This window comes from Salmo salar, chromosome 20 (assembly GCF_965601325.2).
Source record: "Salmo salar chromosome 20, fSalSal1, whole genome shotgun sequence".
NCBI classification, from domain to species: domain Eukaryota; kingdom Metazoa; phylum Chordata; class Actinopteri; order Salmoniformes; family Salmonidae; genus Salmo; species Salmo salar.
In genome coordinates this window covers 48,700,534-48,829,026 of record NC_138310.1, presented here as the reverse complement: position 1 = coordinate 48,829,026, position 128,493 = coordinate 48,700,534, and the positions used below count along the sequence as shown (strand labels likewise).

Sequence of the window (128,493 nt, the reverse complement as noted above, 5' to 3'; positions counted from 1 at the left end):
GTTGGAGTTGGAGAGAAAAGGAAAATCTGTCCTGAAGTGAGGATGTGTTGTGCTCAACAGGGAGATGAAGAGATGAAGTGAGAGAGACAGAGCCCCCTCTACGGGGTGGCAAAGCCAGGCATGGTATGGAGTCACCAGACAGAATTTGTGCCCCCTCTGTTTTGTTTCCCCATAAAGATAATGAATGGTATATGAATTACAATGCCTGGTTTTACCAATGTAGCATTGTTGGGCCTGCCCGTAGCGCAGACCGGGTCAGAGGCTGTGCCGTGTGCTTTCGTGATCTGAGGAGGGGGGAGGGAGGGCGGGATGTAATAATGTAATATTTAGTAGTTAAAATCCCTAAATGCATTGTGATTGGGCACCTAGCCATGCAATGTCATACGATACCGTCTTCATCACCTTCATTTAGGAATCTAATTGGATCCCACACAGGTCTCTCAAAAAGAGAGAAAAAAGTTGTTCACTTTTCCAGACAGCTACAGCTAATAATAGGCTAGCTAGTAGCTACTAGCTTCATTAAGTTCAGGAAGCGGCGAGCTGAATATTTATAGCTGGCTAATCAGCATGGATATCCGAAAATGGCTAGGCACTGCCAAAAGCAAAAAGAAACGGAGAACCACCATGTCGAGAGCGATGCCAAGCTCACTGAGCAGCCCGCTGGGCCTACCACCGAGATTGAGGAGCCTAGCAGCAAATGTAATACCCGCCCATCCCCCACACTGCCAGGGCTTAGCACCAACACCACGAGGGTAACATCACAACAAGCACCTGCACCTCCATTACCCCAGCCACTAGTAACTAGCTCCTGAGGACTTGTTGGATCTAACCAAAACTGAACCAGTGAAAGCGGAGTTTATTGGTTCTTGCAAAACGAAATCGCCACCACAGCCAGCAACAACAAATAGACCCCAATCAGTGGTCTTCAAAGATACGGCTGGCCTTTGTCAGCAATGCAGACTTGACTGTTGCCCCTGAAACATGGATGTGGATTAACAGTTGGGACATCTACAGCAATGTGTAAAATTCCTTCTCCACTCTTAAGGGCTTACTCAGTGAACACAGACGCAGCATGTTACATCAACGAAAAGCCTAGCTGGTCCAGCTGGCATATGAACGGGAGCTGACAAGTACATTTCGGCAGGAAGGAGAATGGAATCTAACATTTCTCATGAGGTTCAACACAGCATGGAGGAGGCTGCAACTCATCTAAATGGTAAGCTACAACCTTTATGGCCCTGGCTACCGTGTCTGAATGATTCATTCGTTGGTTTTCCCTCATGTAACCCTACTTGTTGTTAGGCTCATTTTTTTATTTAATGTATAGTTTAGGCCTTTGCTTTTTACTTCAATTCATCTTTTAGATTTATCTGTGATTCATAATGTCATTCCTTGCTTTTGCGGGTCTAATTGCTATTGATATATACACCGTTTTGCGTTATTTGACGGGTATAAGGACAATGTCCAATGTAGCTTATTGGTTGTGCTCTGAGGTGAGCTGCCAGCACATCTAACATTATCCTTTCATCGAGCTGACTGGCTGTAGCCTTCTGTACACGGTCCTGAAGGATGTTTACTGTGTGTGCTGGTTTTAATGAGCGCATCTTGGTCTACCAGTCTTCGTGGGGCTTCTCTTCGATGTCTTGTGTTTTCTTGTGTGCAAAATGACAAGACAGTTGTTGTGTAAATGGCTGCATTTCAGATAGGCCTCCATTTTTTTGTACATTTTGTATGTAGGACCCATACCGTGTGTAGCCTACTAAAACAAGTAGGCAAACTTTCACTGGGTTCTTATTCATTTGCATTACAGTTATTGTGTGATAGTATTGACCACTTTTACAATAGCCTATGATAACAATATAGCCTACATTCTCACCCCTCCCTGCTCTCTTGCTATGCCGTTTGTGTTTGTGTGTGTGTGTGTTTGTTGCGCTAAGAATGGGAATTTACTCATATTCACGGCAGATTCAAATGAGATACTACCATGTAGAACATTTTACATCAGCTATGACTGTAGGACATTTTACATCAGCTATGACTGTGGAACATTTTACATCAGCTATGACTGTGGAACATTTTACATCAGCTATGACTGTAGGACATTTTACATCAGCTATGACTGTAGGACATTTTACATCAGCTATGACTGTGGAACATTTTACATCAGCTATGACTGTAGGACATTTTACATCAGCTATGACTGTGGAACATTTTACATCAGCTATGACTGTAGAACATTTTACATCAGCTATGACTGTGGAACATTTTACATCAGCTATGACTGTGGAACATTTTACATCAGCTATGACTGTGGAACATTTTACATCAGCTATGACTGTAGGACATTTTACATCAGCTATGACTGTAGGACATTTTACATCAGCTATGACTGTAGGACATTTTACATCAGCTATGACTGTGGAACATTTTACATCAGCTATGACTGTAGAACATTTTACATCAGCTATGACAGTAGAACATTTTACATCAGCTATGACTGTGGAACATTTTACATCAGCTATGACTGTGGAACATTTTACATCAGCTATGACTGTGGAACATTTTACATCAGCTATGACTGTAGAACATTTTACATCAGCTATGACTGTAGAACATTTTACATCAGCTATAACTGTAGAACATTTTACATCAGCTATGACTGTAGAACATTTTACATCAGCTATGACTGTAGAACATTTTACATCAGCTATGACTGTAGAACATTTTACATCAGCTAGGACTGTAGAACATTTTACATCAGCTATGACTGTAGAACAAGCACTTACTTTGATTGAGTTTGCTTTCCTGAAAATATTGTGCACCTGGAGAAGTGGCGGCTTGGTTCCGATCATTGCAAAGTGTCTCGAATTCGACAGAAATATAGCCTATACTTCTAATGATTAAAGTCCAAGCTATGAAGCCTGTAAGAATATTTTAGGAACTAGTGGTGCTCATCCTGTTGAGCTGATCAATCTGTGCATGTTGGTAGCCTAGTGGTTAGAGCGTTGGGCCATCAACCAAAAGGTTGCTAGATTGAATCCCCGAGTAAGGCAGTTAACCCACTGTTCCTAGGCCGTCATTGTAAATATGAATTTGTTATTTAACTGACTTGCCTAGTTAAATAATATATATATATTTTTTAAAGCCACAAATGATGTGTGGGCCTACTGCATCTACAGCTGCATTTCGGATACACATGTCCTATTGGGGCACATATCCTTCTTGCAACCTAGTCTCTCTTTAAGAATGTACTATATGTACAAATTAAGACTGGTTTGCTTTCTTGTGTTATTCTATTAAATGACGGTTGTTGATGTCCACGGCTACATTTCAGATACATTTTTGTATCTTGTGTTATTAACCTTGTGTTATTAGGGCTGTAACGCAATACTAGTTATGCCCCCTCAGGTATGTCATCCTGGAGCCATGCCTGGAGAGCGAGAGAGAGAGAGAGAGAGAGAGAGAGGGAGAAAGAGAGAGGGGAAAAGGTGAGCGAGAGGGAAAATATTTCAATTTACATTTTTCTGCGGACAACATGTCTCCTTGACCCACCTCTGCTCTCCTCCCTGAATTCAGTTAGCTCCTGCTGCCTGTGTCTGCCAAAACTCTGCACTGCATCATACAGTAGTTATGGTGATGCCTGTCTCCTGTAACATTCTGTAACAGTTAGCATCAAGGTCATCTGTACTTAGCAAGTAGGAACATTTCATTTGGGTAGAAATGTCATGAAAAACATTGGTGACGATCTTACTCTACTCTGAGTGCACAACTGTGAGTGTATATGTCCGTCCATGCCTTTTGATGTTTTGAGATATTATAAATACGATGTGAATGTATTACTAAGGCCTAGATTGAATCAGATGACGTGTTAAAGTGTGATAGCTGACACCAACATAGGGCATATTCTGGCTGTGTAGGAGGTGGAATTGTGTTGGAGCACTCAATTCCGTGAGCAGCTGCTCTTGCATCATTTTCATGAAGCCACACCTGCCTCACTCATATTTGAAGTTCAGAAGTGTAGACTACATAGAAATAATGACTCTCAAATTGAAAAATCATTCAACTAAATAATGAGGGTTTCATTCATCTTAATGGAGGTGTAGATTACATCTCACATCTCAGCTTTAACTTGTTTACAAGGCTGCATGGGATTTCTGTTAATGTGACTCTGTGCAGCCAATGGCAATGTCTGCTTTAGGAGCCACTTGTAGATTTGACATCTCTAATATAGTTCTACCTCTTACACCGCCAAAACAACGCTATGCGATTGTCAGCTAAAGCGAATCTAATTGAATAGAGCTCTTAATACATTGTAGCCCAGAGGAGAAACTGATATCTCAGGGATTCTTGAAAGACGGGACGAGAGAGAGAGGTACACTACCATTCAATAGTTTTGGGTCACTTAGAAATGTTCTTGTTTTTGAAAGAAAAGCAAACATTTTTGTCCATTAAAATAACATCAAATTGACCAGAAATATTGTGTAGACATTGTTAATGTTGTAAATGACTATTGTAGCTGGAAACGGCTGATTCTGAATGGAATATCTACATAGGCGTACAGAGGCACATTATCAGCAACCATCACTCCTGTGTTCCAATGGCACGTTGAGTTAGCTAATCCATATTTATAATTTTAAAGGCTAATTGATCATTAGAAACCACTTTTGCAATTATGTTAGCACAGCTGAAAACTGTTGTCCTGATTAAAGAAGCAATAAAACTGTACTTCTTTAGACTAGTTGAGTATCTGGAGCATCAGCATTTGTGGGTTCGATTACAGGCTCAAAATGGCCAGAAACAAAGACCTTTCTTCTGAAACTCGTCAGTCTATCCTTGTTCTGAGAAATGAAGGCTATTCCATGCGAGAAATTGCCAAGAAACTGAAAATCTCGTACAACGCTGTGTACTACTCCCTTCACAGAACAGCGCAAACTGGCTCTAACCAGAATGGAAAGAGTGGGAGGCCCCGGTCTACAACTGAGCAAGAGGATAAGTACATTAGAGTGTCTAGTTTGAGAAACAGACGCCTCACAAGTCCTTAACTGGCAGCTTCATGAAATAGTACCCACAAAACACCAATCTCAACGTCAACGGTGAAGAGGCAACTCTGGGATGCTGACCTTCTAGGCAGAGTTGGAAAGAAAAAGCCATATCTCAGACTGGCCAATAAGAAGAAAAGATTAAGATGGGTTAAAGATCACAGACACTGGACAGAGGAACTCTGCCTAGAAGTCCAGTATCCCGGAGTCACCTCTTCACGGTTGACGTTGAGACTGGTGTTTTGATGGTACTGTTTAATGAAGCTGCCAGAAAAATGTCGCCCATACAAAAGGGGAAACTAACAAAGAGTCACTGACAACAACCAAAATGAAACGTGGGGTTTTAGGAGGGGCGTCCACTGAAAGTTGACTAGCCACAACACTTTTTTGGAGAGTTTGAAGGTAGGATCATTTTCTCTGGGTATAAAGCTGACATGGAAATGATATTGAAAATATTTTGAAAAATCCAAAAGCCCCCTAATAAAATCCCCCTAAATGTTTAAGGTCAAATAATGTAACCAAATACAAAAATGTCAACTATAAAAAAAAGTTTCCCTGCAGGACAAGGAATGTCCCAACTTTCAAGAATCCCTGCTCTACAGTTACCAATAGTGTCAACTTTGCCAATTACATCTGCAGCAAATTCAGGAAGTTGTTGTCACGGATGTCGTAGGGTAGAGACCAAGACGCAGCGGGAAAATGTACACTCATCTTTTTTTATTTGGTGAAGAAGGAAAACACAAACGTATACAATACAAAACGAACTTGACAGTCTTGTCAGGCAAACAGCTAAACAAGAACAATCTCCCACAAAATCCCATGAAAAACAAACTCCTAATTATAGGACCCTCAATCAGAGGGAACAATAACCAGCTGCCTCCAATTGAAGGTCCAACCCCAATTAACAAAACATAGAAATACAAAAAACTAGATAGAACATAGAAAATATACTAACATAGAACAATGACTAACAAACCCCGGACTAATAAATCAAATACCCCTCTACCTAAACACATACACAAAACACACCCTGAACCACATAAAACAAACACCCCCTGCCACGTCCTGACCAAACTACAATAACAAATAACTCCTATACAGGTCAGGACGTGACAGTTGTGCAAAATATGATTTTGGACAAGATGTCTCTACCGTGTAATCTAGGTTGATAACAGGGCATTGTGTGTTTTCTGTCTGAACACATTTAAGACTGAATAGACCAATCACTGACATTCATCACCACTAGTCTAATGGCCATCTAATTTCCCTGAATGGTTAAAAAAGTGAACTTACACATGTTTATAATCTTCTCTAAATCTAACACATCACCTTTTTAGTGCCTGGAAACAGCTACTGGTCACAGATACACATAGGGGCACAGAATTCACCATGGCACCATCATGCTACTTATGATTCTAGCCACATCACCCTGGCTGACAGTCCGCAGAGCAGCTGGTGCCAAGTCGAGTCCTGTGTTAGCTAACCAGGGACTGTTTTTCTGATGACTGCAGCTGTCCAATCACAGCTGTATGGTAAACAAGCCCTCAGCTTGGAGGACAGACAGCTCTGCTATGATTACACATACTTCAGCTTCACATATCTTTACGCAGTTTGTTCATCTCACTCTCACTTTTTTTTTGAATCTGTATTTATTTTTTGCAGATAAATGGTTGATGAATCATGATGCATTTAACCTCCAGCGTGACACTATTTATCTTTTGTAAAGTGTAGTTGGTATTTTAGAGCAAAACAACTTGTCACGTGTATCCATGTTATACTCTATTTTGTGTCCATATTTTGTTTGAGCTGGAAAAATATGGTAATGGAGGGGTCATTTATTCTTACACATTATTTGTGCTTAGTACAGTAACTTAAGCTGAAGTCTTTCCATTATAATTTCCACTTGCTTTGCCAAAATACTTGTCAACAACATACATTTAACATTTGTTATGAAGTCTTAAATCAATATGGCTGTACGTTCCTTGGGTCAAAACAGGGATATATAAACACATTATTATAAACTTTGTAGGATAAGATGCATGGATGCACAGAGGTGAGCGCTGGCCTGGTCTGTTTCTGAGATACAGTATATGTGAGAGGCTAGAATCTCTATGGGATTACTTATAAGAGCCGGACTAGAATATTCCCGGCAAGAGGAAGCCACGGCAAATCAATAGAATGGCCTTTATGCATTAAGTGGAACTTCAGCCCCTTACATTTTCCTTTCACTAACATGAATATTTATTTGGTTTTCATGTCAGTTTGGTTATATCTGTTGTTCCATGGTTGAATGTCACAATGACATCCAGCACTGTACTTTTTTGAATAAAATAGTTTGTGTAGGTGTGTCTGTGCTTGTGTCCGTGTGTGTGTTTCCGTCTGTCTGTGTGTGTGCGTGTGATGACTCCTAACTCATGACCATGTTTGGCGTTGTACCGAGACGAAACTGAGCTAGTCTAAAATGTATACTGTAGGCCTATTGTCTGTTGCCATGGCAGCTAAAGGTCTAGGCAGAGTCCTATCATTGAAATACCCCCTTCCATAACTTGACTGTGAAGGGACCATCTTTCTGGATCACGTCGCATAATTTAACAAGTATGGGTTTCATACCTGGGTTAAAATACTATTTAGTGTATTTAAATTACTTTCAAAGACATTTTGGTTTATTTATATATTGTTTTTATTGAAAAGACAGTTGAATATTGGAATGTATTTGGAAATTCACTTGGAAAGTATTTGAAAATACTGAAATACCCTCACTCAAATACACTCCCATTCATTTAACCCTGGTATTTGAAAATAGGATTTGAAATAAGTATTAAAATACACTTTGAAATTGTAGGCTTTTCATAGGAAATTATTTAACAGATAGATCTTTCAAATACTTCCAATAGAAGTAGTTGATTATTTGAAAATACTCAAATACACAGAAAATACATATTTAAATAACAAATACCGAAGTATTTGAACTCATGTTTGATGGGTTTATTGCTGCCACCAATAAGTTCAGAGTGTGATGTCCTTTTTACCTGCTGTGTGAGATGGCCACTTACCAACCAGTAGGAGTAACAAGTGTCCCTGTGTCAGACCCAGCAGGCTAGTGAAGAACTCTCACCATCCAGTTTGGTCCTGTGTAGCTAAGTCGGTCGAGCATGGGGGCTCGCAACGTCAAGAGTCATGGTTTCAATTCCTGCTGGGTCCACCATATGCAAATGTGAAATAAGCATCTGCTAAATGGCATATATATAGCAGGTACTTTCCTTCACAGCTGGCCACAAGGCTCTCATAATATGCCTGTGTAGAATAATGCAAAAAGCTGGCTTTGTATCCTGACAAGTGGCACAGGTGTCAAACTAATTTCATGGAGGGACGAGTGTCTGCGGTTTTCTCTCCTCCATTGTACATGATTGATCAATTCAGGTCACTGATTAGTTAGGAAATCCCCTTACCTGGTTGTCGAGGTCTAAATTGGACACAAACTGAAAGAAAATGAGGATCAACAGACACTCGGCCCAGCATGGAATGAGTTTTACACCACCCCCTTCTAAACCATGAGAATTGAATGGAAGGGGGTTGGAAGCCATGTCTATCTGAAGCCCCAGTTCTCTCCCACCTGTCCATCTGTAGTATGGCATTTACACTCGTTATCTAGGAGAGCTGATTGACAGGCTGTGAAAAGGCCTTGGAAGCAGGACCCCCCAAAATGGGATGAAGATGTATTAAGTAGGCAGATATTGGCCTGTCAATCAGAAGGGGAGAAAACATCTTACGAGCAAAATCTCATCCATACATGTTGATTATTAAGCATTGTCGACGCGCTCTCTCTCTCTCTTTCTCTGTATTTCTCTCTCTCAATCTGTCATTCAATCCACATACTGTATATGTTGCAGTGTGATGGAAACTCTGAGCAGATAATGTCTGATGAGCGCTGCTGATGCATGTCACGAAAATGTACGCGCTAAGGACACAATTTGATATAGATATGAGTGGTATGCATAACCATCATTATTCACCCCTATAATTCTCCCTAGTCTTCCATATTTCCCCCTAATCTTCCATGTCAATGTTCAAGAGGCAACGCGCTGAATAAATGACACAGAGGAAAAAATGGTATGTCAAGGTTTGTACTGATGTTACATATAAATGCTGGGATCTTCAATAGGTTTACATTCTCCAACAATACATCGATTACACTGCATAAAGATATGGTTATACGTGTACATAATAGTCCTTCATAACTATGCTTTTCTTCTAGACAAATCTACTTCACATGGACATGCAACTTGTTGACATGTTAGGTTCATAGTCAGTAATCAATATCATAGCCCTCCTCCCACACTTTAACATTGACTCCAGAGATAGGCAGTTTGTTGTCTTTCTACTGTATCTAAAAGAGCAATAGCATTTTCCCCACTGTCCATTGGTGTTTAATGGTGTCCATGACAAACTATTCAGAAAACGTCCACATTGCCTTCATTATAACAGTGTATGTCTACAGGTCTAGGACCCCCTCGAACCACCATGGCTTGTGAATTAGCACTTCCGTTGATGAGCAGTCTCTAGTCTTCTCTAATAAGTCATCATCAATAATGGCGTTGCACCAACCAGGACAGTACAGTGCATTTTTCCTATTTTGTTGCATTACAACCTGTAATTGAAATGTATTTTTATTTGAATTTCATGTAATGGACAAACACAAAATAGTCCAAATTGGTGAAGTGAAAAAACAAAAAAACGGAAAAGCTGTGTGTGCATACGTATTCAACCCCTTTACTATGAAGCCCCTAAATAAGATCTGGTGCCACCAATTACCTTCAGAAGTCACATAATTAGATAAATAAAGTCCACCTGTGTGCAATCTAAGTGGCACATGATCTGTCACATGATCTCAGTATATATACGCCTGTTCTGAAAGGCCCCAGAGTCTGCAACACCACTAAGCAAGGGGCACCACCAAGCAAGCGGCACCATGAAGACCAAGGAGCTCTCCAAACAGGTCAGGGACAAAGTTGTGGAGAAGTACAGATCAGGGTTGGGTTATAAAATAATATCAGACATTTTGAACATCCCATAGAGCACCATTAAATCCATTATTAAAAATTGGAAGAATATGGCACCACAACAAACCTGCCAAGAGAGGGCCACCCACAAAAAGTCAGGGACCGGGCAAGAAGGGCATTAATCAGAGGCAACAAAGAAACCAAAGATAACTCTGAAGGAGCTGCAAAGCTGCACAGCGGCGATTGGAGTATCTGTCCATAGAACCACTTTAAGTCATACACTCCACAGAGCTGGGCTTTACGGAAGAGTGGCCAGAAAAAAAAGCCATTGCTTAAAGAAAAAAATAAGCAAACACGTTTGGTGTTTGCCAAAAGGCATATGGGAGAAGGTACTCTGGGCAGATGAGACTAAAATGTAGCTTTTTGACAATCATGGAAAACGCTATGTCTGGCGCAAACCCAACACCTCATCACCCCGAGAACACCATCCCCACAGTGAAGCATGGTGGTGGCAGCATCATGCTGTGGGGATGTTTTTCATCGGCAGGGACTGGGAAACTGGTCAGAATTGAAGGAATGATGGATAGTGCTAAATACAGGGAAATTCTTGAGGGAAACCTGTTTCAGTCTTCCAGAGATTTGAGACTGGGACGGAGGTTCACCTTCCAGCAGGACAATGACCCTAAGCATACTGCTAAAGCAACACTCAAGTGGTTTAAGGGGAAACACTTAAATGTCTTGGAATGGCCTAGTCAAAGCCCAGACCTCAATCCAATTGAGAATCTGTGGTATAACTTAAAGATTGCTGTACACCAGCGGAACCCATCCAACTTGAAGGAGCTGGAGCAGTTTTGCCTTGAAGAATGGGCAAAAATCCCAGCGGCTAGATATGCCAAGCTTATAGAGACATACTCCAAGAGACTTGCAGCTGTAATTGCTGCAAAAGGTCGCTCTACAAAGTATTGACTTTGGGTGGGGTGAATAGTTATCCATGCTCAAGTTCAGTTTCTTTGTCTTATTTCTTGTTTCACAATAAAAAAAATATTTTGCATCTTCAAAGTGGTAGGCATGTTGTGTAAATCAAATGATACAACCCCCCCCCCCCAAAAAAAAAAAATGTTTTAATTCCAGGTTGTAAGGCAACAAAATAGGAAAAATGCCAAGGGGTGTGAATACTTTCGCAAGCCATTGTATCAGATGACAGTTTTAAAGGGGCAATCTTCGATTGCTACATCCATTTCTGGCTTTGTTTACTTTGCTGTCATTTGAACTGCAGATTTCCTCTGAGACCATGACAACCCACAAGCACTGGTCTGCTGCCTACAGTTATAAGCCCTTAATCTACCACTCACAGGCACTAAATGACTGGTCTGCAGCAAACAGATCTGACAGCACATGCAGGGCGATTCCACTCATCACATTCAATGAAAATAAAAAGGAACGGTTCATAAGGATTTGTTTATGGGTGGGTGTAAGTTATGCATAAGTGGATCGATCGAGTCTTTAATGTTTTTTGTCTGTCTCTCTCCCTCTCCATCCCCATCTCTCTCTCTCGCTCGCACCCAAACTGACCTTTGCCATACTGCAGCTTAGACTGAATGAGCACACTGCAGCAATGATATTCTACACATCCCCTGACCATTGGATACAGTATGTCGTTGTGGGATACAGAAGAGCAGTCTGTTAAACTCAAAGATTTCTAGGGTTGAAGAGCTGAGCTTGACTGATGAGAGAGTGGTCAAGGATGGGGTCTGGAGATTGGACAGGCTAGGGCCGGAGTGGGACACCATTAGTAGACGGACAGGGGCGGGATCATGTCTATAGAAGGCGCCGTTCTACAGCTAAACCTCCCAGCCTCACCCTCCCCACTCTCCAGACCTCCATCCATCCATCCAGCCAGCCCCTCTGTCTCTCCACTCGCTCCCCACACTCCCCTCCTCTTCCCTGGGTCAGTCTTGAGTCCCTTGGGCCCTCGTGGGTCCTGGTTCTGCTGGTTCTCCAGGTTCTCAGAGTATGCTGACCCTCTCGGTGAGCCCCTGCATGTCTGCATCCTCCCCGGCCTCATCGTCGGAGCCGGGCGCAGGCAGAGGGGGCACCAGGTGGGCCGGGTAGGGGAGCGTGTGTTCGCGGGCAAACATCTGCCAGCGGCAGTCGTCGCTCTCATGGGTGATGTAGCGCTCACCCAGCTTGGTCTCCAGCTCCCTCAGATCCAACCACGTCTGGTAGTCCTGGAGAGGAGGAAGGGAGGGAGGGAGGGAGGATAGAGATGAGGGGGAAGAAGATAAAAGCATAGAAGGAGGGAAGTGGAAGAGACAAGAGGTTTGAGGACGGAGAGAAACATGAGAAATAAGTAAGTTAGGGGGTCTCTTGTGTCTCCACTGTAGGTAATGGACTTCTGTATAGCCGCCATGCTTCTGTTGACTAGCGTACCTGTAGATAGGAGTGACTGAGGCTCTTGTCCACGCTGTAGCGTTTCCTCATCTTCACCTGGAGCAGGTTGTTGATCAGGTCAGTGGCTGAAGAGAAACACAGGCACACCGGTGAGAACAGTACGTGTATGCCATAATAATCTGTATATTTGGATATACTTACCCATGCACAAGACACTTGCATTTGCCATGCATGAGTGCAAGTGTGTGTGTCTTACCATCAGGTGAGATCTGTTTCCAGGGGTTGGGTGGGTACATGAAGGCAGCGTTGTGGATCTGGTCGTTGATGTCCTCGTCCTCGTTGAAGGGGAACGTTCCACTGAGGCTGACGTACATGATGACTCCTACAGACCACATGTCCAGGGAGCGGTTATAGCCCTGGTTGAGGAGCACCTCTGGGGCCAGGTAGGCTGGGGTGCCCACCACCGAACGCCTGAACGACTTCTCACCAATGATACGGGCAAAGCCAAAGTCACACAGCTTCACCTGGAGAGAGAGAGAGAGACGAGTGAGAGAGAGTAAATAAGAAGAAGAAGAAATACTGCGTGAATCGCTACTTTGGAGTAGAATAAAGTCAGGGTGAATTTGTATAATATGCATTAAGGTGCATTACATGGAGTAAAGGGCTGCCTACATTTTATTGGATGTGTAGAGTCATGGTGTGTGTGATAGTGTGATTACAGGTGTGTGTACCTGGGGGAAGGGCTCGGCAGAGGCCAGCAGGACATTCTCAGGCTTCAGATCACAATGGACAATGTTCTTAAAGTGCAGGTTCCTCAGAGCCGCCAGAATCTACACACACAAACAAAACCGGATTTGGCTTTGACTTTTTGGGTTGTAAGAAGAAACTAAAACACACAGAGAGTGAGAATACATCTAGAGAATACACCTAGAACGTATGTGTTATATAGTGAGTGATCTGTGGAGTAAGCAACACGAAACGGTAACCAGCAAAACCTCAAGCGAATATGAACATTGCGGCTTAAATGCATGTAAAGCCTGACAATATTCCAGAAATGCATGGCTGTGATATCTAGTCTACAGGGTGGCTAAACTGGTTACAAATTTGGCTTCTTAAATGACTCTTTACGTATTGATCGGTAGTTAGGTTTCCATCCAATTGGCACAGATTTGAATGCGAATATTCTAAAATCGGCATTTTCCCTACCAGAGACGTGTTTCCATCAAATTGACTTGTTGCAGATAAAAGGGTGTCTGTGATGACGCAGTACACATACAAATACATTTTGTGGTTAAATTCCCATGTACTGAATAAAAAATACAAGGTAGAAAATACAAGTTAAATGTGTTTCCATCCCATTTTCAACTCTACTGAAGGTTTTCTCAGTAAAATGTTGCCTTATATAGCGAGTGTGTCCTCTCTGGTATTGGCACATGCACTCTAGCCAACAGCGCTATCTGCTGTTGGCTAGAGAACACGTACACTGAGTATCTCAAACATTAGGAACACCTTCCTAATATTGAGTTGCCAAAGTGGCCAAACTAATTTGATCTTATTCGGGCAATGGGCACAGCCATCTTTGACTTTGACTATTTGTGTTTTATAGTGAATGCATTCTGGGATTAGGGAGTTTTCACTTGTCAAACATAAACAAACATGGCTGTCATCATAAAGAATTTATCTGCTGTTAGATGACACGTATCGCTTTTCTAACCAATATCACATTTCTCCCTTGTGCTCACCAGAGATGTGGTACATTGTAAACAAGTCTAGCTATTAGGTCGCTAACTTGTGTTTAGTTTTTTTGTCAGCGCAACCTGTTATTTAGACTGGTTTATGGATTGAGTTTGGCTGCGGATGTGTTCTGTGTGATGCTTGGATGATGAAGTTCACATTTATCTTTTACAATGAAATATGAAATTGAGGAATAGAGTTGTGAAGACCTTAATTTTCCATCAGTACAAAACATTGTTTAGAAATGTTTGTTGCATCATACATTCTGTTGCTACTGTTCCAATCACATATTTGTGATCGTACGCTGCAGGGACCACTCAACAATGATCACAAATATGAACGTGAAAAACCCAGCAGCATTGCATTTCTCCACACAAACCGGGTGCGCCTGGCACCTACTACCATACCCCGTTCAAAGGCACTTAAATATTTTGTCTTTCCCATTCACCCTCTGAATGGCACACATACACAATCCATGTCTCAGTTGTCTCAAGGCTCAAAAATCCTTCTTTAACCTGTCTCCTCCCCTTCATCTACACTGATTGAAGTGGATTTAACAAGTGACATCAATTGACTTGATCATAGCTTTCACCTGGATTCACCTGGTCAGTCTATCTCATGGAAAGAGCAGGTGTTCTTAATGTTTTGTATACTCAGTGTATTGCCTACATAATGAGATTATTATGGACAAAAGAGCAAGATTTTTAGATTTTTTTCAAACGGCAGCAAAGCATCGATTATCTTGTGACCAGAATAAGAAAAATTCACATAGAAATGTGAGATCTGTCATTCTCATTGCAAGCAAGTCGATCTGTTCTATGTGTGATATTTCTATGCTTCCCGTTCTTAAGTTTCGTTTTTTTTGCATCTTTTACTTTCAGTTTTGTACACGAGCTTCAAACAGCTGAAAATACTATATTTTTGGTTATGGAAAATATATTTCACAGCGGTTTAGATGGAACAATGATTCTCCTTCACGTTTTGTCACATAAACTGAATTTAGGCAAACTATTAGAATTTTTGCAACCAGGAAATGGATTTCTGAATAGGGCATCTTTAACATTCGGTCATAAAGAACACATGTTCAACTTCATAAAAAAAATGTTTTCCCATCTCAAGAGGTAAAAGAAATAACTACAATAAGTCATTTTTGTATTTTATTAATTAAATAATAGATCTCGGACACTTTATTTTCTTATAGTTTAGCAGTTTTTGTTCTGTTTTGTTTTTATCGATTCAAACTAAATCTATACATCGTACAACTCCACAATATGTCAAAGTGTAGGTCTAGGGTTTGTGCTTCCAAGGAGTGGTATTATACGGCTCTACAGCGGATGGTTAACGGTGTTGCGGTGCGTTTGTAGCCAAGGGGGAAGTGGGGATTTACCACATCTGGGGAAAATCACTTGAACGCACTCCAACAGGTAATTACGAGTTTCATGCGTGAGTTCCAAATATTTCTAACGGTCGCCCCAGCGTGAGTTTTTTTATGCACGTGATGTTAGGACGTTCTCTCCATTCCAGAATGTGACACTGCCTGCACGCGCCATTTGTATCAATAAATCACTATCAGAAAATGTTTTGTGTGGCATTATTGATATATTTACTATTTTATTCACGTTTTTCAATTACCGGTGATAAATCATGCATTCCGATTTTTGCATAAATTGTAATGGGCACATAGTATGTGTGTAAAATAATGTTTTGGAAGGTTGTACTGATTATGATAAGCTAAGCTAATTCCAGCTATGTGTATGGAGCCATGTTTGTTGACATACAATGCATTCTGGGTTTCACTTGATCGTCTGTCGGACCAAAGATGCTATAACAAAATGAGGTGAGTAAGGGTTCACTCATTTTCTGAGAACTTCAGGAAGTGAATGTGGGATGGGAACGATGGTAGACGACACACCCCTTCAACATGCATACTATAAACAGACCAAACTATACTTGTCTTCTCTTATTATCTTTGGTTTCTGTGAGGTAAAAAAGCATGGCTGCACGCTGAAACTAATTGTCGGATTACTTTCGATTTCTAGAAAGTGTTTTACTCAATTATTTTGATCAACAGTGAGCTCACCCGTGATGTGATTAATTATACATAGTAATTGCTATTAGCTAATTCATAGTGTAATTTATGTCAGCCGAGAGTTAGAAAATATGACCGCTTGTGTTGCGTCAATCTTTCCTCAGCGCTAGGACAAATGTAGCCTACATTTTCCCGGTTAGGATGTTTGTGTTATGCTATAGATACTTAAGTGAATATCTGAACATTGCATCCAAAAATAAACTGCTCACATTCTGGACATAACTTTGTAAGGACTGTATTTGTGTAAATAGTTTCTGAAAAAAAGTGTGGCCAGCTCTCGTTCTAAATGAGTGTTCAAATCACACGGGGTGTGATCATACGCTCCAGGGATGTGTGATGGTACGTGTGAAAGGGTTCAATCAGCTATGAATCCCATTGTGACAAGGGGAATGGAAGCGTGTTATGTGCAACAGGGAGGGGCAATTACTGTAAATGCAAGAGTAAAAAAAAATGTAATTGTTCAAACATTTCTAGCCCGTCTATGAATGGGTAACAAGGTTTACGTTTTATGCTCGACCCGCTCAGTTTTTCACCACAAAACAGCAGAAAATGGACCGAGTAGAACCAGATCAGCTGCTATCATTTACATTTTACATTTTAGTCATTTAGCAGATGCTCTTATCCAGAGCGACTTACAGTAGTGAATGCATACATTTCATGCATTTCTTTGTACTGGCCCCCTGTGGGAATCGAACCCACAACCCTGGCATTGCACACACCATGCTCTACCAACTGAGCCACATTTGAAGCTATCATACTATGACTTTAACTATTAGATGTTCAATGTTTCTTTTGAAATAAATATTTAAAAAAGGAATAGTTTCATCATATTAAAACCAGAGTATGGTTCCCGTAACAGGGTAAACCTTAAAAGGAGGGACATATGTAAACAAATCATTAATCACATTAAATAAAGAATAATATTCAGAAATAACTTAACACAATAACTAAGGCTTTACAAAAAACAAGTTTCCATCCACAGTTGTTATGCGAGTAAAGTCATACCGTATTAAAAAAAACATCACGACAGCTGCAATGGAAACAGGAAGTTTTGGTACAATTTTATAAATGGCGACAGATCATTTGTTTGTTCAACATGGTGGGAACTTTTTGTGTCTGTAAAATGAATTATGCGAGAAATGGCGGTGGAAACCCCTTTATGCTTAAATACTGACATAATAACCATCATATCGAAGTCACACCATGATATGGTGTGTGATCCTCCCACTACGACTGGGGTAACCATGCAGTTTACAGATGAAATAAGTTACGATGAACTTCACAGGGAGGTGAAAGTGCTCGGTGATGAGTTTAACGCTCCTTTCCAATAAATATCGAGGGTCTTATTCTGGTGACATGATGATCGATGCTTGACTACTGTTTGACAAATAAAAATGGCCTCGCTCTTACCCATAACAATCTCATCATGTAGACTAGCCTACCTGCACAGGCTCCCCGCAATGTATCTGGGAGCTGTTGGCTATTGAACGCATGTACCAAGACCAGAGTAGGCACATTTGTTTTGTCACAACAGTTTTTTGTGACAAAACTTTCCGTAGAGTTAAAAATGCAATGGAAACACATTGAACTTTAGATAAAAAAATATATAAAAATAAACATTTTGTTTGCACTACGTCATCACACACTGATTTTTATCCGCAACAAGTCAGTTTGGTGGAACCACCGGTGGGAAAATGTTTTCTTTATGCAGATTTTTTAAATATTCGCATGAAAATCTGTCGCCAATTGGATGGAAACCTAGCTAATGACGGTGAAAACCTGGAGTCTTTCGGGGGGTTAAAATCTTCAATCTTCAGGGGACTTCATTTCATATAACAGGCATTTACAAATTCAATATTAGTGCATAATTGTTACTTAACTTATCAAAAGGCACTCATTTCGTGGAACATTACAATTGGACAACTGTAAATATTTCACATGTATCCTAAAAAGATTATTAAAAATGCATTTTAATTAAATGTATTTTTTTCCCATATGGGAGCACACACACACACACACTGACCTGTGTGATGAGGAACTTGGTGAGCCTCTCTGGGAGCCTGCCTTTCTCACTGGACAGGATCATCTCCAACATGTCTCCATGGAGCTTCTCCATCACCACAAACACCTTCTCTGGAGTATCAAACATACACTCCAGGTTCACTATGCCCAGGTGACGTAGACTCTGGGAGATGGCGAGGGGGAGAAGGAAGAGGGAGAGAGGGGTGGGGTGAGCGAGAGAGAGGGGAAAGCGTGGGGAAAATGAGAAAAAGAGCGAGAGACAGTGAGAGAGACAGATAAGAAGAAAGAGAACGGGCAGAAGAAGAGGGGGAAGTGACACACAGGGAGGGAGAGAAAGAAACAGAGAGGTAGAGCGGAGGGGATGGAAGAGTGAGAGAGATTTAGAATGAGTATCAGTTAGTTAGAGTATAGTGTGAAGGCAGTGTTTACTTGTCACTTGACCTTTATCTAACTACACCCCATAGAGATGATAACCATCCTGCAAAACCTGCCAATGTAATTGAATGCAGTTGGCATGACAACCCCATGATGTAAAAATGGACCCTCCTGGCCGGTACAGACGTTGGATCTTAATTTGATCACTCTTTCGTTGCTGATAACGTGTAGTGTATTCGAGGTTTGAATGCCAAATGGCACCCCATTCCCTACATATTGCACTACTTTTTACCAGGGTAAGAATACGGTGCCATTTGGGATGCAACCCTTGGGTGGCAGCAGTAAGTCACCAGCCACAATTAGCTGATGAACTAGACTTGTAGTGGGAGACCTGTTGAAAATGTGTATCTGCATCTCCCCCTGGTGGTCACCTGCAGTATGGCCACCTCGTTCCTCAACTGGCTCTCCTGCTTGGTGGGGAAGCGCAGCTTGTCAATCACCTTCACCGCCACGTCGCGCCCCGTCTTCCTGTGCTTCCCTGGTGGCGGGGGGGGGGAAGAGAGGAAATTACAGGAGTCTGATTAACTGAGACTCAACGACTCAAAACAGAGAGTGTAGACGATTAGGGATACTCACCCCCATACACCACTCCAAACTGGCCAGAACCGAGGATTTCATCTGCAAATATCTGGTACACCATACCAATGTCCTGGAGGAGAAATTGATAAAAAAAAATCATCATCATCATCATCATCAGTACAAAGTCCTGGGTAATGATTGTGAATGGGTATAATGTACGATCGTGTATTACGACCGTGTGTCAAGAGACGACTCACCACATTCTCCTGGATCACACTGTTGGACACTGAGATGCTGACTGAAGCCTGTCCTGCGGATCAAAGTAAAAAATGCTAACCATCCAGACTAACATATACAGGACTTCCACCTGAGCTTATGTGGGGTCACTACAGAGAGAGCGCGGGTGTGTGTGTGCACAAAGAGCTCTGGAAACAAGCTTCTGAGTTCCTCGAGCTATGGACTGCATACCACTCAGAAGCCTTTCACTGTAAATCTCCCACAACCCCCCCCCCCCCCCCCCCCCCCAGCCTAAATCCAGACTAAGAGCAGGACGGAGATCAGATCCAGACCCCATGATTCTGTTCTTCAGATGGCTAACGTTAGAACTAAGACACTTGGGAAGTTTCGCTAAATGAACATTATTATTGTAAGGTTATATTATATCTTACTGTGAGGAGTGTGTCCCTCTACCGGCGGTGCATCCTGGAAGATGACTGGCATGAGGGCCTGGCGAATGGCGCCCTCCCACGCCTTGGCAACCTCCCGCCCCACGCCGCTATTGGGCACCACGTTGCTGGGGGAGGGGGGTGTGGGGGGGGAGGCCTGGAGGGTGGTGGGGGGCAGGGTGGGGACATGGATGTTGGGGTCCTCTCCTACAAAGTAGCGCATGGTGCTCATGACAAGCTCGAAGCAGTGGGGGCTGGTGCCCGGAGGAACCAGGGTGTAGTCACCTGCGGGGCGCACCTCCAGAATCTCAGACAGAGGGATCTCCTACAGGACAGGGGGAAGGACGTGAGGCCAGGGGATGTACGCAATCAATCATGTGAAGACAATCGCAATCAAGATTTTTTTTTAAATGTTATGTTGTTGTTTTTTTACTTTGAAAATGTGGAATAGGTTGTGTAGATCAATAGGATTTTTTTTCCAATCCCTTTTTAGATTACATTTTAAGGCAGAAAAATGTGAATACTCCGCAAGGGGTTTGTAGACTTTCACTAGGCACTGTATATAAGGTGATTGAAATACCCAGGTCAATGTATGTGAGACCGTCTACATCTGTATCGCTTTCTCCTCTGGGTTTTAGGCTGGGTATCCATATAAGCACTTTGTGACCACTACCGATGTAAAAAAGGGCTCTATAAAATAAAGTTGACTGATTGATTGACTGAGACCCGACTCATATAGTACCTGTGAACTTTATTGGTTTGCTAATCTAGTTGAGTGGAACTGGAGAATACAGTACCTTATAGTACTTGTTGGTGGTGTTGTTCTGGAACAAGATGATGCACTTGCAGTCCAGACGCCAGTAGTGCCGCTTTCTCTGTGGGGGTGCCGGAGGAGTAGGAGGGTCAGGGGGGTAAAGGGTTCAGGGGTCAACCAAGGTTCACTGAGGGGGTCAAAGGTTAAGCTGTGGTCCAGGAAGAGTGGACAAGGAAAAGGATGAGGAGGGCCAGCTGAGGGGTGGAGGTGAGGGAGAAACGAAAGGGAACGGTAGGAAGAGAGAAGGGGAAAAGAGACAGTAACAGTGTTAGAAAAGCAGGACAGGTTAGCTTTGAGAAGGCAGAAAGTGTCTCAGGTCGGAGTTCAGGTAAACAGCAACACTTTCTAAGAGGAAGGAGAGAGAGAAGAAGAAAAAAAAAGAGACTGCAGATGGGAATTCAACACACGTCTTTCGAGTGCTTTAGTGCGGCAGAGAGCAGGTATACACTATATATCACACTGAGCCGGAGATACACAAACACACTTTCACACAGATGAAAAAGGGAGAGTATTAACGGCGAGGGGAGGTCAAAGTTATAGAGGTAAGAGAAACTCCGACAGAAAACATTGTGAAGGAGAGACGGAGGATTGGAGAGGTAGAGGAGAATGATAAACAGTGTGTCAATGTCATGGAGAACAAAGGTGGAGGAGAAAGCTTCTCTGAAAGTTTTAGAAAGTAATTCATAAAGAAAGAGTGGAAACACTATTGTAAGGGTACCTAATAAACCCTTTATAAGGCCTTTATATGTGTTCACCATGTATTAATCATTACTACAACATGTATTATTACATGAATAAACCATTTACTAATCATTGGTTAAGTCTTTTTGCAGTCCCCAATCTAAAGTGAGCACTATTTGTGCTTTTAAGTCTTTTTTTGAGTGACCAGCGTAATTTGTCACAACAAGATGGGCATGCGATTGGCTAGCTGACTAAACTCAACTCAACGATTGGAATTATGTGGCGACTAGTGTGGGCGGACTGGAGCTCTGACGTCACATAAAATGTTGTTGTTTTAAAAAAAAAATGTAAATGACTGATTTTAGCACCCTTGGAATAGCCCCCAATTACACAGAATTATGTTGTGTGTAATTGTGGGCTATTCCTTGGGAGCTGAAATCAGTCATTTTTGGATAAAAACGTCATTTTATGTGAAGTCGGAGCTCCAGTCCACCCACACTAGTCGCCGCACAATTCCAGCGTAAATCGTTGAGTTTAAATCGGCTATCCATTGGTAGACATTCCAGCAGTACCTGGTAAAAGAAGAAGCACACAAAACAGGATGTGTAAGGAAATATATATAAATGTTAATTAGGTACCCTTAAAATAGAGTAGAATAAAACATTTAAAAATAAAGTTTTAGAAAAGGAATAGAAAAAAAGTAGCATTTGGTGTGGTAGAGAAAATGTATCTGAAAGTTTTAAAAAAGAGAGAGAGAGAGAGAGAGAGAGAGAGAGAGAGAGAGATAATATAATTTGGTGTGGTAGAGAAAATGTATCTGAAAGTTTAAAAAAAAAGAGAGAGAGAGAGAGAGAGAGAGAGAGAGAGGAGAGAGAGAGAGAGAGAGAGAGAATATAATCTGGTGTGGTAGAGAAAATGTATCTGAAGGTTTAAAAAAAAGAGAGAGAGAGAGAGAGAGAGAGAGAGAGAGAGAATATAATCTGGTGTGGTAGAGAAAATGTATCTGAAGGTTTAGAGAGAGAGAGAGAGAGAGAGAGAGAGAGAGAGAGAGAGAGAGAGAGAGAGAATATAATCTGGTGTGGTAGAGAAAATGTATCTGAAAGTTTAAAAAAAAGAGAGAGAGAGAGAGAGAGAGAGAGAGAGAGAGAGAGAGAGAGAGAGAATAGTGTGTGGTAGAGAAAATGTCTCACATTGTCAGTCAGTAAGTCAGTCAGTCAGTAGTATTACCAGTGTGTCCTTGTTGCTGTAGTGCACCACCCAGCCCTCTTTGATGGACGTGCTGGAGCGACGGGTGGTCTGCCTCATAGACTGAACCACCCTCATCAACGGGATGTTAGCGCTGAGGAACAGAGGGACAGTGTTAGGTGGTAGGTAGGTGGGTGTGTGCGTGTGTGTGTTATTGTGCGTGTGCGTACGTGTTTACCTCTGGTCCCCGCTGACCCCATCCTGGCTGCTCTCAGGGGAGAAAGAACCAGGGATGCTGCAGGCCTCGTCTGAATCGTCCATCAGAGAAGACTTGTCTGAGTCGGCATACTCACTACTGTAGTCCATAGGCACCTCGTGGTCCACACTGGGACTCAACATGTCTGGAGGATAGAGAAGGACAGAGCTAGCCACACATGACTACAAATAGATCTAGAGAATAGACAGAAAAAACAGGGTAACACCACCTTCCATTACAAAGCCCCACTATACCAGTATGTAAGTAGGCAGTACTCACCACTTTGTTGACTGATAAAATAAATAAAATGCGCCAAGTAAGTACTATATAATATTAGTGCTCCATATAAGTGCTAATATTGTATATAATATTGGGGGGCTATGGATGTGGGAACGCAGACCCACAAGCCACTGCCGCCCCTCATGATGAGTTTAATTTTTTTGTGGCCCCCACCCCTCATCAAAGATGCCCATCCCTGCTGTAGACAACGTCCTCTCAAGTGCGACTGGACAAATCATGACACAACATGACACAACATGACACAACATGACACAACCTGATAAAACATGACACAACCCGATAAAACATGACACAACATGACACAACCCGATAAAACATGACACAACATCACACAACCTGATAAAACATGACACAACATGACACAACATGACACAACCTGAAAAAACATGACACAACATGACACAACCTGATAAAACATGACACAACCCGATAAAACATGACACAACATGACACAACCCGATAAAACATGACACAACATGATACAGCCTGATAAAACATGACACAACATGACACAACCTGATAAAACATGACACAACATGATACAGCCTGATAAAACATGACACAACATGACACAACCCGATAAAACCTGACACAACATGACACAACTCAATAAAACATGACACAACATGACACAACTCAATAAAACATGACACAACATGACACAACATGACACAACCCGATAAAACATGACACAACATGACACAACATGATACAACCCGATAAAACATGACACAACATGACACAACATGATACAACCCGATAAAACATGACACAACATGATACAACTCGATAAAACATGACACAACCCAATAAAACATGACACAACATGATACAACCCGATAAAACATGACACAACATGACACAAACTGATAAAACATGACACAACATGACACAACACGATAAAACATGACACAACCCGATAAAACCTGACACAACATGATACAACCCGATAAAACCTGACACAACATGATATACCCTGATAAAACATGACACAAACCAATAAAACATGACACAACATGATACAACCCGATAAAACATGACACAACATGATACAACCTGATAAAACAGGACACAACATGATACACCCTGATAAAACATGACACAACATGATACAACTCGATAAAACATGACACAAACCAATAAAACATGACACAACATGATACAACCCGATAAAACATGACACAACATGATACACCCTGATAAAACAGGACACATGATACAACCTGATAAAACATGACACAACCCGATAAAACATGACACAACCCGATAAAACATGACACAACCCGATAAAACATGACACAACATGATACAACCCAATAAAACATGACACAACATGACACAACCTGATAAAACATGACACAACCCGATAAAACATGACACAACATGATACAACCCAATAAAACATGACACAACATGACACAACCTGATAAAACATGACACAACCCGATAAAACATGACACAACATGATACAACCCAATAAAACATGACACAACATGACACAACCCGATAAAACATGATACAACCCGATAAAACATGACACAACATGATACAACCCGATAAAACATGACACAACATGATACAACCCGATAAAACATGACACAACATGATACAACCTGATAAAACATGACACAACCCGATAAAACATGACACAACATGACACAACACGATAAAACATGACACAACATGATACAGCCTGATAAAACATGATACAACTCGATAAAACATGACACAACATGACACAACATGATACAACCCGATAAAACATGACACAACATGACACAACATGATACAACATGACACAGCCTGATAAAACATGACACAACATGACACAACACGATAAAACATGACACAACATGATACAGCCTGATAAAACATGATACAACTCGATAAAACATGACACAACATGACACAACATGATACAACCCGATAAAACATGACACAACATGACACAACATGATACAACATGACACAGCCTGATAAAACATGACACAACATGACACAACATGATACAACATGACACAACATGACACAACATGATACAACATGACACAGCCTGATAAAACATGACACAACATGACACAACATGATACAACATGATACAACATGACACAACATGACACAACAAAGACGTGTTTTGTCAGCTTTACCTCCTATGGTCTCCCCCAGGCAGTCATTGGGAACCTTGTACGCACAGCGCTTGTGGCAGTTGAACTTGCAGTCTAAGACACAACGCGAACAATCAACGGCATTGTTAGACAGTTTATCTTCTTCCAATATGCACTCCAAATACATTATTCCCCTCTTGATAAACCCCTGGGGGTTCCCCAGGTTGAACTTTCACCCCATACTAACCTTTGCATTGCAGCCCTTGTCTGAAGAGGCCCCGGAGCAGTCTCTTGCAGTACTGGCACACGGTGGGGCGCGTGTAGGAGTGCACGGCAAACGTGTGTGGCACCTTCACTTTGCTCATCAGGATCTTGTCCAGGTGCACCGGCCGGCCCGTGTAGAACCGCCGCGCCTCGCTGGGGGTCCGCGGCTGGAAGGGGACGTGAGGAGACCAAGAAACTAGAATTATACGGATCTATCGATGGTATTTCTACCTATGTAAATCAGAGCGTTGGCTTTCCATAAATATATTCCTGAATATATTGAATTGGCTCACCATGTAAGTGTTAGCGCGGACCATGGGTCTAGTGATGGAGGTGCTGGTGGACAGGCCCAGGGATGCTGACGCGGTACAGGTAGAGTTCGGGAGCGTCTGGGTGGTGTGAGAGCGGATCAGGCTGGCATCTTCCATGCAGGTGCTGACTGAGCTGGTCCCCACGCTGCTCAGGGACTCGCTGGTGGACAGACGCAGCGACTGGCTACTGGTCAGAGACGTGGTGGACAGGCGCCGCTTGCGAGCGCCGCTGCAGTTGTTGGGGATGCTGAAGGCACATCGCTTGTGGTAGTTCAGTCCACAGCCTGCAGGGGGGGAGGGGGCAGAGAGAGAGAAGGAGAGAGAGGCAGAGAGAGAGAGAGAGAGAGAGAGAGAGAAAGAAAAGAGACAGATATATATATATATATATATATATATATATCGAGAGAGAGAGAGAGAGAGAGAGAGGGGTGAGACGGATATATATATATAGAGAGAGGCAGTGTGATAGAGAGAAAGGATGGGGGAGGAGGTGGGGAGATGAGCTCACACACAAAGGGGAAATGACTTTGCTGATAGATACTACATTGAGAACAAAATACTGAGATGTGGTTTTCCCACCTAGCTATCTTGAGATGAATGCCCTAACTGTAAGTCGCGTAATGTAAATATAAACCCATGTCCTTCTTCAGACAAAGTTCTTATCAGGCAGGCAGAACAGCCCCCCCCTCCCGCTCCTCTCTCTCATACCATCACATTTGAGGCCCTGTCTGACCAATCCAAACAGCATCTCTCCGCAGTGGTCACAGAAGGCCGGGGATCGGTACGAGTGGACGTTCAGGGCATGAGGCCGGATCTGGAAATCCTCAAAGGTGGCTGCAGCTGCAGACAGACAACACCCAGAGAAACACAACATTCAGTCTGGGCATCAACCTGGGTATCAACCTGTCAAACACATTAGGAATGATACACTCTCCGTGAATATGCTTTATACTTCAGCATTTTGGAGTTGAGATCAAATGTTTCATATGAGGCAACATTACAGAATGTCAACTTTTATTTGAGGGTATTTTCATACATATTTTGTATCTAGTCCCCATTTGCAGGAGCCATCAGTATTTGGACAAATGCACTTATAGTGTAGTCAAACACTTCAAAAGTAGTCAAAAGTTTAGTATTTGGTCCTATATTCCCTGCACACAATGATTACATGAAGCGTGTGACTCTGCAAATGGATGCATTTCCAGTTTGTTTTGGTTGTGTTTACGATTATGTTTGGCCCAAATCCAAAATGCTGGAGTATAGAGCCAAATTGTCCAAACACATATGGTGTTGAGTGCATGGTGTTATGCATGTTTCCTGTGGCCCTACTTAGCGTTCCTTAACATAAGGATACAAGGGATAGGAACAGAGATGGTTCAGAGAAATAAGAGGACGAGAGGATCAGAGAAAAAAAAGAGGCGGGGAGCAGGAAGACGAGGATGGGTGGATGAAAGGATGAGTAAGGGAGAAGGGGGATGGGTGGATGAAAGGATGAGTAAGGGAGAAGGGGGATGGGGGGATGAAAGGATGAGTAAGGGAGAAGGGGGATGGGTGGATGAAAGGATGAGTAAGGGAGAAGGGGGATGGGTGGATGAAAGGATGAGTAAGGGAGACGAGGATGGGTGGATGAAAGGATGAGTAAGGGAGAAGGGGGATGGGTGGATAAAAGGATGAGTAAGGGAGAAGGGGGATGGGTGGATAAAAGGATGAGTAAGGGAGAAGGGGGATGGGTGGATGAAAGGATGAGTAAGGGAGAAGGGGGATGGGTGGATAAAAGGATGAGTAAGGGAGAAGGGGGATGGGTGGATGAAAGGATGAGTAAGGGAGAAGGGGGATGGGTGGATGAAAGGATGAGTAAGGGAGACGAGGATGGGTGGATGAAAGGATGAGTAAGGGAGAAGGGGGATGGGCGGATGAAAGGATGAGTAAGGGAGAAGGGGGATGGGCGGATGAAAGGATGAGTAAGGGAGAAGGGGGATGGGCGGATGAAAGGATGAGTAAGGGAGAAGGGGGATGGGTGGATGAAAGGATGAGTAAGGGAGAAGAGGACGGGCAGATGAAAAGAGAGCAGAAATGGATGAGAGACTGCTACCCACCAGAGAGAACCACCTCCACCAGGTCTCCCTCCTGGATGTCCTGGGTAGCCTTGACCAGCTGCAGGATGTTGTTGGTGCCTGTGTCATGTTTAAATAGCAGGATCTTGTCATAGATGCCATAGAAGCCACACTCTGGGAACTACAACAGACAGACAGACAGAATAGATTAATAACTCATTCATATCTTTTTTAAATAATTTCACCATCTCTAAAACCAAGGTAATCTTGGAGACACTGCTGTATCATCCTAACACATATGAGAGTGAGAAGAAACATATCATGTGTAGTCTATGGAATTGCTATATGGTGTCACCCAAGTTGTTAAATAAATGCTGACAAAACAGATTTTTTTTGCATAGTGACAGGCTGCAGGTGTTCCCCCAGTGGAAAACTCTACTCACTTAGTGAAGTGTTAAGGATGGCACAAAGAGAAGGGGGGGCACGCACATACACACCTGGCAACTGGGTGGTGAGTTAGGGGGAAGGGGGGTAATTAACCGTTTCCTGTTGTGTGTGTGGCTCTCACACACACTCACTATTCTGAGATAACCATGCTGGTCACATGGCAAACACATACACACATACAGTGTGCTCCAAAATAATTGACACCCTTGATAAAGATGAGCAATAATGACTATATTAAATAAATAATTCAAATAATGTGCTATATCGTATGACTAATGTTTTCAAATGACTTTGTGCCCAATAGAATTTAATGGTAAATAATGCATTGTGTCATTTTGGAGTCATTTTTAGTGTAAATAAGAATAGAATATGTTTCTATACACTTTACATTCATGTGGATACTACAATAATTACGGACAATCCTGAATGAATCGTGAACAACGATGAGTGAGAACGTTTCAGAGGGTCAAAGATCATATCTCCAAGACACGCCAACCTCCCTGGTCAGTGGTAACGGTGAGAGGTTAGCATGTCTTAGGGCTATGTCAATCATTTCAGACCTCGCTGTATATAATCCCCAAAAATATTTCAGGTATCAAGCGGTTAAAACGTATTGGCAGAGAGTTTCGAAAAAGATACATTCTAAATGGTGCAAAATGAAAGTATCTCAGTGAGCAGCGGTCAAACCAAAACCACAGCTGACTGTGCTATATACAGAGAGTTCCAGAACCGAGTGGATCTGCAGGGGTACGAGGTCATGGTGGTAGCTATTTGCTGTACATATAGCTAGGGGTAAAGTGACGAGGCAACGGGACAGATAATAGACAACTCCACATCATACGGGGATGGGCAGGGACGCTCTGTATGTAACAGACAGAACACATAGAAAAAGCCACAGGGGTAACACTATACCCCTGTCTCACACACACACACACGTACACACACACACGCGCACGACTTCCAAAAGTGCCCTGGCAGTTATGAATGCGTCAGTCAATACCACCTAAGCGAGGCTAGTGGTTTGTATGGACAGCCCTGTGCTCCTGAATAGTTAATACAGTCTGGTTTGGGTCGGCAGCGCTATACATGTTACAGGGCACGGGTCAACATAGCTGGGACATGACCACTTCATCCAGCACCACAAGAATCCCCAGGGTCATGTATAAAACAGTTGGCACGCACAGTATATTGGCCTATGAAATAGGATTGCTTGAAGGTGGCATAAAATGCAGCATGCTGGTAATGTTACTAAGGGAGTTGGTGTATCTGGGTCATCTAGAACAGCGAGGTGGTGACCTCTCCCATATGGGGCATGGCACAGGTACGTTCAACTTCTTTACTAGGCGTGTCAAAGGGATGATGGGGTTGTGGGATAGCGTTACTCGTTTACTAGGAGAGAAGGCCTGCATGCTGGGACGTACATACTGTAACATTAGAGCACTGGAGCTGGTCAAGAGAAAGCGGGGCCGATCTCTCGCTCGCCCCCTACCACCTCACCCAGAGGGCCCGCCGTTGTCGACTTCCAGACTGGCGAGAAGAATATCAAATAAACCCTATCAACTTCTGGAAGCACTCGTGACTCGAATGATGCAATTCCATATTCCACACGATGAAATGAGCATGAAATTCAAAAGAACAATTCTCCATGTCGTTTTACAATATACCGTATTGACCTCAGTAACAATTAAACGTTTCATTTGGGAGGTCTTTCATGTGTTACGTGTCACGCCTCGACAACCAGACACAAACAAATGCACGTGGCATATAATCACGCACGCCTCTCCATTAGTTGCATGAAATTGCGTAAACTCCAGACACATCACGGTGTGTGTTGGGGTTAGCACATCGCAGCCTAACCCCTACTGTACACCCTCGATCAATTTCACTCCCTCAGTTTTGGGACATTTGTGCATATGGCAGAGGCGCCCTTAAAAAACGCGTATAAACATGCAAATGGAGGGCTGGAGAGAGAGGGGAAGGGACTGGTTTGGTATTCAGCATCTGTCTCTCTCCTTCTCTGTTCCACCCCCATCTCTCTCTCCCTCTCCTGTTGTTTTTTTCCCCCTGGTTGTTCCCATGATTCCACCCTACAGCCCATCTGGCCAGACCCTACACACTAACAGGAAGAGGGAAGCGGAAGGGGGAGAAGATAGGGAACTTGTTTTTTCTTCCCGTTATCAAAGACCAGAATTAGCAACTTTGTTGGGGGGGAGGACCAAAATGTTGACAGCGGTTGCAAAATAGTTGGAAAGAGATTCTTGACGTGCCGATTCCATGCCACATGGTTTACGAACTGATACGCAAAACAACGTTTGATTCAGAACTGAGGGGGGGGGGGGGGTTCAATTTAAATGATTATACACATTTCTTGCCACAAACAGATGCAACGATCTGAGCTCTGCAGATTTTGCTACGAAGAGACAGAATCATTAGATCACTTATTCTGGTATTGCCCCTACAGTATGTAGCTTGTTTCTGGTCACAGGTTCAGGAATGGCTGAAAAATCACATTTAGCTCAAATTAACCCAATAAATAGCACTGTTGGGAGATTTGGAAAGCCATAGTCAACCAACCAACAGTAATATAAGTATATACAGTACCAGTCAAAAGTTTGGACACACTTACTCATTCAAGGGGTTTTTCTTTATTTTCTACATTGTAGAATAATAGTGAAGACATCAAAACTATGAAATGACACATATTGAATCATGGAGTAATGAAAAAAAGTGTTAAAAAAAAATCTAAATATATTTTATGTTTGAGATTCTTCAAAGTAGCCACCCTTTGTCTTGATGACAGATTACTTTATTCATGCAATGTAACTACTGTGAGATAAAATAATAATAATAATAATAATAATAATAATGCCATGTATGTAAAATGTCTACATATAACAACAAAAGAAAAAGCTGTAAAAACAACACTACACACTCTCGCCTGTACACACTGTACACACTCCCACAGTCCCTCTGTTTCCGTCTCTGCTGCTCACCAAACACACCCTCTTTCTTTCTCCCAGTGGGGAATCAATAACATCACATCTGAGGGAGGCCAAGAGCTTTGCTTGTCTCCCTGCCAAACAATACAACACTGTTAGCCCACCACACCCAGCTGGGTCATGTTACTACTGCTGCTGAACAGGAGTCAACAACACAGACCCACTCCAGACCAGGCCTGTCCCAATACCCAGAACCGCCCCCATCCTTACTGCTCCCACACTAACCTTCCAACTCTGTTAGTCAACATCACGCCCAGACCTGCTATAGGGCCAGACCAGAACTCTGTCACCACAGACCTACTCAAGGTTATAATGTCCATCTCCCCCAAACCAAACCACAGTGGTGGGCCCTAATCACAACACACTGTCACACTATCCCAGTACACCACACCCTGCCATGCTGCTGCTGCAGACACACCACTCCGCAACCACTGCCTTCCCACCCGAAGACAGACCCCAGTCGATCCACACTAAGCGCCCTGCTAGGCGTCCTAGGGCAATTACTGTGCTTCTACTGAGGCAAACATAGATGTTCAGCAGCTTCCAATGCTCTCAGCACTGCCTCCTCCTCACACTCTAGCGCTGCTAGCCTCCTGGCCTCGTTACGGATGATAATAATATTATTAGCCTGGCTGCCAGCGTCTTTAGCCAATTTGGTTAGGCCAAAGTAAACCAAGGCAACAATGTAGTATTGTTTAATGCATTAACAGTTTGACACCTCGGCTAGATGACATAACCAAACCTCCCTTTTCATTGGCCTTGCTCTTCTACTTTTAAGTGGAGCGACTTGTGCTGTGGGTAACAAGACATTCTCTCTTTCCCAGTATCTGGGTTAGCATAGCGTATGGGCAGCATAGTATACTGAGCTTCTAAGCAGTCTATATCTAAATGCATGTAGGCTATGTGAGTATTTATTTGCACAGGCGTGTTTGTGCAGTATGTATTCAGACAATGGGAGCGGGTGCAATCATATCTGCTGGCAGATTGAGTTAGTCCGTTTGCCTGGAGACAGGGCTGCGTCTCTAGCCAGCGTCTTTGTGTTGCCAAGGATCAGGTTTCCCGCCTGCTCCTCCTCGGGCCAATGCCTTCATTATGACTGACTGATCAATTATGGAGGCCCTCCTCTCCCCCCATTCCCTCTCTCTATCCTGCCATATTCCTCCTTTGTTTTTCCTCCCCCTTCCTACTCTCTCTCTCGACTCCCCTCTTTCCTGGCTCCTCCACTCTCTCAATTCTGCCTCCTCTCTCTCTCCTCCCTGCTCTTTCCATCCCCGTCATCCACTGCTTTAGAATGAGCTACCCAGAGTGCTCAGAGTAAGAGTTGCCCAGCCCAAGGTAAAACACCAGACATACCTCCAACCCGTCAGGACAGCAGGGCTTTAAAAATCTTTCTAACCACTCATTCTAACCCCAGTCAATCTCGATGAAGTACCTCAGGTTGTCGCTAATAAGCAATGATGCCATTGCCACGTTTGTCATCTCCAGCCGTCTGACCTCTTCCTGCCCCGTCGTTCAGAAGTCCAACAAACATGGGGGAAAATGTGTCCACCAGTGAGATGGGTTCATTCCCTCTATTAGCAGATGAAGTCATGTTGCTGTTGGCTGTGACTGAGGGGAGGGAGTTCTGGCTGGACTGGCTAGTGGTTGGAGGGGCTCTGCTGCTCCTGGGTTTGATGTTAGATGATCAAATTCTCCAGGATTTCTGGGGGTGGGCTATTCATTGTAGCCTGGGTACTAGTCTGTTTCTGCTCTTTTGCCAACGCCATATGGATTTGTCATGCTTGACAACGACAATGGAGTACGCAAAAAGCACAAACAGATCGCGAACAAGAGAAGGGCTTACCACGAAAACTTCCAAAAGTACTAATTTGAGGTAGAAAGGAGTTGGAGCACTCGACAACAAAAAGCTGAGATTGATTGAAGTGAGATCAAATAAATACATTTTGACAGGATCCTTTCTCTCTCATTCTATTCTCACTGACTGGACTATGTTTTGAGTCACACAAAGAGTAGAAGGGAGAGAGATGAGCCTATAGCAGTCCCTATAGCAGCCAGCCCTCATCAGAAAATGTCCAACAGACTGCACACTGTCCCTTTCTACAAGTGTCCACCATGTTGTCAATAACAACTACACTCAGCAAAAAAAAGAAACATCCCTTTTTCAGGACCCTGTCTTTCAAAGATAATTCATAAAAATCCAAATAACTTCACAGATCTTCATTGTAAAGGGTTTAAAGACTGTTTCCCGTGCTTGTTCAATGAACCATAAACAATTAATGAACATGCACCTGTGGAACGGTCGTTAAGACACTAACAGCTTAGGCAATTAAGGTCACAGTTATGAAAATGCAGGACACTAAAGAAGCCTTTCTACTGACTCTGAAAAACACAAACAGAAAGATGCCCAGGGTCCCTGCTCATCTGTGTGAATGTGCCTTAGGCATGCTGCAAGGAGGCATGAGGACTGCAGATGTGGCCAGGGCAATAAATTGCAATGTCCGTACAGTGAGATGCCTAAGACAGCGCTACAGGGAGAAAGGACGGACAGCTGATTGTCCTCGCAGTGGCAGACCACATGTAACAACACCTGCACAGGATCGGTACACCCAAACATCACACCTGCGGGACAGGTACAGGATGGCAACAACAACTGCCCGAGTTACACCAGGAACACACAATCCCTCCATCAGTGCTCAGACTGTCCACAATAGGCTGAGAGAGGCTGGACTGGGGGCTTGTAGGCCTGTTGTAAGGCAGGTCCTCACCAGACATCACCGGCAACAACGTCGCCTATGGGCACAAACCCACCGTCGCTGGACCAGACAGGACTGGCAAAGTCTTCACTGACAAGTCGTGGTTTTGTCTCACCAGGGGTGATGGTCGGATTCGCGTTTCTTGTCGAAGGAATGAGCGTTACACCTAGGCCTGTACACTGGAGCGGGATCGATTTGGAGGTGGAGGGTCCGTCATGGTCTGGGGCAGTGTGTCACGGCATCATCGGACTGAGCTTGTTGTCATTGCAGGCAATCTCAACGCTGTGCATTACAGGGAAGACATCCATCTCCCTCATGTGGTACCCTTCCTGCACGCTCAGCCTGACATGACCCTCCAGTATGACAATGCCACTAGCCATACTGCTCGTTCTGTGCATGATTTCCTGCAAGACAGGAATGTCAGTGTTCTGCCATGGCCAACGAAGAGCCCGGATCTCACGTCTGGGACCTGTTGGATCGGAGGGTGAAGGCCATTCCCCCCAGAAATGTCCAGGAACTTGCAGGTGCCTTGGTGGAAGAGTGGGGTAACATCTCACAGCAAGAACTGGCAAATCTGGTGCAGGCCATGAGGAGGAGATGCACTGCAGTACTTAATGCAGCTGGTGGCCACACCAGATACTGACTGTTACTTTTGATTTTGACCCCACCCCCTTTGTTCAGGGACACATTATTCCATTTCTGAGAGGCCACATGTCTGTGGAACTTGTTCAGTTTATGTCTCAGTTGTTGAATCTTGTTATGTTCATACAAATATTTACACATGTTAAGTTTGCTGAAAATAAATGCAGTTGACAGTGAGAGGATGTTTCTTTTTTTGCTGAGTTTAGAATCTTTATCTTGAGCAGAGGGTAGATTGTCCAAACACCAATAATGAAAATAAACACACATCAAAAATATAAAAACATCAGCACTCAAAACAAATCATAACGAAGTCAAGAGTAGACACACACACACACACACACACACACACACACACACACACACACACACACACACACACACACACACACACACACACACACACACACACACACACACACACACTGTACAAACAAATGAATAGGCTGGGTGTCATGGAGAAGTCTCTTTGATTTTAAAATGGGAGCTCAGAGAACAATATATTCTATTCAGACACAATGACGTCATGCTTCATAAGCAGCCCGCTCCACATCGCTGCTCTCTGTCTGTTTGTTTGTTTGTTTGTTTATTTCCTTCCTTGTTTCTTTTAACAGTGCTATCACCTGACCTCCTGGTCATCTGTTGTGATCCAGGCTGTATTCAGTAGACTCTGGCAGAGAGCTCTTTGTCCTGATTCTGACCTGACATATTTTCTCTCCATCTCTTTCTCTTCTCTCTTGAGGCTAAGGGTTTGATTAGATTCAATCCGTGTTATCGCTCGATTGAAATGAAAAGGTAATTTCCGATTGAGCCGACTGTGCAGTTTTTACAGTGAATGCAAACTCTGCTAATGCGGGAACATATACATTTAAATGTCAATTGAGCTTCAACGAGCTACGGATTTAATCAAACCCTAAATCGTTTCACTTTCGCACCTGTCCTGGATTGACCAGACATATCACGGCCATGTGATCATATGGTAGAACAGGATAGGATGGAATTGTGTTGGAAAACAACAGAGAAACGAGGTATGTATTTACTATAGTGTTTCTGTTTTATTATCTTTGACATAGAAGTGGAGGCTTTCTCCTTGAGGAAACCTACTGGAGAAATGCTAAAAGGGCATATTTTCCAGAGCTTCTTCTCTTTTCTATAACCTGTAGGGAACACAGTATATTGTCTATACTTGGCATGTACTGTAGGTTTCTCACATATGGGTGGCAATAATTGGGATATGGGGGAGGGGAATGCGCAGGGTATACCCAAATTAAATACTATAGTATTTCCTACAGTTTAAAAAAGTGTAGCGTTTTTGCAAACATTACTGTAGTATTTGCTTTATCTTGGCCAGGTCGCAGTTGTAAATGAGAACTTGTTCTCAACTTGCCTACCTGGTTAAATAAAGGTGATATAAATAAATACAAATAAATAAATAAAAAAATTCTATAGTAAACTGTAGTATTTTTTCATGTGGGTTCACTCAGTAAAACACAAAGCCGTAACAGGAAACAACAACATCATGCAAGGCAAAACCCCAACTCCCCGACATTATTAAAGTTGTATCCCTGAGAGGGAACAGACATGTGAGTGTTTTTATGGTGGCCTCTCCTAGGAAAAACTCTAATTTAGAGCACTCATAGCATTCTCCAGTGCTTACACCATGGCCTCACAGCAACAGAAAGGACTGTGTTTATGACCTCACAGACAGATAGAGAGGGACTTTGTCTATGACATCACAGACAGAGAGAAAGCAAGAGAGAGAGGGACTGTCTTTGGCATGGTTCCCCAACTGGCGGCCCACGCGCCGAATTTGGCTCGCAGGTGGTTTTATTTGGCCCCCAAAATTTTCTGATCAAATTATTATTATTCTTTTTTTACTGAATTTTCTTTTTTGGACATAAAAGACCTAAAAACACCAGGAAATCAGCTCCAAGTGGTTTTAATTTTGGAAATCTGTTCCAAAGTATTCCCACGCATAATAGAGAGGCATACAGAGGAACTCTGGAACTCTGTCAGAGTCCCCCGATTGCTCAGTTTGGCCGGGCGGCCAGATCTAGGAAGAGTCTTGGTGGTTCCAAACTTCTTCCATTTAAGAATGGAGGCCACTGTGTTCTTGGGGACCTTCAATGCTGCAGACATTTTTTGGTAGCCTTCCCCAGATCTGTGCCTCGACACAATCGTGTCTCGGAGCTCTACGGACAATTCCTTCGACCTCATGGCTTGGTTTTTACTCTGACATGTACTGTCAACTGTGGGACCTTATATAGACAGGTGTGTGCCTTTCCAAATCATGTCCAATCAATTGAATCTACCAAAGGTGGACTCCAATCAAGTTGTAGAAACATCTCAAGAATGATCAATGGAAACAGTATGCACCTGAGCTTAATTTCGAGTCTCATAGCAAAGAGTCTGAATAGTTATGTAAATAAGGTATTTCCGTTTTTTATTTGTAATACATTTTCAAAAAAACTGTTTTTGCTTTGTCGTTATGGAGTATATTGTGAATATCAATGAGGATTTTTTATTTATTTAATCAATTTTTGAACAAGGCTGTAACGTAACAAAATGTGGAAAAGGGGAAGGGGTCTGAATACTTTCCGAATGCACTGTATGCCAATTAGGAATGATTGGGATGATTAGGTGGCCATGATGGAAGTTGGCAAGGATGGAAATTTAGCTATGACACATGGGTGAACACCCCTACTCTTACAATAAGTGCCATGGGATTTTGAATGAGCACAGAGTCAGGAATCCTGTTTTAATGTCCCATTCGAAAGACGGCACCCTACGCAGGGCAATGTCCGCCAAATGTAATCAAAAAATATATACATTTATCTTTCGTCTCTCTGTGTTTCAGAATTTTCCTTCAATTTGCAAGAGGATGAATGTATCTCGCAGGAGAAAGCATCTGAGCAAGCGAAACAGCGCCCCCTCTATCTCTCCACATGTTGGCCATCTAGCTGATGCTGTCTGGTTCAAACAAATATGGCATTGTCAACATGTTTTCTACTTGCTCGAAACGCACATGCATACACACACACACTCACACACACACACGCACAGAAATCAGAACCATGGACAGCCACATCATACTTAGTTTATGTTGATTGGACTAAATTGTTTTTGGCATCTTTTACTTGTCACTGTATTAGACTAAGCAGAGGTGATTTGATGATGTTGAAGTTGAAATGGTGTTGGAATAGTGGAGGCAGCTCCTGTTTTCTTTGTGACTTGTGGTAACTCTCTGTGGTTCTAAATCAATAGTTGTTTAGTGGTACGAAAATGTTGGAAACATTAACTTGCTTGACCATGCTGTAGGTCATGTAACTGTCTGTTACTGTACATGCAAAATGCTTTGTGGACTTCACTGGACAGAGGTTGCTATCCGGTTTTGTGATAAAACAAAGGTGTGGTTAAATGTATTCTTCCACTGTCTTCTTATTGTCTCGGCATTAGGCCTGTATATTACAGTCGCAAGGCATATGAACTAACAGGTTATAGAGCAAACAACTCGATTATCGCAACAACACATAGGTTGTAATATGGCTTTTTGGGGGGGGACACTTGGTTTCCTCCGCGATATTACCCATGCACTGCTACTGCAAATATTATATCTGTTTGGGCTTCTTGCGGTCAATTTTCAGTCTAAAAATATTACATTTTATTTTATTTTCCAACTAGGAATTGCATCTCGGGGACTCAGGCTTCTTTCTAGAGCTCCGACTTTCCGACCTGAAAATCACTGACGTCATGAATTGACCTCGTATTTTTCCGAGTTCCGAGTTGTCTTGAAAGCACCATAAAACCACATTTTGATCCAGGATGGATGTGACGTCAGAGATGAGGTGCACACTGTTGACCACGCCCCTTGACTCTGAGAAGCTCCACCGTGACATGTATCAGGCACACCCATCACATTAGCGGTGGTGAGATAAGAGACATTATGTCAGACTAATTTGCAATTGACTGTCATATAGCCCCACATTAAAAGTATGTGATGGTGAGTTGAAAAGACAATCAGAAATACTGTTTTGCAATTGACTGCCATATCTCCCCCCCCCCAAAAAAAAAAGAAAGAAAGAAAGAGAGAGAGAGAAAGAGAGAGAGAGAAAGAGAGAGAGAGAAAGAGAGAGAGCAAGAGAGAGAGAGAAAGAGAGAAAGAGAGAGAGAGAGAGAGAGGGGGGGGGGAACTGTGTCTATGACCTCACAGAGAGAGGAGGACAGGGTTTTGTGACCTCACAAAGAGAGGAGGACAGGGTTTTGTGACCTCACAGAGAGAGGAGGACAGGGTTTTGTGACCTCACAGAGAGAGGAGGACAGGGTTTTGTGACCTCACAGAGAGAGGAGAAGTGTTTGAGCAGTGGAGAAGTGGCGACAGCAGCAAATCACACAGGGGGAAGTGTTTCATCACCAGAGATAAGCCAGGCAGAAATTCAGATGGGCCACCAGAACAATGTCGGATTGTTCCCTGTGTAAGATCCATCCACTATGTACCGTGTACCACTCCAGTCATTCTGACAGCCATTAGATCGCCAAAATGATGACATTTTCACACATAATCTATGATAGCAGGGACACAGAAAGACCGCTTTTATCCTCCCTCTACCTAAATACTATGCAACTATCCAAAAAGTCGCTTTTATCAATAACATAACTCATGCCTTGTGAACAGGCGCCTCAGTACAATATTTCAATAACCATACATGACTTTACAACAGAGTCAGAAACAGAAGAGTTCTCACGATAGGTTTGTCCTCCTGTTCTTCTAAAGGTAAGCGGAACATACATCCTCCTCAAACAACAGCCATTGTTTAGACAGCCATGTCTCGTTTTTCAGCTGAACACACGGTACAGTATAGAGCACCAATGCCAAACCCCATCACTGGGAGTGTGAGTATCTCCAGACAGGGCGTGGAAAGTCCTCCATAGTGGGAAAGTCCTGTGGGGAGTTGGGACCATCCCTGTTCAGGGACATGTTTAGAACGGGGCCTAACAGAGGACATGAAAGAGAAGCATGCTGCCACTGAAACAGGGACAGGTGTTTAATGAGGCGTTGCCGCGGCGACTCGGGTGTAAAAGACGTCAGCGTGCAGCCTCATTAGCACCTGACAACAGCTTGGCTCGTCGCTGGAATTTCTCCTTTCTCATTTTGGGTTAGCGGGGCATGAGCTATTCTTAACCCCGTGAGGTCACTGTGACGGAGGGATGAAACAGACGACAGGAATGTCTTCTATTCCTGTCCTCCCTTTGCCCCCGAATCAGCACCAGCAGGGTAAGAGTGACAGCACAGTGACGTCAGAGTTTATAGAGAGAGAATGATAGATACAGTTGAAGTCGGAAGTTTACATACACCTTAGCCAAATACATTTAAACTCCGTTTTTCACAATTTCTGACATTTAATCCTAGTAAAAATTCCCTGTTTTAGGTCAGTTAGGATCACCACTTTATTTTAAGAATGTAAAATGTCAGAATAATAGTAGAGAGAATATCTATTTCAGCTTTTATTTCCTTCATCACATTCACAGAAGTTTACATACACTCAATTAGTATTTGGTAGCATTGCCTTTAAATTGTTTAACTTGGGTCTAACGTTTCGGGTAGCCTTCCACAAGCTTCCCACAATAAGTTGGGTGAATTTTGGCCCATTCCTCCTGACAGACCTGGTGTAACTGAATCAGGTTTGTAGGCCTCCTTGCTCCCACACGCTTTTTCAGTTCTGCCCACAAATGTTCTATAGGATTGAGGTCAGGGCTTTGTGATGGCCACTCCAATACCTTGACTTTGTTGTTCTTAATCCATTTTGCCACAACTTTGGAAGTATGCTTGGGGTCATTGTCCATTTGGAAGACCCATTTGCAACCAAGCTTTAATTTCCTGACTGATGTCTTGAGATGTTGCTTCAATATATCCACATAATTTTCCATCCTCATGATGCCATCTATTTTGTGAAGTGCACCAGTCCCTCCTGCAGCAAAGCACCCCCACAGCATGATGCTGCCACCCCCGTGCTTCACGGTTGGGATGGTGTTCTTCGGCTTGCAAGCATCCCCCTTTTTCCTCCAAACATAATGATGGTCATTATGGCCAAACAGTTCTATATTTGTTTCATCAGACCAGAAGACATTTCTCCAAAAAGTACGATCTTTGTCCCCATCTGCAGTTGCAAACCGTCGTCTGGCTTTTTTATGGCTGTCTTTCTTCCTTGCTGAGCGGCCTTTCAGGTTATGTCGATATATAGGATTCGTTTTACTGTGGATATAGATACTTTTGTACCTGTTTCCTCCACCATCTTCACAAGGTCTTTTGCTGTTGTTCTGGGATTGATTTGCAGTTTTCGCACCAAAGTACGTTCATCTCTAGGGGACAGAACGTGTCTCCTTCCTGAGCGGTATGACGGCTGCGTGGTCCCATGGTGTTTATACTTGTGTACTATTGTTTGTACAGATGAACGTGGTACCTTCAGGTGTTTGGAAATTGCTCCCAAGGATGAACCAGACTTGTGGAGGTCTACAAATGTTTTTCTGAGGTCTTGACTGATTTCTTTTGATTTTCCCATGATGTCAAGCAAAGAGGCACTGAGTTTGAAGGTAGGCCTTGAAATACATCCACGGGTACACCTCCAATTGACTCAAATCATGTCAATTAGCCTATCAGAAGCTTCTAAAGCCATGACATAATTTTCTGGAATTTTCCAAGCTGTTTAAAGGCACAGTCAACTTAGTGTATGTAAACTTCTGACCCACTGGAATTGTGATACAATGAATGATAAGTGAAATAATCTGTCTGTAAACAATTGTTTGAAAACTTACTTGTGTCATGCACAAAGTAGATGTCCTAACCGACTTGCCAAAACTATAGTTTGTTGAAAAGAAATTTGTGGAATGGTTGAAAAACAAGTTTTAATGACTCCAACCTAAGTGTATGTAAACCGATTTCAACAGTAAATGAAAAACAGAGAGGAGGGTGGTGGTAGGAATATTGCCTATTGTTAATGCCATAAATCCGATGCAGAAGTGTTAGAGTGACAGGTTGTTGCAAACTGGGAGAGGACTGCAGAATCGCTGACATCCAAACCTACTAACTACACCTAGACACAAGGCCCAATACTTTCTGGAAGACAGGAAGTCAGATCGTTCGCTAGAAGAGAGTGTACTGTAGTCTTCCTGTTTGTGTCACAGGCCTGAGTGCAGTATTCCCCTGCGTCCTCACTTTCAGCCTTACGCCACACACACACACACACACACACACACACACACACACACACACACACACACACACACACACACACACACACACACACACACACACACACACACACACACACACACACACACACACACACACACACAGACAGACAGACAGACAGACAGACAGAGGAAGAAACAGGCTCAGGCCTGACTGTTGGCCCAAGTTTCAGAGAGAAACCCTGGAATTGAGCAACAGAGACTACATGTGTAGGATACCAAATGATTCACTACTAGCTTATCATAAAGTTATAGTAATATTAAACCTAAGTATGTGATTTTAACATTTGCCCTCTACATGGCTATAGAAATAGTGCTGTGTAATGCAGTGGAGGCTCCTCCTCCGAGGAAGGAAAGGACCATCCTACTCAGTGAATTTCATAAAAATAAAAATTGTAAAACATTAGTTAAAATTTTAAGATTAAACTATACTAAATATATTCACGTCACCAAATTGATTAAAACACACTATTTTGCAATGAAGGACTACAGTAGCATCAACAGCACTCTTATAGGGTAGCACCATGGTGTAGCCGGAAGACAGCTAGCTTCTGTCCTCCTCTGGGTACATTGACTTCAGTACAAAACCCAGGAGGCTTGTGGTTCTCACCCCCTTCCATAGACTTACACAGTAATTATAACAACTTCTGGAGGACTTCGTCCAACCTATCAGAGCTCATGCAGCATGAACTGACATGTTGTCCACCCAATCAAAGGATCAGAGAATGAATCTAGTACTGAAAGCATAAGCTACAGCTAGCTAGCACTGCAGTGCGTAATGTGTGGTACGTACTTGACTCAAAGCGAGAGAAAGGCAATAGTTTAACAGTTTTGAGCAAATTAATTTGCTCAAAGATTAAGGAGAAGCAGCAGAGAGAGTATATTTCATTTTATTTGTTTACCTTTCACTTAATTAGCTAATGCAGCTAATTTAGTCAAATCAACAACCTGACTCAAACAGAGAGGAATGCTATTTATGTGTTCTTGTTCAGTGAACGCGCCTTTTTTCGCTGACTCGTGGTTAGCGGTGGAAGGAAGTATGAGGCAGTCCTCTGTCTGTACTTCATCATGGAGAGTAGGGCATGGAAAGGCACACAGGTTTACATTCCTGACATGGCTGCTGCATACCAGAACACGCTCTGTAAACCAGCAAGACAGGAGAGGGAGAGGAGTGGAAACACTGATGACACACACACAAGCGTGACAACACAGATACACACAAACACACACACACATTAGAGCGCAAATACAGATATGCCCACATCTAGTACCAATAGTGCCAATCTTGACCAGCAGGGCCAGGATATGGCCCCAATCAGCCTGCTATCTGGATCCAGGGCTATATGACATATTCTAAACAAACCGGAAGAGCCCAAGCTGGGATCATTTTTTTCTCCAGTATACAACAAGGGAATAAAGTCCAGATCCAGATACCTCCTCTAGACCACAGAAAGTGGCAAGCCTAAGAAAACAGGCCTACTTATTCAACAATGGACCAACATATCCAACCTGGACTCAGGGGTAATCGTAACATAGTTACCGTAAATCCGAGACACTACAGTTAGTATGATATGTATTCATTTCTGGACATCCATCATCCATTTTGTATGACACTGTATGTTATGAATTACAATTCGTACGATATTTTACAAATTTCAATCTGTTGTTGCTAACGTTAGCTAGGTGGCTAGGTGGCTAATGCTAATGTTAGCTAGGTGGCTAATATTAGCTAGGCTAGGGGTTAGGATTTGAGGTTAAGGTTAGGAGTTAGGTTAAAGGGTTGAGGGTTACCGTCAGATAGTGCGACCGCACTGTCCTCTGACCACCATTCTATCAATTGAGTGTAACTATACAGCAAATGTTCCTTTCTCTCCCCAGCATTGGCATGATGTGTAATATGTAGCTCTTTAGATTAACTTTAAATAACTGCATAACTTTAACATTATAACCAAACCACTACTTGTCCTTTTAAGTTGCTTCCTCCATTCACAGACCATACTCTTTCGCGGTATGCACCTGCTTAACCTGTTAAGTAAGTATAGTCTTGAGTATGTAAATGTTGCTATATGCAAATTGACAGTATTATCCTCTAACAATTTGCTGGTAAACAAACTATTGAATTCACCTTTTTTTCCCTGTATCATCTGCCATTACCATCCTTCATTCTTACTTTTTTTATTATTCAGCTGTTGTATTTTACCTGCTGTTGTGTGTTTCTCTGATACAAAACACTCTAGAAAACGGTACAAATTCATGAATCTGATATTAGGCTCATCAGATATACCTTCAGATAAATCCATTTGTACTATTGTTCACATTTTGGTCTTACACGGAACCCAAACCGGCTGCGCGCGTGCTCCATTGTTATTTTGTCCCCCTACACCAAACGCGATCACGACACGCAGGTTAAAATATCAAAACAAACTCTGAACCAATGACATTAATTTGGGGCAGGTAAAAAAGCATTAAACATGAATGGCAATTTAGCTAGTTAGCTTGCACTTGCTAGCTAATTTGTCCTATTTAGCTAGCTTGCTGTTGCTAGCTAATTTGTCCTGGGATATAAATACTGAGATGTTATTTTACCTGAAATGCACAAGGTCCTCTACTCCGACAATTAAGCCACACATAAAACGGCCAACCGAATCGTTTCTAGTCATCTCGCCTCTTTTTCATCTTTGAACTTAAATGGTGATTGGCATCTACACTTTCATAGTATTACCACGACAACCAGTAAAACATTTCGTCTTTCAATCACCCATGTGGTTATAACCAATGAGGAGATGGCACGTGGGTACCTGCTTCTATAAACCAATGAGGAGATGGGAAAGGCAGGACTTGCAGCGCAATCTGCGTCAGAAATAGAAAGGACTTCTATTTTAGCCCTTGGCATCGCAGACGCTCGTTTGCGCGGGCGAGCAGTGTGGGTGCAATAATTGAATAACATGGATTTCTAAATGTATTTTGCGACGCTCGCACACGCGACGTGTCCAGTCTTGTCAGCATGTTATTGTGCAATTGTTAAGATTAATCATGGGTCAGGTCTTCTTAGAAGACCATTTCTGTCCAATAACGGACTGGTGCCCCGATTTATAACAGGATAAATTAACCATTTATAGTAATACCTTGACCAATATCCTCTACACACACACACACACACAAGCGTGCACACACACACACACACACACACACATTTTAAATACTTTATTTGAATCCACAAATCCCTTTACAGTTGAGAAGGATTCAATCATTTCAAAGGACATGGATATCTGGGTACTTCTGGATACAGATAGTACCTTCTCCACACAGCAAGGCTGACACAGAGCATTAACGCGCTAGCTGCTTATTCAGGCCTGCAATCTGAAGGCCACATACTGTCAGCCTATGTACATGGCTGAGACTCCTGAATATCAGCACCACAGGCTTGCGCTGATAACCAAAGCTACTAAGGTGTAACACAAGGGGCTGGCATTTCAAATCAAATCAAATCAAATGTATTGGTCACATACACATGGTTAGCAGGTGTTAATGCAAGTGTAGCGAAATGCTTGTGCTTCTAGTTCCGACCATGCAGTAATATCTAACAAGTAATCTACCAATTCCACAACAACTACCTTGTACACACAAGTGTAAAGGAATGCATACAAATATGTACATAAAAATATATAAATGAGTGATGGCCGAACGGCATAGGCAAGATGTAATAGATGGTATGGAGTACAGTATATACATATGAGATGAGTATTGTAGGGTATGAAAACATATAAAGCAGCATTGTTTAAGGTGGCTAGTGATACATTACATCAGGATGGCAAGATGCAGTAGATGGTATAGAGTACAGTATATACATATGAGATGAGTAATGTAGGTTATGTAAACATTATCTAATATAAATAATATAAAGTGGCAAGTGATAAATTGATTACATCAATTTTCCCATTATTAAAGTGGCTTGAGTTGAGTCAGTATGTTGGCAGCAGCCACTCAATGTTAGTGATGGTTGTTTACAGTCTGATGGCCTTGAGATAGAAGCTGGTTCCAGCTTTGATGCACCTGTACTGACCTCGCCTTCTGGATGTTAGCGGGGTGAACAGGCAGTGGCTCGGGTGGTTGCTGTCCTTGATGATCTTTTTGGCCTTCATGTGACATCGGGTGGTGTAGGTGTCCTGGAGGGCAGGTAGTTTGCACCCGGTGATGCGTTGTGCAGTCCTCACTCTCTGGAGAGCCTTCCGGTTATGGGCGGAGCAGCTGCCGTACCAGGCGGTGATACTGCCTGACAGGATGCTCTCGATTGTGCATCTGTAAAAGTTTGTGAGTGTTTTTGGTGACAAGCCGAATTTCTTCAGCCTCCTAAGGTTGAAGCGGCGCTGCTGTGCCTTCTTCACCACACTGTCTGTGTGGGTGGACCATTTCAGTTTGTCTGTGATGTGTACGCCGAGGAACTTAAAACTCTCCACCCTCTCCACTACTGTCCCGTCAATGTAGATAGGGGGCTGCTCCCTCTGATGTTTCCTGAAGTCCATGATCATCTCCTTTGTATTGTTGACTTTGAGTGTGAGGTTATTTTCCTGACACCACACTCCGAGGGCCCTCACCTCCTCCCTGTAGGCCGTCTCGTCATTGTTGGTAATCAAGCCTACCACTGTAGTGTCATCTGCAAACTTGATGATTGAGTTGGATGCGTGCATGGCCACGCAGTCGTGGGTGAACAGGGAGTACAGGAGAGGGCTGAGAACGCACCCTTGTGGGGCCCCAGTGTTGAGGATCAGCGGGGTGGAGATGTTGTTACCTACCCTCACCACCTGGGGGCGGCCCGTCAGGAAGTCCAGGACCCAGTTGCACAGGGCACTTCATGATGACGGAAGTGAGTGCTACAGGGCGGTAGTCATTTAGTTCAGTTACCTTAGCTTTCTTGGGAACAGGAACAATGGTGGGCCTCTTGAAGCATGTGGGAACAGCAGACTGGGATAAGGATTGATTGAATATGTCCGTAAACACACCAGCCAGCTGGTCTGCGCATGCTCTGAGGACGCGGCCGGGGATGCCGTCTGGGCCGGCAGCCTTGCGAGGGTTAACTCGTTTAAATGTTTTACTCACGTTGGCTGCAGTGAAGGAGAGTCCGCAGGTTTTGGTAGCGGGCCGTGTCAGTGGCACTGTATTGTCCTCAAAGCGAGCAAAAATCTTGTTTAGTCTGTCTGGGAGCAAGGCATCGTGATCCTCGACGGGGCTGATTTTTCTTTTGTAGTCCGTGATTGACTGTAGACCCTGCCACATACCTCTCGTGTCTGAGCCGCTGAATTGCGACTCCACTTTGTCTCTGTACTGACGCTTAGCTTGTTTGATTGCCTTGCCGACAATTTCAGTAAATTGTCGGCAAAGGTCTGCTCCATGTAAGAGCTGAAAAAGCAACCCACTTCCAAAATGAGCTCCTCCCTCTGGCCTCCCCCCACAACAACATCTGCCCCCCCCCCCCCCCCCCCCCCCCCCCCCACACACACACAACCTGTACAATCTACACCTCGTACACAGAAACGAGCAGCCCAGTCCTGTGAGGTGTCTCTTATGAAACGGGAGGATTATGCGTAGGAGAGAGGGATAGCTTATACGCTATAAACAAGGGCTGTGTTCATTTCCATGTGTGAGTATACATACATTTAAGTTTGTTTGGTGTGATCGGTGTGTTAGAGGGGGCTGGTCTCGGGTGGGGGCTCGGCGACAAAGCGTCTCATTCTGCTCTGGGGGAGCGGGGAGGTAATATGAGAGCCGTGTCCAGACTGGGGCGGGGGGACCTGGGGATAAAGGAGCTGCGCTCGGCTGCACTGGACTGGGCTTTTGTGGGCCTGCCTCTCCCTCTGCCTGGCCAGGTAAGCCGATAGGAACCTGGCCCTGATCCCCTGGGCCTCGCTCTACACACTCAGAACTGAGCACAGCTTTCTTTATTCACAAGAAAAGGAGGGAGAGGAAAAGAGGGTGATGGAGAGCAAGACCTGAAAGAAAAAGAGAGAAAGCAAAGAAGTCAGGGATATGAGAGAGGAGCAGGTGTACGAAGCATACAGATGTAGGATCTTCATTTGACCAGTTTCTCACAGCAGGAAAATAAACCTGCAGCAACAGGCAATTGTGAATTATTGTGTGGATTATAATTCATGGACATTTTTGTAGGGGTTGATACATTTTTAGTTAGGTCAAATCCAGTCTGACATTTTTAAGTGGAAAGTACAAACTTTAGAAGCCTTTTTAAACCTTCAATACACTACAAGTTTACATTTCCTGCTGTGCAACAACAGGGTGATCAAATGAATATCCTACATCTGTAGAGCAGGAAAAGAGATGGACGAGGAGGAGATTAAGATAGGCAAAATGTAAAAAAGATAGAAAGACCCCCTCTTCTTTTCCCTACAAAAGCCTCCTTCTCCTCCTCCCTCCATCCCCCCTCCACTCATCAGGCCGGGTGTTATAGATGGGACTCTCCAGAGAGATCTCAAAAGAACACTGCACAACATGTGTTTGTTGAACATTCCCAATGCGTGCTGGGAGTGCATGGTCGGATACACACACACACACATCCCTCCCCAACCACACTGGGAACCACAATGGACACATTACTGGGCTGTGAGTCATTCCCTTTTCCTTTATGTAGGCTCCCTCTCCTCCCTCCCTCTGCTTTTGTTCCTCCCCTCCTCCCATAACCCGTTCTGGTTTTTATCCCTCATTCCCATTCTCAGGTCAGGATGGATGGGTTTTCACTGCTAAAGAGAGAAAGAGAAAGAGAGAGAAAGAGAGAGAAAGAGAGAGAGGGTGGAGAGAGAACGGGAGAGAGAGTGTGAGTGAGTGACTGACTGAGTGAGTGAGAGAGAGGGAGGGTGGAGAGAGAACAAGAGAGTGAGTGAGTGAGTGAGTGAGTGAGTGAGTGAGTGAGTGAGTGAGTGAGTGAGTGAGTGAGTGAGTGAGTGAGTGAGTGAGTGAGTGAGTGAGTGAGTGAGTGAGTGAGTGAGTGAGTGAGTGAGTGAGTGAGGAGAGAGAACGAGAGAGTGTGAGTGAGTGAGTGAGTGAGTGAGTGAGTGAGTGAGTGAGTGAGTGAGTGAGTGAGTGAGTGAGTGAGTGAGTGAGTGAGTGAGTGAGTGAGTGAGTGAGTGAGTGACAGAGTGAGTGAGTGAGTGAGTGAGTGAGTGAGTGAGTGAGTGAGTGAGTGAGTGAGTGAGTGAGTGAGTGAGTGACAGAGTGAGTGAGAGACGGGGTGGAGAGAGAGAGAGGGTGGAGAGAGAGGGTGGAGAGAGAACAAGATGGAGAGAGAGATGCAGGCTAGTGCTGCAGCTCCAGTCACATGACTAATGTGAGCGCTCCGCTCTCAACAAACTCCACTCTACAAAGAGTTTGTCTAGACATTTTTACAAGGGACATCAGCGTTCCCTTCTAGTGATGCTCCCAGCATAATACTAGAAACAAATCATTTCATTCTGACTTCATCTCTTTCTCTCTCCCTAACCTCCCGCTTCTCTCTCCCATTTTCTCTCCAGTCTTGTCTTTCCACTGCCAGAGTCCTCTCCTCAGCCCTAATGTAATTTGTTTACCTACTTGAGGTAGCACGGCAGCCTAGCTCCTCTGCTGCCCTCCCACCCCCCATCCCTTCCCCCAGCCAGTCTGGCAGTCCTCTCACCCCCTCAGGCTCAGTCCCAAAACAGCCCCAGGGGGACAAGGGCGACCCCACCCAGCCAGCCCTCACACTGACCCATTGTCGTCAGGCTTACCTAACACGGCCCATTACTAAAACACCATCACTAAACTCTTACACAAAACCCTTCTTGTCATATGGCGGCCATTTTGGTATTGCTTCATGTTGGATTATAATGTGGATATGAAACTACATACCGACTTCTGTAGAATTCATCTTTAAGGTTTCTGTACTTCCTGTGTATTTTTTGGTGTTTTTTTAGGGGGTAGATCAGCTTTAATACTGCAGATAGATTGTAGCTTCCATCAATATAATTGTCTGCATCATTTCCAATCCCCCATATATTTTTTGTAAATATATAGATTTATATTGTATATACACACTTATCTTTTTAAAATATAATTTCCTTTATTATTTTCCCCTAACCTAATTGGAGTAAACTAATGGACAACAACACTTAGGCTTCTACTTCCAGCTTATACATAACTATATACATTTTACAGACACACTATATTTTACAATAGTTATCTTCTGTTTGATTTTAGTCCTGGCCTTCCTCTATTTCTGAAGTCCATCCAGTTTTATTTCTCTTTGACATATATTTTTAACTGTGCTGTTTCACAAAATTTCTGAACCTATATACATTTCACATGTGTTATCTTGTTATTAGTCCCACCCTTCAGCACCATTCAACCCCTCCCATCTATCTCTTAACACCATCCATATTGAATTTCTATTTGCCATATATTTTTCAACTGTGTTGTGATGCTTCACAAAAGTTCTGAACCTTTCCGTTCTCATAGTTTCTACAGATTGTAAATTAAAGATAACATTTTTTTGCTAAAAGTATTATGACATTATCGATTCTTATTATTCTATTGTGCGAATCTTACTCAAACCACACACAACGGCTCTAATAAAAATCAAAGTAGCATGTTAGAAAACCCATCGAAGAGTGAAACCACTAGTTGGGATAAATCACATTTGTCAGCCCAAATACTGTCAAATACTGTAAGTAATTAGCCATAGTTGAACAGCTTTTCACTGTGAGTCCAGAGCACGAGACTAAGAGCATTGAAGACCCACATGACACACCTATATCTTTCTCTCATATAATCTATCTATCATAATCCTCCCTATTTCCTTTTCATCGCCCGTTTCTTCTAACTTATCATCTACCCATCCTCGCTGACGTCTATGTCCCTCCTTCCTCTTTTATGAAAGTGTTTGTGTATTTACTAAATGCTTCTCTAACCTCAGGTTCCCCGAGGGCGGTAGAGTGTGTGTGTGTGTGTGTGTGTGTGTGTGTGTGTGTGTGTGTGTGTGTGTGTGTGTGTGTGTGTGTGTGTGTGTGTGTGTGTGTGTGTGTGTGTGTGTGTGTGTGTGTGTGCGTGCCTACGTAGGCCTCCGACACACGTCGCGGACCAGCACAGACACACACGTAACCCTCTGAGTATCTGCTGCCGTGGTTACCAGGCTGCCATCTGTGACCTTATAGAAAAAGGCCACCCCAGATCCTCCAGAGCATACACGGCTTTTCCTGGAAAGCACCAAAGAACATCATCCAGGCAGCATCTCCAAAAGAAACGACATCTAAGTTAAAGCTGCAATATGGGACGATCTGACCAAATTCACCTAAAAAGAAATGTGAGTCATAGATCTGTCATTCTCATTGAAAGCAAGTCTAAGAAGTGGTAGATCTGTTCTAGATGTGCTATTTTTATGCTTTCAGTTCTTTTGTTTTTGCGTCTTTTAGTTTCGATTTTGTACACCGGCTTCAAACAGCTGAAAATACAATTTTTTTGGTTATGGAAAATATACACTATACATACAAAAGTATGAGGACACCTGTTCAAATGAGTGGATTGGGCTATTTCAGCCACACTTGTTGCTGACAGGTGTATAAAATCGAGCACACAGGCATGCAATTTCCATAGACAAACATTGGCAGCAGAACTACCTTACTGAAGGGCTCAGTGACTTTCAACGTCGCACTGTCATAGGATGCCACCTTTCCAACAAGTCAGTTCTTCAGAATTCTGCCCTGCTAGAGCTGCCACAGTCAACTGTAAGTGCTGTTATTGTGAAGTGGAAACATCTAGGAGCAACAATGGATCAGCCGCAAAGTGGTAGGCCACACAAGCTCACAGAACGGGATCGCAGAGTGCTGAAGCGCTTAGCGCGTAAAAATAGTATTTACTCAGTTGCAACAGTCACTACCAAGTTCCAAACTGCCTCTGGAAGAAACCTCAGCACAATAACTGTTTGTCGGTAGCTTTATGAAACGGTTTTCCATGGCCAAGCAGCCGCACACAAGCCTAAGATTACCATGCGCAATGCCAAGCGTCAGCTGGAGTGGTGTAAAGCTCGCCGCCATTGGACTCTAGAGCAGTGGAAACGCGTTCTCTGGAGTGATGAATTACGCTTCACCATCTGGCAGTCCAACGGACGAATCTGGGTTTGGTGGATGCCAGGAGAACGCTACTTGCCCCAATGCATAGTGCCAACTGTAAAGTTTGGTGGAGGAGGAATAACAGTCTGTTATTCATGATTCGGGCTAGGCCCCTTAGTTCCAGTGAAGGGAAATCTTAACACTACAGCATACAATGACGTTCTAGACGATTCTGTGCTCCAACTTTGTGGAAGGCCCTTTCCTGTTTCAGCATGACAATGCCCCCGTGCACAAAGCGAGGTCCATACAGAAATGGTTTGTCGAGATCGGAGTTGAAGAACTTGACTGGCCTGCACAGAGCCCTGACCTCAACCCCATCGAACACCTTTGGGATGAAATGGAACACTGACTGCGAGCCAGGCCTAATCGCCCAACATCAGTGCCAGACCTCACTAATGCTCTTGTGGCTAAATGGAAGCAAGTCCACCAACACCATAACAATGCCCATGATTTTGGAATGAGATGTTCGACGAGCGGGTGTCCACATACCTTTGGCCATGTGGCGTATTTCACACCGGTTTAAATGGTACAATGATTCTCTAACCGACACTTGCTTGTTTTGTCACCAAACGGAAATGAGAACTTTAGCAACCAGGAAATGGCAGAGCGATTTCTGAATAGGAAATCCTTCCTCAGGTTTCAATGTATACCAACTGGGTTAGGGATTCGTGGCATTTACATGAGTCAGTGTTGTTGTCTGAAGAGATAGAAGTGCACATGTCTGTCTGCCCTTGATCCACAGAGCTCTCTCCCTGCTCTCAAAGAGCCCTGTGTGTTCCGTCTGCTGCCCTGGAAATGTGAGGAATTTTCCTGCCTGCTTGCTTGCCTGCCTGCCAGACCAGCTGGAAGGTTTTTGCATAGTAACATGCCACCGACTGCTTCTGCTGCTGCTGCCTCAAATTGGATTATGGTACAAAACGGGTTTTCAGCAGAGTTAACATTGGATTAGTATCATAAGGTCTCAGGGTGATCTGGAATGCAGGGCTCTACAGTAACAGTAAGTATGAACCTACTGTACAGCCTTTCACGCTTTCTGTAGAAAAACACAGACAAGGTTGTTACTACCTAGACTAACTGAGTGACGGGCCTTAACATTTTCGAAATGATCAAGTCCACTTTCATTGCGTTTAAAAGAACGATTGCTCAACTCTAGAAAACCGTGGCTTCAAACTAGGTACAAAACCACAGCATGCCCCTTGATTCTAGCAGCATATGGCCTGAACCTTGCTTCCCCATCCCTCTCTTTCTCTCTCTCTCTCCCTCTCCCTATTTCTCAATCTCTGTAAATGTCCTTTTCCTCTCTCGCTCTCTTTCTCTCTCTCCCTCTTTCTAAATCTCAATCTCTGTCAATACCCCTTTATATCTCTCTCTTTCTCTCTCTCTCATCCTCCCCTCCCTCCTCTAATTGATATGTGGACATGTCATTAGCAGTGTTTTAAATAGTCAAATGGAGGAGTACGCTGCCTGCTGATGCCCGCCAGGAAACACTGTACGTTCATGCAAAGCTGCTCCGAGCTGCTCTGCTATGATGCAAATGAACAGAGTGGGGAAGAGGAAGAGGGAAGGGTACGGGGTTTGGGTAAGGGAGCGCTGTGTGGATCAATGGCGGAAGCTGTCGTTTCAATATGGGACACCATTTCCTCTAGAAGCCTGCTGGTTGTGTGACTTCATAAAGCTGTGGTGTGCTAAAGGTGTGGTGGCTCAGACCATTGTGCTACCACGCTAATGCTTTCCTGACTCACTGCTGTGCACCTGCCTGGGTTTAGCGAATTGGTCTGATATAAGTCTAGGTCCAAGAGGCTTCTAAACAGCTTCTACCCCCAAGCCATAAGACTACTGAGCATCTAATGAAATGGCTACTCAGACTACCCCCCCCCTCCCCTTCACTCTTTTACACTGCTGCTACTCTCTGTTATTATCTATGCATAAGTCACTAAAATAACTCTACCTACATGTATATATTACCTTGACTAACCTCTACCACAGCACATTGACTCTGTACCGGTACCCCCCTGTATATAGCCTCGTTATTGTTATTTTACTGCTGCTCTTTAATTATTTGTTACTTTTATTTCTTTATTTTTTTCTTTTATTAGATATTTTTATTAAAACTGCATTGTTGGTTGAGGGCTTGTAAATAAGCATTTCACTGTAATGTCTACACCTGTTGTATTCGGCGCATGTGACGAATAAAGTTTGATTTGATAACCAGTGTAGGTATTAGTAACCAATATAGGGCTCCCAAAACGCATACGCACGCACACACACACTCAACTAAAACGGGTTAGAACAAGATCAAAATGTATCAAATGAACATGTGATATACTCAGATCGATCGTTCAGAGGGCCGGATTGGTTGAGACAGACAGACCTGGATTAGGCCGAGTCGTCATGTAGCTACAATAACACAATCGCGTTGAATGTTAGAGGATTGTGTTCCGCCACACAATACAACATTGTCCATCAGGCTGGACCCTTATCGTCACGATCAGGACTGGCGGCGCATTGTGTGTGCGTGTGCAAGTATTCTTTACTGCTTTCTTGTGTGTGTGTGTGTGTGTGTGTGTGTGTGTGTGTGTGTGTGTGTGTGTGTGTAAAGTATTTAGGTAAAAAATACTTTAACGTTTTCATGTGAGTTCCAAATATCTCTAACGGTCGCCCCCAGCGTGAGTTTTTTTATGTGCGTGATGTCAGAATGCTCTCACTGTTCCAAAATGTGATTGTTACGCAACAGGACAGTTAACACACGCGCTGCATCGCACTGCTAGAGGCGTTGCTACAGACCCGGGTTCGATCCCGGGCTGTATTACAACCGGCCGTGATCAGTAGTCACATAGGGCGGCGCACAATTGGCCCAGCGTCCTCTGGGTTAGGGGAGGGTTTGGCAGGGGGGCTTTACTTGGCTTATCGCGCTCTAGAGCCGACTGGTGGCGGGCCAGGCGCCTGCAGGCTGACCTCGGTCGTCAGGAGATCATGTTTCGGGAGGACGCATAACTCAACCTTCGCCTACGGAGACCGTTCGGGAGTTGCAGCGATGAGACAAGATCAAAATTGGGGAGAAAAAGGGGGTAAAAAAATTAATAAATGCAAATAAAAAGAAATGGCCCATTTCATTGTTGTGGACAATTTATGCTTGAGGCTTTACTGAGTGGACAAACTTCTCTCTTCAACAAGAGCCCATGCACTTCCCCAGTGTTTCCCCAGATCAAGTATGCAGGCATTTGCGCATCTCCGGGCACATTTTCTGGCACATTTTCCGGCTGGCGCCCGCATTGCCTTCAATATTGTTTTCCTTACAAATAATAACTTTGGACATGTCCGTCAGACCGAAGATGTTATAACAAAATGAGGTGAAGGGATGGTTCACTCATCTTTCGAGTACACTTCCGGAAGTGAATGATGGTAGACGACACACCCCCTTCGACATGCACACTGCGAACAGACCAAACTCATCTTGTCTCCTCTTCTTATCTTGGTTGACGCGAAAAAACAAACATGGCGGAGTGCACAAACTACCCATCGTCGGATTACTTTTGATTTTTTAGAACGTGTTTTACTCAATTATTTAGATCGTAATTGCGATTAGCTAATTCAGATTATGGATTCTGTCAGCCAAGAGTTAGCTAAATATAACCGTTTGTGTTATGTCAATCTTTCCTCAGTTAGCGCTATGACTAAATGTAGCCTACATTTTCCGGTTTGGATGAGAATTGTGTTATGCTGTCGCTACTTCTGTGAGTGTCTGAAATATGCATCTAAAAATAAACTGGTCACGTTGAGGACATAACGTTGTAAAGACTGTGTAAAATGTTTCTGTGAAAAAACAGTGTAGCCAGCTTCAACGCCGACTGTTGCGTCAATCGTAATTTGAGTTTATGCTGCAGGGACAACTGTAGAATGATCTGATCACACCTGTGTGTTGATACATGTCAAAGGGTTAAATAACTACTTAAGTCGTTTTTGGGGGCAAATCTGTACTTTACTTTTTATATTTTTGACTACTTTTACTTTCACTTCACTACATTCCTAAAGAAAATTATGTATTTTTTACTTCATACATTTTTCCTCACACCCAAAAGTACTCGTTACATTTGGAATGCTTACCAGGACAGGAAAATAGTCCAATTCCCACACTTATCAAGAGAACATCCCTGGTCATCTCTACTGCCTCTGATCTGGCGGACTCAATAAACACAAATGGTTCGTTTGTAAATTATGTCTGAGGGTGTAACGTGTGCGCTGGGAGACGGGGAGCAAGTACAAGGAGTGAATCATTTAATAAATAAACGAAAACATAATACAAAACAAGAAAAACGAACAACGCACAGACATGAAACGGAGTCAGAGTCAATAACCCCGAGGAAAGAACCAAGGGGAGTGACAGATAATCAAGGAGGTGATGGAGTCCAGGTGAGCGTCATGAGGCGCGAGATGATGGAGACAGGTGTGCGGGATAATCAGCAGCCTGATGACCTAGAGGCCGGAGAGAGAGTTTACATGACAGAGAGTGGAGTGTGACCCTGGCTATCCGTAATAATAAAAAACATGAAAATTGTGCAGTCTGGTTTGCTTAATATAAGGAATTTGAAACTATTTATACTTTTACTTTTGATACTTTTGGTACATTTAAAACCAAATACTTTTACTCAAGTTTTACTGGGGACTTTCACTTTAACTTGAGTCATTTTATATTAAAGGTATCTTTACTTTCACTCAAGTATGACAATTGGGTACCACCACTGGGTGTCTATGTGTGCTTACATGCGTGCATACATGTGGGCGTGTGTGTGTGTGTGTAAAAGAGAGACAGAGGTAAACAGGAGATTGTGTGTGTGTATGATCACATTCCCAGGCTCAGCTCCTCCAGGGAGGCTGATAAAGAAACTGCCCATTCCAAAACGGAGGTGGAAACAATAGCCAAGGACTTTCAGTTGCAGCTGAGTGTGTGTGTGTGTGTGTGTGTGTGTGTGTGTGTGTGTGTGTGTGTGTGTGTGTGTGTGTGTGTGTGTGTGTGTGTGTGTGTGTGTGTGTGTGTGTGTGTGTGTGTGTGTGTGTTTGAGGGGATATGGCCCACCTGTCCAAATCGCTACACCTCTTCCTGTGTACAGTTCCACATTTCAATTGCTCTCTGCCTTTTCTCTCGCTTTTCCCCTTAAGTGTATTTCTTTTCTTTTTTTACTCTTTCTTCTTCTCTCTTGGTCTCTCCATTCCTCTCCATCACTTGGTGAGACTCGTTCACTACAGATGCCACTCCAGAGTGCCGATAAGGGAGTAGTGAGGGTGGCCACGTGTTGTATGTTAGACTGAGAATCACAGACACCTGCACTAAATATACACCTCGCTTTGCGCACGGGGTATCGCCATGCTGAATTTTGAAACCTAAATAGCAAGCAAACAAGGTCCTGACACAGCATGTGAGAGTATTTTCTCAATGAAGGGTGGGTTTGCTAGTGTTTTCTTAGTGAATAACCATACCAACCTCAGTGCCAAGGATCTGTGCAACGTTCAGGCATCAGTTATTACAATCCTGTTACAACAATCATCTGACGTGACGAAACTATGGTGACACTACAACACTTCCAATGACACAGTCAAGCCTTGACAGGTCGGCCCTCCCCAGTCTCACGCACGAACGCACGCACGCACGCACACACCATTCATTACAAGTCCAATTAGTAAACCGGTTATTGGTCTGAGAGGTAAGGATCAGCTTGAATAGACACACCTCTTGGCAGAGGGAGACTTGATTGGCCGATGAAAGAGACACAACAAGCGATATGAAGCTCACGGCCACATGGTACTGAAATGGCTCTATGACGAGACACAAATTCCCACTTTTCAACTGGTGCTTGTTTGGGACATTAAAACGTCTCTAGCATGCAGTACAACATCTCCGACACACATATCTACTGTAGATTGTCCCGTAGGTTTGCCTAACCTTTCAGCCATGGTCTTATGGGGACTTAACATTTGATCCTGTGGCTTTACAGGAAGTCCATATTAGCATCTGACCAATGGGAAGCGGGGGGTGGTCTCTATGAGTCAGAGTTATCGTATGATCCTCAGCAACACACAGGGAGTGGGGGCTCTATAGACCTCAGTTGTCCGGAAACAATGAGAGAGATCTACCCAACGGTTAGCACCAAATTCCCCCTACCCTACCTCGTCTCCCACAAACCCCAGAGGGGGGAGGCGCCCTGGGGGAATACATGGAGGACGACGGGAGGGGATGGAGGTGGAAGGATGAGGAGGAAGAGGGGGAGGAGGACGTGGATCGCCCCCGGATGGAGTGGACTCCAAGAGGAAGCAGGCCTCATTTCCTCCTCTTTATCCGTCAGACAATGGGCTACCGTTAGCAGGGAGAGTGATGGGGAGACAAGGAGTGGGGAGGAAGGGAGAGGAGGAGGGAAGAACAGATGTGAGAAGAAGAGAGGGAAGGACAGGGGAAGAGAGGAGCAGATAGGGGAGAGAGGTGAGGATGGGGGAGAGGAAGGGAGGACGGGAGGAGACGAGAGAATAACAGCATAGAGAAGAGGAGAATGAAGGAAGGAGGGAAGATGAGAGTAGGAGGAGGGAATGGAATGATGCCTGTCCACAAATCACGGAATAAACCACCAAGTGTTCCTCTGTTTCAGGGTTGAACAGACATACACAGCACTAGTGTTAAGGTCTTATTTGATCTTATGCCACTAGGAGCAGGGGCTGGGGGCAGGGAAAGAGCGTATCCTCCTACATATTGCAGGCTCTGAAGTTAATGGAAAAACGTGTCAGTGGAACACAGCGAGGCTGGCTGGCTGTTAAATAAACAGAGAGAGAGAGAGCAGCCTGGCCTGGCCGTGGCTGGTGACTCAACATTTCTGATTGAGATGGACGGACGGGAGAGGAGAGCCGAAGGGAATGATGGAACCGTGGCAAAACACTCCTACTCCTGACACACACACACACACACACACACACACACACACACACACACACACACACACACACACACACACACACACACACACACACACACACACACACACACACACACACACCACACACACACACACACACATGCATGCCATACACGCACGAGCACACACTGCCAAACCTGAAATCCCTCTAAATACAAAGCCCCTGCCATGCCATCCATGTGTAAGGGCAGAGGGGACTGACTGACTGGTTTTCTGGTGCTGGTGTTCATTAAAGTGGCACTCCAGTCTCCTTTGAACCAACTCTATCACCAGGCACATCTCAATAGGCCAGGATCCAGGTATGACATGACATGGCACGAGTGGGCCGTTCCTATTTTGTTCCCAACCGGTCCTCTGTTGTTGGTCTGCCTGGTGCCTGGTAGTGGTATCTGCTCCTAATAGACCAACAACATCGGTGGTTTCACCGTTAGCGCAGAAAGTCCTTACGGTCCCAAGTTATCAACATAACCCGACGACTGTTATCGTGTCAAAGAAGTGGTTGTGCAAGGAGTTTCCCACACGAGCAATCTATCTCCCAGCACTCCAGACATAATTAACTGGAATCAGGTCTTGAGTAAAGTCTTTAACCAGGTCAACACTCACAAGGCCGCGTGGACGGACGGTATTCCAGGGAGCATGCGCAGATCAGCTGGCAGGCATATTCACGGTCATTTTCAACCTCTCCTTGTCCCAGTCTGTAATCCCAACATGTTTTAAGATGACTACCATCATTCCTGTCCCCAAGAACTCTAAGGCTTCATGCCACAATGCCTACCGCCCTGTAACACTTCAATCTGAAGTCATGATGTGCTCTGAAAGGCTGGTTACGGCACACATCAACTCCATCATCCTAGACACACTAGACATTTTTACATTGACATTTTAGTAATTTAGCAAACGCTCTTATCCACCGTGACTTACAGTAGTGAGTGCATACATTTTCATATTTGTTCGTACTGGTCCTCCATAGGAATCGAACGTAAAACCCTGGCGTTTCGAGTGCCATGCAAGTGACCCACTCCAATTTGCATACCGCCCCAACAGATCCGTAGACGACGCAATCTCAACTGCACTCCACACTGCCTTCACCCACCTGGATCAGAGTAATACCTATGTGAGAATGCTGTTTATTGACCACAGCTCAGCATTCAACACCGTTGTCCCCTCCAAGCTCGTCACCAAGCTTAAGATCCTGGGACTGAACACCTCCCTCTGAAACTGGATCCTGGACTTCCTGACGGGCCGACCATCACCTACTCCACACTGACCCTCAATACAGGGGCCCCACAGGGGTGTGCGCTTAGTCCCCTCCTGTGCTCCCTGTTCACCCACGACTGTGTGGCCACGAACGACTCCGACACCATCATCAAGTTTGCTGACGACACGACGGTGGTAGGCCTGATCACCGGCAACAATGATACAGCGTATAAGGAGGAGGTCAGAGACCTGGCAGTGTGGTGCCAGGACAACAACCTCTCCCTCAATGTCAGTAAGACCAAGGAGCTGATCGTGGACTACGGAAAGGGGGGGGGGGGCTAGCATGCCCCCATCCACATCGACAGGGCTGCAGTGGAGCGGGTTGAGAGCTTCAAGTTCCTCGGGTCCAAATCACTAAAGATTTAAAATGGTCCACACGCACGCACAGTCGTGAAGAAGGCACAACAGCGCCTCTTCCCCCTCAGGAGGTTGAAAAGGTTTAGCATGTGGGCCCTCCAATCCTTAAAAACTTCTACAGCTGTACCATAGAGAGCATCTTGACTGGCTGCATCCCTGCTTGGTATGGCAATAGCACCACTCTCAATCGTATGGCGCTACAGAGGGTGGCGTGGACAGCCCAGTACATCACTTTGGCCGAGCTCCCTGCCTTCCAGGACCTCTATATCAGGCGGTGTGAAACAAAGTCCCGGAAAATCGTTAAAGACTCCAGCCACCCAACCCATCGACTGTTCTCTCTGCTTCCGCGCGGCAAGCGGCACCGGTGCATCAAATCTGACACCAACAGATGCCTGAACAGCTTCTATCCACAAGCAATACGACTGCTACACACAGGACTCTACACACTCACGCACACTGACACTCCAACACACACATAACATGCACACACATTTATACTGACTCTACACACAAGCACACACACTCACATACAATCTTCCTTCACGCTGCTGCTACTCTGTTTATCATACATCCTGATGTCTAGTCACCTTACCCCTATACATATCTACCTCCATCACTCCGGTATCCCTGCACTTTGTAAATATGATATTGGAACTGGCCAATATCATAGCGCGCAAGAAAGGCATTTCACTGTACTCGTGCAAGTGACATTAAAATGTGAAACTTGAAGAGTACAGTAGAGTATTCTGAAGGGAGAAAAGGAGAGTCCTAGCATAACATCTACAGTTGACAGGGACTTCTGAAACTGTCACAAGGATGTGAAGGGCAGGCGTGGGGATGATTTTGTTCCGCACAACAATAACAGATTAGGGAAAGCAGCATTTCCTGGAAAAGTTACCAGTTGCAAATTTTTCAAGCTGCTGTTGGCCAACCTCCAGCGACTGGCTTTGGAAATCTGGTAATCTAACCATCTCACAGTGTAATTGGCTGAGAAAAACCAACGCCTCTCATGCCAGACATTGACTTGAGGATTATGGTCTCCTGCTGGCTGCTGCAAAATGGCCGCCTTCTTCCCTGTACTGTATATGCATGGCCCAGGTAAAACCTGGCTGTATGGTAAAACACTATGGCGGATTACTCAGTAATTGTTTTACTTTCTATTTGATGCACATAGATTGGTGCCACTCTGAGCACCACCAAACCAAATCAAATGAAACATTATCAGCGGTTTTAAATGTGTTTCATAAATTGGATTGTGAATGTAGATTATGGAAGGTATCCTTCAGACATGGAAGACTCAAGCAGGGGTGCTTGTAGTAATTAGAGTGGCCTTGTAGGCGTCCTGGTTTTGTAACATGATTAGCTCATTGTCTGTTACAGTGATGTAACTGTGTTTACCTGTATGTCATAAACTGTTCATTACATGAACATGAACTTACTTCCGAGACAAAATCATATACATCTATACGTCACTTCATGGCACTTGGATGTACTCAGTGTGTGTGTGTGTGTGTGTGTGTGTGTGTGTGTGTGTGTGTGTGTGTGTGTGTGTGTGTGTGTGTGTGTGTGTGTGTGTGTGTGTGTGTGAGAGAGAGAGCGAGAGCGAGAGGAGAGGGGGACATTCACTACCAAAATTCAACTCCATTAGCTATGAGATGTCAGAGACAGCTGGATAAACATAGCTTCACCATTACTATTATAGCACTTAGGGCTCATCAGCGATTATTAAACAGGTAAACACAAAACACACACACACACATTCACACACACACCAACTAAGGGCAAATATATTATTCTCTAGGTAAATCTCACACACACCGACATGGTCTCAGAGCAATTCGTATTATTCTGTACTTAAATATGTGACACATCACGACTCAAACAAGTGACATTTGGATTGCTATACGGTCACAGATTACGCCCACCCATCCTCCCTGATCAACCTCCCTACTTTTGTTTCTGTCTAAAGTAACTACACCATACATCTTGGAGATGCTCAGAAATACGTCAAGCATGTTTCGTATGGCTCTGAGGCCAGGCTGCACACACGCACGCACGCACACACACACACTGCTTGTGCTCTCACCTTGATGTCGACGATGGAGCAGGCGATTTGTTTGACGTAGGCAAGGTCAGCGGTCTGGGGCAGCAGAACTGACTCTCTGGTCAGCCCAATCTGGATGATGAAGGAGACCCCAGCTGGGGTGGGGGGCACGTAGGAATTGGCAACCCCCCCAGGGCCCGGCCCAGTCCCCAGGTCCACAGTGGGGAGGCCACCGTGAGTAGGGGTGGGAGGCACGGCCATGGGGGTCCCCTGCTGCATCACCACAGAGCCTGGGGGAGAGGGGCCCCCTGTGTGGAAGAAGACCTGGGACAGGGGTCCCGACGACATACAGGGGCTGGCGTTGGCCATCCCTCGCTACATGCACGCTCTACCTCCCTCAAAGAGCAGGAGCGTGAGGGTGTAGACACGGTGATCCACAAACAAATAAACACTGCTACAGGGAGTCTCTGTCCTGTGACCACCCCTTCTCCCAGAGGAGTCGAGGGGAGATCCCTATCCAGCAAGCACTGCTTCTTTCTTTCTATATCTCCCTCTTGATTTTTGTAATCTGCACTCACACTTCTTCTTTCATTATCCCGGCAAGGCAAGCGTGAGAGATAGACTGAGAAAAACTTCTCCCCTCCTACCCTTCCTCTTCCACCGCTCCTCCTTCTCTGGTGAAGAAGTTGTTCTGCTGATGAGAAAGTCTAAATTTTCACAGGAAACACTGAGGAAGGAGAAAGAAGAAGAAAAAAAAGTTTGTTGTCCTAGACTCCAGCCTGTACAAAATGGCTTCCTTGAGCAGGAAACTGAGAGAATGAAGGAGAGACACAGCCTGGTGGGGCTTTTCTTTAACAAGTCTTGTCCTGTTTCAGTTTCAGCCGAGTTAACTCTTTCTCTGTAGAAAAGCAAGACCGAGAGAGCAATGTGAGAGTACCTCCCTCTCCCCCTCCCTCCCGCTCCCTCCTTCCTGAACTTGCCACAGCCAAGGAGGAAGTGATATGACTGACACAACTCTCGGCCAATGGGTGGAGGAGAGCTCTGGATAAGCCCATGTCAGTCCCTCCCTCTCCCTGGTCTTCTCCCATGCTAGCACGCTCTTTTCTCTCCCTCTATGTTTTATGTTGCAGTAATTTGTCTTGTTTACTTCTCTAACAGCTGTGCTCTTCTTCCTCTAGCCTGAGGGGAACTGCACACAAATATGTATCTCTCTCTCCCTCTAAAACACTATCACTCTTTTCTCTGTGGCTTTGCTTTTTGTTCTCTCTCCTCACACTCTTGGCAGTGCCAATGACATGCAGGTCTCTATCTGATTCGAATGTAGGACCACACCTAGAGTGCAACTACCATTCTGCTCAGTGAAGTAGAAAAGAGCTGTAAAAATTACTTTTGGTAGTTCACTCAGTTTATAACTTGTTGTAGGTACTCTTTGTTTAATATCTGTTCAACGTATAATTGCTTATTATGAAAAAAATATTATTTAGATATAGGTAATTAGCCATAGATGATAGAAGAAGATAGAAGAAGTGGCCACAATAAACCTACTGTAAGAAGCACATTCTTTTCGATGGTTGTTCTGAGTTGTACCTCCTTTAAGGACCACTAGAGGGAAATGTATCACTCAGAGTCTCTGACATAATCATAACACTGGACAGATCCAAGGTCTGTTTTGATCTTCATCACATAACTAATAAAACCGGCCTTGCTAGTCTTCAGGAAGGGGTGCTGTGAGCTCGATATTTCTGGGTTGTCTTCTCCAGAGCATGGGTAGCAGGTGGCTGTCAAGATTGTCATTTTAATGTGGCTTGTTCGTTAACAATCCCTTGGGTCACTTGCTTGTTGTGGGTCCTGTTGTCTCTTTTCCTAGAGACCTGTAAAACCTGTCTAGTTGCAGAATTGGTGATGACTGGGTTAGAAGACGGGTACTTCAGGCATTCCTGGTCTGGACAGAAGTCAGGTGAGGGAGAGAAGAGCTTATTGGGTCGTTCCACGAAATTAGTCCCTTTTAGGCAGTGGAACTTGGTGTGAAAAAAACCTGTTTGATTTCAGCAAATGTTTACTCTGTCATAAAGAGGACAGGATAAACTGAATAAAAAACATGTTTTCCCCATCTCAAGAGGTTTTAAATAAGTAAATAAAAATACATGCAAAGTAACAGGTTTGACGATGCCATCTTACATCAGCAATAAATCTCCTTGTGACAGGGAGAACGTTAAAACATTTCTAGCGTGTGGAGCTATGGGCAACAGAGTTGGCGTATTATGCTCAACACGCTCAGTTTTCCACCACAAAATGGCCAAAAAGAGTAGAACCAGGTCATGATTTCATGGTATGATTTAACTATTATATGTTCAATGTTTTCTTTTGAAAAAAAAAAGATTTAAAAAGGAATAGTTTCCCCATATTAAAATGAGAGTTCAGTTCACCTAACGTAACTTAAAATAAGGGAAAGGTTTTTTTTAAGCGTAAAATTAATCACTAATAAATAATAATCTTTAGAAATGACTTTGCCAAAGCAACAAAAATAACTAGGGCTTTACAATAATGGGGAAAACTTGGAGAAATGTTGGGGTTAAGTGGCTTTAAATCTTCCTAGAAGTCTCAGAGGGTGCACAGAAGGACATGTCAAAATGCTGAATTTTGGCATTTTAACTTGTCCTTAGTCATACATTTGTTTTATTTTCCATGTGGTCTACAGTACATTAAAAGAGCACTACATTTAATATAACAAGCTTTTAAAGGGGGCGCCTGCAGGCTGACTGCGGTCGTCAGTTGAACAGTGTTTCCTCTGACACATTGGTGCAGCTGGCGAGCGGGTTTTAGGGAGCGCGGTTTGGCGGGTCATGTTTCGAAGGACGCATGACTCGACCTTCACATCTCCCAAGCCCGTTGGGGAGTTGCAGCGATGAGACAAGATCGTAATTGAAAAAGAGGTTAAAATATATATATATATATATATATATATTTTTTTTTTAGATAAATAAAAAATAATAATAACATAAATAAAAAAAACATGTATCATTAAGTTGATAATTAATATGTAGTAATACAGTAATAAATTACAGTTGTCATGATACAATGAATGACAACACTGCTCTCAATTCACTGTACAAAATCGTTATTTTATTAGAATTTTTTGTATTTTTCTTCTTTAATGACATAACACGAGACCCGCAAAGTAAAGAGAAGGAAAATCTGTAATTTGATACAAGCTAGAATGCAGTTCCAAAAATATATATAATAAAACAAACTCAATAAAAAGCAGGTCTCTTATCCCTTGTAGTTAGAGGAAATTGTTTGAATACAGCTTAATATGATGTACAAAATATCACACAGTGATAAGTTGCTATTAAAAAAATAAAAACACAAAGAAACAAGAGTCCTTTACCTTGGCCTCGGGCTGATCACTTTTTGATGTTTTTTTGTTTTTGTTAGTTTTTTTCTGATTTGTTAACCGTTTAGTTTTTTACAAGGTATACATTGTCATTATCAATCACAAGCAAATTCTAAGCCTAGCAAAGAAGAAAGATTTCACTGATGATACTACAGTATTCTTAGATAATAATTATAATCAAAGGGGAAAAAAGCAACAAATAAAAAATGAGAATGGACATGTAAATCAGATAATGGTTGCTCTAGTCTTCTATCATTTACAGTCATATCCATTTTCCTCTCGCTTTTTTGGATTTTTCACATTGATTTGTCTGTTCTCAGATGACCGACATATTTGAGCGTATCAGGACCAGTCTATAGCTCAATGCTGCAGACGTACATGTGGACTCTGACTGACACACAGACACGGAGTGCAGAGTTCGTCCAACACACTCATGCAGTCTTAATATTTACCTGAAGGGAGGAGAAACACCAGTGAGACGCTTCAGGGCTCGGTTTCCCGATAGCGATGGAATTTAGGCGTACAAGTATTTTAAACAGTGCATCGTTCCTACAACGGCGAAGATGTAACATGCGTTTCCCAAAACGCCACGCAGAAAGAACGTTCGCCAAGTGCGTCGTTAGAGCATGTGTCGATACCTATAGGATAAAAAGAAAGGCTGCTTTCTCTATTCATATCTTACCTTAACATGATTATTTCACAATACTGACAACGGATCAGCTCCTAGAGAGATGGTCACCAAATGGCTGCAAATATTGAGGTGGTTTATTCTAATGCTTAACCAATAATAATGCACAAATCACAGATTTGGCATATCATTGCGCACATTACACATGAAATATATTGAGGCAAAAATTGCAGACAGTAGACTAGCCAGCTAAATAGAACTCAATTGATTGAACATGAAATTGATTTCAATATGATTTAAATAAACAGGCCTATGTATGTAGCCTTTATAAACCTTTTTCAATCGCAGAGAACTCAAAAGCCACTGGCAACTTTGTTCTGAAGTTATCTGCGTTCACAGAGAGACAGATAAACATCTCGAATTCTGTTTAGCTGAGATCTTCTGTTCTGTGTATAAAGTGACCAGGATGAGTATAACATTTTTTTTTAAAGCATCTAACGACACACTTCGCTGTTCTGAGGCAGTCGGGAAAATAACAAGCGTTTTCAAATGCAACTTTAGTAATGGTTTTGGGAAACAGCTTGGAGATTTAACGATGCTCCTATGAAGATTCTAACGATGAACATATGCAACTGTACTTCCTGATTTGTCCTCGTTTTAGATTCGGTCCATTAGTAAATGCTAGCGGCCAGGACTGAATTCAAACCGCGAGTTGGTTTCGGGGTGAGGTTTGATGTGAGTGTCTCTTGTGCGTGTTCACAGGAGGGAAGAGTTAGCCAAAGCGTTTAGCAAGCTTCAGCTGGTATGCGACCGTGGCAAAATTAGTTTAACTTTGGATAGCTTATCTCAGGGGATAGTTTGGGACGTCAATAAATTACACAATGTAAATGGGACAATATTTTCATGTTGCAAATCTTTTAGGTGTCTCATTAATTGCTTTCAATATTGCTATATGATTTATAGTTGGTTTTCTGCATTGTATAGTTGGTTTGAGCATTTAAAATATTGTCCCATGTACATTGTGTAATTTACTGATGGTCCCTAACGTGTCCCATAGGGATATCAAAAGTTAAACCAAATTGATCATGAACATTACATTGGGTCATGTGCAGCTGCACTCAGAATTGATGATTATTTGGGTGCAGCCAACTGTGGGACGGATTCAAATAAACCCAACCTATGGAAAACTGTTAATATACCTTTCATTCCGTGAAATACAATTTTTTCCCTATCTCACAAATCTCAGTTTTGGACGAGACTGACTTTATAACCAAAATTATCCTATTTACACTTTGTAGTCAATTTTGACAGTAGAATAAATGCTTCTGACTCACACCGATGCTACATAGGCTATTTTCAAAACGATAAGTTGCTTTTTTTTTAGGGGCAGTCGCTCTTTAAGACGCTTTTGGGAAACTGGGCCATGGTTTCCACAGCCACATTAAGACACATACGGGCTCCAGGTAACCTCTTGGTCTAGTCTTGGGGTCTAGTGCAGCTGATGTAGTGCAGCCTATAGCCAACTGTTAGTTCGTGTGTCACTAGACTGCACTTCATATGGAAGCTATAACATTGTTGGGAGTGGATGCACTGTTACACAAAAAAATGGCCACCGGACTTCCAAGAGGTGGGTGATACCGTCAGCTGGATGATTGACAACTGCGTACTATAGTTATCCTCTCAACAACAAAGCATTACAGCACAGTGTGCTACAGTAAGTAGCACTTAGGCATCCTCTCTGCCTCATCAAATTCAATACATCTGAAACCATCATGTAAAAGCAAACACATGAAGCTGACATGAACTAAACCAAGCCCACAGAAACCTGTCTGACCAGAGAGAGTGGTTTTCCATAAGGTCTTACAGTGGAGAGAAATGTTGACCTCTCAGTCATTTTTACCAGCAATCTTTGATTCTCTGACCCCTGTAGTGACCCTGTTGCATGTAGGCGCTCTTGGTTAAAGTTGACAGATCTAGGATTCGATTACCCTAACCCCAATGCTGACTTTAACCATTAAGGGGATGAAAAAATACCCGATCTGGTATCAGTGGTTTGGGAAGAGTTGTACCCCCTCCCTCTGGCGTATGTACTAGGGCTTGATTAGTAGGTTTGGGGGCAGCTCGGGGCCAGTTACTGATTGACATGGTGCTACTGGACCATTCAATCTTTACTGCCATGCCCTGCTCTGCCCTGGCCTGGTGGAACCATGTTTCCACAGCCAGAGATCTGCCCTCAGGGCTCCCCCCGCCTATGTTCCACCCCGGAAAGTTCAAAAATAAACTTGAAGGATCCAGGAGGCCGGCTCCCCAACGACATCACCCCTGATCTCTGACCTACATGTCAGTCTTCAGTGGACGCCCAAGGCTCCGCTCTTTGTCCAACCTTGTTACCCCTTCCAGGAAAAACAGCTCCACAATAATCCAAGCACAAAGTGATCGCTTGGTGAACAGTCACCAGCCCTGTCTAAATTCAGTCTTTGTCGGAGGCCAATGTAAAGGGGCTTGGGGGTTCAGGTAGTGTTTGTTCTTGCTTCCTCTCCAAAGGGGAAAGGGAGAGGAAGGGGGGCTCTTTAGGTGGCTTTTGTTCCCATATCCTGGGGGGAAATTTCTCCTGCTGGATCCGTTGTCACGGGAGAGAGGCACCAGTTGCCCACTATGAGCACTCTGGGCAATTCAGTGCAACCCCCCCCCCCCAGAAACCTAATCAACAACAGTCATTTCATTCGATAATAACATTGTTTCCAAGGACCATTGTGACTTGATGCCGACTTAAGGAACATAGAGAGAATACAGGACGCCACTTTCTGGTAATATCCACCGTTTCAGTCAGAGGGCTCTACTGTGGCATCAACATTAAATTACTCCTGTCTTCTCCACATACTCTTTCACAAACCAGCTGTCCTGATGAAATGGCAAAACTGCACACACACACACACACACACTATATATAAAAAGAAACCAGTAGAAAAGTGTCTGCTTAGCATAGCGTGTTATAGCGTGTTAGTTTCCTATGAGATACAAATTGCCCATACAGTATCTCAACACAAAATGTTGGCACGGCTGGAGAGTGATGATACAAGCTATATCATGCTACTGTTGATGATAAATATCCCAGTGAGAGACGAACAGGACCCACCCACACACCCACACACACACACACACACACACACACACACACACACACACACACACACACACACACACACACACACACACACACACACACACACACACACACCTTGAATGAAAACAGGTCCCTGATTCAGACTCGGACTGATGAGGTCTTAGCACCAAGATTAAACAAGTGCAACAAACACAAACACACGTTTCTGCTGAAATGGATGACCGTACAATACCGGACACACAAACACTCAGACTTAGTATCCTGGCGATGAGGCTGATATTAAAGCCGTTTCTCCAACACCGGTTAGGAGGCGTCCCCAAAAGATACAAAAACCCTCAGAAGTCTTTGGAATGAAATGCATTGTTCCCCCCACACTGTGGTGCGGCAGACAATTGCTACTGCCATCACTGGGTGGGTACTGGACTCTACTGTAGTTAGGTACTTACGTGGGTTAGCAACTGGTGAGCTAAGCTTCTTATCTCTTAAAAAAAAAAGGTTTCAAACTGAAAGTGAACCTGTGTGCGTCACTAGTCATAGCAGGTGCTGCATCAGCATGCGTAGTGATCCAAGTCAACACACATTGTCTTATAATAACCAAAAGTGGACTGTAAAAGTAGAAATTAATGAGAGTATCGTAGTGTAGTAAACTGACCTAATAAACCGAGCAGTTCCGATTTAGTCGTTAGAAAAGCAGTATGGTTAGTATTGCAACAAGTTACCGAGGCATCATGGGATCGTCTAGAGAACTGTGGGTAATAGTGTCCTGTGGCGATGACCCAGCCAGTGGGGTGCAGGACAACAGTTTTGTGTGTGTATGTCATTGGATGTGTACGTGTGTAACTGTGAATGTGGAATTGTGTATGAGGTTTGTCCATTGTAGTCATCACTCTCCTCTGGCCAAGTTGTGTTAGTCGGGCTGTAATGAAAAGAAGGGACAAGTTCATATAAGTAGAAACTGTAAAGAAACTCAACTAACAGATTGTAAGATAAAGCACTTTCTCTCTCTCTCTCTCTCTCTCTCTCTCTCTCTCTCTGTACCAGTGAGGATGATGGTGAGTCCCTGTCTGTGCCTCCTCTCAGACGAAGATCTTGGCGAGTGCGTCGGCGCCAGCCGAGGCGATGAAGGGCTGCGAGGGGTGGAAGGCCACGTCGTGAATGGCCTCGTCGTGCTTCTTCCTGTGGGCCGTGATCTCCTGCACACACGTCCTGTTGTCCAGCATCCACAGACGCACCGAACAGTCATGGCCTGCAGGGGGAAGCGGAGAGCACAGTTACAGTACAGCGGAATCACACGGTGAGGTTAGAAGCAGTGTTTCCTAATCCTGGTCCTGGGGACTCAAAGGGGTGCACGTTTTTATTTTTGCCCTAGCACTACACTACACACATGATTCCACGACTAATCAACTCATCATCAAACATTTGATTAGCGGAATCGGGTGTGTAGTGCTAGGGAAAAAAATCTAAACATTGCAGCCCTTTAAGAAACTGGAAACTGGATTACTGGTACTCACTGCCAGAGATGAGGTAAGTGCCTTTGGGGTCCGTGGTCAGACAGGTGACAGCATCCAGGTGTGCCACCATGGAGTGGATCACTTTACCTGGTAACACACGCAAGTGGGCATTACATTGAATTGAATTAAATCAAATGGTAAAAGCAAGTTTTGGAGCTATGGGCTAGTTCGACCCAGATAAAACAGATCAAGCACGAGGCCTAATTCTGGCGTAGTTACATAAAGGTAGGATTTAGCAGTGGACAGGGGCTGACCTGTCTTGTTGTCGAGATAACGGATAGTGCGGTTTTCGTGTGCGGTGATGGAGATGGGCTCCGAGGGGTGGCTGACCACACAGTTAATCAGCTCACTGCCTGCAGGGGGCGACACACACACACAGATCAGCTCACAGACACATACAGATCAGTAGAGGGAGATCCTACTGGCTCCTCTCAAGGAAGGAAGACACAGAAGGATGCATTTTTTCTATATATATATATATATGAAGGTATTTTCATATTTTTTGAACAGAGACAGGATGAGAGTGGGGAAAGATGGGGCAGTATGCCTGATTTGAACTTATGCCGACTAGGGGTATAAGGGTACACATATTCGTACCGAACCGTTCAGGTACCTCAAGATGAATACATAAAAAAAAGACATATTTACTAAATAAAAACACTCGTCTTATAGGCTATGCCGATGCTGCATTGTAGGCCTATGCATCTTGAGTAAAACAATTTAGGTCATTCCGTTAAAACTAGAGGCTATTTTTTGCGCATTGTAATCAAAATTCTAATCTTAATTGCCACATTTTAAAACTGTCATTTTGTGAGGATACTCCCATCGTTGTTTAAATCTCCAGTTTGGGAAAATGTTGGTTTCCCAGTAGATTCCAACGGCGATGGACAGAGAGTTGTGGATAAAACGTTAACAGTATGTCGCCACGTGCAATGAGAACTGCCTATGCAGCTGCCAACACCTCAAATATGTTGACACATTTACGCCGACATCACCCTAGTATACCAGCGCAAGACGGAAACGCAAAGAAACAACACAACATCGTCTACCCAGCAGCCCTTGGCAGCTGATTCTGACCGGGCCAAAGAAAATACAAGAGCGATAGGTAGGCTATGTAAATATTCTTTATAGTCTTTGGTTCATAGCAGTGGATATGTGTCCATTCTCCGTGATTGAGAATAGGGTGTTTCAGCACCTCGTGAAAGTGCTCGAGCCACGCTACGAACTTCCCTCTTGCATCCATTTCAGCAAACAACTAGTACCCCGCTCTATATAAGCAAGCCAAAGCCAAAGTTTTCAATGAATTGGCCAATGCATCCTGTGTTGCGCCTGCTTAAGTGACAGTCCATCACATTACCCCGGAGTGGGAGATGTGCTACAGACACGCCCCTTTATGAGAGTCACAAGTGCGTATCTGGCACTGAAGGAGGCAATGTCATGGTGCATTCGTGACCATGTGGGATGTGGGAATTTACCACATACGACTGGGAAAAATCCACTTGAATGGCCATCGAACTGGTAATTAATTACTAGTGGGAAACTCGTCTATCATTCTGAGCACCCACTTCTCCACCTCTGACATCATCTACTAAGGAAATGGCCTCTATAACAGCATTTTCGGCAGTTAATTGCAACAACAAAATAAGATATAAAAAGCTGATAGCTGTACTTTTAGTTTATGGTTTACGCAGCTTGTTGGTCATTAGCCAATCGCCGTTTCTCAACGAGTTCAAATCACATGAATGCATCCAACTGGTATCTACAACCTCTGTGGGAGGTGGGAACTGGTAAATTCCCACCTCCCACATGGTTACAAACGCAGCATCAGTGTAAACTTGAGAGGCCCAACATAAAAATCCTCTCACAGCAGACAATGCCAAGAAAAATTGTGAATGCTAAACATTGTGAATTGCATTTCATTTTCCCGCTGTACCGAAATGTAATTGAACCGTGACCCTAAAACCGCAATAGGTAGCGGTGAACCATTACACCCCTAGCCAACACCGTACACGTGTGCCAGAGGCTGTGGCATTACCGCTAGCCCAACCAGGCCACAGGAAACATTCTGACGGTATTAGAACAGGCCCTAGGACTCACCGTCCTTAGTCCCGGTATCCAGGACCATGATGCTCTGCTCTGTATTGAGGTCATAGAGCAGCGTCTCGCCGCCGTCGAATGACACCACTGCCTGGTCGGGGTCAGAGTTCACAAAGGCCACCGAGGTGGGCGTTCCGTGTTCTGAGGGAGGGGGGATGAGAGAGTTGAGATATAACACACACACACACACACACACACACACACACACACACACACACACACACACACACACACATGCTCACCTTTCTCCTTGTTGAAGACGGAGAGACAGGGGGCAGCGTTCTGTGGGTCCCAGATGCGAACGGTCCCATCTGCAGAGCAGGAGGCCAGGCGATGATGGGTGGCAGAGTACGTCAGACTCCACACTGAGTCCTCATGACCCAACAACACACTGCTCTCTATGCCCGGGTCTACACAACAAAGAAAACACACACACAAATGGATTCTACAACGGGATGAAACGGTGTTGCTCCTTGCTGAAACAAGCAAGGTGTTGTAGCAAACGAGTCTTCAGTTGCCTAGGCCAGGGCTTTTCAAATTGGGGTCCGCGGCCCCTCTAGGGGGTCCGTGATTTTCTTTTAGGAGGGATTTTGTTATGTGTAAAATAATATTTTTTTTAATGAATATCGCTAGCTACAACAGAATACCATTGTGGATACCATTTTTATGTCTCTTAGACAGTTTCACGAGCCAATGGTAACTAGCGTTAGCTCAATGACGATGTCTACAGGAACAGTTAGCATGCTAGCTGTTCCCGTTCATACAACTCTGGGGAAGTATGTAGATTCATGAATTCATTGCCAAAATCTCGAACTATCCCTTTAATACGGGGGTCCTTGGGTCACCGGTTTGACTGGGCGGGGTTCCCTGGGCAAGAAAAGTTTGAAAACCCCTGGCCTAGGCAACGACCGGTGACCGCGGTCATTTGGCTGACCAATAACCTCCCTCCAAAAATTCCATGGCCGTCACAGGCCTAATTTCAGTCAATCTGTTTACATGGAGATGATCATGTGCAATCCACTGACTCAGAGCTGAATACGTTAGCTGGGGATAAACCTGGCTAGTTCTGACTGGTTGACCGGAGGTGAAAGGTGATAGAGGGGTCAGACAGGGGTCAGGGACTGACCGTAGTTGTCGTAGGGATCCACGTTGATGTCAGGGATCTTCCAGCAGCGCACGGTTCCGTCCAGACCCCCGCTGTAGCACGAATCTCCGTCCTCTCCCATTGCCAGAGACAGAACTGCACCACTGTACGCACACACAATTACACAAAGAGTAGCTATTATACCCAGAAACACACCAAAACACGTGATAGTTGCAACAAATGTGTTTGCGTGCGTGCATGCGTCCCGCGTGGGTGCGCACGCGAGTGGTCTGAGATCACCTGTGGGCTCTGAAGGTGTAGATGGGTTCAACGTCCAGCGTTGCATTTCTGTGGAGGCAAAGACCAAAATCTATTTACAAATTACAGCACGGTGTTATAGCAAACTACCAGACCACATTCAGATTCTTTCCCACTCCTAGGCCTGTATTCATAAAGCATCTCAGTGTAGCAGTGAGTTCTTGATCTGGGATCTGTTGCCCTTTAAATAACAATTAATAAGATTACACAGACAGGAGGGACCTGATCCTAGGTTAGCATGACAACTTTATGATACACTTTCTGAACACAGGCCCTGATATTGGCGTGTTATGGTCCCGCTATTCCTTAGGCTCTTACTTCTTGGAGTGTATGGCCTTGTTGAGGTTCCACAGCTTCAGGGTTCCGTCCTCGGAGGCTGTGAGTAGAACGGCCTGGCTGGGGTGGAACGTCAACGCTCTGATGGCATCAAAATGGCTACGCAGCGTGAAGCGAGGGTTCCACGTCTTCTTGAACTCCTCCCGGTTATCCTGCAGCTACACGCACACAGGTGTCAGAGTGTTCGTGAGTGTATTGATTTAGCAGCAGCGGGACGAAAAACTGATATCAGGTACATAAAAGATAATGGAGCTATATATTTATGAATCTGTGAATCCAAGATGGCGTAGCAGTCAGACGTCTTTGTCCTGTCGTGTCCCTTGTATATATCTTTTTACATCTTTTTCTTCGTGTATCTTTTAAAAATATTTTCCTAAACCTCAATCCTCTCCTGCAACCCGCCTCACCCAATGTGGCGTGGATCTGTTTTTTTCTAAAGTATTTCTATTTACTTCAGATCTGGAATCCCTCAACTGAAGCTAGCCAGCTAACTACCTACCAGCTATCAGTCAGCAAACCATTGCAGCAGTCATCAGCTAACCTTTAGCTCGGAAAGCTCTCGCCAGTTCGAACAACGTGACTCCAGCCAGAGCATAACGGACCTATTATAATTTTTTATTTTTTCCCCCCATATCCCCGGATTCCTACCGCAAACTCTGAACATTTTCATCTGGATCTTCGCAACTAGCTAACCGCAATCCCGGGTGACTACTCCTGGCTAGCGTTTCCATCCCGGAGCAAGCACCAATTAGCCTGAAGCTAGCCCGGCCAGGGCTCCTGTGTTACCACCGAAGCCCACTCCTGGGCTACAATATTCGGACCCCTTCTACTGCCGGTACGGGGCACGGAACCCCGCCGATCCTCTACGACTGGAATACCAACATAATCTGCCTGAGGATTCCAACAGGCCCCTCAGGCGCGACATCTGCTGAAGGCCCATTCTGCTAACCGCGGCCTACTAGCTACCTAGAGCTACTTGGAACCCTACTAATTCCACGACTGGTCTATCGACATCACCGCACGAAGAGGCAAAAACAGACTTACCCCCATCGCGACGTTCCCCAAAGGCTAACTTGCTAGCCCCGGTCTGTTAACTGCTAGCTTGCTTGCCCCGTTCTGCTAACTGCTAGCCCCGGTCTGCCAACTGCTTGCTTGCTAACCCGGTCTGCTAACTGCTAGATTGCCAGTCCCGGTCTGCTAACTGCTAGCTTGTTTAGCCCCGGCCTACTAACTGTTAGCAGGCCGATGCTAACAAGCTAACTGTCTGAATCGCCGTGTCCCCAGTCAGCCCAACCACTCACTGGACCCATATGTTCACTTGGCTACACATGCCTCTCTCTAATATCAATATGCCTCGTCCATTACTGTCCTGGTTAGTGAGTACTGTCTTATTTCACTGTAGAGCCTCTAGCCCTGCTCAATATGCCTTAACCAACCATGTTGTTCCACCTCCTACATATGCGATGACATCACCTGGTTTAAACGTCTCTAGAGACTATATCTCTCTCATCATTACTCAAGGCCTAGGTTTACCTCCAATGTACTCACATCCTACCTTACCTTTGTCTGTACATTATGCCTGGAATCTATGCTATCGTGCCCAGAAACCTGCTCCTTTTACTCTCTGTTCCGAACGTGCTAGACGGCCAGTTCGTATAGCCTTTAGCCATACCCTTATCCTACTTCTCTGTTCCTCTAGTGATGTGTGGGTTAATCCAGGTCCTGCAGTGCCTAGCTCCATTCCCACTCCCCAGGTGTTCTCATTTGTTGACTTCTGTAACCGTAAAAGCCTTGGTTTCATGCATGTTAACATTAGAAGCCTAGTCCCTAAGTTTGTTTTACTCACTGCTTTAGCACACCCGGATGTCTTAGCCGTGTCTGAATCCTGGCTTAGGAAAACCACCAAAAACCCTGAAATCTCCATCGCTAACTATAACATTTTCCACCAAGATAGAACTGCCAAAGGGGGCGGTGTTGCAATCTACTGCAAAGATAGCCTGCAGAGTCCTGTATTACTATCCAAGTCTGTACCCAAACAATTCGAGCTTCTACTTCTAAAAATTCACCTTTCCAGAAACAAGTCTCTCACTGTTGCCGCTTGCTATAGACCTCCCTCTGCCCCCAGCTGTGCCCTCGATACCATATGTGAATTGATTGCCCCCATCTATCTTCTGAGCTCGTGCTACTAGGTGACCTAAACTGGGACATGCTTAACACCCCGGCCATCCTACAATCTAAGCTTGATGCCCTCAATCTCACACAAATGATCAATGAACCTACCAGGTACAACCCCAAATCCGTAAACACGGGCACCCTCATAGATGTCATCCTAACTAACTCGCCCTCCAAATACACCTCTGCTGTTTTCAATCAAGATCTCAGTGATCACTGCCTCATTGCCTGCATCCGTAATGGGTCTGCGACCAAACGACCACCCCTCATCACTGTCAAACGCTCACTAAAACACTTCTGCGAGCAGGCCTTTCTTATCATTTACATTTTTACATTTACGTAATTTAGCAGACGCTCTTATTCAGAGCGACTTACAAATTGGTACATTCACCTTATGATATCCACGACCTGGCCGGGGTATCCTGGAATGACATTGACCTCATCCCGTCAGTAGATGATGCCTGGCTATTCTTTAAAAGTGCATTCCTCACCATCTTAAATAAGCATGCCCCACTCAAAAAATGTAGAACTAGGAATAGATTTAGTCCTTGGTTCACTCCAGACCTGTCTGCCCTTGACCAACACAAAAACATCCTGTGGCGTTCTGCATTAGCATCGAATAGCCCCCGTGATATGCAACTTTTCAGGGAAGTTAGGAACAAATATACACAGGCAGTTAGAAAAGCTAAGGCTAGCTTTTTCAAACAGAAATTTGCATCCTGTAGTACTAACTCAAAAAAGTTCTGGGACACTGTAAAGTCCATGGAGAATAAGAGCACCTCCTCCCAGTTGCCAACTGCTCTGAGGCTAGGAAACACTGTTACCACTGATAAATCCACTATAATTGAGAATTTCAATAAGCATTTCTCTACGGCTGGCCATGTTTTCCACCTGGCTCCCCCTACCCCAGTCAACTGCCCGGCACCCTCCACAGCAACCCGCCAAAGCCCCCACCATTTCTCCTTCACCCAAATCCAGATAGCTGATGTTCCGAAAGAGCTGCAAAATCTGGACCCATACAAATCAGCCGGGCTAGACAATCTGGACCCTCTCTTTCTAAAATTATCTGCAGAAATTGTTGCAACCCCTATTACTAGCCTGTTCAAACTCTCTTTCGTATCGTCTGAGATTCCCAAAGATTGGAAAGCTGTTGGGAATCAAAGGGAGTTTGAGTAGAGTGACACTCTACAGACCTATATCTATCCTACCCTGTCTTTCTAAGGGTATCGAAAGCCAAGTTAACAAACAGATTACCGACCATTTCGAATCCCACTGTACCTTCCCCGCTATGCAATCTGGTTTCAGAGCTGGTCATGGGTGCACCTCAGCCACGCTCAAGGTCCTAAATGACATCATAACCGCCATCGATAAGAGAAATTACTGTGCAGCCGTATTCATCGACCTGGCCAAGGCTTTCGACTCTGTCAATCACCACATTCTTATTGGCAGACTCGACAGCTTTGGTTTCTCAAATGATTGCCTCGCCTGGTTTACCAACTACTTCTCTGATAGAGTTCAGTGTGTCAAATCAGAGGGCCTGTTGTCCGGACCTCTGGCAGTCTCTATGGGTGTGCCACAGGGTTCAATTCTCGGGCCGACTCTCTTCTCTGTATACATAAATGATGTTGCTCTTGCTGCTGGTGATTCTCTGATCCACCTCTATGCAGACGACCCCATTCTGTATACTTCTGGCCCCTCTTTGGATACTGTGTTAACTAACCTCCAGATGAGCTTCAATGCCATACAACTCTCCTTCCGTGGGCCTCCAACTGCTCTTAAACGCAAGTAAAACTAAATGCATGCAATTCAATCGATCACTGCCCGCACCTGCTCGCCCGTCCAGCATCACTACTCTGGACGGCTCTGATTTAGAATATGTGGACAACAACAAATACCTGGGTGTCTGGTTAGACTGTAAACTCTCCTTCCAGACTCACATTAAGCATCTCCAATCCAAAATTGAATCTAGAATCGGCTTCCTATATCGCAACAAAGCATCCTTCACTCATGCTGCCAAACATACCCTCATAAAACTGACTATCCTACCGATCTTCGACTTTGGTGATGTCATTTATAAAATAGCCTCCAACACTCTACTCAACAAACTGGATGCAGTCTATCACAGTGCCATCCGTTTTGTCACCAAAGCCCCATACACTACCCACCATTGCGACCTATACGCTCTCGTTGGTTGGCCCTCGCTTCATACTCGTCGCCAAACTCACTGGCTACAGGTTATATACAAGTCTCTGCTAGGTAAAGCCCCACCTTATCTCAGCTCACTGGTCACCATAGCAACACCCACTCGTAGCACACACTCCAGCAGGTATATCTCACTGGTCACCCCCAAAGCCAATTCCTCCTTTGATCGTCTTTCCTTCCAGTTCTCTGCTGCCAATGACTGGAACGAACTGTAAAAATCTCTGAAGCTGGAGCCTCATATCTCCCTCACTAGCTTTAAGCACCAGCTGTCAGAGCAGCTCACAGATCACTGCACCTGTACATAGCCCATCTGTAAACAGCCCATCTATCTACCTAACTCATCCCCATACTGTATTTATTTATTTATCTTGCTCCTTTGCACCCCAGTATCTCTACTTGCACATTCATCTTCTACACATCTACCATTCCAGTGTTTAATTGCTATATTGTAATTATTTCGCCACCATGGCCTATTTATTGCCTTAACTTACCTCATTTGCACTCACTGTATATAGACTTTTTGTTTTCTTTTGTTCTACTGTATTATTGACTGTATGTTTTCTTTATTCCATGTGTAACTTTGTGTTGTTGTATGTGTCGAATTGCTATGCTTTATCTTGGCCAGGTCGCAGTTGCAAATGAGAACTTGTTCTCAACTAGCCTACCTGGTTAAATAAAGGTGAAATAAAAAATAAATAAATACATTTATAAAACTAACAACCACCAAAATGAAAACTAGACAGTCAGGGAGAATTAAAAATTCCCCAAAATGTCATTGCATGGCTCCCCCATTGATTTTGTTATAATGTTTGAGTCCCTCAGATAGCTTAAGCCATGTTTAAGCCAATTTCTTCTCTCAGCCCCCCCACCCTCTGTTTTGTGTGTGTGTGTGTGTGGTGTGTGTGTGTGTGTGTGTGTGTGTGTGTGTGTGTGTGTGTGTGTGTGTGTGTGTGTGTGTGTGTGTGTGTGTGTGTGTGTGTGTTTTCAAGTATTCACATCCACGGTGAGGTCGTTGTCGTTGGCGACGGTGAGGTCTGCCAGCTCTCCCAGGTTCATGTCTCCGCCCCCGACGGCGTCCAGGATGAAGACGTCAGAGGAAAAACCCAGAGCGCCACCTTAAGGAGCGGAGGAAGAACAGCTCTCAATACTAAACTCACTACCACATTAACCACCTTAACTTCTCTAGGGTAGGGGGCAGTATTTTGACGTCCGGATGAAAGGCGTGCCCGTAGTAAACTGCCTGCTACTCAGGCTCAGAAGGTAGGATATGCATATTATTAGTAGATTTGGATAGAAAACACTCTGAAGTTTCTAAAACTGTTTGAATGATGTCTGTGAGTATAACAGAACTCATATGGCAGGCAAAAACCTGAGAAAAATCCAATGATCTGAGGTTTGTAGTTTTTCAAGTGATTGCTTATACAGTATACAGTGACTTAGGGTTCATTTTGCACTTCCTAAGGCTTCCACTAGATGTCAATAGTCTTTAGAACGTTGTTTCATGCTTCTACTGTGACTGGGGAGAGAATAAGAGCTGACTCAACAAGTGGACTGCCTGAGGCCAATGAGTTGTTTACTGCGGGGTTACGCAGGTGCGCCGTTCCTTCTTTTTCCTCTGTAATGAATACGCTATTGTCCGGTTGGAATATTATCGAAGATGTATGATAAAAAGACCCTAAGGATTGATTGTAAACATCGTTTGACATGTTTCTACGAACGTAAATATAACTTTTTTTGACTTTTCGTCGTGACATTTTGCACGCGCTTCCTGCATTTGGAGTAGTGGACTAAACGCGCGAACAAAAAGGAGGTATTTGGACATAAATTATGGACTATCGAGGAACTGGGATTCCTGGGAGTGCATTCTGATGAAGATCATAAAAGGTAAGTGAATATTTATAATGCTATTTCTGATTTTAGTTGACTCCAAAATGGCGGGTATCTGTATTGCTTGTTGTTGTTGTCTGAGCGCTGTACTCAGATAATTGCAAAATTTGCTTTCGCCGTAAAGCTTTTTTGAAATCTGACACAGCGGTTGCATTAAGGAGAAGTGTATCTATAATTCTTTGAATAACTATTGAATATTTTATCAACGTTTATGGTGAGTATTTCTGTAAATTCATGTGCTCATTCACCGGAAGTTTTGGGAGGCAAAACATTTCTGAACATTACACGCCAATGTAATTATTTTTTTTTTAAATAGAAATATGAACTTTATCGTGCAAAACATACATGTATTGTGTAACATGAAGTCCTATGAGTACCATCTGATGAAGATCATCAAAGGTTAGTGATTCATTTTAGCTGTATTTCTGGTTTTTGTGATGCCTCTCCTTGCTTGGAAAATGGCTGTGTGGTTTTTCTTGTCTCGGTGCTGTCCTAACATAATCTAATGTTATGCTTTCACCGTAAAGCCTTTTTGAAATCAGACAATGTGCTTGGATTAACGAGAAGTGTATCTTTAAAATGGGATATAATAGTTGTATGTTTGAAAAATTTGAATTATGAGATTTTTGTTGTTTTGAATTTGCCGCCCTGCTATTTCACTGGCTGTTGAATAGCGTGTCCCGCGGGTGGGACGCTAGCGTCCCACATACCCCAGAGAGGTTAAGGAGCGGAGGAAGAACAGCTCTCAATACTAAACTCACGACCACATTAACCACCTGAAGGAGCGGAGGAAGAACAGCTACATTAACCCACCATCTGATCAAAAACACATCCCTTCCTTTTATCAATACTAAAACAATGACCTCTTCAGTGCAGTATCCCTTTAGATGAGAGAGAGAGAAGCAATTTAGCTACTTTGGTATTTGGCGGGTTTTTTTGGAGGATCTTCCTGGGGTCCGTGCAAAACATGAAACGATACAGAACAGTGTAGACCATTTGGTACAGCAAGACAGGGAGAGTTTTGGGGGCGGGTGTTGTCTTACCTTCCCCGGAGCGAGACTGTCCCGACACAGAGGGGGGCGGGGAGGGTTTGGGGGGGAAGTCCGACATCATGCCCTGTAACTTGTTCCTGCGCTTCTCTGAACCAGGCCAGAGGAGAGAGACACAACACACACAGTCATGCAGAGAGAGAGAGAGAGAGAGAGAGAGAGAGAGACACACACACAACACACACAGTCATGCAGAGAGAGAGAGAGAGAGAGAGAGAGAGAGACACACAACACACACAGTCATGCAGAGAGCGAGCGAGCGAGAGAGAGACACACACACAACACACACAGTCATGCAGAGAGCGAGCGAGAGAGAGAGAGAGTGCAGAGAGAAAGATAGAGAGAGAAGAGAAGGCCCGAGAGAACACATGACCGCGCATACAGAAGGAGAGACGATGAGTGATCAGAGAAATAGAAAGAGACGAAGAGACACGGACCGAGAGACAGGCCGAGAGACAGGCCGAGAGACAGGCCGAGAGACAGGCCGAGAGACAGGCCGAGAGACAGGCCGAGAGGTGGATGTAGTGATAAAGTAGACAGACACCAAACAGCATGCTTTATGCTAACAGAACACATTGCTCCAGATAGAGAGAGAGAGACACCCACCAAACACAACACGTGGTAGTGAGACACACAGACAATGGTTCACCATAGGCAATGGTTTATTGGCAGTAGAGGTGAGAGTACAGAACATGTGACTCCCTAGAAAGAGAGAGATAGGGATGAAGGGAGAGAGGGACTGACAAATAGAAAGAGACAGACAAAAAAGCTAGACAGACGAAGAGACAGACAGGTGTGGTTGAGGTGGTTGCTATGACGATGGCGTACCTAACTCCCGGCCGTCCCCTGAGATACGGGCCTCTCCCGCCCCCTCCCCCTCCTCCCCTGATCCCAGGAAGTCAAACTCGCTCAGGGCATCCTCAGAGTCGTCTTCATCCTCCTCATCATCAGGGTCCAGGTCTGTGGTCATGGGCTCAGTCCCCATCTACATACACAGAGAGAGAGAGAGGGAGAAGGGCTTTAATACGCACACGCACACACACACACACACACACACTTTGCCGTGTTGACGTGATCGGACCTTAACGCGCGGCTTCTTGTTCTTGTTGCGCTGCCCGTCTATACGGTCCGTGCCCATGCCCTGGAAGTCATCTTCCTCATCACTGTCATCCTCATCATCATCCTGGCAGCCGTGTAGGAAGGGGATCTTATCCAGCACGGAACCGCCCAGACGCTCCTTAGAACCATCCTTCCCCGCCGCGTTCCTACCGACACACACACACACACACACACACACACACACACACACACACACACACACACACACACACACACACACACACACACACACACTCAGTGGCAACACACACACATCAGAGGCAACCTACAACGGTAACAACATTACTGACAGTTATAGAAATTTGACAAAAATATGCAATACACCACCACAGACATAGTACTGATCAACTTCACAGCGACTACCGTGGAGACAAGCTTCCATTCATCACTGTCCACAGCACCCTACACCGAGGACAGGGATGTGTGTGTGTGTGTGTGTGTATGGGGGTCTCACCTCTTGATCTGCTCCTCTATCTGTCTGATGAGGAGTGACTCCCCCCCTGCCAGGGGCTCGGGGTCCGGGGCGGGCTGCTGCTCGCTGCTGGCCGGGGCGCCGTTAGCCTCGGGGCTGGTACGACCCAGCAGGGAGCGCACACGCTTCGAACGCATGTCCAGGATGGTGTCCGAGTAGCCCACCTCCTCCAGGTACCTACACACACACACGATTAGCCTCTTCATTCAGACTCAATAGTTTGTTTAAAGTGTTGAGGACAGTGCTGCTCTGTCGCTATGGGGAGAAAGCCTTACTCTCGCTATGGGGAGAAAGCCTTACTCTCGCTATGGGGAGAAAGCCTTACTTTCGCTATGGGGAGAAAGCCTTACTCTCGCTATGGGGAGGAAGCCTTACTCTCGCTATGGGGAGGAAGCCTTACTCTCGCTATGGGGAGGAAGCCTTACTCTCGCTATGGGGAGGAAGCCTTACTCTCGCTATGGGGAGGAGAGCCTTACTCTCGCTATGGGGAGGAAGCGTTACTCTCGCTATGGGGAAGAAGCGTTACTCTCGCTATGGGGAGAAAGCCTTACTCTCGCTATGGGGAGGAAGCCTTACTCTCGCTATGGGGAAGAAGCCTTACTCTCGCTATGGGGAGGAAGCCTTACTCTCGCTATGGGGAGGAAGCCTTACTCTCGCTATGGGGAGGAAGCCTTACTCTCGCTATGGGGAGGAAGCCTTACTCTCGCTATGGGGAGGAAGCCTTACTCTCGCTATGGGGAGGAAGCCTTACTCTCGCTATGGGGAGGAAGCCTTACTCTCGCTATGGGGAGAAAGCCTTACTCTCGCTATGGGGAGAAAGCCTTACTCTCGCTATGGGGAGGAAGCCTTACTCTCGCTATGGGGAGAAAGCCTTACTCTCGCTGTGGGGAGAAAGCCTTACTCTGGCTATGGGGAGGAAGCCTTACTCTCGCTGTGGGGAGAAAGCCTTACTCTCGCTATGGGGAGAAAGCCTTACTCTCGCTGTGGGGAGGAAGCCTTACTCTCGCTGTGGGGAGAAAGCCTTACTCTCGCTATGGGGAGGAAGCCTTACTCTCGTTGTGGGGAGGAAGCCTTACTCTCGCTGTGGGGAGAAAGCCTTACTCTCGCTGTGGGGAGGAAGCCTTACTCTCGCTGTGGGGAGAAAGCCTTACTCTCGCTATGGGGAGGAAGCCTTACTCTCGCTGTGGGGAGAAAGCCTTACTCTCGCTATGGGGCGGAAGCCTTACTCTCGCTGTGGGGAGGAAGCCTTACTCTCGCTATGTGGAGGAAGCCTTACTCTCGCTATGGGGAGGAAGCCTTACTCTCGCTGTGGGGAGGAAGCCTTACTCTCGCTGTGGGGAGGAAGCCTTACTCTCGCTGTGGGGAGAAAGCCTTACTCTCGCTATGGGGAGGAAGCCTTACTCTCGTTGTGGGGAGGAAGCCTTACTCTCGCTGTGGGGAGAAAGCCTTACTCTCGCTGTGGGGAGGAAGCCTTACTCTCGCTGTGGGGAGAAAGCCTTACTCTCGCTATGGGGAGAAAGCCTTACTCTCGCTGTGGGGAGGAAGCCTTACTCTCGCTGTGGGGAGAAAGCCTTACTCTCGCTATGGGGAGGAAGCCTTACTCTCGTTGTGGGGAGGAAGCCTTACTCTCGCTGTGGGGAGAAAGCCTTACTCTCGCTGTGGGGAGGAAGCCTTACTCTCGCTGTGGGGAGAAAGCCTTACTCTCGCTATGGGGAGGAAGCCTTACTCTCGCTGTGGGGAGAAAGCCTTACTCTCGCTATGGGGCGGAAGCCTTACTCTCGCTGTGGGGAGGAAGCCTTACTCTCGCTATGTGGAGGAAGCCTTACTCTCGCTATGGGGAGGAAGCCTTACTCTCGCTGTGGGGAGGAAGCCTTACTCTCGCTGTGGGGAGGAAGCCTTACTCTCGTTGTGGGGAGGAAGCCTTACTCTCGCTATGGGGAGAAAGCCTTACTCTCGCTGTGGGGAGGAAGCCTTACGCTCGCTGTGGGGAGGAAGCCTTACTCTCGCTGTGGGGAGGAAGCCTTACTCTCGCTATGGGGAGAAAGCCTTACTTGCGCAGTAGCTGACGGCCCTCCTTCCAGGACATCTGATTGGCTGGCTCAGATTCAGATTCTGCTGGCCCATTGGGCACTGTGGGATAGAGGAAGAGTCAATCAGAGGAGGAAGCTCTGATGTAACAGAAGCAAGCGCCAGAGCAACCCTCAAAGCTCAGTGCACCCCCCCCCCCCTCCCCCACCCACACACAGACACACAGTTAAATGGGACAGATGTGGAAACAAAAGCACAGGCAAGTTACTAGTGCTGCTTTATCTAGGCTACATAGTGAACCAATCACTGATGCAATCATTAGGCCACAGACACTCTCCACAGTGAAAAACCCAAGTCTGGTATCAGATATAGTGAGCTGACACAGAGGGATGTCGTGACAGTTTTACATGTAAAAATGGAATGTCTTCTGATAGTCCACAGAAGGGCTGTCAAACATACGGCAGGTGTTCCGGATCCGAGACGGTCCAATCCGGCCCGCGGGTGGTTTGACTAAAAAATAGATTATAAATGTTGTTGTTTGTGTTTTTTTTTAAATAAAAAAAAATCCAGGGGGACGGGGGAACGAACTCAATATACTTTAAAATGACTAAAACCGAGTGTAGATATGATCATGGACATACAGTATCTTGACTGTGTCCACCTCGCTAAAAATTACCATAATGAAAGCTAGAAAGTCAGGGAGCATCGAAAACGATGGGTAAAGCGAACATTTCCGGACGCCCTCCGGACCTCGTTGAAGACAGAACGCGGCCCCTGGGGCAAAATGAGTTTGACACCCCTGGCCTAGAGCATACATAGAGTCTACATAAGGTCTACATAGACCCTGCATACCTTGTTCTGCCTCTGGCTTCTTCTCCCCTGGGCTCTGGTCACTGCCAGTCTTCAGCTTCTGGTGTTTGGACCTGCAGAGAGAGGAAGAACCACAAGATGGCAGTGTTACCCAAGCCCTACACTCTGTGTGTGGTGTGTGTGTGTGTGTGTGTGTGTGTGTGTGTGTGTGTGTGTGTGTGTGTGTGTGTGTGTGTGTGTGTGTGTGTGTGTGTGCTGCCATCCTGTTAGAAGGTAACAGATCATTTTATTACAATGGTTAAGATGGATTCTCATTGTGTTCCATGGTGTTATTTGCCCCCTAGTGGAGCTTTCTGGTACTTAGAAAGACTGTACGCAAACAGGAAGTAGAGAATTCATTCTGCACGCATAGAAACAGCTTAAAACAACGCTGCGGTGCAGGTCTTTCAGTGTAGCTATTTCTTGTCATGCTTCAGCCTCGGAAAATATTTGTTTGTAAGTTGGATTTAAGCATTTAGCTAGTGATGATTATCTCGATATTGATTGAGTTGCTTACATATCAATGTTGGTTGGTTGCATTTACTCACACAAATTGCCTTGCCTTTCATGTATGCCGTCAGCTGTATTACTTTGCTTGTGCGTCATGCAAACGACTTGTAAAACGTACAATACTGTAGTTTTGTTACTGTTTCTAGTGTAATATGCTTTGTTATTCTACAGAGATGGTTGTACATTATTAGAGTAATGAAAGGAGTTAGCCAATTACCATATGAGTAACAATTAGCTACATGGTTTGGCGTCATGCCAGATGCATGGTACCTTGGCACGTGCTTTGTATTTTCATCCAACTTCAACTTGAAAGGTATAATGTACAGCTGCAGTATGTCGATTTGAATTGAATACTAAAGTATATTCTTCTCTGTATTTTGCAGTTTCACAACGTAAGCGTTTTCAATATATTCATTCGAGAAGAGTCACGCCTTGGGAGTTTTATTGAAGACTTAGTTGTTAGCTATCTGTCTAGTGTTGCATGGGAATGCAATTCAAGGGCAGAATAGTGTGTGTGTGTGTGTGTGTGTGTGTGTGTGCGCGCGTGTCTGACCTCTCCTGTTTCAGGGCGTACTCCAACATCTTGATCCGCCTGACCAGGTCCTGCTTCATGTTCTCCTGCCCCTTCCTCTCACCCTGGAGGAATGTCACCTGAGCCTGTGCACACACACACACACACACACACACAACATTACCTGTTACCAATCAACACAACTGGATTGAGTATACCATTTCCCAGTTATTTTGAGCAAAGTTGGTTTGGACCCACTAAACAAATACCATGTGTAGTGCAGAAAAACTCGTTGTTTGGTTTCGCAAACCGACGTTCCCTACAAGTCCCAGGCTAAGTAGTGGGTTGTGGAGGGAGCTGCATTCTGGATTTAGAACTTCTCCTAACCAGTAAACCCGAGCCAGACATCTGGAGGGGAAACAATCGTGAGGAGAGGAGTCCGCGCGTGTGTGTGTTGCGTTTGTTCGTGCGTGGTCCCATTGCTCTTCTGAGGCCGAAAAACACACACACACACACACTCGCTAACACACAGAGCCCCAGAAAAATAGAGCAGCCTAAAAAAAAACGCCGTTTCATCAGGTCTGCACGACGCTGGCAAGATCATACAGCTGGGACACACAAACCGCTCTCATGAAAACAAAATAATGATACTGTGCAACTGCAAAAAACTACCACTGCTGATGGCGCATCACTTTGATTACTGAGACACGCTATATCTGTTACCCTGGCTATTTTGAGAACACAGCATCTCCTGTGTGTTTCAGCTTGAAGAGTCTGTCTGGTTTTAGCAGCAGCTTCAGCCATACCTACAGACTCCAGGTACTAAAATAGACCTGAAGGGCACCATGCTCAGGGCTGTGTCTGTCTGGGGTAGCAGGGGAGCAGCCAAGCCAGGTAGTGAAGGAAGCTATCAGGTAGATGCACTGTGGTTGGGTGCAGCCAGGAGAGCAGAGAGGGGGCGTTGTGGAATGGATCTCCCTCGTCGTTAAGTGGGTGGGGTTCTCACATGGTTCCGTTCCTTCCCTGACAGGGGCGAGCTGCAACCTGTCATTCTAAAGCATTTTTCTTTGCACACACACACTTCTTTGGAATGTCCCTCCCATCTCAGATAAGCATCAGTGATCTCTCCCAACACTTCCTTAACGTTCCTGGCTTCTGTCTCCACTGGCCCACTGCAGTCTGACATGGTTTTATTTGCTCTGTGTGTGTGTGTGTGTGGTGTGTGTGTGTGTGTGTGTGTGTGTGTGTGTGTGTGTGTGTGTGTGTGTGTGTGTGTGTGTGTGTGTGTGTTGTGTTACAGTGTACACACAGGAGCATGTCATCAGGATCCATGAACATCACGTCCATTCCCTGTCTTAACAGCAGGACTTTGTCCAATACAGGGCCCCGTTCGAAACTTTCAGACATGCACCTTTCTTTCCTTCCTTCCTTCCTTCCTTGAAGAGCTGGAGTAAAGGAGTCTACTGTAGGTGATTTAGTTCACCCTGAGAGGGCTTCCCTACAGATCAGTGATCTGTGATCAACCATACATCATGAAATGTTCCAAGCATATACACTATATATACACACAAAGGTATGTGGACACCCCTTCAAATGAGTGGCTTTGGCTTTTTTCAGCCACACCCGTGGCTGATAGGTGTATAAAAATCGAGTGCACAGCCATGCAATCTCCGTAGACAAACACTGGCAGTAGAATGGCCTTACTGAAGAGCTCAGTGACTTTCAACGTGACACCGTCATAGGATGCTAACTTTCCAACAAGTCAGTTCTTTAAATTTCTGCCCTGCTAGAGCTGCCCCGGTCAACTTTAAGTGCTGTTTTTGTGAAGTGGAAATGTCTAGGAGCAACAACAGCTCAGCCACAAAGTGGTAGGCCACACAAGCTCAAAGAACGGGACCGCCGAGTGCTGAAGCACGCAGCACATAAAAATCATCTGTCCTCGGTTGCAACACTCACTACCGAGTTTCAAACTGTTCGTCGGGAGCTTCATGAAATGTGTTTCCATGGCCGAGCAACCGCACACAAGCCTGAGATCACCATGCGCAACCCCAAACGTCGGCTGGAGTGGTGTAAATCTCGCAGCCATTGGACTCTGGAGCAGTGGAAACGCGTTCTCTGGAGTGATGAATTTGTCAGCGAGATCCATCTGACAGCAAGGTCCACACAGAAATGGTTTGTTGAGATCGGTGTGGACGAACTTGACTGGCCTTCACAGAGCCCTGACCTCAACCCCATCGAACACCTTTGGGGATGAACTGGAAAGCCGACTGCCAGCCAGGACTAACCATCGCCCAGCATCAGTACCCGACCTCACTAATGCTCGTGGCTGAATGGAAGCAAGTCCCCGCAGCAATGTTCCAACATCTAGTGGAAAGCCTTCCCAGAAGAGTGGAGGCTCTTATAACAGCAGAGGAGAGACCAACTCCATATTAATGCCCATGACTTTGGAATGAGATGTACACTGACGTCGTAGCCAGTGCGAGAACCAACACATCCTGAAGTTTGCGGATGACTCAGCAATAGTCGGTCTGCTTCATGCCGATGAAACTAACCATGGTCCTGTTGTTAAGGATTTTGTACATTGGTGCCACAGTGCTTTCTTACAACCGAATGTGACGACAACCAAAGATATGTGTATTAACCCCTACCCCTCATAACACTATCCTTCAGGGCCAGGTGGTAGACACTGTAGCCAATTCTAAGTATCTTGGGACCGTGATTGATGATAAATTGAGCTTTGAGTGGAACACTGACAGGTTGTGGAAGATGGGTAAAAAAGTTCCAGGTCGACGGGGACCCTGAAGACTCTTTTTCTTTGATCTGTTGGCATGGTAACCTTGGTATCGAAGCATAAAATGCACTAGCTAGAAGAACGAAAGTGGGCAGTGAGATCCTGGAAGCCCAGCAGAGTAGTCTGTCCGACCTGTACAACAGACAAGTGGTGCGAAAGGCAGAATCCATCCTGTCTGACAGTGCCCACCCCCAAAACAGGAGTCCCATGTCCTACCCTCTGGCCCCTGGCGTAGATTCCCCAACTGTTAAGACTAAAACAGGTACGAGCACTCCTTTACCCTTTACCCCGATGGCCATTGGCCTTTTGAATATAGGGAATACTGTATTTTGATGACGTCGACGTGATGTTTCTGAGAATGTGCACAGCGCACTTCACTTACCTTCTGTGTAGGCCTTACTTTATACTACTGCTGCTGCTCATGTTGATCATTAGCAATGTTATATTTATATTGATGGCTGCCAATCCATGGCTGATTCAGTAGCATTGTATGTATGTTTCACGTTATTCTTTGCTGCAAAACCAATTGCCCTCTGGGACAAATGAAGTTGAAACTTCGACCAAAAGAAACAGCTGTGAAGTGTAATTAAAAAGGGCATCAACGATGTTAGAAACATGCCTGTTGAACACTGGCACATAAAACAACACAAGTCTTGACACAAAGACAGGCTAAAGAACTACCTTTCTAAGTAAAAGCACTACCGCGCTTCCTGTATGCTTCCTGTATGGCCATCTCTGTGTGGCCTGCTGAGGAGTTCAGTCAGTCCCACCCACCCTGCCTCTGGACAGGGTCAAGGGCAGCTCACCCTCTCCTATACCCTCTCTGCCATCCTCCATCCCTCTGAGACGCATCAGCCGACAAGTAAGAGCAGAGGACTTTTCTGGGACAGGGAGCTGGAGTGTGTGTGTGTGTGTGTGTGTGTGTGTGTGTGTGTGTGTGTGTGTGTGTGTGTGTGTGTGTGTGTGTGTGTGTGTGTGTGTGTGTGTGTGTGTGTGTCTTTACGTGTGTATGAGTGTGAGAAAGAGAGGTCAATTGGAGTGTGAGAGAAAGAGAGAGAGAGAGTCAGTGGGGGGACGTACAGTAAGGGCCCAGAAGTGCATGGGGGCGAGCGAAGCACAGTAGTGTACATACGTGTGCCACGCATTAGAACACTGGGCTTTTCATTAGACCTGAGAGAAGGGCACTACGGGCCCCCACTTAACATGCCCCAGCAGGAAGTGATGCCATCTTGGTCACCACTAGTCGGAGTGCCACTGATCTTGAGTGTCAATGGCTACAAAGCGCCCTGTCCTTCTATTAATGGCAAGTAGTAACTGTGCCACAATTGTGATCGCAAAGTTTAAATCTACAGTAATCTGACATTTATTATCCAACTAGGAGTGCTGTAGGTCCTTGATCAGCACCAACTGTATTACCATAATGAAGTAGGACAAGAGAAGAAACACTCTTTTCTCTACAGACTCAGCAGGAGTATATTCAGATATTCAGTAGAGAAATTACTGCTTGATTTGGAACCCTTCTACAGTTCTACGGGACAGATATAGCCTAACAGAGGTGAGAGGCTTACGGGTTTTATAGTAGTATCCCTCATCCTCTCTTTCTTGAAGGAATCACTGATCTTACCTGACTAGATAGGATTAAGCCAGGGCTGCCACCACATAGCTTAGTCCTATCCCCTGTCATGTGAGATCAGTGATGTGCCCTCTGCAGTGCCACCTGTCTGTCCCCTGGCCTAGCCTGCTGGCTGTAGTCACATGGCCCTGTGGCTCTGCTCTGGGGACGTCACACCTGGTCCACCCTACGCTGGGTGCGTATATAAACGGACGCATCCGGGTTTTCAGGGGAAATGGAAAAAATAGCCTGTGACGCGACTTCCGCTTTTGAACGTTAACAAGGCAACACTCCACTTGATTGGTTGAACAGCGCAGAAGAGAACTTCCCCCTAAAAATGTTTTATCTCTCGTCAGGACCAGAAATGCCTGCTACGTCAGGTGACACCTGCCCCAGCCAACTGCTCGGCCCGGCCCCGCCACAGCCTGCCTGGCTGGCTGTCACAGGAGACAGAGTGCCACAAGTGTTCCCGTTTAACGACCTGATTCAGCCCTAAAAAAACATACCACTGTCACACCATACACACACTGTCAATGTCACAGACAGACAGACAGACAGACAGACAGACAGACAGACAGACAGACAGACAGACAGACAGACAGACAGACAGACAGACAGACAGACAGACAGACAGACAGAGAGCACACACACACACACACACACACACACACACAGTCACAATGTTTGGTTTGAGACAGAGCAGCAGCCCAGAGGAAACTGTAGGCTATATTCTGTATAGTGTTGTATGTTCTGTGTGTATGGAGACATACATATAGTTCAAGTCAGAAGTTTACATACACTTAGGTTGGAGTCATTAAAACTTGTTTTTCAACCACTCCACAAATTTCTTGTTAACAAACTATAGTTTTGGCAAGTCGGTTAGGACATCTACTTTGTGCATGACACAAGTCATTTTTCCAACAATAGTTTACAGACAGATTATTTCACTTATAATTCACTGTATCACAATTCTAGTGGGTCAGAAGTTTACATACACTAAGTTGACTGTGCCTTTAAAGAGCTTGGAAAATTCCAGAAAATGATGTCATGGCTTTAGAAGCTTCTGTTAGGCTAATTGGCATCTTTTGAGTCAATTGCCTTCCCTGTAGCTCAGTTGGTAGAGCATGGTGTTTACAACGCCAGGGTTGTGGGTTCGATTCCCACGGGGGGCCAGCACAAGAAAAAAAAAAAAAAAAAAAATATGTATGAAATGTATGCATTCACTACTGTAAGTCGCTCTGGATAAGAGCGTCTGCAAAATGACTAAAATGTAAATGTAATTGGAGGTGTGCCTGTGGATGTATTTCAAGGCCTACCTTCAAACTCAGTGCCTCTTTGCTTGACATCATGGGAAAATCAAAAGAAATCAGCCAAGACCTCAGAAAAAAAATTATAGACCTCCACAAGTCTGGTTCATCCTTGGGAGCAATTTCCAAACGCCTGAAGGTACCACGTTCATCTGTCGTAGCACAAGTATAAACACCATGGGACCACACAGCCGTCATACCGCTCAGGAAGGAGATGCGTTCTGCCTCCTAGAGATGAATGTACTTTGGTGCGAAAAGGGCAAATCAATCCCAGAACTACAGCAAAGGACCTTGTGAAGATGCTGGAGAAAACAAGTACAAAAGTATCTATATCCACAGTAAAACGAGTCTTATATCAACATAACCTGAAAGGCCGCTCAGCAAGGAAGAAGCCACTGGTCCAAAACCACCATAAAAAAGCCAGACTACGGTTTGCAACTGCACATGGGGACAAAGATCGTACTTTTTGGAGAAATGTCCTCTGGTCTGATGAAACAAAAATAGAACTGTTTGGCCATAATGACCATCGTTATGTTTGAAGGAAAAAGGGGTGGCTTGCAAGCCGAAGAGCACCCTCCCAACCGTGAAGCAGCATCATGTTGTGGGGGGTGCTTTGCTGCAGGAGGGACTGGTGCACTTCACAAAATAGATGGCATCACAAGGTAGGAAAATGATGTGGATATATTGAAGCAACATCTCAAGACATCAGTCAGGAAGTTAAAGCTTGGTTGCAAATGGGTCTTCCAAATGGACAGTGACCCCAAACAAAGTAAAAGTATTGGAGTGGACATCACAAAGCCCTGACCTCAATCCTATAGAAAATTTGTGGGCAGATCTGAAAAAGCGTGTGCGAGCAAGGAGGCCTACAAACCTGACTCAGTTACACCAACTCTGTCAGGAGGAATGGGCCAAAATTCACCCAACTTATTGTGGGAAGCTTGTGGAAGGCTACCCAAAACGTTTGACCCAAGTCAAACAATTGTAAGGCAATGCTACCAAATACTAATTGAGTGTATGTAAACTTCTGACCCACTGGGAATGTGATGAAAGAAATAAAAGCTGAAATAGATCATTCTCTCTACTATTATTCTGACATTTCACATTCTTAAAATAAAGTGGTGATCCTAACTGACCTAAGACAGGGACTTTTTACTTGGATTAAATGTCATGAATTGTGAAAACCTGAGTTTAAATGCAGGGGTGGAAATCCTGGGGGGGACGGGGGGGACACGACCCCCCCATCCTGGGAAAAATATGATTTGTCCCCCCCAATATATCACTGAAACATAACTATGTAATTTAAATAATATTAATAATACGCAATGAAAGCAATTGTGCTGATTATAGACACTTAATAGCTCGTTTTTAAGTTTCAAAAGATTGCGACCCCCCCACCCTTTGCCTCACAATGGTTTGATCCACTGCCAGTTCCTTAGCTTGCGAGGTAACGTAGAGGTCGTATCTACTGTCTGATGTGAGGTTAATCCAGTCAATCGCGTGCACACACTAGCTGAATATGCAGAGCTAGCGCGCAAATATTAACTATTAAGCTAGCTAGTACCTATTCCATTTATGTGGCGTCATCAAAGATGGAATCTTTGCTATCGTCAATTTATTCCAAGATCAGCATGCATGTAAGTTAGTGCTTCAAAGTCCCTGTGATAAGGTTAGCGATAAACTGAACAGAACTACACTCTCTTCTACCATTGTTTTAAATATATTTAATGGTCTCGTTGCAAAAGCTAAATTGTCGCAAGGGAACTTTTATTTCTATATTTTATTTCACCTTTATTTAACCCGGGTAGCAAAGATTATAGCAAACACCACTGAATTGGTGCTCGCTAGCTTTGCAAATTCAGCTATTGTTAGAAGCCAGCCAATATGAAACAAACGATTAAAATTATAAAATGTTGCAGCATGTGTTGTGAACTCATACAGCTGTCAACTCTTGTCACTGCAATCCGTTTCACATTTGCTAGCTACCTTTTAGATCGAAGCCCATATAGAATGATAGAAGATAAGATGATAGAAGCCCATCTCCTACTGTAAATAACCTACATACTGTGTGTGTAGCCAACCAGGTAGAAAAATGGCAGAAAAAAGACGGACATCAGAGTATTTTTCAGTACACCAAAACGCAAAGTAAGAACCCTAGTAGCCTAATATCTCAAAGACTAGTTGATAAAACGTTCATATGAAAGAAATGAAATTCTAATGGAAATGTTTCACAATGATGTCATTAGGCAGAGCAGGCAACAGATGGCACACAGACAGCAGAGTTGGGGACAGATATGCAGGGACAGACTGGCAGAGACAGGGAGTCTCAGGTAAGTTTGTTGAGTCTTTGTTTGGCAACATTATGAAAGGTTCTCAATTTTTTTTACTTGTAAAATTGGAACATAATTGGAAAATGCCATGGATACCCCCACTCTCAACTTAAACTGGTGACTGAACTAAGATTTGTTAAAGGCAATGGTATTGCTGTTGTGATTAGTTGTGTAGTTTTGGGTACCGGTAGTTAGGAGTACGGCAAACACCTTATTTCTTTGGTTCCTCAATATACATTTACCATATTAAACGTGGGCTATGTGTTACAGCACTACTTTTGGTGTCCCCCTCAGGAATTGCTCTTGAGAAAATGTAATGTAATTGTCCCCTCCAAATCAGATTTTCGCCCCTGTTTAAATGTATTTGGCTAAGGTGTATGTAAACTTCCGACTTCAACTGTACATACATGTGTTTGTGGGAGATGAGCGAGCACATGCGAGTTATAATGGACAAGTGTGTGTCCTGCACACATGGTCTCAGAGCATGCCTACTGGCACATCCTCGGCTCAAGAGGGTTGGCAGAGAAAACACACCAGGCATTGCCTTCTGTGTGTGTGTGTGTGTGTGGTTGTGCCACTGGGCTTTCCCTAGTTTAGCAGCCACTGGGGTCCTCTTATGTAAACTGCTGGGCTACTGTTTGAACAGGGCACTCAACCGCTCTTTTCTCCCGTCCCGAGTTCTCCCCGCTAATTTGGCCTGTGAAAACCAGACCACACACACACGCATACACTCACACACATGTTCACGCATAGAAATCATTCCCAGTAACAGACTAGTGGTGGTGGTGACATCCGCACACTGCTATAAAACCAACACGGCCTGTTTGTTATGGTTCATCCATAATATATAAAGTTCCTATTTATATCTAGGCTATAGCCTATAGGGTAGAGTGAGCGGGAGAGTGAAATACACTGACAGCAGTGGAATGGCATTGTTTTTCTACACGGGCCTTTAGGCTACTGTAAATAATCAAGCAAACTCCTATTTCAACGGTGTTCCTTCAGCATACGTATAAGCAAACGTGCTGACAGGAGGTCACATATGGGGAAAGCAAAGGAAAAAAACACGCTTTGCACTCCCCAGGCAGGCGTGAGTGAAAATGTTCACGCGTGTAAACGGCGGAAAAGGGGCCACATTACGTCATCTGTTTTTTTGTTTTGTTTTGTGCGTGGCTCCGGGGTTTATAAACGCATTGGCGTGACCGAATCCCTTTTGTAATTGACAGCGAGTCACGTGACCAGCCGTAATCTCCCACAGAGGAAAATAGAAACGTTAAAAAAAGGGGGTTCAGAAACAAGCGGAGGCCGACCGTCTGGCGTTCATTCTAACAGCGTTAATTACCGTTGGAGCAGCTCGACGTAGCCGATTGACACCTCCACCTGTGTGATGCGCTATGTATAGACAATGTCGATTATATGTCTGGCTGCGTTGGGATCAGGGGGTGAATGACATTGACTGCGCCTCAATGTAACACTGCAATTAACACACACGGACAATTTAAAGTCCTGTGAGTGATGCAAGACATTAAAGTAAATTCACAATCCAGTGTTTTGGATTAGTCAAGAATGGTCCCCAGATATTGGGTTTTCTTTGATCCCAGAATAGCGCTTGCGTCTAAACCACATCAAAGATTTTGAACTGACGCAAATACAGCAACATTGTTTGAAGTTACTCTGGCTAACATCCTGGAGCACGGGATGAAAAGATGTGTGATCATGTGTATGTTGTTTTGCACGCTTTGTACAGTATTCTGTCGGATTAGTGAAACTATTGAGGAGCGGTCGTGATTTCTGTGGGATCTGAATAATGCCAATGCTAGGCTAGCTTTTTTTTCTTCTTCCAAATCGTAGCAAGCTACTATAGTAACAAAATAGTCTACGTAGCTATAGCTAAATAATAACCTTGTAATTACCCTGAGTTCGTCTCTCTCGGCTTCCCAACGATATTTCTCGGCCTGGAAGCGTCCCCATTCGAACTGGATAAAGTGCAAGATCCCGGGAAGCGATAGGCCCGCGTCGCCGTCTTGCGGTTCCCGAGGCTGCGACGATCCAGCCATCGCCCCGGCTGCTGATGCCGCGGCGGCCGCTTCTGTTGTCGCCTGCCCGAGTACAGATTTCGGCCCGTTCGGATTGCGCCCCACGCCGCTGCCTCCAGAGTTCTGGTTCGTTCCCCCTGCTACTCCGCCGGATCTTTCCGCCTCCATTTTAGCGCTCGCGTTTTCGCCAGGACAAGGAGGTGGAAACGAGCAGCGATAATAATAATAACCCAACCCTCACAGACCCAGCACTAGCACTCTGCCCTTCTTTCTTCCTCTGTCACGTAAAAGAGCGACTGCAATAACTCATGGAGAAAGGGTGCCAAAAAATGAGCTAAGAGCGAATCTACTACAGCGTCGGTCGGGGGATCGTTTTATCCATGAGTGGTAACCAGGGACGTCGTTCCTGCCATATTGTGATCTCACGCAAGCCTTCCTGTGCTCATTTCCGAAACAGCAAAGCAAGGGTACAATGTTACAGACCGCGGTATTGAAATGAATCTAAAAGTCACCGTATGTTAACACTATTTGAGTTAATTTGTCAGTATAATATGAGTATTTCACACTGTCAGTAAGAGCCATCCATGTTGCGCTTAGCTCAGCCACCTCTGCAGACAGATAGCGAATTCGATGTACGTGCGTTATGGTTCGTATGCTCTGTCTTATTCTAACGATTTGGGGAATGTTAGGCTGTGTAACGGGGAGAACGTGATTCACATTTGAAGACCGATGAGTTCTGCATATGAAGCTTTTAGAGGGGTCACGGTGTGGCCTTTAGGAGAGGATGTAAATGAAATGATTTAGTGGTTATTCATCATGATAAAAGCATTTATTGAGAATGGTCATGGTTGCATTGGTTCTATGGTTGCGTAGAAGCCATGTAGCATTGGTGTAGTCTGCTGACTGCATTAAATGACAGAATAAAATGTATTTTGCTTTATGCAGACAGTTCTAGGCACTATTATTGCTGTAGCAATGCTTGATAGCCTACGGTACCTATTCTAGAAGGGAGCATAGGCCTATACTTAAATGGTGCATCAATTTGAAGCATCTCTGTAGCTCATTTGGCTGTAATTGATAGTCAAGAATACAATCTAGGTCAAAGTATTGGCTGAAGAGAACTAGGGCAATCCAGTCCATGTACGGGAGACACACTGCACCTTGTTCCTTGACGTTTGAATATCATGTAACAAACTAGACTACAGCCATCTGAAGTGCTTTTTTTGGGACGCATTTTAAATTCACATTTTAAATTCCTGTGTTTTCTGTGTATTTCAGCCATTCCAGCAGCTGGCCATTATTATTCCGACGCACATAGCCTGTAGTTCTTTACTGATGGGGTCCTGATGTTTATGGACAGGCTTTCTGAATAGAGAGCTCCATCCTATACCTTTTCCTTTCCCTGAGCCAGACGAGTGTAGAAACTCGCCATGCGGGTGAGTTTCTGCCAGGGCCTTCTGACTGGAGCCATCGTTCTGAACCTGCTCATCCTCTACTATGTGTCCCGAGCCCAGCAGCAGATGATGGAGAAACGCCGGGACCCAGGGAGGGGCTCCAGGAAGGCTGCTTTACCTGCGTCCGGGCTGGGGGGCGGCCTGGTGGGGGTTGGCGGGGGGATGGTTGGCCCTGGAGGTGTCGGGGGAGAGGGGAACAGCCGCGGCCCCCGTGTGACTGTCCTCCTACGGGAGTTTGAGGACTTTGAGAACTACGTCGGTGATGTGGCACGCTCCTTCCTGCACCAGAGACCTGAGCTGCCCTTCCTGGCTGTGTCTGACACCCCGCCCTATCCCCCTCTGTCTCTCCCCGAGGGGGCCCGTCTCCTGGTGCTCTCCCCCAGCCCCGGGCAGCCTCCACAGGCCCACCGGCCAGAGTTCCACGTCCAGACAGAGTTTGTGCTGCTGGTGCCTGACGGGGTGGAGCTGGAGCAGGGCCGGGCTGTGGAGAGGCTGATCCGGGAGCTGGAGGGGGAGGGTGGGGGGCCCGTGAGGCTGGTGGCGGCCCCCGTGTTGGCACGCTCGGCCGTCCAGTGCCTGCACCTGCGGGTCAGTCTGAGAGAGTGGACGGCCACCTACACCCCAGCGGCGTCTGGGAGCAGTGGTAGCGTGTGTACAGCCCTTCAGGGGGATGCAGTGGTCCTCATCCGCTCTGAGGACCTCTTCAACCTGTCTGTCCCACTGGGGAGGCCCCTGCTGCCCTCGCTCTTCATCCAGACCTCCCTGCATGGCTGGAAGGTCAAGCTCCTGGAGAGCCCCTGCTTCTCCGCCAGCCACCGGCCTCTCTTCAGCTCAGCCCACAACCAGTGGAAGGCAGACAGCCATCTGAAGGAGGCCACTAGCCGGCTGATGAGGAACTTTGGGCTGAAGCGTCTCCTACTGGCTGATGGGAAGGAGCAGTGGCACGGCTGTGGGAAGGAGACGGCACGTTGCTTCGGTACAGTCCGAGACGACACCCCTGAGTACCTGTACCTGGATCGCTGGACCCCTCCATGCTGCCTGCGCGCCCTACGTGAGACCACCAAGTATGTGATCAACATTCTGGAGAGTTCCGGGGTGCGTTACTGGCTGGAAGGAGGCTCCCTGCTGGGGGCGGCCCGCCACCAGGACATCATCCCCTGGGACTATGACGTGGACCTGGGCATCTACCTGGAGGACGTGCCCAACTGTGACTACCTGAAGAACCTGGACTCTGGTTCGCTGGTGGACGCTAACGGCTATGTGTGGGAGCGGGCAGTGGAGGGGGACTTCTATAGGGTGCAATACAGCGAGGCTAACCACCTCCACGTGGACCTGTGGCCCTTCTACCCGCGGAACGGCGTCATGACCAAAGACACGTGGATGGAGCACAAGCAGGATGTGGAGTTCCCCGAGCACTTCCTGCAGCCGCTGGTGCCAATGCCGTTCGCCGGCGTCACCGCCTACAGCCCGAACAACCACCGCGCCTTCCTAGAGCTCAAGTTTGGGGAGGGGGTCATCGAGAACCCCCAGTACCCCAACCCTGCCAAGAAGAGGCTGGACAGGAGCCGGCTGTGAGGGAGGGGTGTGGCTGGGACCTTTGGAGTTTTCATGTGGCCCACCAAAAGGACAAAACGATTCTAGCCACAACCCAAAACATATTAGTAGCAATCCGTGATTGGGTCACAAGCGGGTATCCTCTGGGAATAACTGTCCTTAAGGATGCCAAAATGCACTGATCAATAAAAACTCCCTGAAGGGAAGGGGTTAAGAGAGAACAGACACCGCAGCTCTAACCCGGCCAGTCACACTGATGCAATGACACGTGTTTTATTTTATTTACTGCCTGCCTTTATTATCTGTCTTTAACACAATATCCTCATCATGGGTGAAGCAACGGACTGCATGTTACGTCATGAGGCGTGACTGACTGACCTCTGTCGGAATGTGTCTGTCACTACTACTGAGACTGTGGAACAGGGCCTGTATTCATAAAGTGTCTCAGAGTAGGAGCGCTGATCTAGGATCAGGTCCCCGTCATTCATGTAATCTTATTCTTTAGGATCTAAAAGGCAAAACCGATCCTAGATCAGCACTGTATGGAACACAAGGGGACTGCTGCTGACCTACATGACAGGTTGCAGAGGTCCATTATTATGTATAGGCTGTAAATGAAGTATAGAGACGAGAGTATTTATACATTCAAAACGGTATTCTGTGGCACATCATTTTCCGGTACATAAATGACCAGGTATTTAGTAAGAAATTCTATGGTAAAATGGTAATTACGCAGTAATTACATAGCGTTAATTTTCAAGATCTTTTTGGGGGAGGTGGCACCATTGGGTACAAGGTGGTTATCAATTGTTTTGAAGTCTTTGATGTAGTACCATAAAGTATTAGTTGTTATCCAATGACATATCCACTACAATATCAGCTGCTGTTAAGCAATATCTGACACAATCCGTGTCGATAGCTGTGTTCATTATTGATATTAGGAATATACATGTGTCGGTCAATTCTGTCCTAAAGCTAAAGATGTACTCCATGAAATATATGTGTGGATTTGTTGCACTGGTTCACTTTCTTGTTTGCAATTTGTTTACTTCACGTTCAGGGTACGATATGTATGACTTTTGACCTTTTTAAACTGTCAACTGATGCCACTGGGTAGGCCTTGGCATGTTCCATCAGCATGCCGAATTTGGCTGTCCGAGTCCCAGTGGTAAAATGAGGAGCTTTCTCTTAAACTCTGACTTGGATATTCATGTGAGGCCATGATTAAAGCCCCATCAGTCCATGCAGGTGCATTCAAATCCCAGGTATGAATTTTAAAAAAAACGGAACTATCCAATATACTAAATGAAATGTGTGTGTCATCTGTTGAGTGTTGCTGTCACATTTGTGTCCTGCCTTGACTGGAATGTATAAAGTCATCTGAATTGTGAGTGAAAGACTGATATCTGATAGGTGCCACTTGTTTGCGCTTGACCTATCGTTTTACAAGTGAGGGAAAAATGCACCAAATAACTCTTGCTGTCAATGTGTGTCACTCCATTTCATGTACTGAACAGATAAAAAAAAAGAGTTATAACACTACTGCTATTTGTGTTTCGTCATTTGAGGTTTGTGGATTTGATGAGACAACGTTGTATACGTTCCAGCGTTTCAGGAATAATTGAAGAAATTCATTTACCGGGAGGGCAGAAAACTGTCTTTGGGTTTGACAAAAATAGACGGATTTAATATGCAACTCCCCTGTTTCACCAGCAGGTGGCAGAAGAGCCTTAACATTTGCACCGCTTCCTTGGCCACGTCCAACCACCTCTGAATGAGAGACGGCATGTAGTGGACATTGAATGGGTAACTTATGAATATTGCCGTGGTAAAGTCACTAGCTGCAAAATCCCCCAGACAAAATACATCCAACTAAATTACATTTCTGAATCCTACGTTGATTAGCTAAATCCAAGTACCAGAACACATTTCAGTGAACTGAAAATACTTCCCTCTGTTCTTTCCCCTCTGAATGTAAAGTTGAACCACTGGCTGAATTCAATTGAGAGAGGTGTAAAGGTACCACATTGCTAACAGAACAACAATGAGTAGGTCTAATAGGAGATCCAGGAATGTCAATATAGAATGATTTACCCTAAATGTCCACAGTTGTAAAACCTAATGCCAGCTATTCTTCCACTAACGGGGCCATATAGCACTGAACCTCATTATAGCACATCAAACCCCTCAACACCTGTCAGTGTGGGATCAATAAGTTGGGCACTTTCCCAACTTGTGTGTGTGTGTGTGTGTGTGTGTGTGTGTGTGTGTGTGTGTGTGTGTGTGTGTGTGTGTGTGTGTGTGTGTGTGTGTGTGTGTGTACACAACCCAGGTGGGCGATGTAATATTGCAATGTTGGTGACTGCATTGTGTGTGTTGGGAAAGGTCTATATTTATTTTATTTATTTTTTATTTATTTCACCTTTATTTAACCAGATAGGCAAGTTGAGAACCAGTTCTCATTTACAATTGCGACCTGGCCAAGATAAAGCAAAGCAGTTCGACAACATACAACAACACAGAGTTACACATGGAGTAAAACAAACATACAGTCAATAATACAGTAGAAAAATAAGTCTATATAGAATGTAAGCAAATGAGGTGAGATAAGGGAGGTAAAGGCAAAAAAGGCCATGGTGGCAAAGTAAATACAATATAGCAAGTAAAACACTGGAATGGTAGATTTGTAGTAGAAGAAAGTGCAAAGTAGAAATAAAAATAATAGGGTGCAAAGGAGCAAAATAAATAAAATTAATAAATACAGTAGGGGAAGAGGTAGTTGTTTGGGCTAAATTATATATGGGCTATGTACAGGTGCCGTGATCTGTGAGCTGCTCTGACAGCTGGTGCTTAAAGCTAGTGAGGGAGATAAGTGATTCCAGTTTCAGAGATTTTTGTAGTTCGTTCCAGTCATTGGCAGCAGAGAACTGTAAGGAGAGACGGCCAGCGGAGGAATTGGCTTTGGGGGTGACCAGAGAGATATACCTGCTGGAGCGCGTGCTACAGGTGGGTGCTGCTATGGTGACGAGTGAGCGGAGATAAGGGGGGACTTTACCTAGCAGGGTCTTGTAGATGACCTGGAGCCAGTGGGTTTGGCGACGATTATGAAGCGAAGGCCAGCCAACGAGAGCGTACAGGTCGCAGTGGTGGGTAGTATATGGGGCTTTGGTGACAAAACGGATGGCACTGTGATAGACTGCATCCAGTTTGTTGAGTAGGGTATTGGAGGCTATTTTGTAAATGACATCGCCGAAGTCGAGGATCGGTAGGATGGTCAGTTTTACGAGGGTATGTTTAGCAGCATGAGTGAAGGATGCTTTGTTGCGAAATAGGAAGCCAATTCTAGATTTAATTTTGGATTGGAGATGTTTTATGTGAGTCTGGAAGGAGAGTTTACAGTCTAACCAGACACCTAGGTATTTGTAGTTGTCCACATATTCTAAGTCAGAACCGTCCAGAGTAGTGATGCTGGACAGGCGGGCAGGTGCAGGCAGCGATCGGTTGAAGAGCATGCATTTAGTTTTACTTGTATTTTGGAGCAGTTGGAGGCCACGGAAGGAGAGTTGTATGGCATTGAAGCTCGTCTGGAGGGTTGTTAACACAGTGTCCAAAGAAGGGCCAGAAGTATACAGAATGGTGTTGTCTGCGTAGAGGTGTATCAGAGAATCACCAGCAGCAAGAGCCACATCATTGATGTATACAGAGAAAAGAGTCGGCCAGAGAATTGAACCCTGTGGCACCCCCATAGAGATTGCCAGAGGTCCGGACAACAGGCCCTCGGATTTGACACACTGAACTCTATCAGAAAAGTAGTTGGTAAACCAGGCGATGCAATCGTTTGAGAAACCAAGGCTATTGAGTCTGCCGATGAGGATGTGGTGATTGACAGAGTCGCAAGCTTTGGCCAGGTCAATGAATACGGCAGCACAGTATTGTTTCTTATCGATGGCGGTTACGATATCGTTTAGGACCTTGAGCGTGGCTGAGGTGCACCCATGACCAGCTCTGAAACCAGATTGCATAGCGGAGAAGGTGCGGTGGGATTCGAAATGGTCGGTAATCTGTTTGTTGACTTGGCTTTCGAAGACCTTAGAAAGGCAGGGTAGGATGGATATAGGTCTGTAGGAATTTGGGTCAAGAGTGTCCCCTCCTTTGAAGAGGGGGATGACAGCAGCTGCTTTCCAGTCTATGGGAATCTCAGACAACACGAAAGAGAGGTTGAACAGGCTAGTAATAGGGGTTGCAATAATTTTGGCAGATAATTTAAGAAAGAAAGGGTCCAGATTGTCTAGCCCGACTGATTTGTATGGGTTCAGATTTTGCAGCTCCTTCAGAACATCAGCTGAATGGATTTGGGAGGAGAAATGGGGAAGGCTTGGGCGAGTAGCTGTGGGGGGTGCAGTGCTGTTGACTGCAGTAGGGGTAGCCAGGCGGAAAGCATGGCCAGCCGTAGAAAAATGCTTATTGAAATTCTCAATTATAGTGGGTTTATGGGTGGTGACAGAGTTTCCTATCCTCAGTGCGGTGGGCAGTTGGGAGGAGGTGTTCTTATTCTCCATGGACTTTACAATGTCCCAGAACTTTATTGAATTTGTGTTGCAGGAAGCAAATTCCTGCTTGAAAAAGCTAGCCTTGGCTTTTCTAACTGCCTGTGTATATTGGTTTCTAACTTCCCTGAAAAGTTGCATATCATGGGGGCTGTTCGATGCTAATGCAGAACGCCACAGGATGTTTTTGTGTTGGTTAAGGGCAGTCAGGTCTGGGGAGAACCAAGGGCTATATCTGTTCCTTGTTCTACATTTTTTGAATGGGGCATGCTTATTTAAGATGGTGAGGAAGGCATTTTTTTTTAAATAACCAGGCATCCTCTACTGACGGGATGAGGTCAATATCCTTCCAGGATACCAGGGCCAGATCGATTAGAAAGGCTTGCTCGCTGAAATGTTTCAGGGAGCGTTTGACAGTGATGAGTGGAGGTCGTTTGACCGCTGACCCATTACGGATGCAGGCAATGAGGCAGTGATCGCTGAGATCTTGGTTGAAAACAGCAGAGGTGTATTTAGAGGGCAAGTTGGTTAGGATGATATCTATGAGGGTGCCAGTGTTTACGGCTTTGGGGTGGTACCTGGTGGGCTCATTAATAATTTGTGTGAGATTGAGGGCATCAAGCTTGGATTGTAGGATGGCCGGGGTGTTAAGCATGTCCCAGTTTAGGTCACCTAGTAGCACGAGCTCAGAAGATAGATGGGGGGCAATCAGTTCACATATGGTGTCCAGAGCACAGATGGGGGCCGAGGGTGGTCTATAGCAGGCGGCAACGGTAAGAGACTTGTTTTTAGAGAGATGGATTTTTAAAAGTAGAAGTGCAAATTGTTTGGGAACAGACCTGGATAGTAGGACAGAACTCTGCAGGCTCTCTCTACAATAGATTGCAACACCGCCCCCTTTGGCCATTCTATCTTGTCTGAAAACGTTGCAGTTAGGGATGAAGATTTCAGAGGTTTTTTTAATATATATATATATAGCCAGAGGCATGTCTGAAGTTCCATTAGAATGAATAGAAGTACATGTCTCTCTGTCAACACCTCATGGAGGCAGGACATAGCACCAGGTAGTCTGTGTAATATGTTCATTCATGGGCATCGCCATTAACTACAACCTGACAAACTTGTCTTGTCCGGAGGGCCTATTCACAATGTGTCATACTGTATACACTGAGTGTACAAAATGCCCTAGACTGACCAGGTGAAAGCTATGATCCCTTATTGATATAACTTAAATCCATTTCAATCAGTGTAGGTGAAGGGGAGGAGACAGGTTAAAGAAGGATTTTTAAGCTTTGAGACAACGGAGACATGGATTGCGTATGTGTGCCATTCAGAGGGTGAAGTGCCTTTGAACGGGGTGTGATAGTAGGTGCCAGACACACCGGTTTGAGTTTGAGACATAAGCCATGGAAAATGCTTTCGACACGTTGTAGAGTCCATGCCCCGACGAATTGAGGCTGTTCTGAGGGCAAAAAAGATTGCAACGTAATATTTGGAAGGTGTTCCATACATCAACCTTTGTAATATTTATGTACACAGCCATTACCATTAGGTCCTCTGTAGCTCCGTTGGTATAGCATGGCGTTTGCAACGGGGGTTTGATTCCCGGGGCCGTAAAAAGAATACGCGCATGACTGTAAGTCGCTTTGGATAAAAACGCCTGCTAAATGGCATAGATTATAGTATTATTATATATTATTTAGAAATATGAAATAAGATGCAAAGTCAACAAGTGAATATTAATAAAAAGTATTTTATTTCTAGAAATAACGGAGTAATTTCAGAGCAAAACCGTGGTTCTCTACAGCTCTAGTAACTATGTCATCATGTAACCATGGTGACTGACTACACATCCACCATCACCACACGTACATCTGTACACACGCTGACACACACATACACATAGATACACACGGCACTCCAAAGACCCTGTGGAATGAGGTGTTTTTTTACAGCATTGCACAAAACAAAGACAGACAGCAGGGGGAAAAGGCTGCAGAATTAAGAGGCGGCACCACAGGTTCAAAAGTAGTGTAGCAAAATAATTCATAGGTGTCTTTTCTGGTGCCTGGAGTCTTTCCTAATCTCATGAACCGGGTCATGGTCTGGGTCCTGTTCATAGGCTATGGCAGGGTCCAACATGATTTGTTTTATTGAACCTTTATTTAACTAGGCAAGTCAGTTAAGAACCAATTCTTATTTACAATGACAGCCTATTAACTTTTATCTCACTGGCCCGACTAGGCCAGTCGGCCTGACTGGCCCTTAAAGAATAAATGCATTGGGGTCATGTAGAGCCCATAGGTTGGCACGCTTTCTCTCTATATGCAGCTATTAATAGGCTATTGGTTATTATATGTATAAAACAAATCTGGTTTAATATAATTTCGCAATGCAAGTCATTACTTTATTCTTTAGAACTGCATTATATTAATTGCATTCCTTTTTTTTCTCTAAAGTATGTTATTGAGAATATTTGTTTTACATCTCAAAATAGGACGCTGTCCCTTTAAGACAATTGCGTTCCCAAAGAGATTTTATAAACTGGCTGGTTCGAGCCCTGAATGCTGATTGGCTGACAGCCGTGGTATATCAGACTGTATACCACGGTCATGACAAAACATTTATTTGTACTGCTCTAATTACGTTGGTAACCAGTTTATAATAGCAATAAAGCATCTCTGGGGTTTGTGGTATATTGCCAACATACCACGGCTTAGGGCTGCATCCAGGCACTCCGCGTTGTGTCGTGCCGAAGAACAGCCCGTAGCCGTGGTATATTGGCCATATACCACACCCCCTCGGGCCTTATTGCTTAATCAACCTGGCTAGTACAGTAAGATAGCCAAGACGAATGCTAAAACGTGTATTTTTGTAGCTTTCTTTGTGCAGACTATCACCAGTAGCCAGCATATTGCTAGTATGTTCACTTTTGAAGGTTTACCGTTGTAAATCCCTTTCCCTAAAATAAGTAAGCTCAGCAAGTAGATTTATAGTCGCTTATTTTTGCTCAGGAAAACAGTTTTCAATGGTAGATTGTGACAGAGCGGGTAAGTGTTGAACTGGAACGCAAGTAACTGGCCAGTAGGTGCTGCTGCTTTGGAAGTGGTAATAGTACTGGAGCAAAGGAACCAAGTGGCGCATCGGACTAAGACACTGCATTGCAGTGCTAGAGGTGTCACTACAGACCCGGGTTTGATCCCGGGCTGTATCACAACCGGCCGTGATCGGGAGTCCCATAGGGACTGACTTGTCTAGTTAAATAAAATAAAAATGCTGTCTCGCCAAAGGTTTTCAGGCGGCTCTGTGCAGAATGATAAACATTGAGTATAAAAAGCTATTACCAACAAATGATTAAAACATCAAATAACTAGCAAAAATAAACTTTAAAATAACGTTACTAAGTCTACAAATAAAAAAATAAAAAAGGCGTGTTCATGATTTGGGTAAGGTACATTCTTCACTTGATGAAGGGAAGCCAGTTTGGAGACAATTTTAAACAGTAGAACGGACCCAAAAAGAGGCTGACGAGTATGTGCCTACTCAGCCACTGGCCTCGTCTGCTTTGAAGTATATCTGATACATATAAAAAAAAAAAAAAGAGGTCATTAAAAAAGCAATGAAATTAACACATTGATAACCGGCCTACAGTCAATAACCCTTGCTTTAAAAGATACACCTTTGTCATAGAGAAATAGAATTTCATAATTTTTTCCTGTAAATGAATTTGCCTCAGACTTACTCACTGTAACTCCCCCCACTTATCTTCCCACTCTTCTGCCAAAAGTCCTAAGCCCCAATAAACATAGGACTTGCAACATTATGTTACTGCAACTCTTAGCCTAGTGAAGGAACAGGAAGGGCAACACCAATAGAATTAAGAATTAGAATACTAGAATGGTCATTAACCTTCTTATCAAAGTCCAAAGGTCAGCCACGTTGGTCATGGAGTTGGTCAACCATGGTTTGCCAGTGCTGTTATAATATAGTGTAAAACAAAAATAATTTATCTGCACTCTATGTGTGTATTAGCTAGCTAGCCAGACAGTTTGAGGAATGATTCTATACATTTTTTCAAATTAACTGCTAATATGCCAACATCCCTATTCAAACAATGCAGTCAATCCATAGCAACACTAGCTCAAATCAGTATTTCTATAGCACAATTTATGATGTATCACATGCCTTACTTTCCCCCCCTGCTTAAGTAAAAGCAGGAAATGCATCACCTATGCCTCTACTGCGATTCATTCCAAAGACTGTTTTTGGATTTCTCCCTGACCAAGATGGCTGCCATTTTGACCCATTCTGGAACTTTGAGAGATTATGACATTTCCCCTCTAGTAATTTAATAGGATCTCTATTGCAACACCTCTCACACATTCTTTTAATATTGTGAGAAGACGAGGCCTTCATTTGGACTGTGCAAACCCTCTTGTGCTTGGCATGGACACGAGCCCCAGACTGACTAACTGAAATGACACTGTTTGGGATAAAAACAGCTACAGATTAGAAGCATTGAGCAGAGCTACAGTTCTTGTGTGAGAAAAGTCATTTTTCTAGCAGTGGAACATCATTTAGGATTTAACTTAATTTGGTACATCATACAGTACAGAGGATCTTGTGTGATAACTTTGGAATTTTCATCATCTACTCTCACAAAGTACAGTGAGAATTAGTGCAGGCTACTTCATACACAGAGAAACAAACTGTACATGCGGCTGTGATATAGAAAACATGGAGATATTTGCTTTTTCAAGGCTGGTTACTGTTATAAATATTTAAAAGAGAGAGGAAGTCAGGGCCAGCTCTTCTGAACCAAAGCAGCATTCAAAGGATTCCAATCTAGAGTCCTTAAAAAAATACTCTGTCATGTTCAAATCTGAACAGCCTCTGTTCACGCTCTCCTTTACCCCCCACCTGGATCTATCAGTCTCGCTTAGAAAGAGAGAAGACACAAGGAGAGGAATCGTCTTTAAATGGAAGTCTAAAAAGGCCCTCTCCCCTCCTTTCTGGATTGGCATGATTGAGGGGTCAAACGGTGGGTCATCGATGACACGGCAGCGAACCATCTACATGACCGACTCTTTCTCAGAGCCGCGAGCCGCCGTCTCGTCGCCCGCACCCCAGCTCTCCTTCTCCTCGATGAGGGGCGAGTGCTCCGGCACGGCGGGCGTGTCGTCCTCCATCTTTACCCCGCTTAGCTCCGGCCCCTCCTCGGACTTGGCAGAGCGGTCCACGTACCACTGCAGCAGCCCAGCTCCGTAGGCGTCGCCCTCCACGTTCAGAATGGTGCAGGTACGGTCACTGAAACAACGATCCGATCACGGTTAAACCATTCAAACCCAGGTTGGTCACCATATGCATTATTATGTCATGTCAATGCTGTGCCAAGTGTATGAAGCAGACAAACGGTCGCGGGTGTTATGACATGTATATGACAGCATTATAGAGGCCTTATGATGGAGGAGCTGTTCCAATAGAACTGCAGTAAACACGAGGTACTCACACGAGCCAGTCGACGGCGAGGATGAGGGAGATGTCGCTGGTGGGCAGTCCCACTGCCTCCAGGATGATGGCCAGCGTCAGCACGCCCCCCGCGGGGATCCCTGCTGCTCCCACACTGGACGCTGTGGCTGTCACTCTGACAGAGGGGGCGGGACATGCAGAGAATTAGCCACTCAAGAGCACAGCGTTTCCTAATACTCAGTCTAGCAAGTTTGACCCAAGCTTTATACAAGTCTGTTTTGTACGCGTGTTTATAGCTACTACATTTGAATTTGCTCCGCTTCACCCAACACAACTGCCCCTTAGAATCAAACTGAACCGAATCAAACTGACTAGGGAGAGCGGGACTCACAGGATGGTGAAGACTTGGATGAAGTTGAGTGGGATGTTGTTGAGCTGAGCGATGAAGACGGCCGCCACACACTGGAAGAGCGCTGCACCGTCCATGTTCACGGTGGCCCCGATGGGCAGGATGAAACGACTGATGTGCTTCGACACGCCGTTGTTCTCCTCCACGCACTTCATCATCAGGGGCAGGGTGGCAGAGCTGAGAGAGAGAGCGTGAGTGAGTGAGTGAGTGAGTGAGTGAGTGAGTGAGTGAGTGAGTGAGTGAGTGAGTGAGTGAGTGAGTGAGTGAGTGAGTGAGTGAGTGAGTGAGTGAGAGAGAGAGGGCTAATTTCTGTTCTGACGTATTTACCGATGTTTCTCTTCTCTGTAACACTTTTGCATTGGTAACATGTTGTTACATAGCACTTAAATAATTGTATTTGAACTGCATAGTAACGGAGTCGAGCATCTTTGGTACGGTACTGAGCTAACTTGGTAAAAGAGTAATTAAAGATGACCATCCTCTCTAGTATGGTGATCTAGTGACTATAGCAGCACCTGGAGCTGGTTCCAAAGCCTGTGGCCAGAGCGGTGAAGATGCCCCACAGGAAGGTGTAGGGGTTCTTGCGGGTGATGATAAAGTAGATGCCCGGCAGGACCAGCAGGCCGTGGATGGCGTGGCCGACGATACAGCAGGCAATGTACTTGCCCAGGCTGGCAAACAGCGTTCCCACGTCCTCCATCTCCACGATCTTCCCTGCCACCAAGAACATGATTCCAAGGGGGGCATACCTGGAGAGAGGGAGAGGAGGGAGAGGTGGGTTGCCATTGTGAATTTGTAAGGATGCGGTCTAAAGTACAAATACAAAAAAAAAATACAAAAAATATGCATCAATATTGCCACATATGAAGCAAGTACAAATACAACAATTAGTGACTTAAGGTCCTTGAAAAACACTATTTATATAGCATATTATTAGTACAATCACGAGTTGACGTGTGAAAGAGAACAAACGCGGGGTGGCAAAACTCATCATCCGCGTATCCTCTCACGCCCAGATCTATTCCCTACAGTGCTGCTGGGCAAACGGCTCCCTTACCACATGATCCAGGACACCAGCACCATGGTGGCCTCGTTGAAGGAGTTGAAGAACTTGATGAGGATCTCTCCCTCCTCTCCCAGCTTCCTCAGGGCTACACCAAACACTATGGCAAACACCACCAGTCCTAGGATGTTCATACCGTCCTGGTCTGTGCCAAAGGGAACCTAGACACACACACACATTAGCCACTCCACGCGACGCAATAACTCAGGTCAGCGTGAGTGATGCATTTTAGACACGTTCAAACTGTCAACAGCCATAGATATTACAAAGTCAAATGTGACATCCTATATAGATTTTGAACTAATTTGGGCATTTAAGTCAACGCACCTTCTCAACTGTGATGCTGGGCAAGCCATTAGAGCCATTCTTGGTCACAAACTTGTAGCTGGTAGCGTACTGCAGACAGAGAGGGACATATTTCATTAGTACACTGATGCAAGACATGTTCTGTTTAACTAACTAATTATGTGGATTTCAAAAAAAGCCTTAAAAGCCTTGACATGTCTTGCATGTCAGCAATCAAGTTTTCAAGATATTTGACTTTCAAAACAGCCAATTGTAACTTGCCACATTGTCATGATGACGCATTTTGCATCATGGGGCAAATTACAATTTGCTTTTTGAAAGCCCTGTATCTTGAAAAGGTGATTGCAGACATGCAAACAAAATTGGGATTGTATAAACAGCGGACTAATGAGATTTTTTTTTTTTCTCACAAAATAGTTTGAGTGGATTATTCCTTTAAGTCTCGGTTTGTCTCGTTCTATTGTATGTGCAGTACAAGAGGACACTCACAGACTGAAAGGCAGCAGACACCAAGTTGGAGGGGAAGATGTTTCTGGAAGCGAGAACAAGGGACACATTCAGTACACTACAAAGGCACCAGCTGTGCTGACAGTGACCCTAATGATGATCAGAAACCACAGCTAGAAACCAGAATGGGGGGGGGGGATTACAGGAAGAGAAACATTCAGTCACTACATCTCTGAGGGACACAGGTGCTAGTGCAGGTGTGTAACAGCCAGGGCTAAAATGTATTGGCTTGACTTTGTTTTCTGGTGAGTAACAGTATGCGCAGGGCCCTGTACCCTTTGGTGTTCTACAAGAGGTAAAAGTTGCCACGAGGCATTCATCTACGGTCAGTTTGGAGTTTTCCCTTTGGAGTTTTCCCCCTTAATGGTTGAAACGAGAATCCTTAATTGAAACTGTAACTAAGCTTTCTACGCGCCTCTGTTTCGTCTAAAAAGCTTTGGGGAACTGACCATTCACATAGCTTTAACCATTATTTGATGCTATTCAGTGTATGTTCACATTCACGCTGTTTACAAACATTGGAGTAAAATACACTTATATTTTGGGTTCTGATGGGGTACAACAGTTGAACTCAGCTTAATAGGCATTTCTAAATTAAATTCTTCAAAAATCAATGGGTATTTATCTCCATCATTCATTTATCATTCCAAAAATGGAATTTGGGAAAGGTAAACTGATCCTAGGTCTGTGACTAAAGGTAACAACCAACGGGATACAACAACTAACTGAACTCCTTGTTCTAACTTCTAAGCTATCTTTCCAGGATCCCTTTATGCTAACTCGGGCCCCTATACCCTTGGGCACCGACGCCTCACGAGGGAGCCAATCACGAGTTCAGTCATGTGGAAACAGCGGGAAGCATTTCAGTGTTTTAGTCCTCCGATTGCCTCCAAAACTGCTGCGGCTGGGATTTCATGCCCAAACCCAGACCTCACTGAGACGGGTGGGCAGATTACTGCTCTACAATATAGTACACGGACACACCCCAGTAGTGATGGCGGGAAAAAAAGAATACAGTGACATATCGGGATATTATTTTGGATGCCACATATAGGCCAACTCTCCTCAGAGCACTAAGTTACCCCCACACGTCACTCTTAGTCAACATCCATATGGATTTAGACTAATAAGGGATGAACTTCTTTCATGTTTTTATCCTGCATCTCTTTCTGACCTGAACACACGCGGGACAGGAAACAATGCATTGTGGGATTAAAATGGTCGCAACCATGTGACCGAGAGTTGAATGAGTTAAGGTAGAAGTTTCCCTTAAACCACATTTCTAGGAAGGTGACCTCTATCAGTCTAACAAACCCTGTCAATTCAAAACACTCCATTTCCGTGGCTGTCGCAGGACTTGGTAAAAAAAAGGGGAACGGAAATGACTTGCCTAGTTAAATAAAGGTTAAATAAAAAAAATCTTGCTCTGGCTGGGAGTGAAGGTCTCACAGAAACAGGAAGCAGTGACGTTAACATGGGTGTAAGATTTCAACGGACGCTCCGGAGCAGCACAACCGTCTGCCTGCCCAAAACTCGCTGGACGCTGGCCACATAACTCTGTTTAGATGTAATACCCGGCTGACCCCACCTACCCCCTCCATTTCCTTATTTTACTTCCTGGTAGGCCGTGTCATGACAACCCGATGCCACCACGGCCATTAAAGCTAAATTAACGAGGCTAGACCCTGGAACATTGGGTGATGGTTGGAATAAACCGAAGGAAAAAGAGAACGCAAACAGGGCTGCACCCGTAGGCCTAATACACCCACCCTGACAAGTACAGAAACACCCTAAAACAAAACAAACGTTCTGTGTGGCAGCCGTATCTATGCCCAAACACCCAAGGAAAAGTAGACAAACTATATTGAATGTACAACGGTGCACATATTAAAACAGTAACCCATCTCTGTCAGGGTCCAGTTTTGGCATGCGGTGTGTGCGTGCGTCCAGCCGTGCGTCCAGCCGTGCGTACGCCTCCGTTTGTCATATTTACTGTAAAAATGTGTAGTTGACATTTTGCCATCAATGCTGTGTACACGCTAGTGTAATAGCAGGTTGGTACTGTATTTACATTGCCGTGGTGTTTGAGTAATGAGCGAAGGGGCTGGTAAAACAGCATAAATACACACAACACAGCCTGCCTGATCTTCTGGGTACACATAAAGTGTGGTGCTGGGTGTGTTGTGTTTACACTCTACTGGGGGGGATTTCAGCGTTGTTGGCGTGTCGCTTTCATGTCCCCGCGTCCACCTGAGGCCGCCTCTCCCTGGTCAAACCAGATCAAAACTGTGGGTTCCTCCTGGCTGTACGTGGCTAACTGATGCAGACAGAAGACACCTCCCGAGAGGCGCGGCGATCTCAGGCACTGCAGTCCCTGGTTCGAATCCAGGCTGCATCTCATCCGGCAGTGATTAGGAGTCCCATAGCGTGGCGCACAATCGGCCCAGTGTCGTCCGGGTTTGGCCGGGGTCGGCTGTCATTGTAAATATGAATTTGTATTTAACTAGGCAAGTCAGTTAAGGTACATTTCTTTTAATAATAAAAACCTTCTCTGTCTTGGACACTCCTGAAATACTGCTCAGGTAGGTGAGCCAAATGCCATAGAGAGAGAGCTGTAGAGGCATGTTACAGGAGGGGGGCGGGAGGGGGGCTGATGCAACACCTGATACTTTACCTCCGCCTTTCTTTGTTCCTGCAGACCAATTATTTTGTCCCGAGGCTTTTTAAAGGACTTGCCTCCCATTCAAATCGAGTGAACAGCAGCACCGCCCTTCTCTCTAGCTCTTAATGCCATCTACGTATAACAGCTACGCTCCTTTGTCCTGTATGTTTGTCTGTGTGTTTAGTCTCACGGTTAGACTGATAAGTAAAAAAAAACGGGACAGACAATGACTTGCAGGTAGGTCAGTAAGAGCAAAGGGCATATCCTTTCAACTGAAGACCAACGCTACCAGTCGTTCCATGTAAATGAGTTACTGGCACATCAAACCTTGACCAGCAAACAAACAGGTGGTACAACACTGCCTGCATAGGGGCACCTGTGAACGAAGCATTGAACTGACAGGTGGGAAAGCAAAACGGACGAAAGCCAGATGGAGATAAGCAGTGGAGGCTGCTGAGGGGAGGACGGCTCATAATAATGGCTGGAACGGATCCAAGGGCATCCCATTCCACTGATTCCGCTCCAGCCATTACCACGAGCCCGTCCTCGCAATTTAAGGTGCCAGCAACCTCTTGTGAGATAAGCAGCAAAGTAACCAGGATGTGAAGGGGAGAGAGTGTTTATCGTACCTGGTCGGGAAATGTGATGCCGTGTCCCACTTCAGCTGGTTTATGACCTTTATTTAACCTATTGACCGGTTTAAGCCGGTAAGTTATTGAGTTCATTTGTAACTACGACGACTACAAGAACCTGCCACAACTGTTTGTGATATTGTGTTAGTATGTATGCGAGAGAGAGAGAGAGAGAGAGAGAGAGAGAGAGAGAGAGAGAGAGGAGCGAGAGAGAGAGAGAGGAGGGAGTGAAAAACAGTGTGTGAGCGTGCATACTTTAAAGGGCTCCTTGTTTCCCCTGTAGTGAACTGCTCTTCGGGCCGGGACCCCGACAGAGAGTGGTCGCTTTAATGAGCCACATAAGTCACGCAAGCTGCACAATTAACCATCATCCTTTGTGGCCTTTCTGTGTGTCTGTGTGTGTCCTCCCGAGACTGACAACCTTTCTCATTGATCCCCTGCCGAGAGCCACACCAATCCAAGGAAGACTAATCCGAATGAAAACATACAAATAAAGCACAATGTATTATAAACGAGTGGATTCCTTATGCGTTGGATTTGGAAGGAGAGACCTCCCTGTTGCAACTTGCAGATCGTATTATGCAAAGAGCGAGTTACTAAGTCATAACGACAACTATAGGTGAAGGAATTACAATCCGTTTATAGGATTATAAACTAAAGCATATGCATTACCCAATTACCCCCACCTGTGTAATCTGAGTTCAACAGTTTGAAGTGTACTTAGGACATTTTCCTGGACTGGGACCTAGGGGTCTGGACGAGCTGAAGGCTGGAAGGACTTTGGAAAGTAGCCTCTGACTTTCACCATCACAATGGATTTTGAGGTTTAGAGGTCACCCATAATGCTGACCGGGAGAAACAGAGCAACTGGCTGACAAAAAAAAGATTTTGTCATTCATAAATTATTTAAAGGTTGAGTATGGAGTGGTGTTTTTGGCTGCCTTCCTCTGCCAGATAGAGAAAAATAGTAAATCTGCCTTGCTAGCGAATTGTTTTACAAGAAGTAAGCCGCTTGTGGAAACTGGCATCAATCCATACTAGACTACATATCAAGGAGTCTCGAGACTGGCTGCATGGCATCAATTTAGAGACGCTACATGTGCTTCTCTTTATAAACCCAAAGAAACAGACATAGGCCTAATTGAGGTTGTGTGAAGAATGGGCCTCCAAATGAACGGAAATAACCTGAGCGGGGCTCTTTTTATGGTGAAAAGCCCGAGAGGGCACACCATAAACAATGACTTCTCTGTAGACTGAGCGTGGTCTAGTCAAGTTTCTAATTCTACCGAAAACACAGGGTCCTTTAGTCCAGTTCTAGCCCTGGAGAATAGGCCATTCTTTATTATCCAATTGTTGCATAACATGTGATAGGCTAAATGATTGTCATAGTGTGGGAGGGAGGGATAACATAGTTGCCAACTCCTTGTGGAAGCACGACTCCCCTCTCCTCACCTATGATGTGCTGGAAAGGACGTTTTGACAGTTGAGTACCTCCTGTTAACAGTCACTGTCGGGGGTCAATGTTGTTAGATATTGCTGCACTGGCCGAAACTAGAAGCACGAGCATTTCGCTACACTCGCAATAACATCTGCTAAACACGTGTATGTGACCAATACACTTTTATTTGATTTGAAGTGTGGTAAACCAAGAAAGAACGGAATGTTCAATATACCGTTCCTTCGTCTGTGACTAAAAACACATTGCTGGAACGAAATGTACAGCCCATTTTTGGAAAATACAAGAGTCTATTCCTAGAAAGAAAGGGGGACAGCCCAAAACCTACACCGAACTACCGCCCACACACACTACGACGAACATTAGAATGTTTCCTATGTGTGTATTTGTACTAAGCACATACATGTTACATAATATCGCGTATGTAGGCTAAACAGGTTGTCATTTTCTGATGATAAGAGGGTTGGAATGACAAGACCGGACAGGTCAAGACACCCATCTGTCGTCGGACGCGCTGAATACACATCGAGGATTAAACCGGCTGCATCATGAGCTGATGCAACCACTCCCCTATGTTACAGCAAGAGGAATTCACTGGCTGGCTGGTGTAGTTAGCAACTACTGTAGCTCGTTAGCACACGGATACCTTCTCAAAGGTCTCGCTATGATGGCACTGTGTGTGGACTTGACCGAGGCATGCGACCTTCTTTTCTGGGCGCGCGGCAAAGGGAACCCCGGCCGGTTGGAGGAAACTGTGACTTTAATTAATCTGGATGGCGCGGATGTTAGCAACAGTCCCAGAAAGCTGGGCTGACAGTACCCCCTTCAAAGTTTCAAGAGACCTTATTTGTACTGACCCAGCATGAGAGCACTGACTGTAAAGCGGTAAAGGCAATAAAAGCGCAGTCAGACTACTTTGCTCGGTTTTCTAATTCATATATGGGAATGTATGCCTAATTTGGGGGAGCAAAGCAACATCCAAAGGAGACCCGTTCAAATTCAAACAGTGGGTTCATTAGCTTGCTGTTGGCTAAGGGGTCTGCCACGTGTGAGCACTTTGTCAATGTGACAAAAAGGATGGGGACAAAACAAGGCACGCGCGCTGCCACTTCAGTGAACTACCCCCAAATGGTTAGATGCCACATCAGCCTGTCTGCCCCTTTTGCTTAGCCTAAATCACCACCCCTGCCACTGATCTCACCTGATCAGGTCCAAGAAGGAATCCACCACTTCTTTGGCCTGGGGCAGCTCGCCGTCATCCGACAAAATCGGCTTGGAGCCGGTGTTTGATCCGGGGGAGATGATGAACGCCATGATCACCCCGATGGCTGATGCAATTAAAGTGGTGACCAAAAAGAAAACCATCGCCCAGCCGCCCAGCTTGCCCAGGGCTTTGGGGTCGATGCTGGCCGCCCCGGACACCAGGCTGCACACGACCAGCGGGATGATGATCATCTTCAACAGCCGGATGAGCAGCTCGCCAGGGAAGCCCACGTAGAGGATCTGTGTCCTGCTCAGCTCCATGTGGCGCACGCCAAGTCCGATGAACACCCCGACGATCACCCCGGCCACGGTGAGAATCACCAGCAAGTTGGCCATGACCAACCTCTTGATTTTCTCCACGGTTGTCTCGTTGGAACACTTCTTGTGGCGGAGTCCGTTGGCTATCGGCTCATCAAAATGCGCTTCTCCGTTGGATGCCTTCCCCTCCATGTTTATATTTTCTGCCATTGTGCGCCCTGAGTGTACCTTAAAGCAGGAACGAAATACTTATATGAAGAAAATGTACGTTTGTTTGACTATATGATCTGTTGGCGGTAGTAGTGGGCTTGTATTTGAGCGAAATGCTCCGGTTGTCCGTGTGTTGCTGTGCCTCTCAGCGCGTAATTTATAACCCGACCCGCGCTATCTCCACGAAATAGACACGTTGGTAAGGACGTCACACAGGGGCGGGCTCCTGCATGCCGCTATTGTTCTTTTTTGACATCCATTATTAGACAGTGGCAACGATGATGATTATGAACATGGTATTTTGCCTGCTAATGCCTGCAATGCAGTGAAGAAAACGATATGACAACAATAACGTCCAATGTAACTGGCCCCTCTAACAGTACAACTGGCCCCAGCTTGGCCCCCCCAGTTGAAATGGTCTAGAACCGCCACTGGTCCTAATACCAAAATAACTGTACAAATCTAACAGAAAGGGAGCAATATCATTTTACATTTTCTAAACCATAACTGCACAATTCAAATATTTCAAATGGACAAATAAGTAAACACATAATGAGCAATTAAATCATGCATATTTGTATGTTTATGTTTAAATGACATGAATGAAATTACATTTTAGCAATTAGAAGTACAGTAAAATTAGGATATCATCCTGTAATCAGTATTTCTCAATCCTGCATGGTAGCCTATCACTGCCCTAAATTACACAATGAATGGATTGCATCAGTGAATATATATATATATATGGGAAATATGACAAAATATATATACATGGGAAATATGACTAAATTACACAAGGAGTGGATTGCTCATTGTGTAATTTAGGGCAGTGATAGGCTACCATGCAGGCTTGAGAAATACTGATCTAGGCTCCGGATGATATTCTAATTTTAGTGTACTTCTAGTCAGTTAACAAATTCTTATTTAAAATGACACCATCCCTGGCCAAACCTGGGCCAATTGTGCACCGCCCTATGGGACTCCCAATCAGGACCAGATGTGATACAGCCTGGATTCGAACCGGGGACTATAGTGACATCTCTTGCACTGAGATGCAGTGCCTTAGACCGCTGCACCACTCAGGAGCCCATTAAACTGCTCTCATTCGCTCTCAGAAAAAAAGGTTACGGTTAGGGTACAGTATTGTTCCCAGGGGTATAAAAATATTCAAATACACATAATGTACCTTTCAAGGTACACATATAATATAACATGGTACTGTGTGGTACCTTTTATGGTACATGTGCAGATAATCTAGTATAATGGTACATTTTTGTACCCAATATTTAGAATATAAAGAAGGTACAATCATCACACACTCAAAAACCCCACCCGTCATTGTCATATTTCCCAGCATGCTCTATTGCCAGTTGATTTTTTGATTTTTTTGTTTCAATGTGTGTGTTTTTGTATGCACATAAATGTATTGATTTTATGCTACACAAAGATACATAAAATACATTTTTCTAAACTAATCCAATCCGTTAATGAGATGGTTGTTCCAGTTAAGATGGTTTAGTTAGTCTCATTTATCAATTTATCTTACCTTGGCAGTCATTCCAAATGCAGGTTGCGGGTGATTACAAGTAGAACAAATTGGATATCTTGACTCTGGCTGGGAATTACATATCACTTTGCAAGCCAGCATAATGTGACCTGCCCGATGTGCCTGCAAACCAGGAGATTCAGACCACTGTGTTAGGGTAAAACTAGGCTGTCAAAGTATGTTCTTATGATATATGAAATGAATTGTCATAAAGAGTTTAATTTCAATTATAAAATATTCACTTAGGCACTCACTCGGTGAAGGCTACAGAACAGAAAGCCATTGGCCGTGTTCGAGAGGCTCAAAACCACATTTTATCATGGATAAATTGTGACTGACACACTGATACAAATAATATTGAGTCATTAGTCATGATGCAAAGTGATTTGTAGATCAGTCAGTCGGCACTCACCTGCAGTCGTTTTGATGCTCTCGAACACGGCCATTGGCTCAATCCCAATACTCATTTTAGCTCTCCCCCTCGTTTTCGAGTGTCCCTCGGTGGGCGAGTGTCCTTCAAAAACGGAGCAACAAGTGTTAGGGACCAGGGAGAGATAAATAAGCATAGGGAATTGGACATCCCTACATCACTCATGCACAGCAGAAGCCTCCAAAAGATAGTTTACTACGCAATTCATTGACGACGAGCCTTGTGTTTTTCACCAATGTCTGTACTGGCGGCACCAATAGCTTTCCTTATATTTCTCATGCAACAAATACGTAGGGCTACCACGAGCAACAAATGAGAACCGCAAAACATCTACGTGCCGTAATATACCCCACAGTGGAGGTTTCATAATACCAATAAAACCTAGCGGTCAAACAGGGAAATGGTTACAATCGTTTTTCCATTTTAGAAACACTTAAAATAAAGGCATGTTTGGCTGCATGAGTGAAGGAGGCTACTGAAGCAGGACTTTCATTTCATAATTGCAGTTTGATCCTTCACTCTGTCATTTTCTGCAATTTCTTGGGTATTAATGATTAACCATGGAAGCTATTAAAATCACTGTTCTGAACTAATATTTTCATACCAAACGTACATAGCTATGCATCCATTGAACCAGTACACCAGTAACTATCTTAATTTACTCCCGTTATACGGCCGGTATGTACTTAAAAAATGCCTCTTTGGCACCTCCAATGTATTGAGCTGTTGTAGGCTTCCAACCTGTTCGTGGCAGTAATGAGTGACTGTAACTATCAAATAAGCATCATTTTGTTTGCTTGTAAATGTTTATTTAGATATTTTTTGGAAGTACATTTATTTATTTTTTATTTCACCTTTATTTAACCAGGTAGGCAAGTTGAGAACAAGTTCTCATTTACAATTGTGACCTGGCCAAGATAAAGCAAGCAGTTTGACACATACAACACAGAGTTACACATGGAGTAAAACAAACATACAGTCAATAATATAGTAGAAAAATAAGTCTATATACAAAGTGAGCAAATGAGGTGAGTTAAGGGAGGTAAAGGCAAAAAAGGCCATGGTGGCGAAGTAAATACAATATAGCAAGGAAAACACTGGAATGGTAGATTTGCAGTGGAAGAAAGTGCAAAGTAGAAATAGAAATAATGGGGTGCAAAGGAGCAAAATAAATAAATAAATACAGTAGGGGAAGAGGTAGTTGTTTGGGCTAAATTATAGATGGGCTATGTACAGGTGCTTAAAGCTAGTGAGGGAGATAAGTGTTTCCAGTTTTAGAGATTTTTGTAGTTCGTTCCAGTCATTGGCAGCAGAGAACTGGAAGGAGTGGCGGCCGAAGGAGGAATTGGCTTTGGGGGTGACCAGAGAGATATACCTGCTGGAACGCGTGCTACAGGTGGGTGCTGCTATGGTGACCAGCGAGATGAGATAAGGGGGAATTTTACCTAGCAGGGTCTTGTAGATGACCTGGAGCCAGTGGGATTGACGACGAGTATGAAGCGAGGGCCAGCCAACGAGAGCGTACAGGTCGCAGTGGTGGGTAGTATATGGGGCTTTGGTGACAAAACTGTGATAGACTGCATCCAATTTATTGAGTAGGGTATTGGAGGCTATTTTGTAAATTATATCGCCGAAGTCGAGGATCGGTAGGATGGTCAGTTTTACGAGGGTATGTTTGGTAGCATGAGTGAAAGATGCTTTGCGTCACATGCGTCGAAATGAGTAGACCAAGGTGCAGCGTGGAATTTGTTCATCTTGAGTTTAATGCGGAAAAAAATGAACACTTTACAAATAAACAAAAATGACAGCAGACAGTTCCGTCAGGTACTCACAACGAAACGGAAAACAACTACCCACAAAACCCAAAGGAAAAACAGGCTGCCTAAGTATGGCTTCCAATCAGAGACAACGATAGACACCTGCCTCTGATTGGAAACCATACCCGGCCAAAACATAGAAAACAAAACATAGAAATAGAAATCTAGAAAAAGCCCACATATAAACAGAAAACCCAAAACCACCCAAAACAACCACCTGTCACGCCCTGACCACTCTACTATGGAAAAAATGACCTCTTACAAGGGTCAGGATGTGACACTTTGTTGCGAAATAGGAAGCCAATTGTAGATTTAACTTTGGATTGGAGATGTTTGATGTGAGTCTGGAAGGAGAGTTTACAGTCTAACCAGACACCTAGGTATTTGTAGTTGTCCACATATTCTAAGTCAGAACCGTCCAGAGTAGTGATGCTGGACGGGCGGGCAGGTGCAGGCAGCGATCGGTTGAAGAGCATGCATTTAGTTTTACTTGTATTTAAGAGCAGTTGGAGGCCACGGAAGGAGAGATGTATGCCATTGAAGCTAGTCTGGAGGGTAGTTAACACAGTGTCCAAAGAAGGGCCAGAAGTATACAGAATGGTGTCGTCTGCGTAGAGGTGGATCAGAGACTCACCAGCAGCAAGAGCGACATCATTGATGTATACAGAGAAGAGAGTCTGCCTGAGAATTGAACCCTGTGGCACCCCCATAGAGACTGCCAGAGGCCCGGACAACAGGCCCTCCGATTTGACACACTGAACTCTATCAGAGAAGTAGTTGGTGAACCAGGCGAGGCAATCATTTGAGAAACCAATACATACCGGCTGTAAGGAGTAAATTAAGATACAGTAGTTGCTCAGTGAAACTCCATATTTGGTGATCAACAAACGTATTTTGACATTATAACGCTTGCAGAGCTGGTGAATGGGAGTTTAAATCTGAGCATTCTGGGAGTCTCTAACACACAGACACTCACACATCTATATGCATACAGGTTTTTTCTCCGCTACACATAATCTATATATTAGCTATAATTATCTGTTTTACTTCAGCGGGCATTGCATGACAATTATCTTCAATCTCTAATGTTAACGTTACTACAATAAAGAACAATGACTGACATTTCATTTTTATGAACAGCAAGACAAGCTTACAAAATTGTTTATTAAATTTGCAGTAAATGTATTGTAGAACAAACATGCCTCTGATTCTAAGGAATTATGTCAGTTCTATTCATGGCATTTATATCTGAACGTTACAAAACGTTTTTATACTGGGCATGCCCAGGGGAACCCACGGACCTATATATGAACCCCACTGCCCATCACTTGACTGTCTGGAAAGCCACCGCAAATGAAAATGTGTGGTGGGGCCCCTTTCTGTGTGCCACTAGCTTCTATAGCCACAAAGTCAGATTTCACAGGTCACAAATTCAGATTCCACATCCACAATGTCAAAATTGAATACAAAAAATATACACTGCTCAAAAAAATAAAGGGAAAACTAAAGTAACACATCCTAGATCTGAATGAATGAAATAATCTTATTAAATACTTTTTTCTTTACATAGTTGAATGTGCTGACAACAACATCACACAAAAATAATCAATGGAAATCCAATTTATCAACCCATGGAGTTCTGGATTTGGAGTCACACTCAAAATTAAAGTGGAAATCCACACTACAGGCTGATCCAACTTTGATGTAATGTCCTTAAAACAAGTCAAAATGAGGCTCAGTAGTGTGTGTGGCCTCCACGTGCCTGTATGACCTCCCTACAACGCCTGGGCATGCTCCTGATGAGGTGGCGGATGGTCTCCTGAGGGATCTCCTCCCAGACATGGACTAAAGCATCCGCCAACTCCTGGACAGTCTGTGGTGCAACGTGGCGTTGGTGGATGAAGCGAGACATGATGTCCCAGATGTGCTCAATTGGATTCAGGTCTGGGGAACGGGCGGGCCAGTCCATAGCATCAATGCCTTCCTCTTGCAGGAACTGCTGACACACTCCAGCCACATGAGGTCTAGCATTGTCTTGCCTTAGGAGGAACCCAGGGCCAACTGCACCAGCATATGGTCTCACAAGGGGTCTGAGGATCTCATCTCGGTACCTAATGGCAGTCAGGCTACCTCTGGCAAGCACATGGAGGGCTGTGCGGCCCCCCAAAGAAATGCCACCCCACACCATGACTGACCCACCGCCAAACCGGTCATGCTGGAGGATGTTGCAGGCAGCAGAACGTTCTCCACGGCGTCTCCAGACTCTGTCACGTCTGTCACATGTGCTCAGTGTGAACCTGCTTTCATCTGTGAAGAGCACAGGGCGCCAGTGGCGAATTTGCCAATCTTGGTGTTCTCTGGCAAATGCCAAACGTCCTGCACGGTGTTGGGCTGTAAGCACAACCCCCACCTGTGGACGTCGGGCCCTCATACCACCCTCATGGAGTCTGTTTCTGACCGTTTGAGCAGACACATGCACATTTGTGGCCTGCTGGAGGTCATTTTGCAGGGCTCTGGCAGTGCTCCTCCTGCTCCTCCTTGCACAAAGGCGGAGGTAGCGGTCCTGCTGCTGAGTTGTTGCCTTCCTACGGCCTCCTCCACATCTCCTGATGTACTGGCCTGTCTCCTGGTAGCGCCTCCATGCTCTGGACACTACGCTGACAGACACAGCAAACCTTCTTGCCACAGCTCGCATTGATGTGCCATCCTGGATGAGCTGCACTACCTGAGCCACTTGTGTGGGTTGTAGACTCCGTCTCATGCTACCACTAGAGTGAAAGCACCGCCAGCATTCAAAAGTGACCAAAACATCAGCCAGGAAGCATAGGAACTGAGAAGTGGTCTGTGGTCACCACCTGCAGAACCACTCCTTTATTGGGGGTGTCTTGCTAATTGCCTATAATTTCCACCTGTTGTCTATTCCATTTGAACAACAGCATGTGAAATTTATTGTCAATCAGTGTTGCTTCCTAAGTGGACAGTTAGATTTCACAGAAGTGTAATTGACTTGGAGTTACATTGTGTTGTTTAAGTGTCCCCTTTATTTTTTTGAGCAGTGTATATTTTCAGGCTTAATTTAAGGTCAGAGTTAGGTTTCAAATAAAAATGTAAGATGAGAAATTGTAGATATGGGTGGGGTTTATAACTTTGTGGCTATAGAAGCTTGGGACGACCCTCAAGTCTGCATCTCAATTTGATTTGTTTCTTAATGCATTTGAGCCTATCAGTTGTGTTGTGACAAGGTAGGGGTGGTATTCAGAAGATAGCCCTATTTGGTAAAATACCAAGTCCATATTATGGCAAGAACAGCTCAAATAACAAAATAGAAATGACAGTTTAAGACATGAAGGTCAGTCAAAACGGAACATTTCAAGAATTTTGAAAGTTTCTTCAACTGCAGTCGCAAAAACCATCAAGCACTATGATGAAACTGGCTCTCGTGAGGACCACCACAGGAAAGGAAGAACCATAGTTACCTCTGCTGCAGAGGATACGTTCATTAGAGTTAGCAGACTCAGAAATTGCAGCCCAAATAAATGCTTCACAGAGTTCAAGTAACAGACAGATCTCAACATCAAGTGTTCAGAGGAGACTGCGTGATTCAGGCCTTCATAGTCAAATTGCTGCAAAGACACCATTACTAAAGGACACCAATAATAAGAAGAGACTTGCTTTGGCCAAGAAACACGAGCAATGGACATTAGACTGGTGGAAATCTGTTCTTTGGTCTGATGAGTCCAAATTTGTGATTATTGGATCCAACAGCCGTGTCTTTGTGAGACGCAGCGTAGGTGAACAGATGATCTCTGCATGTGTGGTTCCCACCATGAAGCATGGAGGAGGAGGTGTGATGGTGTGGGGGTGCTTTGCTGGTGACACTGTCAGAGATTTAATTCAAATACAAGGAACACTTAACCAGCATGGCTACCACAGTATTCTGCAACGATATGCCATCCAATCTGGTTTGCGCTTAGTGGGACTATTATTTGTTTTTTAACGGGACAATGACCCAACACACCTCCAGGCTGTGTAAGGGCTATTTGACCAAGAAGGAGAGTGATGGAGTGCTTCATCAGATGGCCTGGCCTCGACAATCACCTGACCTCAACCCAATTGAGATGGTTTGGGATGAGTTGGACCTCAGAGTGAAGGAAAAGCAGCCAACAAGTGCTCAGCATATGTGGGAAGTCCTTCCAGACTGTTGTAAAAGCATCCCAGGTGAAGCTGGTTGAGAATGCCAAGAGTGTGCAAAGCTGTCATCAAGGCAAAGGTTGGCTACTTTGAATCTCAAATATAAAATATATTGTGATTTGTTTAACACTTTTTTGGTTACTACATGATTTCCAATGTGTTATTTCATAGTTTCAATATTTTATCAAATCATTTACTTACATTTTTTGGGGGGGATACCTAAAGGGGTCCTAAAATTCAAAATCAAATAGCTAAATGATCCATGGTATGACCATATTAAAACAATTCTATATGTCAGCTTAGAAACCCCCTCCCCCAATGACTTAGACTCTTATAAGGCCCGTTGTAAAAGTTCAGAGTGATGGAGCAGCTCTCAGATGGTCAGGGAGAGCATTCCATAGGTGAGGGGCAAGGGAGCATGAAGGCTCGGTCCCCCATAGTTCAGAGACGTGTCTTGGGGACTTGAAGCAGTGGGGAGTGGTTGGAGCTGAGAGTGCGAGGTATAGATACAGTACAGTACATCATCAACGTGATATGAGTCCAAAACAGGGTAGATCTGTGTGTTTGAGGGGAGAGGGAAGATGGAGGCATCTGGACATATTGAACCATTGACTCTGTGAGTCATCATATTCTCTACCTACATTCAATGAAAATGTGGGGCAGAATAAAA

General features: G+C 44.7%; 4 protein-coding genes and 1 non-coding gene across 6 annotated transcripts; 2 read left to right on the top strand and 3 right to left on the bottom strand.

Annotated features, from left to right (window-relative positions):
• Positions 1-9,149: 9,149 nt before the first annotated feature.
• Positions 9,150-63,628, bottom strand: LOC123729260 (serine/threonine-protein kinase D2). The gene is made up of 18 exons (XM_045703554.2): positions 62,728-63,628; positions 27,907-28,045; positions 26,519-26,650; positions 25,793-26,094; positions 25,483-25,666; positions 25,278-25,349; positions 22,813-22,975; positions 22,617-22,728; positions 20,692-20,769; positions 19,898-20,219; positions 19,487-19,539; positions 19,287-19,359; positions 19,082-19,188; positions 18,277-18,438; positions 13,162-13,260; positions 12,687-12,954; positions 12,470-12,555; positions 9,150-12,267 (listed from the first exon to the last, which is right to left on the bottom strand). Exons 1-18 carry the CDS (start codon positions 63,052-63,054, stop codon positions 12,046-12,048), a joined length of 2,901 nt encoding a protein of 966 aa, XP_045559510.1. The 5' UTR covers positions 63,055-63,628; the 3' UTR covers positions 9,150-12,045.
• Positions 63,629-65,786: 2,158 nt separating this feature from the next.
• Positions 65,787-98,217, bottom strand: LOC123729258 (striatin-4). The gene is made up of 18 exons (XM_045703552.2): positions 97,927-98,217; positions 88,019-88,122; positions 86,959-87,029; positions 86,130-86,208; positions 84,061-84,255; positions 83,569-83,752; positions 83,316-83,472; positions 82,482-82,577; positions 80,548-80,666; positions 75,160-75,335; positions 74,824-74,871; positions 74,566-74,687; positions 73,682-73,849; positions 73,440-73,580; positions 71,597-71,695; positions 71,343-71,429; positions 70,870-71,077; positions 65,787-70,747 (listed from the first exon to the last, which is right to left on the bottom strand). Exons 1-17 carry the CDS (start codon positions 98,215-98,217, stop codon positions 70,908-70,910), a joined length of 2,307 nt encoding a protein of 768 aa, XP_045559508.1. The 3' UTR covers positions 65,787-70,747; positions 70,870-70,907.
• trnav-uac (transfer RNA valine (anticodon UAC)) lies at positions 93,476-93,551 on the top strand. Its single transcript has one exon. It is a non-coding gene; the product is annotated as a tRNA-Val (tRNA).
• Positions 98,218-98,478: 261 nt separating the features above from the next.
• LOC123729259 (ribitol 5-phosphate transferase FKRP-like) lies at positions 98,479-102,599 on the top strand. 2 transcript variants are annotated; one of them, XM_082966485.1, is made up of 2 exons: positions 98,479-98,681; positions 99,328-102,599. In XM_082966485.1, exon 2 carries the CDS (start codon positions 99,480-99,482, stop codon positions 101,076-101,078), a length of 1,599 nt encoding a protein of 532 aa, XP_082822611.1. In that variant the 5' UTR covers positions 98,479-98,681; positions 99,328-99,479; the 3' UTR covers positions 101,079-102,599. The 2 variants fall into 2 exon arrangements, with proteins under 2 accessions (XP_082822611.1, XP_082822610.1); XM_082966484.1 differs by having other exon boundaries at positions 98,479-98,695.
• A 4,738-nt stretch (positions 102,600-107,337) lies between these two features.
• LOC123729257 (neutral amino acid transporter B(0)) lies at positions 107,338-120,012 on the bottom strand. The gene is made up of 8 exons (XM_045703551.2): positions 119,310-120,012; positions 113,341-113,383; positions 112,873-112,941; positions 112,540-112,706; positions 111,998-112,231; positions 111,465-111,659; positions 111,114-111,248; positions 107,338-110,911 (listed from the first exon to the last, which is right to left on the bottom strand). Exons 1-8 carry the CDS (start codon positions 119,837-119,839, stop codon positions 110,677-110,679), a joined length of 1,608 nt encoding a protein of 535 aa, XP_045559507.1. The 5' UTR covers positions 119,840-120,012; the 3' UTR covers positions 107,338-110,676.
• Between the last annotated feature and the right edge of the window lie 8,481 nt (positions 120,013-128,493).

What these genes read in the sequence shown, in the direction of transcription:
- LOC123729258 (XM_045703552.2), bottom strand. Translation starts at nt 98,217, where the DNA reads ATGGAGGCGGAAAGATCCGGCGGAGTAGCAGGGGGAACGAACCAGAAC. An exon ending in ATAGAGGAGCAGATCAAGAG is followed by an intron (nt 83,753 to 84,060) that starts GTGAGACCCCCA and finishes GTGTGTCGGTAG; the next exon opens with GAACGCGGCGGGGAAGGATG. An exon ending in ACAAGAAGCCGCGCGTTAAG is followed by an intron (nt 83,473 to 83,568) that starts GTCCGATCACGT and finishes CTGTGTATGTAG; the next exon opens with ATGGGGACTGAGCCCATGAC.
- LOC123729260 (XM_045703554.2), bottom strand. Translation starts at nt 63,054, where the DNA reads ATGGCCAACGCCAGCCCCTGTATGTCGTCGGGACCCCTGTCCCAGGTC. An exon ending in ACAAGGGCTGCAATGCAAAG is followed by an intron (nt 25,350 to 25,482) that starts GTTAGTATGGGG and finishes GTTGTGTCTTAG; the next exon opens with ACTGCAAGTTCAACTGCCAC. An exon ending in TCAGTCACTCCTATCTACAG is followed by an intron (nt 12,268 to 12,469) that starts GTACGCTAGTCA and finishes CCTCCTCTCCAG; the next exon opens with GACTACCAGACGTGGTTGGA.
- LOC123729259 (XM_082966485.1), top strand. Translation starts at nt 99,480, where the DNA reads ATGCGGGTGAGTTTCTGCCAGGGCCTTCTGACTGGAGCCATCGTTCTG.
- LOC123729257 (XM_045703551.2), bottom strand. Translation starts at nt 119,839, where the DNA reads ATGGCAGAAAATATAAACATGGAGGGGAAGGCATCCAACGGAGAAGCG. An exon ending in TGTCTGCTGCCTTTCAGTCT is followed by an intron (nt 112,942 to 113,340) that starts GTGAGTGTCCTC and finishes CTCTGTCTGCAG; the next exon opens with TACGCTACCAGCTACAAGTT. An exon ending in CCAGCATCACAGTTGAGAAG is followed by an intron (nt 112,707 to 112,872) that starts GTGCGTTGACTT and finishes GTGTGTGTCTAG; the next exon opens with GTTCCCTTTGGCACAGACCA.